This window comes from Ascaphus truei, chromosome 1 (genome assembly GCF_040206685.1).
Source record: "Ascaphus truei isolate aAscTru1 chromosome 1, aAscTru1.hap1, whole genome shotgun sequence".
Taxonomy (NCBI): domain Eukaryota; kingdom Metazoa; phylum Chordata; class Amphibia; order Anura; family Ascaphidae; genus Ascaphus; species Ascaphus truei.
In genome coordinates this window covers 188,798,932-188,943,110 of record NC_134483.1, presented here as the reverse complement: position 1 = coordinate 188,943,110, position 144,179 = coordinate 188,798,932, and the positions used below count along the sequence as shown (strand labels likewise).

Below are 144,179 nucleotides of genomic sequence, written 5' to 3'. Positions count from 1 at the left end.
GATTTTGAAAATCTGTCTAAAAACACTAAATCTAAAACTAGAAATAATATATCAAAAGAAGAAAAGAATGCCTTAGAAGAGATCACAAAAAATACCGATATAGTAATAAAACAGGCTGATAAAGGAGGGGGAATAGTAATTATGAATAGAATAGATTATCTTAAAGAAACAGACCGCCTCCTTGGAGATTCAAACACCTATGAGATTCTTAAGAATAACCCTACAAATACTTTTAGCAGTGATTTGCAAAAACATTTAGATAAAGGAAGGGATATCGGTATACTTACTGAAAAAGAGTATAAATTCCTGCTGAATAAAACGCCACAGATACCCATATTTTATATACTTCCCAAAATACATAAATGCTTAAAAAACCCTCCAGGTAGGCCTATAATTTCTGGCATAAATTCCCTCACCTCTAACTTATCGGCATATATTGATGATTTTCTACAGGGGTATGTTAAAACATTGAAATCATATCTAAAAGACACTACGGACATTCTACAGCTATTAGAATCTTTTGAATGGAAAGAAAATTATATATTAGCAACAATAGATGTTTCTTCATTATATACTTCTATTGCACATGATGTAGGATGTGAGGCCATTAAATACTTTTTAGACAAAGATGTGGAGCTACATGAATTGAAAGTCCAGTTTTTATTAGAGTATTGCTTTTATATTGGAAAAAAAATATTTCTTATTTAATGATGTCTTTTATATTCAGAAATGTGGCACCGCCATGGGAACGAGATTCGCCCCCAGTTATGCCAATCTCTTCATGGGATTTTGGGAAGACCATCACATCTGGTCTGACGGCATGCTGGGGGAGGGTATTGTCCTATGGCGACGCTACATTGATGATATCATTTTAATTTGGCAGGGGGATCAGGAAAGTTTAGACCTATTTATTTCCAAACTGAATGTGAATATGCTAAATCTGAAATTTACATCTACCACTAGCAAGACATCTATCGAATATCTAGATCTGGTTATCTATATAGAAGAAGGTTTAATAAAAACAAAAACACACTTCAAAAACGTTGATAGCAATAATTTTATTTTGCGTTCCAGGTGTCATCACCATCAATGGATGGATAATGTTCCTTACAGTCAGTACAGAAGAATGCGCAGGAACTGCACTGACGACTACGTTTTTGAGGAACAATGTAAAATCTTAGAGGAACGGTTTTTAGAAAAAAAGTATACTAATACGTTATTGGATACAGCACTCAATAAGGCAAACTTGTTACAAAGGAAAGATTTATTAGAACCAAAAAAAGCTGTGAAGAATAACACCAATAACTTTGAGACAGCATTTTTAACCACTTACAATAAAGAAGCTAATAGTATTAATAAACTTTTAAAAAAACATTGGCATGTTCTCAAAACAGACAAAATTTTAAGTGAGATAATTCCAGATTACCCTAAAATTAATTTTAAGAAAGCACAAAATATTAAAAATCTTGTGGCCCCGAGCGCCCTTAAAAAAATAACTACTAATGATTAGAGGTGGCTCAAAGGCGTAGAGGGTTTCCATGGCTGTTCATCATGTAAGGCATGTGAACATAAGCAATTAGATAAAAAAAAGTTTTATTTGTAATAAAACTAATGACATTTTTAAAATTAAACAATATATCAATTGCTACACAGACTTTGTAATTTATGTTTTACAATGCCCATGTGGGCTACAGTATGTGGGGAAAACCACAAGATCTATCCGGATTCGTATTCTAGAGCACTTGAGCAATATCAGACGGGGAATACTTACCCATAGTGTATCTAAGCACTTCGCCAAATTTCATAATTCCAATCCTAGAGATTTGAAATTTACTGTAATAGAGAACGTTTTACAACATTGGAGAGGGCGAAGTAGAGAACTGGATCTCAGTAAAAGAGAGATGTTTTGGATACACAAACTAAACACACTTATTCCACACGGCTTAAATGCCGATTTTGAAATTATGCCTTTTCTGATATAACTACTCCGGCCCCCGCCCCCCTCCCCTCTTTTGGATTGCTAGTTCCTCTCTTTTTATATTGTTTTTATATTGTTGCTATTTGCACTAAATTTTTATTGCTGCTTATACACAATGCACTTTATATTTCGTGCACTTTCTATATTTTTATACCTTTTAAAACTCTTAATGTATTGAGCAATTAATTGATCTTTTACTCTTATTGTTCACTAATCACCTTTTTTTCTCTCTCTTTTATTCCATCCGATTCATATATTCTTAATAATTTTGTTTGTTATTTTTAATCGCCATATTTTATGAGTGTTATTATATTAATAAAATGTTTCACTATTATGTTATGTTATGTAAGTCTTTTTTTGGACCGCAGAGTGATGTGTCAAAGTTTCTTGGCAACCTGTGGGTTAACTTTGTAACTGTTAGAGACGGTTAATCCGTTAATTGATTTCAATCAACTATAGTATATAATACTCTACAAAATTAAGGGTTATTATTCTCTCCTGAGGAAGCTGTCTGTGAACAGCGAAACGTGTTAAGCCTTTTTCGTCAGTCCGCTGCAGTTTCTCTAAGGGTGAAGACGTGTGAGGTGCCTGCTGAAATTGCTGCTGACTTGCTGAGATTCATCTTCCCCGCTCCCTACCGGATGTCATCACCCGTTCCACCGGAAGTGACGTCAGACGCCATCCATCGGCGGCGAGGTGGGAGCAAAGGGAGAAAAGTCCAGCTAGTTCTTTTAATTAAGAGTCCTCTACTGTCTCACGAAACTGTTACGTGTACATACCTTATGTACTTATTGTAAGTACATTTCTTACTTTGTTTGATTGGATAAATATTGTGTTTTGTGATCTACACTATGGTCCGTTTCCTTTGCATCTGATCTCTACACTCTGCGTGAATCGGAGTCTCCATCACTTCAATGAATCACGTTTGAAGTTACTTCACATCCAGAGTCATCTCTGCTGAAGACCTTACCCTATCTATACTGACTTAGTCAGACTACTGCTTACACTTACTCTACTTGTTGTAAGTAGGAATTCTACCCGAGCCATGATTCAACTATCTCCCACATTGTTTGAATATACTGCACTATTATTTTGTTTATCTTTTTATTTTTGGTGTGTTCCCGACTGTACCGCTCCCTTCTCCCCCCCTTGGACAAAGCTTGTTTCTGTAAGGAATCCTTACAAATTCCTGTGAAGGTTGAGAAGTATTTTTTTTGTTACACACCTATTCACTGTGTGTTTATTTATTTACACCTTAATTATATTGAGGGTGTTACTTAGCGCCGATACTAATCACTTGGGTTCACTTGTATATTGTGTAGACCAGTGATTCCCAATCTGTGCGCTGCGGCGCACTGGTGCGCCGTGGCTTGCCTAGAGGGGCGCCGCGATTAGCCTCCCCACCATCCCTCCGATTATCCCTCCCCACCATCACTGCTTCATGCCGGCCGGGCCGCAGGGGATTGGCTGCAGGTCAGAGGAAGCCAGGGGTGGGGCTTCCGCTTTGTGCAGAGCACATGGTGAGTGTGTGTGTCTACCTTCCTGCTCCTGTCTCCTCTGTCTGCGCTGTGTCCCATCCCCTTCTGCCCCAGGTGATAGGAGATGGTAGGGGGGTGATAGGAGAAGGTAGGGGGGAGGGGAGGGAGAAAGAGGTGTACATTTGCCTGTCCAGTGACTGTGTGCAGGGAGCTGCCTGCACGGATTGCATGCCTTTCCTCCCCCCCTCCCCTCAGTCACTCACATCCGTCGCTGCCTCTGCTCTCCACTGCTCTCCAATAATGTGTGTGTGTATCTGCATGTGTGTGTGCATCTGTGTGTATTTATTTGTGTGTGTGTGTGTGTGTGTGTGTGTGTGTGTGTGTGTGTGTGTGTATTTATTTGTGTGTGTGTGTGTGTGTGTGTGTGTGTATTTATTTGTGTGTGTGTATGTATTTATTTGTGTGTGTGTATTTATTTGTGTGTGTGTATTTATGTGTGTGTGTATTTATTTGTGTGTGTATTTATTTGTGTGTGTGTGTATTTATTTGTGTGTGTATTTATTTGTGTGTGTGTATTTATTTGTGTGTGTGTGTGTGTGTGTGTGTTTATTTGTGTGTGTGTGTGTGTTTATTTGTGTGTGTGTGTGTTTATTTGTGTGTGTGTGTGTTTATTTGTGTGTGTGTGTGTGTGTGTGTGTTTATTTGTATGTGTGTGTGTTTTTGTGTGTGTGTGTGTGTGTGTGTGTGTGTGTGTGTGTGTGTGTGTGTGTGTGTGTGTGTGTGTGTGTGTGTGTGTGTGTGTTTATTTATGTGTGTGTGTGTGTGTGTGTGTGTTTATTTGTGTGTGTGTGTGTGTGTGCGTGTCTGTGTGCAGGGAGATGCCTGCACAGATCTCCTGCCTTTCCTGTCTGTCTGAGAGAGTGTCTGTCTGAGAGAATGTCTGTCTGAGAGAGTGTCTGTCTGAGAGAGAGATTGTCTGTCTGAGAGAGAGAGTGTCTGTCTGAGAGAGAGAGTGTCTGTCTGAGAGAGAGAGAGTGTCTGTCTGAGAGAGAGAGTGTCTGTCTGAGAGAAAGAGAGAGTATCTGTCTGAGAGAGAGAGTGTCTGTCTGAGAGAGAGAGAGTGTCTGTCTGAGAGAGAGAGAGAGAGAGAGTGTCTGTCTGAGAGAGAGAGAGAGAGAGTGTCTGTCTGAGAGAGAGAGTGTCTGTCTGAGAGAGTGTGAGTGTGTCTGTCTGAGAGAGTGCGAGTGTGTCTGTCTGAGAGAGTGCGAGTGTGTCTGTCTGAGAGAGTGTGTGTGTCTGTCTGAGAGAGTGCGAGTGTGTCTGTCTGAGAGAGTGCGAGTGTGTCTGTCAGAGAGAGTGAGGTCTGAGAGTGTGTCTGTCTGAGAGAGTGAGGTCTGAGAGAGTGAGGTCTGAGAGAGTGAGGTCTGAGAGAGTGAGGGAGTGAGGTCTGAGAGAGTGAGAGAGAGAGAGAGAGAGAGAGAGTGTCTGTCTGAGAGAGAGTGTCTGTCTGAGAGAGAGTGTCTGTCTGAGAGAGTGCGAGTGTGTCTGTCTGAGAGAGTGCGAGTGTGTCTGTCTGAGAGAGTGCGAGTGTGTCTGTCTGAGAGAGTGTGTGTGTCTGTCTGAGAGAGTGCGAGTGTGTCTGTCTGAGAGAGTGCGAGTGTGTCTGTCAGAGAGAGTGAGGTCTGAGAGTGTGTCTGTCTGAGAGAGTGAGGTCTGAGAGAGTGAGGTCTGAGAGAGTGAGGTCTGAGAGAGTGAGGGAGTGAGGTCTGAGAGAGTGAGAGAGTGAGGTCTGAGAGAGTGAGAGGTCTGAGAGAGTGAGAGGTATGAAAGAGTGAGAGGTCTGAGAGAGAGTGAGAGGTCTGAGAGAGAGAGAGTGTCTGAGAGAGAGTGAGAGTGTCTGTCTGAGAGAGAGTGAGAGTGAGGTCTGAGAGAGAGTGAGAGTGAGGTCTGAGAGACTGAGGTCTGAGAGAGTAAGGTCTGAGAGAGTGAGGTCTGAGAGAGTGAGGTCTGAGAGAGTGAGAGTGAGGTCTGAGAGAGTGAGGTCTGAGAGAGTGAGAGTGAGGTCTGAGAGAGTGAGGTGAGGTCTGAGAGAGTGAGAGTGAGGTCTGAGAGAGTGAGGTCTGTGAGAGTGAGGTCTGAGAGAGTGAGAGTGAGGTCTGTGAGAGTGAGGTCTTTGGGAGTGAGGTCTGTGAGAGTGAGGTCTGTGAGAGTGAGGTCTGAGAGAGTGAGAGTGAGGTCTGAGAGAGTGAGAGTGAAGTTTGAGAGAGTGAGAGTGAGGTCTGAGAGAGAGAGTAAGAGTGTGTGAGAGAGAGAGTGAGAGTGTGTGAGAGTGTCTGAGAGAGACACCAACGCGCACTGCAACTGTTAGGTATGTATATAAACCTTTGTTTTTACTTTGGGCGCCGCGGAAAAATCCTGATTGCCTTGGGGAGCCTTGAACCGAAAAAGTTTGGGAACCACTGGTGTAGACTATGGAGTGGACTTGTTTTGTACTTAGATGTCTTTGGCCTTTATACGATACACCACAGTAAGTGTAGGACCACTCATATGAAAGCTCACCAAATTGCATCCTTCCCCAACTTTTCAAGACATAAATATGAGGAACAATACTGGATAATTGTGTGAATGCAACAAGTGATTGTTAATAAGGGGTGAGCATACAATATAAAATACAACCCGTTTTGATTATGAGGTGCTGCTCCAAAATAAATCTTTCCATGGTCAAAGATAGAACAGAACTGGAGAGCAGCTCTTATGAAATACGGGGAGAAAAAAATAACACAAAATACCCACAACACAGTACATAAAACAAATATGAAAAAGAACCAGTAAGCCAGAGTTAAATGCACTCACACACTCCAAAATCTTTTCAGCATTAGGGACCAGCAATGGATGCTCAAATGATTAAATATGTAAGGGTCAGGAAGATGCTCCAGGATGATTTAGGTATGAAAGAGATAAAATGCCAACATGGCGTAATACTGTTAAAACATTTTATATAGATAGAAGAAAAAAAATCATCAATGTACTCGCAAACTGTACATTGAATAAAGGTGTATTGAGCTCACTGGCTCCAGCAGCATGTGTCCAAACAGTTAACCTCCTCCACATGGGATTAGTTGAACTTTTCTCTGGTACTCAGGAGATGCGGCTTCAGGCGGGACAGACTCCTCAGCGGCTAAGCAAATAGAAACAAGTAGGGGGAGTTGCAGGGGTTTTTTGAGCAGCACCTCATAATCAAAACGGGTTGTATTTTATATTTTATATTGTATTGTACCCCTTATTAACTTAATTACCAATTTAAAAAAAAATTTTGTCACCTGCCCAAATGTCTAATATTTTCCATGTTGAAGAACTTCTGTGAAGGTTTCATTAATCATTAACTATTTATACATTTGAAATAACCACTTTCTTTTAAGTTCTTTACAGCTACCTGTATAACAATCCAGGCAATCACTATAACCAATTTCCTCACTAATCATTTGATATAAGGATTCTCAGTAGTTTGTATTGTTCAATATTTTTGCATGTTACCCATTTATAATAAATTGGTTGAATCCATCAAGTGCTTGTGTTAAATATTTCCATCATGGTGGGAGAGTCCTAGAAAAGAGATCAGGTTTTGGTTGGACAACAAACAAGAGGCCTTGGTCCCTTGAGTCACTTGTTTTGAGACAGCAGCATTGGTATGTATTTGGCAATGAAAAAAGAATACATTATTACTATCATATATTTTCCTTAGTATGTGTTTGTATTCTGAAAAACACAAGGGGTGATGCACTAAGCAGCGCGTTTTTGCGGCCGCTTGGAAAAATTTTGCTTGGACGATAAAAAGTGAAGCCAAACGCGGGATTCACTAACCAGCATGGACTCCCGGACTCCTGTGTGGATCACTCAAGGGCCTCCGAACACCCGCAGGTGTCACCCGGGGACACCCGCTGGCCTGTTGTATGAACAGTGTGCCGAAAAAAAGGTAAACAATACTTTTTTGCCAATGTCCAGCTTCTTTTGCGCCTGCCTTTAACTGTACCTTAACTGTGCACCTGCCTTTAGCTGGCGCCTTTTCCTAGCGTTCTTTTAAAGCACGATTGAGTTATCGCTGCATAGAGAATCCCACTGACTGGCAAAAAATTACGCGTTTGCCTTTTTTTGCCGATCAGACGTGTTTTTCTCAAAGGGCTGAAAAAATACCTTTTAAGGCCGATAAAGCGCTGTTCTCACTGCTTAGTGAATCGCGCAGCAGGCTGTATCGGCCTTAAAGCCACTTTGCGTTCTTAAAAGCAGTTATCACTGCTTAGTGCATTGCCCCAACAAGCGTCAACAAATGTGTTCCAAATACATTTTCTCTGCATCTTTGTTGCTAAGCAATGCTGATGAGTCCTGTACATATTGTTCCTTTCCAAAAGGACACATATGACACACGAGTGTTCGTCATCCATTGAAGTTAAAGATTTGTTCATTTAAGTTTATCGTCTCCAAATACAGCCTATTAAAACACAAGTCAGTTTGGCTTAGTTTCAAGGTACCAAACATTTGTCACGGAAATGCATGAATTATTGAATTAACTTGTAATTAGATTCTACAGTTGTTGTTCTGTGTACAGCTTATAAAAAAAGTTAAAACATATCCGTCAGCTGACAGTTCAGGAAAAGTTCAGTAAGCAGTTGTTAAATAACAAAGCCTATTGGTAATGCTGGTTACTTTTGGTGGCAGCTGCGTTATTCCCCCAGTAGTCCAGGCATATGTCATAAATGACGTGATATGACCCATATTCACTGTTCCTTATTAGTGTACACTGTGTATAAAACCAATGTGGTTTTGTCCAAGAATGTGTTGATTCATTCTCTAAACAAATAAATATGAAATTTGAGCACCTGTACCAATGTATATAGTTCTGTATTGTTCATAGGGGGTGCGGCACAATTCTAAAGGATCCTCCATTCGCAGTCGTATAAAGATAATAATAACAATAATAATATGTGACCTTCCTTACCCCGCTCTAAAGGAGGTAACATCAGATTGGCTATACACATTGCATTGCTCAGTCTCTCATACTTTTAGGGTGCTGATTAGGTGCAGGCTGGGAATTAATAAGCAGATAGAAAACAGATGGGTGTCTAAAATGGCTTTATTTGACAGCCCTCAATACCACTCCACATATATTGACTTATTTCCCACGTGACTGATAATTTGTGGTAAACAAAAATATTCTGAACTTCACCCCTTGTTGGCTCTCACTCCTACAATGAGGAAGTATTTAAATTTGTTACCCATAGTAAAGAATAAATTGGCAGTCTCTTGCACAGTCAGTAATACCCCATATCAAATGGGGCTCTCAGGAATACACTTTGAGCTCCTGTATTAGTAATCCAGCTACTATGTACTGCATACTACTTCCATACCTATTTGATCAGGATTGCAACTAGGAGCCCTCCGGTTGGGCCGGTCCAAACATACTCCTGAGTTACTATGCCGAGAACTCCTATCAAGAGTATGCTTCCTCCTTTTCACTAGTGAGAACAAGATTGGAACCTTACTACTAGTGCTTACTGAAATGGGCACATTCCTACCTGAAACAAATAAACTGTGACTGGACATATTTTAATACACTTAGCTATACAGTCAAACCTATTGACAAAACTCACAGTGAGAATACCAGTCAGAACTCTGAAGAACCGGCTTCTAGAGCATAGAGTGGAGCTATATATATACCCTCTATACACACTATAGTAATATCACGGGACACAAGACATACAAAGGAGTGACATCCATTCTGCATAGTCATCCTACATCACGTGATGGGGAGGGGAATAACCTGAGTGAGCCCAGACAGTTAACCCATTAAGGCCATTAACCCCTTCACTGGAATAGTAGTTGACAAATAGGGGGCTACAAATATATAGACACAGCTTTAAGGAAATTGTGCACACACAAATATACTGCTACAAATCTTCTGGTTAATCATTTTTATTGCATGATGCAAGAAACAGAGCACAGAGTTTTGGGCAGCCACTGTCCCTGTTGAACCCAAAACATTGTGCCCTGTTTCTTTCATCGTGCAATAAAAATGTTGTCTATGGGGACACTCTGCAAATTCCATAGGTCTAAAACTATTTGGAAAAAATGCAAAAATAATTGTATGAAATGCTTAAAAAGTGTTGTGAACCGATCAGAATCGCACATCTCTAGCTTTGAGGACAGCTTGAAAAAAAGATTATGGTCATGTGATCTGCATAATATATCTGGCAGTGAGATAATTATCAAGTGTGTTGCCTCTGCAGTGTGTGTACAGTACTTCAAATACCGATCACCTGTTTTAATCTTCCACTTAAAGATTCCAATTCCAAAATAAATTGCTCTTCTAAGATCATCATACTATAGTGGAAACACTTATGTCACAATCTCAATTAGCTCACTTGTAAGTCTCTGGTGAGTGATATCATCTTAATATGTCTGGGAATGACATTCAGTCATACACACACACTCCGATATTCTGCTAGAGCACAGAGCACAAACAAATTGATTGTGAGTTTGAACTCTATGTTTTAGCTCTGTCGATAATCCTTTGTGTCCATAATAAGATTTATGCACGTACTAGCAACATACTAAACTTGAAATAAAACAGCCTGGTAATATAATTACTTCAGCTCCCTCTCAGCTTCGGACTATTACTGCATTGCAATGCCTTCTTTACCTCTAACTATAAATGGGACCTCTATTCCTACCTCCCATGCCGCTTCAAACTCTCCTGCCTAATATCCTACTGTATTATCCACTGCCATCTCACTTATTGTAAAACCACTAACCTGATCTACTTCTTATATCTCAACTCTGTCGACTAAAATAAGTTCAGCAACCCCTTCGTCTACTCAAAAGTGATATTTTTCTAACCAGCACTTGAATGGTTTATACATACTTTCATTGTGATTAAATATATATTTATGCAGTTACATACAGTACACTTCTTCTTGGACAAAAGATGGAGGCGAATTGAGTGCAGTGAGGAAGCGGTTTCTATGGATTTGTGAAGTGTGACCAAAACTTGGTAATGACTCAAACAATAAATGTAAAAACTGAAAAATCAGTGTTAAAAACAAAATCTTAATACAGTGCATCTACATTGACATTAGATTTAAAGGCAATGTAATGATTAGTATGGTAGAGTATCTTCTTGGTTATGAATGGAGTTTACAAGATGTTTCTAAGTGAGTGCATTTTGAAAGCACATATGATATTTCTGCATTTTGCAATGCATTGCACACCCATATAGCAGCGGAGGGGGATCATTATGTTCCTTGACGGAGCTTTGCCAGGGCTTTGCCCTGCCTACTGCATCACAGTAATAAAGCAAGCTTTGCCAGTACTTTTTTTTTTTTCCACAAAAAGATTTTTATTATTAGGCGACAGTACATTGCATACAGTGTCTACCAACCCGTTGTCATTTTTTAATGTACCAGAACCCAATTTTTCTCTTTTCCACCTTCCTCCGTTCCGACAAAGACATACTGGGTAAACCAACTCACATACGTAACAAACCATACAGACACAGAAAGGGGGGTGGGGGAGGGGTGGGGTAGAGCTCAATGTCTTCTGAGTGTTCACCATCTCAACTCTTGTTTTGCTTCTGAGGAGCAGCTCCTAGCTGCGGAAGCTCTATGAATGTCTTCCCTACCTGTACCCCTTTTACGCGCTGTCTGTACTGGCTCTTCGTAGGAGAATGCATTTAGTTATATTATGGCATGATGGTGGTGGTATTCACCCCTGGGATATCTGAGTGGTCTAGCCACTTGGTCCAGATTTTAAGGAAATTTGTGCCGGTGTCGTTGACCAGACTTGTCAACTGTTCCATCCGGCAGATATACCAGATTCTATTCCGAATTTTCGTAATTGTGGGTAAGTCTGGGAGCTTCCACAAAGCTGCGAGTTCGCACCTCATGGCTGTTGCAAAATGTGCAATCAGTTTTTGTGCCGGTCTGCCTATTCCCCGAGTGCGCCTGCCCAGCAGGAACAGCCAAGGGTCCAGGGGGACCGACTGTCTGAGAATACTCGTTAGCCAATCTTGGATTTCCTCCCATAAAGGAGCCACTTTGGGGCATCCCCACAGCATGTGAAGCAAGTCTGCCTGTTCCCCACATTGTTTTGGGCACAATGGGGGGTACCCTTTGACGAACTTTGCTAATCGTGTTGGGGTGAGATACCACCTCATGAGGACTTTATATGCATTCTCCTTCAAGGTGGTGCATATAGAGCTTTTCGCTGCTGCCAGTACTATTGTGGACCAGTCTTTGTCTTCTAATGTCTCCCCTAAGTCCGTTTCCCATTTTATTCTATATGCAAGTTTAGTGTCTACGTCTTGTCTAGGACAGACCACCTCTCTGTATATCCGAGAAGTGAGTCCCGTGGTGTCCGTGCCTCTGGAACACAGCTGCTCAAAATTTGTGCGTTTGGGGCGTTTGGGGATTTTTGTATAAAATGCTCGCACCTGGAGGTATCTAAAAAATTCAGAGTTGGGCATCTCTGTTTCTGATCGGATTTGTTCGAATGATTTGATAGTTTGGTTTCCCTTCAGGTGTAGTAACCTAGTAATGCCTTTTGCTTTCCAGACCGCAAGGTTCTTGCGTAACGTACCCGGAGCGAAATCAGGGTTCCCCGTAATCGGGGTCATAAGTGTGTGCTGGGTTGTCAGGGCACACTTGTGTTTGGTGTTCTCCCAAGTAGCCAACGAGCTATTCACTGCGGCCAGCGGCTCACTCAAGGTCTGATAAATCTTTTTGGGTAGCCAAATTAGATCTTGTATCTCTACGGGGTCACAGCATGCCGTTTCCAGCTCAACCCATCTTCGCAGGCTAGGATGCATGTGCCACTGAATAATTTGGGTTAATTGTGCCGCTTTGAAATACGATATCAAGCAAGGTACCCCTAAACCTCCTCTAACCGTTGGCCTAGTGAGAATACTACTTTTTATCCGTGGTTTTTTATTACCCCAGACGAATTTCACCATAGAGGACTGTAAACGGAGGATGTCGTCCCTGATCACTTGTATCGGGAGGGTCTGAAACAGATACAAGATTCGGGGGAGGAGATTCATCTTAAGGCACTGGATCCTGCCGATCCATGAGATTGTGTGGCCTGACCAGATCCGAAGATCCTCCTTCAGAGTCCTAATTAGTCTGGGGTAATTGGCTTTGTAGAGGGCTTTGTATTCTTTGGTTATATAGATACCTAAATATTTAATGGAGGAGGCTTGCCATTTGAAATTAAAATTCAGTTCAATTAATTTTTCTGTGACCTTTGGCAGGTTGATGTTTAAGGCTTCTGATTTTGTCTGATTGATTTTGAAACCCGAAATCTTATTAAATTCGTCTAGTAAGCTGAAAACATTTGGCAGGGAGGTAAGGGGTTTGGACAACATTAGTATAATGTCATCTGCATACAGGGCCACTTTGTGTGACTGATCTTTTATCTGTAAACCTGTTATATCTGGGGAGTTGCGGATGTGTGCCGCTAGGGGTTCTATACATAATGCAAAAATAAGTGGGGACAGGGGGCATCCCTGTCTGGTGCCGCTCTTTATTGGGAAGTCTTCCGAGGGGAAGCCCTGGTGTCTGACCCTCGCTCTCGGTTCCCTGTAGAGAGCCAGAATAGCGCCCAACATTCTCCCCCCTATGCCAAACACTCGCAGCGTCTCTGTAAGATAGGGCCAATCAATGCGGTCGAAGGCCTTTTCAGCGTCCAAACTCAATGCCATAGACGGGATGTGTTTTCTCTGTGCCAAATCCATTAAATCTATTATCCGTCTGGTATTGTCTGTAGCTTGCCTTCCGCATATGAACCCTACTTGATCGGGGTGGACCAGCTTCGACATGACTGAATTCAGACGGTTAGCTAATAATTTGGAGAAGATTTTGGTGTCTGAATTTATGAGAGATATTGGCCGGTAGCTTTTGCAATCTGCTGGGTCCTTTCCTTGTTTGGGGATCACTGTTATAGACGCTTGGAGCATTTGGCTAGGAATAGGGGCACCATCTAAAAATGAGTTAAATAATCGGACCAGGTGAGGTACTAATGTTTTTCTGAATTTTTTATAGTACAGATTAGAGAAACCATCCGGGCCTGGGGCTTTGGATGGCTTTAGTGCTTTTATTACCTCTGATATCTCCTCACCTGAAAAGTCCTCCTGTAATGCTTCCCTTTCCAATCTGCTCAGGCTGGGTAGTTTTGCCTCAGTTAGAAATGTCTTCAGCTGCCTATGAGTGTTCTCACAATGGGAGACCTTCGCCCCGTCATATAGGGTCTCATAGTACTTTTTAAATTCCTCAACAATTTGTTTGGCCTTGTGCCACTCTATGTAGAATGGTAAAGAATTTTGTAAAGAAGGTATCAGCTCCCTCGTTGGGAGCGTATACATTGGCTATTGTGAGGGGTTGTCCTCCCACCTCACCTACTATTACTAGGAAACGCCCATTCTTCTCCTTTTTTGTTAGAGTTATGTTAAACGTAAGGCGCTTGTGTAATAAGGTTGCTACCCCTCTTTTTTTTACGTTGGCTGATGCAGAGAGCCATGTTCTATATCTGTTATCCAGAAACTTGGGGGAACTGGTCCTCGAGAAGTGAGTCTCTTGGAGTAGTATTATATCGGGGTCCTGTCGTCGGTAGTCTGTGAATGCTAGTTTTCTTTTCAGGGGGCTATTAAAACCTTTTGTGTTGTGTGATAAGATAGTAAAATCCTTACCCATTGATGTTTTCAATATGAACTGCTGCGTTACCTCTTTCTATTTGGGTCACGAATTTCTTCAGAGTATGATTCTGTGAACTGCTTTGTACACTGCTCGTCTGTACAGGGGAGAAACAATGGGGTATACACATTGGGAACATGGGGGAGACAACAAATAAACTTTGGCAACTTTCGGCGACCTCAGGGGACCAAGACCCCCTGGACGCCTGAACTGCCCCATGTGGGGTTCCGGTTCGGGTGAGCCCACCTCTGACCATGTCAGGTTGAGCTTGACCCGTTTTCCCCGGCCCACCGGGGTCTTGCATGGATCCCTTGGGGTCTATCCCCCGAGTATCCATGAGGAGACTCATGGCGACGGCAAGAGGGAAACCACCCCCCTCCCCCCACCGTTTTTAATCCTTGTTTATGGCAAACCCTTGTAGCCAATGTGATCGTCCAGCATCTCCAGGATGCAGATTTGGTATGTGTGTACCCTATCTATGTGGGGAGCTTTTCCCATTCCTCTGCTCTTGCCCGCTGTGTAATCTCTTTGCGTCTTTTTACCCTTATCAACCTTGGGGTATTCTACACTCTTCCCTTTATTCCTGCTCTTGTAGAGAGTCTGCCCTTTTGGCCCCTATTTCTGGTGCATGTGACTAGGTGGTCCTGCGCCCCTTTGACTAGTCTCGTAGCTGATGCCCGCTGTGTAATATTACTAGGACCTATCCTGCCTTTCTTGGGTATTCTCCCTCTCCCTACCTCCTTTGGTGTACACTAACTTTGTGTCCGGGCTATGTGTGGGTCGTATGCCCTTGCGTGCTGTCCAGGATATATGTTTTCCCGGGTCTTGTTGCGGTTCCGGCGCATTCGCGTGACGTGGATCCTCTTTTCCCCATCAGGTCGCCTCTACCAAGATGGCCGCGCGGCCAGATCCGGTGACGTCCTTCCGGTCTTTGTTCATTCGCAGCCGGATGTCGGCGGAGGTGGACGTCTTCCCGCGCTGGGCTCTTCTTCTTCCGGTCGTGCAGTTTTTCTTCCCGCCACGAGTCGCGATGCCTCCATCTTCCCTGGGTGCGTACCAAGCGCCTCTTCCGGGTTGCGGGGCAGCCAGTGTCACCGGAATTGCAGGTAAGTTTCTTATTTTGCAGGTTTGGGCTGAAACCGTGGGATAGAGTATGCATGTCCCACATTAGATAGATGATGTTGTGGCACTATGTATTCCTATTCTGCTGCTCAGCGCTTCCAGATGCTAGCGGTCCTGTTAGTCCAAACTGTACGCCATAACTTGTAGGCAACCAAAACAGAAAAATTAACATTTTATTTGGGAAGAACATGCTTTGTTCACTCCTTCTCCGGCTCGGTGGTGGCTCGGGTCTTCCGGGATGTGCCGGCCTGTTGCCACTCATTGTCCGGTTCTATCTCTATCCGGGGGCTCCTGGCTTCTCCGGTCGTCACTCCCAATCTGCGCAAGAATTCATCTCCTTCCTCCAGATTTTTCATTGAGGTGGCCTTTCCGTTCCTGATGACTAATAGTCCAAACGGAAAGGTCCACCGATATCGGATAGCTCTGTCTCTGAGGAGGCGGGTGATGGGTTGTAACTTCAGACGTCTGGCCAGGGTCAGGGGGGACAGGTCCTGAAAGAGCTGTATGGAGATACCCTCAAATTTACAGGCTTCTTCCCCTCGGGCTTTTGTGAAAACTGCCTGCCTGGTGCGGTAATAATGCAACCGGGCAATCACATCCCTCGGTTGTGCATTCGCCAGCGGCTTGCTCCTTAGGGCCCTATGGCACCTACAGTACCGACAATGTTTATTGAAGCAAAATCCGCCGGTTGACCAGGACTTACTCCGGCTGGTGCTGAGAATAGTCAGTGCGCCAGCCGCATCCAGCCGCGTCCCCTCCGTTTCCCCCCCCTCCAATCGGCGCGCAATTTAAATACCTTCCCGACCCCCTAGCGGCTCCTGCTGTGCCCCTCTGCATCCCCGCTCCCCCGCTTACCTCATTTCAAACCTTCAGGGGAGTCGGGGAAGCCGGGGAAGCCGGGGAAGCCGGGCGCGCACGTCACTGTGACGTCACCGACGTCACGCGAACGAGCCGCTTCCCAACGCTTCTCCACGCTGCCGCCACGCATCCAGCCGTGCGGTTTTTAGTCGAATAAACATTGTCGGTGCTGTATCTAGCATTAGTTCTGCCGCCGGGGTGTCAGGGAGCAGATTCGCCATCCATCTAGTGAGGAATTCTTCAATCTCCGTTATGTCTTCAGGTATGCCTCGGATGCGAATGTTGCTCCGGCGGTCCCGGTTCTCAGCATCCTCCTGTCGCTCGGCCAACTCTGTAATCTGGTTTTGCAGGTATGAGGAACGTTTTTCAGATTTTTTGATTGTTGAGGAGACCGCCACCATTTTGTCCTCCAGGGCCCCAGTTCTTTCTCCCAGGCCCTGTACCTCTTTCCGGAGTTCTTGGATTTCGGCTCTAAATAACGATTTCATATCATTATACAGCCGGTCGAAATCACATCGCCGTACGGGCCGTTGTTCTGGCATCTCCTCCCGGTCCTCCTCGGGTTCCGACCCCGATCCTGGCGCCGAGCCGGGCGCCATTTCTGCCCTCCCGTCTCTGGATGAGGATCTGCTTAAATATCTCCGGAGATCCCCCGTGTTCTTCTTTTTTGTTGATGGCGGGGCCATCGCTATGTGTTCCGACGTCGGTGGCAGTTATTTATATATGCGATCTGTAGTTTTGGTTCGCTTTATTTTGAATAATGCTTTGGCGGGGGTAGGAGCTACTAGATTAGGCAGCTATTCCCCTCACCATCGCGCATGCGCCTCCTTTGCCAGTACTTTTATGGAAACGTTAATAAAGGGGTAATTTTATATAGTTTAAAGTAACCATCCGAAAATGACTGAACAGCTGCCTTGGACAATAAAGCATAGGCTCTAAGGCTCAACTTACTAAAGTCTCATGCACACATTAGCGCGTCCTCAGTTTAATTGTAACAACTTCTTTGCTTAGTTTAAATACCTGGAACACACCTTTGGTGTTGCTTGATGTGTCCACCTTAATAAATAACATCAGACAAGTGCAACAAGAACCGGAAGCCATCAGCGGTTTTTCTGAAATGGCCACGTCTGTTTCCAAGGTTAATAAATATCCCCCAAAATGTTAGAAAGTTTAGTTATCATTTTTCTAACAGCTGATGCAGAAGGTTGTAAAATGAATAATACAAGTTTGATGTGTAATGTTCATGCTGGTGCATTTTCAAGTATATATATATATATATATATATATATATATATATATATATATATATATATGTATATGTAACCCATCTCCCCCCCCCCCCAGACTCTACGGTGGTGTCTAGGGTGCATGAGGGCAGATTAAATGCGGTGTGGTGCGTACCTGTGAGGAACAGGAGGGCCTGAGCTTCCCGCGATGTTGTGTGGACCGGCCTTCTGGGGTGGTAGCCTCCGTGATATCTTAGTGGTGCAGCGCCTCCATCTTCTATACTCCCAGGAATATGGGACAGGAACGGTATAGAAGAACCCCTTGGGTCCCAGGGTTGTACTCTCCAAGTCACACACAGTCTTTACGGATGAGGAATAGTCTCTTTATTTGACAACGCAACAATATCTCAACGATAAGGGCTTCCAACAGCTGGAACACAATAGCCAGGACGGGTTATACGCCACTCACCTTCGCACAGATAATTCCTCCTCTCCTTCCCTTCAAGTCAATCTTCCGGCAGGATGGTCTGAGCTAGGGCTTTAATACCCCGTGGCCCACCCCCGAGGTTAGCCTCGCGGTGGGTCTTGGATTCTCCCCCATCACCCCTGGCAGTGGGGTGAGGGCATTGGTCCACCAAGTCTATAATTCTATCAGCTCTACTTAAAAGATGCTGATCCTGTACACTCTCCTTTCACCTGCACTCTGCGCAGGGGAAACCGTGGTTCTCTCCAAATCCTCGGTCCGATCCGCAGGATTTCTTGACTCATGGCCTGTTAGCGGCACTGCATACTCCCGGCATAACTAACCGGCAACTCCAGACTCCGACTAATCTCGAACGAAAAACAAAGAGCCCTCTCGCACGAAAAAGAAGAACTACTCACCGGAGTTGGCTACTAAATATAGAGCTAGCCCCGCCCCTTGTGATGTCAACAGGACCTCCCCTCGTGCTCACTCGTGCTCATGCCTGCAGCAGAGTCCAGGCCTGCGTCTATCAGTCAGGATAGGGCTATAAGGGGGGGGAAAACCCAGGATCATTACTGGTGCCTGATCTTAACAGGACTTACCACAGCAGAAGGAAGATAGGTATAGCCTTATAGGGGGCTACACTCTCCCTATGGTGGAATCAAATGGTCTCCACTTGGACCTATCTTTAGCAGAACCATCCTGCGGCGAACCACCTGAGAAACAGCACACATAACATTATCATAATACATGCATAATGAGGTAGGTTAATACAAGTACACCCAGGTACTCCCGACATGGAGAACCTTACAGATAATGCCTTGGATCAGGCTTCCTTACCTGTCGTCCATTATGATCAGTGACAGTCACAGCGAACGACTGAACCGGCCCATGCTCAGGCCTGTATGTAACACCGTGCATGTAAATACACCTACCGATGCTCCATATGCGTACTAGCTCACTAATCTTATCTTCATTGTGATACCCCGCCCGACCGAACTTGGTCCAAAGGTACTCTTGGACTGCCTGCCTAAGCCAACTGTCTCTGTTCTCCTCAATCTCTCTCATGATGGGCTCCGGCACATAGGGATATTCATACCCGTGGGAGTGCTGGTATCTAGCGCCTATGGTCCGGTCAGCTCGACTTAGCTTGGTAAGTGTGCGGTGCCCTGCCCTGCTTGGCAGTACCCAAAATACAGGCTCCTCTGGAGCTACCTCATCATACAATACACTGGGGCCTTGAGGTACAATACGTTTCTGTTCTATCTCCCTAAACCGGTGATCTAACTCATCCTCCATCTCCTGCGGAGTGAAAGAACCAGCCACCCACCAATGATCTACCACATCGTTCTTTATCAACAAGAACCGCGTACGGTCCATCCCTTCGTGGTATCCAGTGAACAACGGTGCCCACCATTTGTCACAGTGCTCGTACTCTGCGACCTGACTAGGACGTTCTACATCAGACTCTACCTGTGATGATACACCGGACGTACCCGCATCAGTAGATCGCGAACAATCTCTCCTTCCCTTAGCATTATAATACCTAGTGGGGTTCATTTTGTGCACCACTGTACTAGTAGACCCAGTCTCTACTGGAGTGGAAGACTCACGGTTCCTCCCTCTAGCTGCGGGAGAAAACGGCACAGGGTTAAGTACATGTATAACACTTGAATACGGTATTTCCCCCTCCGACCCTTCTTCACTCAACTCCCAGTCCCACAAGTCATTAGCGTATTTGGGGAATTTACATAATTTATCCCTGGTAGGTCCCGGTGGCACCACTCATGACGAAGCAGGGGCAGTGGCCGGGGCAGGGGGGCTAGGGGCCGGGGTTGGATAAATGTCCATAACATTGTCCAGCAAATGGGTGACACCCCGCCCAATTAACTTTTTCTTAGCGGCACTCCCCCTCATACTTTGAGTTTCTCGGTTAGGGCCGCGACTCTGTAAGTTAGCCCTGGCCATGACAGCGGCTATGTGTTGAGGGAAGAATATCCCTCCCAGACTTGTCTTCTTCCCAGTGGAACTGGAACTGATGTTATCCGAATCACCTGCAGAGTCCCCATCCGCCCCGGGGTCACGCACCGGCAGTGCGTCGAGGACCGCCGGGGGCGGCGGTGGAACATCCGGCACCCGATCGAACAAGTAGGCCTCAAGCCTCTCTTTCTCGTTCACCGTGAGTGCGGTCTGTGCCTGCCAGGAGTAAGGGGGTGGTGGGGTCTCCTTACCACTCCGCTGCTTTTTGATGACATCGGGCTCCTCTAGGATCGTCTCGGTCTCTGTCTCCGTTGCGCTGGGAGTCACCACGGTGGTAGGACTCGTATGGGCCTCCGGCCACACCAGCGTTCGCCGTCGGATGGTCCCCGGACTCGTCTGCTCTCTTTTGATGCCTTTGGGGTGGATCGCCGGTAGGCCAATCTCCTCCTCCGAAGAAATCACGATCGGTTCCTCCGCTGGGGAGTCACCTGGTTCTTCAGCGATATGACCAGTGGGTATAGGTACAAAATGTTCTCGCTTGTGCACCTCCACTGCGGTCGCGCTTGTCTTGGTTGCCAGCTTGCTTAGTTCAATAGCTAGCTGAGCTTTGGGTCCTCCCGATATGGTATAACGGGGACCCAGGGCGGTCTTTTCTTTGTCGTCCGCCACCTCCGTCAAAGTTTCTGGAGAGGCACCTCGCGGCATTCTGAACAAATCCCGCGGCTCGGTTGGCCAGAGGTAGAACGTACAATATACTAAATGACTTGCCTAGGCGCCACAGCTGTCTAATAAATTATAAAGTATAATTCAGTGAATAAAATGATGTTACCCGACAGGGTACTTCTCAAACCTTCCAGGGAAATATGCTCGGATTTCCCACAAGTACAGTCGTGATTGGTTGTGGAAAGTGAGCGACCCAGTCAGGAAAAACACATGTGAATAAAAAACATATATAAAAAACAAATTAATGTGCAGTATTGTGATTCATTACTAAATAAATGTGCAAAGATCTTGGCTCTAAGGGAGAACCTACTTACAACACAGTGAAGGGTAAGTTAGCTTATTTCAGATACTTATAGACGATGAAATGATTTGTGAGGTTTTCTTTGTGTAGGACTTTTTCTCCCCTCTTGAACTTCCCTTCAGAGGGTTACTCCAGGAAAGGTGTAGCTCAATTTCCCATGGTATGCATGTAAGAGAGGAGCAGAAAAAACGGCCAATAGTATAGGTTGCAGAGAACAAAGTTTTATAGGCAATGAGATCGTAGGACATGTACTCACATTCAGTACACTGATATCATGCACATAAAGGTTTCTTTTGCGCTGTGTGCGCCCGCTGTGATGTCTCCCTGTCCTCCTCTGTTCTTAGTGCTGCCGTCGCCAATGGCGTCTGACGTCACTTCCGGATGGTATCTGGTCGCATCCGTTGGTAGTGGACTGCGAGGCGCCTCGCAGTCCACTACCAACGGATGCGACCAGATACCATCCGGAAGTGACGTCAGACGCCATTGGCGATGGCAGCACTAAGAACAGAGGAGGACAGGGAGACATCACAGCGGGCGCACACAGCGCAAAAGAAACCTTTATGTGCATGATATCAGTGTACTGAATGTGAGTACATGTCCTACGATCTCATTGCCTATAAAACTTTGTTCTCTGCAACCTATACTATTGGCCGTTTTTTCTGCTCCTCTCTTACATGCATACCATGGGAAATTGAGCTACACCTTTCCTGGAGTAACCCTCTGAAGGGAAGTTCAAGAGGGGAGAAAAAGTCCTACACAAAGAAAACCTCACAAATCATTTCATCGTCTATAAGTATCTGAAATAAGCTAACTTACCCTTCACTGTGTTGTAAGTAGGTTCTCCCTTAGAGCCAAGATCTTTGCACATTTATTTAGTAATGAATCACAATACTGCACATTAATTTGTTTTTTATATATGTTTTTTATTCACATGTGTTTTTCCTGACTGGGTCGCTCACTTTCCACAACCAATCACAGAGGTAGAACGTGCCACATTTAGAGTATCGGGCCTTGGTGCTTGGTACCGCGCCCGGTAGCCTGCAGTGCACGCACAAACACAGAACGTATTTGTGCTCAGCTACCTCCACGACCAGTAGGCCTCCCGGTACTTGGTGAATGGAAGTACTCATCTCGGACATGGTTCGCTCAGAGTGAAGACAGTTCAGTGTTCCAACTCCTTGCTCCTCGAATGCCAGACAAAAGTGACGCTCTTCTCTCAGGTTTCCGATCCCTCCCTTCGCGGGGGAGGACTCTCCTGATTGTCTCTCCTTGGGCCCCCTCCATCTGGTGGAATCCAGAGGCGGGATCTATCCCTTGTCAGCGTGACGTGGCCGGGCTTTTCGACCATTCACTACACAGGTGGGTGGGCTTTCGGCTTTCGCGCCGCTCCACGCCCCTTGCCAAAAATCCAGGTTTGGCGCCAAATTGTTACACATGTCCCGCCACATTTTCCTGATAGTCTCTGTGCACAACGCACGTGCTTGCTCCAGGCTTGGCGGGAACCGCCATCTTAGATCACTGTCCTTGCTCCGCGGAGCGCAGGTGGGGATGGCCGCTATTTTGGACGAGTCCTCCAAATGTCCATGTGCCCTATCCTCAATGTCTAACGGGTATATCGTACCTAAAATACACTGACGGACTGTCACTTGTGTGCTCTGCATTCTGTTTCTCACTAATTTGAGGTGGCTTGTACCCCAGGCTCAGCGGAACTCCTCTCCTTCAGGCACTACACTCTGTATTTACCATGCAAGTGTGCGGGGGTGCAGGTTGTGTGTGTGTGTGATAGCTATGGTACCTCTTGGCTAGGTACGGGCATCTCCTGCTTTTGGCCACTCATAGCGCGGGCCCTGGGCCATGGTCCCTGGACTGGTTAACAGACTGACCCCCCCCAGTTGCCTCACACTATCTGCCTCAAGGGACTTGGTCAGCTCTAGCTATCCACCGTTCGCCACGCGGCCCTGGGCCGGATTGATTACCGCTATGACCCCCCAAGGCTGTGCAATCGCACCCTTCCTCCTCCAGCACCTGCACGGAGAGTGCATCTTACTCTGACTGTTCTGCCTTGCTGTAAGCCGGTCCTGTTCTGACATATATCTCAGCAGCGCCTCCAAATGTAACCCATCTCCCCCCCCAGACTCTACGGTGGTGTCTAGGGTGCATGAGAGCAGATTAAATGCGGTGTGGTGCGTACCTGTGAGGAACAGGAGGGCCTGAGCTTCCCGCGATGTTGTGGGGGAGCCAGGACCAGGCTTCTGGGGTGGTAGCCTCCATGATATCTTAGTGGTGCAGCGCCTCCATCTTCTATACTCCCAGGAATATGGGACAGGACCGGTATAGAAGAACACTTTGGGTCCCAGAGTTGTACTCTCCAAGTCACACACAGTCTTTATGGATGAGGAATAGTCTCTTTATTTGAAAACGCAACAAAATCTCAACGATAAGGGCTTCCAACAGCCGCAACACAATAGCCAGGACGGGTTATACGCCACTCTCGTTCGCCCAGATAATTCCTCCTCTCCTTCCCTTCAAGTCAATCTTCCGGCAGGATGGTCTGAGCTAGGGCTTCAATACCCCGTGGCGCACCCCCGAGGTTAGCCTCGCGGTGGGTCTTGGATTCTCCCCCATCACCCCTGGCAGTGGGGTGAGGGCATTGGTCTACCAAGTCTATAATTCTATCAGCTCTACTTAAAAGACGCTGATCCTGTACACTCTCCTTTCACCTGCACTCTGCGCAGGGGAAACCATGGTTCTCTCCAAATCCTCGGTCCGATCCACAGGATTTCTCGACTCATGGCCTGTTAGCGGCACTGCATACTCCCGGCATAACTAACCGGCAACTCCAGACTCCGACTAATCTCGAATGAAAAATGAAGAGCTCTCTCGCACGAAAAAGAAGAACTACTCACTGGAGTTGGCTACTAAATATAGAGCTAGCCCCGCCCCTCGTGATGTCAACAGGACCTCCCCTCGTGCTCACGCCTGCAGCAGAGTCCAGGCCTGCGTCTATCAGTCAGGATAGGGCTATAAGAGGGGGGTGGAAACCCAGGATGATTACTGGTGCCTGATCTTAACAGGACTTACCACAGCAGAAGGAATATAGGTATAGCCTGTGCTGTTTACAGGGGGCTTCATATATATATATATATATATATATATATATATGTAGCCCTGTGTAATTTTGGAATTTTGGGGTTACATGCCTCTCTCCTCCTGTGCAGTAAACCCTGTTAAGAGGGCAGGTTTGCCAGGAGTAATCATGAGGTTTGCCCTCATCCCTTGTGATGTGTGATGTATAGCGAAGGAAGTGACATTGTGCTCTGTGTCCACTGACAGTGACACAGGGGTGGTGCCTACTTGAGCTATATAGTATGCATCACTTCCTAAATTTAGGAGAAGTAAGAAGGAGTTGCAGAGTGTGTGACTATCTGAACCAACACAGTGCCAGGGCTCTGGCAAGGATTGTGGCCCTCCCTTAGGGGAGAGGTGGGCAGACTATTCCCCCTACTCTATTAGAGAGTAAGGGAAGAGCAAGGACAGCTTCTAGGGCCCTGACTAGGAGTGGTGTCCAGGGACTTCCTTGAGGTGGGCAACCTTTATGATGTGCGGCTAAAGACCGGCCGCTATGATGGGCAGTCTGCCAGTAAAGATGTCAATAAAGATTGCCCTTTTTGAAAGAACCTTCTTGCCTGAGATTGGAGTCATTCAGGGAGAAGCTGCACCAAGGGGTTCTCTTCCAGAGACTCCTCCCTGCTGTCGTGGGGACCTGGAAGAGATGGAGGCGCTGTACCAGAAGTGAGTAGTTCTCAGCATTACCTCCTGAGACTGTCCTGGTGTATTCCCCTATACCATCAAGCGGGAGACTCAGGAGTCCTGTAAGCCAGCAGGTGCACCACACCACATTAAATGTAACATGGGACAGTTTCCTCACATAGGGCCAATATGAGATTGGGTGGGGGTACAACTGTTACATATATATATAGATAGATAGATAGATAGATAGATAGATAGATAGATAGATAGATAGATAGATAGATAGATAGATAGATAGATAGATAGATAGATAGATAGATACACACACACAGCTGTTTCAATGACAAGCTGTTTACGTTCCATACTGTATTTAGCTGTTGAATATATTCCACTTTTGACTTAATTCTTACTGTGCACTATGTTCATCAGTTTTTAAAAAGCTCACATGATTGCAGAGTGTAAACCAACAAGGAGATCAATTCTCTCAAAGTGTAATCCTGTTTCTAGAGTTTCAACAGGATCATGCTGAAAATCCCCATTTGCACTGCATAGACATTCCCCATATTATGGAGGTGTACTGTAACTGACTTGTGCCTACATGTGCAAACACAAAAAGCTTGCCATTTTGATTTTGGCAGTGGATCTACATAGCATGATGAGATTGTGTATAGAATTCTGAAACTTCAGAAGGAACAGAGGGTGAACTGTCAATGATGTAAAAAGTCAAAGAGCCTGTAACTCCAAACAGTACATTACAGTATGCTGAAATAATCTGCCTACATGAAACTAAGAAGAAGAACTAGTCTGGTTAAAGCGACCTCGTCTCATTTTCCCAGGACAGTCATTGTTTGCAGCAAGAAAAATGTCCAAAAGGATCCGGTGCTCAGACACAACAAGCTATATGTCGTATGTATGAATGAATAACAAAGTGCAGAACCTCATTTAAAAAAAATAAATGCAGTGCACATGAAATACAGAACTGTTTTGTGGGACGAATAGTGCCTAATGGCGTCTCGAAGAGATCACCACAAATTAAACAAATGGCACAATAAACATCTCCCATCTTATGATATTTAGAGAATATAGCATAGTCATTGTTTGCACAAGCATGTAGAAAATAATAGATTAGAGAGACCAGTACACAGCATAAAAGGCTTATTTACATCACTACATTTTTTTTTATTTTAAAGAAAGTATCATGTTTTTAAAGTAGCCCCCTACTTTATCTCTAATAAATTCTACATCTGTCTAGTTTAAGCCTTCCCGAAAAAAACGAGTTACTTTAGGTCTGAGGTACTATACTTTACATTCCCAGCTATGTTTCACGACATATTGAACATTCTTCTTTCAACCGCTCATGCGCTGCACTCAGAGCTGTGTCTCAATTTTCAGTAATTCAGCATGTAATCATTTGATTTGATTACCCATTTGCATTAATAAATTGAATGGTTCCCTTGAATGGAATGTAGGAAAGCTTTAACAAACTCCCCTGACTGCACGGAACAGAATCAACAGATTGCATAAATGTTATCATGATCCATTTAAAGTATATGCTTCTGAAAAACATGAAAAATATCTCCAGTGATAATTGGAATGTTCTGCTTACGTATTATTTAATTAGCATTGAATTTCAACACCAACTCCCATCAATATGTATTAACATTTATAATGCAATAGTAAACGGAAGATGTTCAATTTCAAAGTTTTATTGAATTCATTAAAATAGATTATGTTACAGTTTTGTACATGTGTTGTAGAATTTCCCTCAAGGTAAGTATGCATATATTTGTATCTGCATTGTGTTTCTACTGTATGAGAAGTGTTAAGAAGGAAAGGGTGGTCTCAATACCCATGTAGCATTGGTGCACCATAGAGCGAGTTATCTTTAAACAGGTTTGATGGCAGTTCTGTGATTGCTTTTTAACCTCCGTATTCTTATAAACTCAAGTGACAAGAGATTGGAGGAGCTCCACAAAGAATCTGCAATTCAAATGGAATTTCCAAGCGTTGAATCATCTGACCCTCACGGTCACAGCATGGAGTTTTCCACTTTTTCGTGAGTGGGACAACTATCACAGAATTGCACGAGATGGACTGCTTTCCAGGTAGTGCCCTTCATCAGGGCTTGTATTTGCATTAATTATTGCATATACTGCAGTCGTGCAATCTATTGCAAAATTGTAATCATAATGACAAAGCATACTGTACAGTGGGAATATGCTGAAAAGTTGCCAAGTGGCATGTTACTGCAGAGGACAATGATTCACCTACAGATAAAGCGTGATTTATGTTGAACTGCAGAGAAAACACGTGGTTTGAGCACTTTGCTGTCCATACCTCATCCACGGCCTCGCCATGCTGAGCTGCAGAGACTTCGTTTGTGGTCAGACGGAATGTTATGTGTTGTTGCAGTTCAGTGCGTGTCCGGCAGGTGGCGCACTGAATATATTTGCGTGTCTGCAGAGAAGATTACATGTACGTACGTCTCTTTCTCTAAAGACCCTGTACATCTCTAGTGTTGGAGTTTCATACTTATGAAAAACCACTATGCAGTAACCTAATCTGTCTCATAACGTTTGTGCTGTGCATGACTTACGCCTTTCCAATAGCACCAGAAAAAGAAACCCCACAAGCGAGAGCACTCAAACCAAATGAAAGATGAAATGGCGGTATGAAAATAAAATTAGTTTAATGGGAGCTATGCTCCAAATATAAAATAATGGGTTATATACGTATATAACAATAAACACAACTAAACTGCATGTTAGTAGGGTCATTAAACACACCAGAGAAATGCCTTGATGTTGAGGCGCAAATGTTAAAAGAAGCTATTTGTCAGGTAGAGAAATGCTTAATGCTGCGGTCCCAGTGTGTTCTGTAGCACGCGCGCTCGGCAGGGGGGAGGCGAGTGCACAGCGCTTCACTGCAGATCGCGGTCCTGGGAGAGAGGGAGAGTTTGCGATGGGAGGGGCAGTGGCGGGGGTTTTGCGGTGGTGTGGCCTTGACCTCACGCGGCTGGTTCGCAATCATTGGGCAGTGTTTGTGTCCATGTGGCGTGCAGGCGCGTGCACGAGAAATCAGTTCAAACTGATTTCTTGGCTCGACAGGCCGGTCATGTGAGCGGTTCGCCCAGTAGGGCGAACCAGCTCCATGACGCCCCTCGGCAAGCCCCCAGGCACGCCCCCCATGGCCCGTCTAGTATGGCCAGGGAAAGCACCCACTTTCCCTCAGCCTCTGCGCGCCTCCGCAAGGGAGATGTTACTGTGTCCGAGGCCTAATGCATAAAACCCTTCTGTGGTTAACCACAAATGACTGTGGTCAGAGGTGATACATTTGTTGCAGTGTGCCTGCCACAATAGACTATGGAAAGTAACCAAATGTTCAGTCCGGTGGAAAAATAAAGCTGTTTTCCTCGCCTGTAGCAGTTCTGCTGTTTCTGTATTACAGCCACATTAACCCTTAACACTGGCTTGCAGTTATGCCTATATTGATATTTTGAAGTGAAAAATAGTGTAAAGCACTAGTTATAACATATATAAAAGTGATAAGTGCCAACCAATATATAACGTGCACACATAAAAATCATTCAGTGTCCAATTTCAACCAAATTAAGTGTCCAATGAAAAAAATGTCCATCAGCTGCCTAAAAAGTCTACTGATTTTCTAGGGAAATCAGAAAATGTAGAACTGGAGAAAAACAACTTTTATGGAGCTTAGACAGTTGGTATATTCCAAACTTGATCTGTGAATTTGAACCCAACGTGGGCTGCTGTCCTCAGAACTCTTCTCTGCTGTTTGAAACTCCTCTGTAAATCGTCGTGGTGTGATCCTGCCTGCAGAGAAATGGAAAAAACATAGTGAATTATCACAAATAATTCAACATTATCAATACTTGAATTGAGGGTATCAGCTATTGGAAATGGAATATCCTTGGTGTAAACCAGAACTTGACTTGGAAACACAATGAAAAAATATTTAATAAAAACTGATTAAAAACACATGTATGAACAAAGTTTAAAAAGCCAAACATGACATATTTGCTGAATTATCCTTTTCTTGGCAGCAGCAACGGTGAGTCAAATTGAAATTCTACTCACGATAAAAGGCTATGACATGAGACAGGTACGCAGACAGTCATGGTATGTACGTAGTTCCCGGCTGGTTGGCTTGTTTGTTTTGCTGTTGACACTCTGTATCAGCTTCTCCTCACCGGTAGCATTCGCAGACCGGGCTCTCTGGATGATGCCACCGGTTACAACTGGGAAACCTCTAAACCACTCCTGCATTAACCCTTCAACCTATGCGTTTCACGACTAGAGTGTTGCTTCCTCAGGGGTGCTGTTAAATGTAAGTGTCAATGCTTCACTGCTATTTAAAGATTTGGAGCTCCATGATTGGTCCATTGATTAATCTACTAATGTCCACAAGTGTATCATGGAAAGCAAAATGTGGATAGATTAAAAGTAGATAATTGGAAAAGGCACTTCTTAGATATACATAATGTGTGCATTGAATACATATCTATGCTCAACAGAATTGTAGCAAATATTCAAAACTTACTTGTTACACTTATAACATAGAAATACTTAGTAAATAATTGGAAAACATATATCAACCATACTTAGTTCTAAGACTCATATTGAAACACAGTTTTATGAAACTGAGAAGAAACGCATATAGTTATTATATTGACAGAAAATAATTTAAAAAAATTATTGACCTGTATAAAGCTAAACTGTTGTTTGTGTGTTATTTATTACATGCTGACTTTAGTTTGGGATGGGGGTTGTCTATAGTGGCAGCCTCATATCTACAAGTGAAAGATAATAGTGCAATTGGGGATTCATGATAAGATATATACTGTAAATTATCAGCTCCCAAATGAATTCCAGGAGATAATATGCCGAAAAAACACAACGCTGAACAGTTTACTTATAAAGATGTTGTAGACAACATACACTTGCAGATATTTTAGCATACACATGTATTGCAGGTCATTCATGGAAAAGAAGAGAAAGGAACGGAAAGCCAAAATAATCCACTTATATATCGACATAGTTAGAATTGGATCTGATATATTGGGCAAATAATCGGACGTGCCTGATGGAAAAATACTCATCTGGAATGGCTACTTAGCAGAAGAAACTACTCTCTAAGAAATTACTCTTTTAGAAACTAATCATTGGGAACTACTCTTTAAGAAAATACTCTTTAAGACTTGCAGTCAAGTCTAATTCTTCTTTAAGACCTTTGGGGGTGAGTCTTTTTAATTTGTAAATCCAATACGATTCTCTTCTTGATATTTTATTTACTCTGTCACCTCTTCTCGAACAAGCTGTTGGGCATTCAATCACTTGACATTTAAGACCTTTTGGATTTTCATCATGTTTTAACCGAAAATGATTAGAATTGTTATGGGTGACTAATCCTCTTGTAATATTAAATATACTGTATGTCCCCTAGCCTTCTTTGTAAAGATCTGCAGGTTCTGCCAATATATTGCAAGCCGCAAGGGCATTCAAGCAAATATATCACAAATGTGCATGGACAATTTATATTTGATTGTATTTTATACTGTTTTTAAGTGTTATTTGATTGAAAAGTTATCTGGTTTGAACTGTACCTGCAGGCAATACATTTAGAACATGTATACATATACGCTTTGAGTGTGTTCTTATTTGAATAGAAATTGTGACTGATTGGGCAACTTGGAGAAAGTTTGGTTTTGAGATTGGCCACCTTTCTAAAAGGGTACTGTATATGCTCTAAATGTATCCACGGACCTTTAGTATATTTGACCGAAATGTCGATCTGTCTGGATTAAATGTGAATTTTTTGTATGAAGACTTCTGGAGTGCCAGTTCCTTCTTGTTTTAAGAGGATGTGTCCTGTATTATAGGTCTCCCCAGTGTAGGACGATCTCTGTACACCTGAGGCAGTTACATAAATCCAGTGAGTGCACCTAATTTCTTTCTTAGGTTACATGTAAATACATTTAAATATATGGGACATCCTGTTGTATCGTATGAAATGAATGGGAATAAGGGACGGGTTACATTGCATTTAGATTTTGAAGACACACTCGTGCCTACTATCATTTCGGTGGAGTATTGCAACTAATGCTAAAACTCAATTTTCCTGGCCACGACGCATTCGCGAGTCAGCTGCGAACAGACGAAAAAAGATGCTGTCCGCAAGACAAATGCACCAGTATATATCTGTAAAAGCAGAGGAAAATACTTAATAAATTAGCCCTCCCATATTACAGTGGCCCTGTGTAATAGTTTATACATTTGTTTCTACAATTCTTGAATTACTTATCATATGCTGGTTGATTTGGTAGCGAGTGAAGCTCGGGACATTTGTGAGAATTTAATTTTAAAAATATACTTTTTTACTGTTGACAGCTATTTACTGTTTAGTCAGGTGTTACTTACTATGGGCCGTTCGTGGTTATGTTGGAGGCTTGAGCTTGATAGGATCTGTGGCTGTAATCAATGGATCTTGGAGTGACTTTGCTTCACAGGAACAGGTCCTCTTTATTTATGTCTCCAAGAGACTAACTGGAGCAGCCCAACATTTTTGTTTAGCCTATTGTGGCTGAGTTATTCTCCTTAAAAGAATAATTATGCTAGAGTGTCAATCAAATTTCCTTGCTGATTTAATTAGAAATGCAAAGTCAAACCTGGCTATCTTCCACATAACAGGAACAGGAGACTAGCCTTCATAACCTTTGTAAAATTGGTTTTAGAAAAATTAGATTAGGTAAAGGAAGAGATAAAGGACATAACATTAGAACATGTGCGAAACGCATAGAGTCACCAGCATCACCATTCTCCTGCTCCGTTGTGCTGATGTCCAGTGCGTACCATTGCTGAAACACTTTGTGCTCCAATTGCTGGAAGTGACGCGACCGGGAGACCGGAAGCACCACAAGCCGGAGAGATGCCAGAACAAGCACCTTGAGAGACAGCACCAGGCACTGAGCAGCAGTAATAAGAGAAACGGCTTACATCTTTAGTTCTACATGCCGTTGTATCACCATTGTATGTACTGTAAGTGTGATCTTTTATACTTTTATACTACAAATTTTGTATACATATGGATCGTGCTATGGTCTCTTTCATCTGTCTCTGAGAACAGGTGAACATCTGACCAGATCCCTACAATAGAAGCTGACACCACCATCACACAGGCACCAAACATAGTTTTGGGAATCGCTTTATTACTTATTGCAGAATGTGAGTGTACCATCCATAGGACTATCTCAAGTTACTATACCCCCTTTATATACCATATGCACTATTTGAATTTAAAAAAAAATGTTTTTTATTGCTTAATTAGTGAAAGCCTGCACTCCCCAAACTCCACTACCATGTCCAAAGGTTGCCAGGCTGTGGAGAGGAATAAGAGGGTTAATCCGGGAAGTCACAGCATGAGAATTCAGGTCTCTCTCTCTACCCTCTGTCTCTCCAATGCCTAATGTCTCTCTGCTCCTTCTCTCCTCTTTGCTCTACATTCTTCTGGATGATGATGTGATATCTTCCACTGGCCATTATACTGAGGCATGATATGGTGGGATATATAGAGATTGGTGAATCCGCCCCCCGGATATTCTCACATTTTCAACCCAAAATCCGTTTCGTGGTGTAAAATTCGAAAATGGATTTGGTCGGTTTTAATCCACTCGGATTCATTAAAAACCGCCATTGTATCCAACCTGTGGATGGATTTGTAGAATCCAATATAATTGCGGATAGCTGCCATCCTAGGTCGTTAGTTAAGAGTATACCTAGGGCACAATATGTGGATTCAGAAATTCATTGGCGGATTCTTAAGACTCAACCAACGGATTGTTGATTCCGCAGATTGGATTCTACAAATCCATCGACGGATTGCAGAATCCGCGGAGTGAATTGTTAATAATAATAAAAAAACTTCAAATGCGAATCGCCCTTTTTCAGATTGATGATCTGAAATCCGCAGACCAAAGGAACTGGACAATCCAAATTCGCTAAAAAAAAAATGCCCATCTCTAGTTATATACTGTGCCTGAGTGGAACAAAAGGCAAAAAGCCCCAGTGCTACATCCAACTTGACAAATTATATAGTTAAATACTTATCTGATTATTTTCCCATAAGCAAGGGTTATTTAGTGTTACGATTGTGCTCGCCACAAACCGGGACCGGGCCGCGGGACTGAGGTGGGGTTATATAATCACCGACTTTAGTCCGCGCAGACTGATCCGGAGTGCGCAGTTCGTAGTCGTACATAGCAGGGTCAGGATTGGAGAAGGCAGCATCGTCATTATTCAAGCAGGAGTTCGGCATCAGGTAGTCAGGAGTTCCCCGCTACAGCTTAGGAGCGTGAGTGCTGGAGTGGCCTCTGCATGAGGAGCGGGCTTGGCCCATGACGCCGGTCTCAGCAGGGTGAGACAGCAGGCTGGCCAAAGTACACCGCGGGGCAGCGTCTGGGAAAACCAACGCTTCAGTACAGAAGTCCAAAGCAGGACTCTGTGTGGAGATTAGCAGCAGGCCTCAGGAAACGAAGGGTAACCACTTCTAGGGGAGAATGCAGCAGGTACCAGTGCTGGTTAAACAATGCTTCAGCACAGGAGTCAGGAACAGGCCTCTGTGTGGAACTAGCAGCAGGCCTCCGGATACTCAGGAACTAGAGATGAGAACTAGAGATGTTAGTACACAAGGAGGCAAGCCAGGCAGCTTGTGGCAGAGACAATAACGTCCAGAGAAGGATTATGCTCGGCTCTGATTCAGAGCCAAAGTCCAACATATAAAGGGCGGAGATCCAATCACAGGGGGAGGGTGTGTGAGTATTCCTCCAATGATGGAGCACAGGGCAGAAGCTACAATGAGAGGTAGCACATGTGCCATTGATTGCCAGAGGAAGCCTTTGTAACTGAAGAGGTCTGCAAGGCTAGAATCAAAGCCAGGAGTGGATTCCTTACATTTAGTTCAATTCTTTGGCCAAAGTATTTTAAGTCTACAACCATGTCACGGTATTACTCCTCTGCAGGTCCTAACACTACTGTATCTGCAAAAAGCTCTTAAAACCTCTCTGATGGAGGGAAAACTGTCTTTAATAGCCTGGTCATTTTCAGGTGCTTAGCAAGAACTGCAATTAAAAAGGTGGGATGAGTGAGCTCGCCCATTTAGAAAATCAGTTTTATGTCCATATTTTGCTTAGGGGCCACATGTCCTGACTTTTGAAAAATAGTGGAGAGAGATTTGACTATATTAGCAGGAGGCTTTTTATTTATGCAACCACAGTTCAATAACCTTCTAAACTAGAACGTGATAAACTGGTTGCATTAAAAAAAAAAAATTAAATCAATAGTTATTAAAAATGCAGGCAAGAGGGGGAGTTACAGTAGTCCAACTGGTGACTTACTATCAGAAAGAGGCTCTCTGTCAATTTGGGGATATGACATCATATTCCAGATTACAGAAAGATCCAACTATGATATTACATTTTACATGTCTTGAAAGATACTGAATATGCTTTCTAATTTGCAATCACCCAGTAACACCTATTTTCCACCACCTTTCGAAGATACATAAGTCCTTGATATGTCCTCCTGGTCGACAAATCATTTAGAGTATAGGTTCTCTTGGAAATGGTCTTTCACCCTAGGCGGACCTACACTTACAAACATTGGCAGGGTTTCCTCCCTCATTTTTATGTGGCACTACAGATCTTTTAAAGAAGAAAAGCAGAGGCGCTCTCTTGTGATGGATATCAAATATTAAAGTGAATAAAAGTGATAAATAGTGAAATAATTAATAAAGTGTCATATATCCGTGAAATAAATACTTAAATGATACGCTGCTCGACCGATCAGGATCCTCCTTCGATATTTAGGAAATGTTGGTTGTAGGATAAAAGGAGCGTAGGATCATGAAAAAGATCAAATGTACATATTGTGCAATATTGCAATAGCTAAATGTTCTTGAAGAATAGTGGTAATTGTGTAAGTGGTCGTTGCCACTACTCACATGGACCGGATAGAACGTAGACACATAAAGGTTTCTTTACAGGACTGGTCTCCATCTATCACAATCCCTGGAAGCCTTGGAACTGGCGTGTTACAGGTGGAGCATCTACCCATAAGTTGGACCGGAAGAGAGGTCTTCCGGGGGGATGTGATGCCTTCCCGTTGTGTGGATAATAGTACACAGAGAGAATTTGTGTATAAAAATCAATATATTTGCATAAACGTAATGTACAGCACTCTGTACTTACATATAAAGCAACATCAGCGGCCTGAATCTGAGCACAGCAGCAGCCTGGACAGCGTATAGCCTGGTTTCCTTAGCTTTTGGGATTCTTCCCTTCTGCATTCTTTGCGGGATGCTGATTGGTCCTGGGACTCCGTCGCCGTTCTACGGCAGCTGTGATGGCTCCAGAAGGTCACAGTATTTCCTCAACGAGTTTCACAAGCATGTTGCTTCGTCAGGAAACCAGGGATTGTGATAGACGGAGACCCTTCCTCTAAAGAAACCTTTAAGTGTCTACGTTCGATATGGGCCATATTCAAAATATGCTTAAGATTCTTCCAATGTGTTTCAATGACCATATCACCTATATATTTCTAGGTCTGTTATGTACAAACAGTTGAAAGGGGTTAAACTTTTTTATGAACTTTATATGATTGATTTGATGGAATTTTGCATATATATATATATATATATATATATATATTTGGCAGATGTGATGACAAATGTGTTTTTCTTTATAGGATTACTGTTGAATAATGAATCTCTATAGAATAGTGACTCAAAAGATTTCTCTATTTTATATTATTTTATTTATTTTTTCTCTTATACATAGTGTGTCCTTGTTTTGAGGACAGAACATTTACCTTGCTTATTTTTACTAAATTATGAGTTCAGTTTTTGCAACTTTAACTAATTAGCTTAATTGTCATCTTTAGTCTTACCGACTAAATATAACATATGTACATGATATTTTCAACTATTGAATTAGTAGTATAGTGATTCCTTTTCACCATTGCATATGTGTTTACACATTTTCTGACATTTATTAATAAGAGGACTTTGTATGTTTGCTTTGTTAGCACTTAGTTTATTGATATATATATATATATATATATATATATATATATATATATATATATATATATATTTATATATATATATATATATATATATATATATATATATATATATATATATATATATATATATATATATATTTCCTCTTATTGGGTTGTTCACCCATTCACCTATTCAATTGTGTATAAATACATTATGTACTCTATACTTTGTATCGGGTTACATTTGTATCTTGCTCACTATTCTGTGCTGTATTGCAGTTTGCTTGTCTTATTTTGCCCTGTGTGAACTTAGAGGTTAATTCAGGATCTCTTTGACAACATTTGCACTGGGTCGTCTGCCTATAGCTGATTTAGTATTCACTTCTGGTGTGGGCTGTAGATCTGCCCTGTGTTTCTACAGGTTATGTAATTATTTCAGATCTGAAATGGTCATGCGCAAACCACAATCAGTATTTATAGATTTGCTAACCCACTTGCTATTTACTCTTTGATAAAGCGCTACTAAAGCACGAAATGCGTTATAGGTAACCGTCCCCTGCTTTTTGTATCCGGTGTCCAATAAATTATTTTTATTAGTTCTCCCCTCTCCAGCTCTCATTGCCTTTCAGCTGCACACCGCCAATCATTTTTTCTCCTCCTCGCTTCCTTGGCTTTATGGGGCAGGGAGCACACTGCTGCTACTTCCTTGGCAAGACCATGAGCATCCCTGAGTGGTGAGAATTAAGGGTTGCTACGGGAGGTTACGGATGTGCTTCTAGTGACTGTTGTGCTCCAGTGGTGTAGGTTTCCTTTCTTAACTAACCCAAACGGCAACCTGACACCGCTTACAAAGAGGAGATTTTTCAATATTCTAACGTTTGAAATCTGACACGTTGTTTGCAATTCATTTTAGAAGCTCGTATTTACCCGCACGTGAGGTTGTTTTTAGTACAGCATTTTGTGTTCATGTTTTTCACTCATGAATATGATGGCATCACTGGAGATTTTGTAGCACTAATATTGGACTTTTTCCACAGCTTCTACGTCTTAATCATTTAGAGAAGTTATGAGAGCTTTTTGCAGGTACAGAAGAGGCGTACCTAGATGACCTACAGAAGAGACAAACTATGATGTGGTTGTGAATTAAAATACTTTAGCCAAAGAATTGAACTAAATGACCCTTGCTTACGAGAAGATAATTAGATAAGTATTTAACTATATAATTTGTCAAGTTGTATGTAGCACTGGGCCTTTTTGTCTTTTGGCCCATACATGAGGTCACAATTCTACTAGCACTCTTTTGACATAAATGTATATATATATATATAATGGTGGATTTGGGTTCTGAGACTATATGGGCCTATGTGTGACTGTGCCTGAGTGGTATCACTGACTCTTATGTAAAAGTCTGTGACGTTTACCAATGTGGCCAACAGAATGGGTCATACTGTATCTGTATATCTTCCTTAGGCTAGTTTACCTCTTTTGTGTGAAATCTTTACTAGGTACACTTATTTCCAAAAACAGAGCAATAAACAAATATGAATCATATATGATATTATGGACTAAGAAAACAATGCATCTCTATTTTTTCTGTCTTTGTAGAATAAGTATACATGGCATCTAAAGAAATGTGTTCTTGTGTTTTAAAGAATGATGTTCTTTTGCATTCATGCACAGTCACTTAACCTTTGAATGGAACTTTGGCCTCTACATTTATGTTCTCATGCAGATGAGAAGACCTGTATATATTTTCTTGCTCAGCTAAGCGTTGGGGGCAACTAATTATATTCTAATGGGTGCACTGTGTATCAAAATGTATCTACGATCAAACAATGCTTAAATTGTGTAATTACTGTAAATAAGTAAGTCATGGATAAGAAGAACTTAACACTTTAAAGCAAAATAATAATGAAGACAGAGTTGCAGAACCAATGTTACTGTGTAAGTAACAAAATCTGTGTCTATTTAGAAGTTAAATGGGCCGTAAAACCTAGCAGGTCAATTTCCTTTTAATTCTCAAACTTTTTAGTGTAAAAAATGAATATTTATCATTCCTGGATTCAAGCATATTAGCTACTTATGTTTAACTGTTTGATTAATGTTATCATCATAATCGCTTTGCAAATAAAGGAACAAAGCTACACTAACAAGTTGAATGACTGGCAAACCTACAGATAGGCACCTTTGCCAAAACTCGACATAAGGTTTTGGATTATGGAGAAAAAGTGAATTTGATTGAAAAAGAAATCATAATATTTTTATCTGGGCTGTTTTTTTTGCTTTTGTATTTAACTATTGAGGCAATTAGCAAAAACAAATCTAATAAGTAATAAAGTGGTTTATGTCTGTTATTTTCATTCTCTGGCTAAGGGCTGTTATATAGTGGCCGCGTGCGCTCCGCCGTGCGCCCGCGGTACTTATAATTGGCGGAGGTTAGTCAGCCTTTCTATAATAGGGCCGCGCACGGCAGTGAGCATAGAGCCAGCCTGCAGGGGAGAAGATAGGGAAAAGAATGAATTTGCAACACTACCGGCGCAGTAATGTGTGTGTGTGTGTGTGTGTGTGTGTGTGTGTGTGTGTGTGTGTGTGTGTGTGTGTGTGTGTGTGTGTGTGTGTGTGTGTGTGTGTGTGTGTGTGTGTGTGTGTGTGTGAAAATTAAATAAATAAAAATGATTATTATTGTGCAACTTTTTTTTATTTTAAAAATATTATTGTAACTCAAACAATCTCTACACACATATATATATATATATATACACACACAAACACACACACACAATACCTTCGCTCACAGCATACACCAAAGAAGCGTGCGTCACGTGCACGCGCGTTCGAACAGGCGCACGCCCACGCCTGCCCGCAACTACTATAAGACAAGCCTAATAATAGGTAGTTGTAGTTGTTTTTCAGTACTGTTAGTACTTGGTCAGTCTGCCGAACAGCAGCATCTCTGTAAAACATTGGGTTAAATAGAGGACAACAACAAAACAGTGCAAACTAAAGCATAAAATAGGCTAAGCTGCCAAGCTACCGCCCAATGGCATAGGGAAAGGAGGGGACACTCTAACGATAAATTAAGTGTCAACAGGTAAAATAAAATGAATGTTAAACTAACCCAACTGCAAATATATATATCAAATAAAAAGATTACTTGTGAGCACATTCATTCTTTGACAGGTCTGCCACAGTGCCTTTCACCATTATCGCCTAGCATATAGCGCTTCCACTGCAGCAAGGGATTCTGGCAAATGACATGCAAATGAGCACACCGTGTCACCCTTTGCCTGATGTTGTATGACTTCTAGTACTACTCCACGTATTTGAATTTCTGCAAAATTGACACGTGTTGAACATCACTTTGATGCTGCTGAGATTGAAATGGAGGCCCACCTTCTTACTTCCATCTGTGAATTCTCTGATGTGTTGCCAGAGGTCTTCTGGACATGTGGCAAAAAATCAGATACTTTTTGAAATTTAACCTATTACGCTTATAAAACATTCCACTGTTGTCCTATCCTTAAGGACTCTTGAATGAAATATGTTGTTACACCAGTCATTAACATAACCAGCTATTTTTTTGTCTATTGCTTTGAACAGAATTTTTGATGTGTGATAATGAAGAATGGACTACCAGATTAGCAGCTCAAAAGATGTCACATGTAATACAATAGCCAACTAGGATCAGACAGCATTCCAGCTTTCATTTTGTTGTAGGATTAGTTGCCAGATATTTAGCACACAATGCAGAATGGAGAGAAGTGATTATCATGTGTTTCAAAGAATACTCCACAGTTTTTGCAAAGTGGAGTCATATGTGTCCTGCACCAGCATGGGAGAATTGTGTGTTCATCGTGCATGCTTGGTATTAATCTGAAGCTATTTAGATTAAAACTGGCTACTGATGACATTTAGTGTAATAGGCTTGATGGAATCAGGGATTAACACTTACTGACATAGAATAAAAAGGAGATCATGCAGGTATTTGCAATGTGACGCCAAGCCCTGCATTCAATACCCCCATTGCTATATAACGTCTAATAAGTGCAGAGGACTGAGTAAACTGGAAAGGGAGAACTGAAAACTGTTTAAAACACCCTGCAAATACTGAAGCCTGCACTCCATATCTAATACTTACTGAAGCCTGCACTCAATATCTAATACTTACTGAAGCCTGCACCTAATACATTTTGGATGTTCAAATGACTTTTTTTTCTCTTGCGTGAAGAAATACGAAAAGGTAAGCACTGCTCTTCTCATATGTACTCTAATTACACCTATTTAATGGTTATGTTTATTAAAATGACACAATGTTACGAGTGATTATTTCTATTTTAATTTTTATTTATTTTTTAAAATAGTGTGCCGTTTGTTACAAAATTAAAAGCAGCAGCAAATTTGTTGCAGTTTAATGTAATTGTATCAGTCTTAATTTTGGTAACAGTTAAAGTATATTGTAATCTGGCAGTGGTATTTCCCAACACGGTTTAAAAAATAAAATGTAAATGGATATGTTGCTAAATGCCAAATTCTTTCATTTTTATAAGGCTACAATCCAGGTTCTTTTAGTGTGGAGTTGTACACGTTTGTGCATTCCTGGTGTTTGTGAAGATTGCTACATTTACTGGGTTGCTTTAATAAAAAAAAGCTAATTACATTGAAGTGCTTAAAGCATATTTCAGTGAACAAAATCAATTATCAGTGAATTCCGTTTTGATTTTATGCAGAGAAAATAAGAAATTCATCAAGAAAATACTGAGTAGCTTGTATTGGATTACTGACATGACTTCTCACCCGACTGTGACTTTGGGTGTTAATGAAACATTAATATGTATATGGGGTGATGTGATATTTAGTGTCAGTATTTCTAAATCAAACATGACTGATCACTTCCAAGTAAAGATACAGATCAATTACTCAAATGCAACATGACTCTCAAATCTGTTTCTAGTCTATTACGGCTTTTTCTACCCATTTTTCAGAAGTATTACTATCTGCATTCTTAAACCAACCAAATTCTTTCATTTTTAGTACACAATTTTACCTAATCCATAATATGGCAATATGTTTTTTCTTTAATAAATATACTCTTTTTTGACAGATTGTGCTATTTTTTCCAATTTTGTTACAGATTTTGATCGGGAGACTTTGAAACATTAGGCTCTATAGTCTCAGTGGCTACAAAATAAGGGACAAAACAGAGTCAAAAGCACAAGATTGATCAAAAAAGAGAGAACAAGTTAAAACTATGTTATTTTTTCTATGATAAATTTGGTGCAGTTTTCTTGTACTTGCATTGCCCCAGTGTTGCAGATGGGAAACCTGGATAAACAAACCACATAGGCCCATATTCCCTAAAGGGTGATAAGTTTTAGCACGTCCACACTCCCTTTCACTAGAATGAGCATTAGGTAGTGCTAAAGCTTAGCACCCTTTAGTGAATATGTGCATTGGAGGTTATGTATCAAAGTCTCTTGGCAAGCAAAACTAGCGCAAAAAGTGATGCAAATATAGCACTTAATTGTTGAAGTAATAGAATTTGTAATACTAATTTGATAGCCGGGAAACTTTGATACAAATCCCCTGGTGTCTACTCTATGTTGCACCCCTCTGTAATATATTCAACTGAAGATAATTCTTTGACATGATCTCCAGCAAAAAGATTTAAATCAAATGAGAAACATGACACCATTGTCACGGGAGACCAGGCCATTTACATCTTTTTATCCGGATCATACATTGAGCAAAACAAGATAATGAAATAAATTGTAGTTTATTCACTTAAAATAGGCAACCACACAATGATATACAAAATAAAGGCAAAAAGACACATTTACTTGGGAACTGGGATAAGAATTAGGTTGTTAGGTTAACAACCTAACTTTCCTAGGTGCAGGGAATCCTTAATTAAGGATTTCCCCCTGATACCAGTTGCAAAAACAGGATAGAAAATGCCAGGCAGCTGAAGCCGCTGGAAACTTAGAATCTGGAGAATCTTTAAACTTTGGAGAACTGAAAATCTGAATTGAGCAGTGGTTTATAATACCTCTGGTGTTTTCATTCCCAAATTACTATGGCCCAATTAAAAAGCTTGAGAGATTTCTCAGCAGCCAATCAGAGCAGGGCTCACCTGGCTGATGATATCAGAGAAAGGGGGATGGCTATCTGGCGGGAAGGCTCAGCAGAGTCTGACAGAACCCATATGGCTGTTGGGACCTTTTCCTCTGCCCCTCCTTGCTACCAAATTGTCTTGACCTCCATATCCTGGATTCCCTTTAAGACCAGAAAGCGGGTAGACATCATGTCTTCTATGCAAATGGTTTAGTCTGACTGAATGGAATTTTATACATACAGTATAACACCCTCTGAACCATACTTTAATAAAGTATAAACCTATGGCAACCTTATATACTTGTGGGAAATTAGTTGGGGATATCTGGGCTCAAAACCCAGGAGTCTGGGGGACGGTGCAGCACCAATCTGATTCACCCCTCGAACCCACAAATAGTGCTTGCACACCGTGGAGAATCAGGGGACCACCAGTAGCTGGGCCCCCTGAACTCCTGCAAACAAAAACAATACATTTTCACCTAATATCCCATCTAAAACTTACACTCCCAAAGTCTGGATTTCTACGGCACAGGGAACCCCAAATGCCCCTAAACAGGTCAGGTTTTGTATACTTTACAGGGAACTTCCATAACCCATAAACCCAATACAGGTTCTGGGACACCTTGGCATTAACTGGTGTACCCATATGTTACCTAGGGATCCCCACAGCTACAGGAACACTTTTCATCCCTGTGCCTTATTTTACTGTGCACAAAGCATACATGTACTTAACACACTTTTTTAATAAAATATACATTTTAACAATCCTAAGTCCTTCTGGTATGGAAAATAGAATAAAAAGCTGCACTCCACTTTTCACAGCCATATCCCCCACACACTGTTGCATAGTATGGATTCTAAGAACCCCCTCACAACCTTAGATGATTGGAGTACCTCAGAACCCCAATACCGGTTCTGGGTGACCTGGGCATTTACTAGGGCATTAACCTAGGGACCCCTTTACTGTTTCAGGGACACCTCACATCCCTATGTCCCTTTTACCTTTCAGGTCTGTGCTGAAGCAGGGTACCCCTAGTGGTAAGTCGCAAAAGCATTTTCAAGGGAAGATATTGCCAGGACGATGTGCCTACATGTATACAGGAATCAGACCGGATTCCTCAATAAATTTTTAGGGGAACCAGCAACTCTGGGCCCTGGCTAGATAGACACAATCTGACAACACTTCTCCTCAAAACCTCCCTTGAAACTCATACCACAGCAATCTCTGCTTGCTGGCTCTCATCGAAAGGTAAAAACACATAAAATACTTTATAACCGTAAAATTACAGGCAATACATATACAAGACTGGGTCCAAGAGCTGACTCTTCTTGAACCCTTAATACAGACCAAGGGTAACCAAACAGGCTTAACTCTAGAGGCCATGCTTTCTGAATCCAATATGGTGACATTATGTTTAACATGCAACCAGTAAACCTTGCCTTGTGCAATAGAACACTTCATCAGCCCACTGCCCATTCTTCTAGGTATGTACAAGGAAGCAATGGTAATTGCTTCCTTTAAGATTATGCCTCTTTCAATGTTGTTGAATATACAGCAGGGATTGCATGTTTATGATCACTTTCTTTTCTATATTTCTCCTGCTGTCAATTTTTGCATATTAAAAAAAAAATCAATGAGAATTTCTTGTTGATATATATACGGACATATTGAAGAAATCTACACATCCGTACATGGAAAAACACTTTATGAACTATCTTTATTTTATTAAACAGGCTTTAAACAGGTTTTAGAGTCACATATGGTAGGTAATGAGGTGACCTTTAATGAATTAATGGCGAAAATGCTCAACACACCTTTATATTTGCACTCCACTGCTATAAATTTCAACGTAAAATGGTAGTGTTCATTTAATTAAATCCTGTCGGTGTTTGCTGTGATAAGATGTGGGTCCTCCTGCTGTTGAAGTATTTATTAACTGGTTTGAGAGTATGATCCAGTGTCAGTAAGTGTCAAGGGATAGCAGGTTATTTACACCTTTTTACCAGGATAATTCATTGAGTAAAACAAGGTAGAGAAATAAATGGTAGTTTATTCGGCTTAAATCTGCATACACACAGTGGAACACAAAATACAGATGAAAAGACACACTTATTGGGGGTCTGGGGTCGAAAACTAGACATTCCTAGGTGCAGGGCACTCTATTGGGAGATTTTTACCCTGACCGAGATCTTCTGGAACTCAAATTGGCATGAAATACCAGACACCACTGCTACGTTCTTGTCCACAGAACTTGGTCCCTCCTGACCGCGAGTCAGCCTGAATCTCCTGGAACTCAAATCGGTATGAAATTCCAGCCGCGAACGTTATGTTAGTTTCTCAGAACTTGGACGCAAAAGTCGGCACTTAGTCTCTGGCAGGCAGACTTTTCCGGCTTTAAAACAAAGCCGGTTGCCTTGCTATTTCGAACAAAGCAACTTTGAAAAGCCCGTCCACGCTCTTTCAGCTCTGACTCAAGGGGGACACACAATCTGATTGGCTCATGGCTTCTTATAGCTTTCCCTGTTCTACCTGAAACATAGAGGCAAAACCAAACAACCAATCAGTGCGTGGGAACTTTCTCAAGCAGCCAATCAGATCCAAGCTGGTTAGAAAAGCCGGGTCAGCGGGAAATTTGAAAAAGCCAAGGGACATGTGCAAGCCTGCCACATCTCCCAACAGCTATCTCAATGCCACCCGCTGGGCAGGCGCCCCTGGGTCTGGCAGAACAAGTGGCCTCCCGGTGGACTGCCATTGATCTCAGGACACAGTACTGTGCCTTTCCCCGCTAACCAAATGCCGTTCACACCTCTGGGCATCCTCTGGCTGCTTTGAACTGCGATGTCCAGCAGACATACCCTGCTGCCGGTCGCGCCCGGGCCCGGCTCTCAGCTGCCTGTAAGCTTATTCCTCTCTGTATCCCAGGCCGCCGAGCTTCCACTGCCGGCGCACAACGGGGCTCTCTGATGTCAGCGTGCCGGAAGTAAGCTTTGCCCAGCTTCCGGAGCACCGTGCTCTGACATCAGAGAGCCCCATCACGCGCCAGCAGTGGAAGCTCGGTGGCCTGGGATACAGAGAGGAAGAGGCTTACAGGCATCTGAGAGCTGGGGGCCCGGCTGCGACTGGCAGCAGGGCCTGGTCAGAGGTCGGGGGAAATTTGCAGGGCCGGCCGGGCCACCCCAGCCAGCGGACCCCACAGACACCAGGCCTGGCCTAACCCAAGGTCAGTCTGTATTTTTATATGTATTGCGAGGCTTGGGGTATTTTTATATGTATTGAGGTGCTTGTGGGTATTTTTATATGTCTTGGGGGGCTTGGGGGTATTTTTATATGTATTGGGGGCTTGGGGGTATTTTTATATGTATTGGGGGCTTGAGGGTATTTTTATATGTATTGGGGGGCTTGGGGGTATTTTTAAATGTATTGGTGGGCTTGGAAATATTTTTATATGTATTGGAGGGTTTGGGGGTATTTTTATATGTATTTGGGGGGCTTTGGGGTATTTTTATATGTATTGGGGGGCTTGGAGGTATTTTTATATGTATTGGGGGGCTTGGGGTTTTTTTTGTATATATTGAGGGGCTTGGGGGTATTTTTATATGTATTGAGGGGTTTGGAGGTATGGGTTGCGGTATTTTTTATATGTATTGGGGAGAGTTGGTTTTATTTTAATGGATGGTTCTCTTTTTTAGATGTATTCAGGTCTTTTGCAAATGTACTGGGGTCTTTTAAAAATGCATTGGGGTCTTTTTATAAATGCAATGGGCCTTCTTTAAATGCATTGGGGTCTCTTTTTAGAAGCATTGGGGTCTTTTTTATATGTTTTTGGGTGGGTTTTATATGTATTCCTTTTTTTATATGTATATGTGTGAATATGTAGCCCCCAGAACCATATTTAAACCCCCCAGTCCCATATTTAACCCCCCAGGCCCATATTTACTCCCCCAGTCCATATCCCCCCCCCCCAGTCCATACAGTATTTACCCCCCCCCCCCCCTGGCCCATACTGAATCCCCCCAGGCCTTTTGTCACATAGGATGTAGCATTGGGTGTCTTTGTCTTTTGTTAAAAATATAAAAATAACCAGATTGCATCGTAATGTTTTTTTTCCGTATTAACAATAACAAGAAAACAGTTAAGTAAAAGTTGCACGCGGATCTCTTTTTTTTCCATGGTAGGTGCGCTATGGGTTGGGGGGGAGGAGGTATCTGCTCCTTTCATTTGTCCTTGACCCCATGATTTCTGTTGGCGGGGCTGCCTATGGGTTTGCACAGGCTGCCTGTTTGGACATTGTTTCCGAATGTAAAAACATATTACAATACACTTTAATAAACTCTGTCTAGGGGAACCCCTCTAGCTATGTGTGACCTTAGGTGAAGATCTTGGGGTTCAAAACTAGGAGTCTGGGATACACTGTATGGCCCCAGTGCAACTCACCCCGGGTACCCGAAAATAGTGCGAGTAAGCCAGGGAGAATTATACGCCACCGGTAACTCTGTCCCCAGACCTCCTGCAATCACTAATATACTAATACTATACTAATATACTGTTCGTGGGTTACCTTGGCATTAGCTGGGGTACCCCCCTTAACCTAGGGATTCATAGTGATCCCTTTGCCTCATTCTCCTTTCCGAGTTATGCTGAAGCAGGGCAGCCTAGTGGTGAGTCGCGGTTACGTTTTCAAGGGGAAGTATTGCCGGGACAATGTGCCTACATGTATCCACGAATCAAGCATGACTCCTGGACACATTTATTGGGAAACTGTTAACACTGGACTCCAACATCCTAGGCACATTCGGAAAACAGTTCATCCGCAAAACCCCCCTTGAAACTCATACACTAACAATCCCTGCTTGATGGCGTGCCCAGAAAGGAAAAAACCCCAAAAAAGGTTTTTTATTACACAAAGTAAAATGCAATAATATAATGTTACTGGGCCCAAGAGCTAACTCTCTGGGACCCTTATACAGGGAGCAGGGGTAACCAGGTGGGCTTGACCTTTATTATGCAGCCTGGTCCCCCCCTCCCATCACAGTCAGTAGTGTGATGTTTATTACTATTAGTGTACACAAGCCCTTCAGTTATCACCTTTGACTAAAGATACACTGTTGATAAAAATGTATTTATACATATCAAACCCCAGTATGCCACAAATAGTAACAACCATCTTATTTTTCCTTTACTCTATAATCAGTGTGTGTACTTGGACTTTAGGGACCAATTACTGTATACCTGAGTAAGTATTAGGTTAAGAATACTGGCATTTGAAACATACTACTATTACATGGTTGGTAACTTAACACAAGGTTAGTGCTGCACCCTGATATAAAGAGGAATACAGTCTTCGGTTGGAACAAAAGTCTGTATATCCCACGGCACACAACAAGAATAAAAAATAAATATCTAAATTAATTATTAGTTCACTTGGGTGCCAGAAATTACAAAGTGAATACGCCTTCGAACCCCCCATAAACAGTATTATTGTCCTTTAGAAAAGGAATTAGCACTAAAATAGTTAGCAAAAAAAAATTCCCATAACAATAATCAACAGTAATCACAAAAGATAAAAAGAAGTCAAAATAGAGCAAAAATACGGTATAAAGGTCAATAACATACAAAATAAGATCAAATCACAAGAGTAGAAAAGAAGGCTCTATGCATACAGTATTAGAAAGAGTTATCACTAGTTTAATTAAAGGGGCAGATAAAGGAGGAGCAATTGTTGTGATGTGTAAAACTTATTGATATCAAGAATTAATGATAAAATGATATAATAGTAAACATTATCTAGTATTAGATTGAGGTCTCACAATAAGTATTAAAAAGCAAATTGAACAAATACCTAAACAAGCTCTTTACAAAATATCGAGAAACATCAAAGGTTCCTATATATTAATTATTCTATTACTTCAATTTTCTACCATTCTACCAAAAATTCATAAAAACCATGTAGGCCCCTTGTAGACCTATAGTCACTGGGACTGAATTGATCTTTCAGACTCTTTCTATATACATAAGCCAATTTTTAGAACCCCATGTGAAAAATACCCCTTCATACCTTTAACACACCACATATTTTTTAGTTAAACTGAATGCTGTTGATTTAAATTAGACTGAGATTGTGTTGTGTACATTGGATAGAGCTTGTATAAAGCCATCCTCAGGGCAGTACAGAAATACCTGACACAAATAGAGCTTGATTTAGCACTAAGGGTTTTTATTTGATTTATTTTAGGGATATTATTTTGACCCTTCCTGAACTAGTTCCCCAAGGTTCATATTACCAACAAAAACTGGGTAAAGCAATAGGGGCGAAAATGGCCCTCCATGGTAATATTTTTATGTTTGCCTATGAGAGCCATTATGTATACACACATCTCTACTTTGTGGCTGATCTAAATGTCATCTATGTTGATATATGGTTCACCTCTCATAAAGATTTTAGAACGTGCAGTATTTAGATTTTAAAAAGCTGACGGCAGATTTATTTTGTGCACCAACTGACAATAATATATAGCCTTTTACTAGCAAACAGTTTCCATCAGCCCAATTTGATAAAATGTTTACCTCAATTAATGAGAGCTAAAAGAATCATCAGTGAACCAGTGACCATTCGGGTGCATGAGCAGAAGATTATACAAAATGTAAACAACACGGTTCCACAGATACAATATTAGGGAAAGCATTGTTAATGTTAATAGGACATTAAAAAATAAAAACACAATTTACAATATCCTTTTGTTCAGGAATATTAAACTAAATCCAGACAAAAACACAGAACTGTTTTAAAACACTGGCTCATTATTCAGTAGTATTCAACATTTGATCATCTCTGCAGAGAAAATCTTTTTTTCTTTATAACAAACACACAACTTGAAAGACACTAGTAAAATAAAAGAAAGCTGTACAAACCTTTTTGACTCCCACTCCCTGTAAAGAAACATTTCTGTGCTGGAATTGTACTCACTGTAGGACGATACATTTTTACCACCCACACCAAGTGAGGAAATACTATATTAAAAATGTTTGTATCCGTACATGCCTGAGTACATGCATAATTTATCTTTTGAAATATCTGTGGGGATTACAATTTCTTGGTAAAACAACCAAGATGATCAAAGCAAGACCAGTATAGGAAACCCATATAGTGACAAGCCAGTTGCGAGACACTTCATTCCATGACACAACCACAGAACCAAGTAATAGACCACATTGTACAACTGCATAGAGGTGGGGATGGAGAAGAAGAAAGAGGACATATCTTCTCAATACAGTAACCCTGCATGGTCTAAATTAGCAGATGGAGTTTGATTGGGCTCTGTAAATAGGTTCAACCCCTTGTTTTTAATTAGCAACTTGGAGCTGAAGAAGGAAACCAGGTGAGGACAGGGATGGGACAGAGGCTTCACTGTCCACTTCTTCTCTTTGCTGTAGGAAACCTACATACAGGAAGAGAGTGTAATATACATACATCTGTAACACCCCTTCCCTACCCCTAAGGGAAACTTCAGGCGTTTTATGTTACGGTGCTACCTGTTGGCTTACAGGGGCTAAGCCTCCGCTAGTGGGGAGTGTAAGGCTGCACTTATAGTGCCTTGCGACGGCGACGCGACGAAACAAATACATTGACTCCATTGACTCTGATTTAAACAGATACATTGACCATATTTAACCCCCCCAGACCCATATTTACTCCCCCAAGGCCCATATTTAACACCACAGGCCCATATATAACCACCCCAGGCCCATATTTAACCCCTTTTCAAGCACATATAGTGACAGTGATGGAGCGACCAAAAATTTTGAAGCTGGGTAAATTTGATTTTTTAGAGACAGTCGCCACATGTAACTGTCTCTAAACCAATCAAATTGCGCGGCCCGCCCCCTTAGTGACGTCAATGGCCTTGTCGCCAGCGACGTCGCTAAAAATCAAATTACAACTTTCGATGACGGCGACGGGTGGCGTCATCGGTCGCGTCGCCGTCGCCAGCACTATAAGCGTGGCCTAAGAGGTGTGCAGAGATTTATTTAATGGAGACCGATTAGGTTGAAATGAAATCCCGGCTTTATTGTGCCTGTTCCTTTAACAAGGCAAAACATTAAAAATAAACAAAATAAAGGCCTACTCTGTTTTGGAGAATATCTAAAACTTTACTCCTGGCCTCTCTAACTGGGTGGTAGCTAAGCTGATTACCACCACAAATATATATATATATATATTTATATATATATATATATATATATATATATATATATATATATATATATATATATTGTGACAAACGCCCCTCTTTTGTAGTGCTGACGTCTGTCTGGGTTCTTCCCGACACAGTCTTCTAGGGTTAATTATACAACAAACAGGATCATGCAAAGTATTGTGCTGCTTAACTCAGGCTTCTGCCTGCTTTATTTTCATCCAAGTAAGGTACTGCAGCTTTAACATGTGTAGGTTAGAGGTACTCAGATACTTTCATTCAGCAGTTCACTCATTTCATTGTTACAGTATTTCCCACACTGTTATTTCAAGTAAAAAGAAACCAAATTATATAAACAAAATCCTATCCCTTTCAGGGATCTAACTACACATCAAAATCAGTCTCTCTAACAGCTGCTGGCCAACTAAACTGGTTCCCCAGCTTAAAACAATGCTCTCTCATTTAGGGTCACAAGATACAGCACAGTCTTTTAGCAACAGCAGTAACCATTTGTTTGTCTTATCTGTTTGGGGTGTCCAGGCAAATCCTCTGGTACTGTGATACGTGGAGAGGCCGTCAACCTCGATACTGGATGCAGGAGAGTAGCGACACCCCCAGCCCCCAGGCTCCAAGGAGAGAGAGAGAGAAATGCAAAACCTCTCTGCTCTAAATACCTGTGCATGTGATTAGAAGAGCAGGTGAGGGAGAACTAGAGCCATGGTAATCTGTGGTCTGGATTTCCCATCCAGCTGCCTGAGTTAATGGGAAGCTGTGGAACGGATCATTTGTAACTATTCCTGCACTTTCTGCTCTAAAATGGGGCAGAAAGCTACCTAACATCTTTGGACTATGTCACATATCCCCCTCCCCAGCTCACACCTACTGGGGTGAGCGGCCATGGACCTCACTGGGGTGAGCGTCCTACCTGAAATACTTGAGCTAACTCCTCAGTACAACATTAAGTATTCACATGACACGAATATGAACTTTTTCCACGGCAATTATGGACAATAGGTTTCGTCATAAGAGACTATACTTGGCAAACATATTTTTTTTTTTGTTGCTCTCTATTAGGGAACTATTTTGAAAAATAAATGTCTAGCACACATTCTTGCAACCCAGGATCTGCTAAATATATTCACAAAACCAGACAATTTCTATTACCTCCCTGGGTTTTTCTACTCTAGAATATGAACCTCATTATAAATTTACCAACCGAAAAGGCATTTTTTTTTTTTTTTTTTCTTCCATATTGTAAGCAACCAGTATTTTTTCCTTATACTACAGCCTTGTAATCTTAAGGGCCATCAACCCTGTATATTAATTTGTAGTTTAGCTACATTTTCAACACAGAGAACCAATATAACATTGTAATATTGACAAAATGCTTATTTGCAAAGTTAAGTGTCCGTGACATAGTCCACACGTGTAATAAAAAAAATAAATCGGTCAGTTCCCCCAAACATTTTTTTTATTTTTTTTTTTTTTTTTGACTTCCAGTCTATTGCATCCTTTGACTTTATTTCATAGTCCGCTGCAACCTGCAAATGACTGGACTGTTTCTTTAGCTTCTGATGAGACCCTTGGACCGGATTCTCCTTGGCTCCACAGTGTGGTCCAGATTGGTGAGATATGGAACTATTCAGGCGCCGTGTTAACCTTCGTTGTTTTTTCTTTTCAATCTTTGATTTCCCTTTTGTGGCCATTACCAGGCCTTTGGGTTTTGGAGACCTAGTTGCCTCTGTACAAACGTAGTCCATATTAACCACGTCATCAGGATCTGTCAACAAGTTTGTGTTTTCAGGAACTGCCACCCACTTGGCTAAAACATCTTCTGTGGTGTCCTGGGTGTGTCCACTGGTTTGATAATCTTCTGGACAACGTAAATGAAATTGAGGATCTGGATTTTTGAATCCCAGATCAGGGAGAATATTCTCAGGAGGGTGCCTATCTGTTTCTGGAATAACAGCAGCACAATCAAAGTCAATTCTTTCTCCTTCCTCTTTGTCATCAGTGAGGGCATTGAGTTTACGTTCCCTGGTCTCCTTTTGTGACCGTGTCTCTTTTAGCCTTGGAATCTCTTTCTCCAACTTCATCTTTATAGCAAATCGTAATATTGCAACAGCATTGAAGATACACGTATAGGAACGTACAGCTTGCTTGGTTAGGAGGTAGGATTGATAGCCCGACTGAACCACTTTAGCCGCTTCTCCCATGTCCGTCATTTGTTTCAGAGCGAGGTTTAACTCTGTTTCATTTTCTCTATTCTTGACCTGCAGCTGCAGGTGCTCCTTCTGGGTCTTGTCCAGCTCCAGCTGCAGCCGGGCCCCCTCATTTGCCGTGTGGTCCAGCTGCTTGTAGATATCGGCCATCTCGCTTTCATAGCGCAATGTCAGGCAGACCACCTGACGGACGGAGATCTCCTCTCTCTTGGCGCACTGTATCTCGCGCTCAGCCATCTGCTTCTGCAGCTCTTCAACCTGATCGTGCCAGACCTCCCTCAGGGTCTTCACCGCTTGCTCTGGGTTTGCATCAGCGCCTCCATTTTTTGGAGCTCTGCAGTTTGTGTCGCCTGGATCGCCGCTGATTCTGTATTCTGCAGTGCTTCCTGCATTTCTAACTTGTCCTGGATCAATTGCTTCTCCACTTTTCCTGCTTGGTGAAGCTTCTCATCACCTTCACTGATCTGGTCAGTCAAGGCTGAATTTTTCTGTGTCAGACTTACATTCTCTCTTTTTACAGTCTCTAAATTACTCAGGGCATTCTCATAGGTTTCTTTCAATATTCCCAGCTCTGTGTTCAGACCGTGGCCCTCCAGGAGTGAGTTTTGCACCTCTGTGCTGAGCGTGTGAACCTCTTGCAGAGCCTTCCCGTATTTCTGTTTTAGGATAGCAATTACGGTGTTGGCCTTTTCCAGACTAGTCGTCACCTCTTCCAGCTCACTCCGTAAGAGAGACTCTGTTTTCTTCAAAGCCTCGTACTCCTGTAAAGCTGGAAGTATACACCTCTGTAATTCGGCGTTCGATTCTCGCTCTTTCATCAATCCCTGCCGCAGGACTTCATAATCATGGCGGGCAGCTTGGAGTGCAGAAACCAAAGCCTCTTTATCCTGGTTCAAGGATTCAGCTTCCCTTTGCTCCTCCTTTTCCTTTGCCACTGTTCCCGTGACAATTCTGCTGGTCACTCCGGTATGCAGCACATCTCGGCGCCTTTCTGACGCATGTGCTGACAGCGCAGGTTCAAGTGGCTCGGTCACTTCCCCTGTGACTTGAGGAACCGTTTTCTTTTTCTTCTTCTTTCTTTTTGCTTTATTAGCTCCAGAGATATCAGTGGTACTGGGCACACACTCACTGGTATCAGCTTCCACATCTTGCTTGCACTCACAGGGCATTGCTTGCTTTTGCAGCTGTTTGTCTTTGAAAATTTTGGGACACACATCTTCCATGTGACCTACTTCATGACAGGCCCAGCATACTAAATTCATCTGTGGGTACGGCTCTCCTCCAGGGGCCACATACGAGTCGTCGTCATCATCATCGTATGGCCTGAAGGGACACTGTTTTTCAAGATTACGTGCATTGCAAAACAAACATTCCATGTCGGCCATTTTATAAACCCGGCAGAGACAATTTGCTAGCTGTAATTTCACTCACTTCAGCAACTTACATACAGCACTTGCTAGCTGCAAATTCACTCACTTCAGCAAAAAGGCATTAGCTTTACAAACAGCACTTGCTAGATGCAAAAAATTTTTTTTTTTCTTCAGCAAAACATTTTGGTTTTCTGTTTGGGTTCAGGGTGCTATTGCATCCACACTTCGCACATTCTCTGTGTATGCTAGAAGCACAACTGATATACACATTGGGACAGACTTCACTCATAGCATCTGTACTTTAGTTCAGCTCGGCGGCCATTTTAAACCCCCGCATTTATTTGCAAACCCACAGACTTTTTAGTGTCGACCCGCATTCTCCACCATATGTGACAAATGCCCCTCTTTTGTAGTGCTGACGTCTGTCTGGGTTCTTCCCGACACAGTCTTCTAGGGTTAATTATACAACAAACAGGATCATGCAAAGTATTGTGCTGCTTAACTCAGGCTTCTGCCTGCTTTATTTTCATCCAAGTAAGGTACTGCAGCTTTAACATGTGTAGGTTAGAGGTACTCAGATACTTTCATTCAGCAGTTCACTCATTTCATTGTTACAGTATTTCCCACACTGTTATTTCAAGTAAAAAGAAACCAAATTATATAAACAAAATCCTATCCCTTTCAGGGATCTAACTACACATCAAAATCAGTCTCTCTAACAGCTGCTGGCCAACTAAACTGGTTCCCCAGCTTAAAACAATGCTCTCTCATTTAGGGTCACAAGATACAGCACAGTCTTTTAGCAACAGCAGTAACCATTTGTTTGTCTTATCTGTTTGGGGTGTCCAGGCAAATCCTCTGGTACTGTGATACGTGGAGAGGCCGTCAACCTCGATACTGGATGCAGGAGAGTAGCGACACCCCCAGCCCCCAGGCTCCAAGGAGAGAGAGAGAGAAATGCAAAACCTCTCTGCTCTAAATACCTGTGCATGTGATTAGAAGAGCAGGTGAGGGAGAACTAGAGCCATGGTAATCTGTGGTCTGGATTTCCCATCCAGCTGCCTGAGTTAATGGGAAGCTGTGGAACGGATCATTTGTAACTATTCCTGCACTTTCTGCTCTAAAATGGGGCAGAAAGCTACCTAACATCTTTGGACTATGTCACAATATATATATATATATAAACAACATTACCATTCTCTCGTCCGGTAAAGAAAGACTGCACTCGGTTCAGTAATCATGAAAAACTGTATTGGGCATCTGAATAAAAAAGATAAGTCACCCAATCCGACGTTTCGGTCCTGGAATAGGACCTTTCTCAAGGGGGTGCCTATTCCAGGACCGAAACGTCGGATTGGGTGATTTATCTGGTCTATTCAGATGCCCAATACAGTTTTTCATGATTACTGAACCGAGTGCAGTCTTTCTTTACCGGACGAGAGAATGGTAATGTTGTTTTTCTATTATTTGAGACTAGCACCTGTCTATATGAACCAGTACATTGAGTGCAAGCTGTGATGTTTGTTTTTATATATATATATATATATATATATATATATATATATATATATATATATATAGTTGTAGCTGTAGGGGAAGGCCTCTCTGCTCTCCTGGTTGTGTGCTATGGAAATATCCGTGTCCAGGTATAGAGAGGTCTTGTCCCCTTGTCTTGCTGTCAGCATACAGTCCTTCTGTGTGCATCAAGACATCATCTTTTCCTCAGGTCAGCCCATTTGTGGGCTAAGGAAAATCTCTGCAGTCTTCCCTCTCCTTATGTCAGCCGAAATGTGAGCTAAGGAATCTCTCTCCTCTGTCTCACATGAGGCTTTGTAAAGAGCTCTCATTAGTTCAGGTTGGAGACTAGTTAATTGACTGGCTGCAATAAACTATCTCTCTGCTGGATTCTCAGAACTCTGAGGCTGCTTTATTTAGACAGGGATAGTCCCTGTTACATACCTCCTCTCTTTGTGGGAAGCCCTGGCTTGACACGGCTAAAGCCCATCCTTCCATTCTCACTCGAGATATCTCTGCGGTTTCGAATGAGAGTGGATGGAGGAAGAGAACCCTTAGTCCCACTGGGATTGGAGCCCTTTCTCCAGGTCAGTAATTTCTCCTCAAGAAGGTGCTTGAGCACACCACTCTACAGTCACTCATGGAGGACTTTTCCAAAGCAGTCTTTCTTCTTACCACTTGGTCACGTCTTTTGCCCTGCGTTGGGCGATACTTTCTTCCCTGAGATTAGGGTGACCACCTGTATCGGGTTCCGTAGCCATATTTATGGGTGGTTCCAGCTTGGCGGAGTTTTTATCCATACCGATTGACTCCCGTTGCATCTCAGTTTGGTAGTTACCTAGTGTTGTTCTATGTTGAGGTGTAAAAATCGAAACAGTTTTTCCTCAATCTAGCCAAAGACTGTATCTTTCTAGCAGCTGTTTTCATTGTGAGAATATGGCTTGGGCCCTGGGGTCACAGTAGCATGACTGTATTGGTATTGTGCTTCTCAAGCTTAATTTGGTTCTTCTTTCCTGAGATGTGTGGAAAGCCGATCGTAGTACTGAGATGGCATTGCGGGTGTACTTATAGCAACGCACAGCTTGCTTGGTTGTGATGTAGAACCTATATCTGGAGGGAATCACACAGCAGATTCCTTCATTTTTTTGTAGTATCTTTGCTGCAGATACTTCCCAACATTTGACTGGGGTAAGATTACACACTGCTTCAAATGTTCATAATTCTTCCTTTGGCGTTGCATTCTCCATATGGATTGGAGAAGGCAGGCTGCTTTATTCTGGTGATTTAGTCAACGAGTTTTCATTCCTCTGTAGGCAGCCTGTATAGTGAGAGCTGCAGAACGTATGCGCAGATACTTTTCTCTTTCCAACCTTGCTTGGACAATAACTTTGTAGTACTTCTGAATGACTCTGCTCCTTTTCTCCCTTTTTAAGAAGTTTAGCTCATCAGCGAGAGAATCCTGTTTCTGAGTGTACATCAACACATTCTTCATTATATTTTGGAGCTCTTGGCCACAGCTGCTTGCCTCAGTTTCTGGACCTTCTTGTGCTCCCTCTTGTACAGAGTCCTCTGGCCTCTGAGCTTGGCCTCTAGTGATGCTCTAGTGATGCTCAGGCTATACTTCAGTTTCTTATGCTGCTTTGTGGGGACACACTGGGTAACCAGACTTCCTGCAGCACTTGTGCTTCTTTAGCAACCTGCATATTTTCTTCCTGCAGAGATCGCTGTTTCTCTTTGACAATCTGTAGGTGCGTATGCAGACCTTGCAGTTAGTTCTGCAGTAGGTGCTCTGCTTTTGTGCATTGCTCCAATACTTCTAACTTTTCATCTTTCAGCCTTGTATTTTATCTTCTGACAGTCTCTATAATATTCAGTGTCTCCTTGTAGTCCTCCTTCCATTTACACACTTCTGAGTTGAGGCTTCCGGTCTCCTGGCGTGAGACTTCTATCTCTAGGTCGAGGGTGTGAAGCTCCTTCTGAGAGACTTTAAGATCCATACTTAGACTGTAGACAGCATTTTGAGAGATGTCCATCTCCTCAGCGAGACTGTGAAGTTCCTTTTAAGAGACTTCCAGTTCTGTGCGGCAACTGCTGATCTCTTGGTATGAGGCCTCCAGTTCTATGCGGAGAGTAGGAACCTCATTCTGTGATATGTCCACCTCTGTCTGGATACTGTTGACCTCCTGGTGTAAGGCATTCAGTTCTATGCGGAGAGTATGAACCACATTCTGAGAGACTTCCAAATCTCTATGTGATTGTTAACCTCTTACTGAGTGACTGAAATCTCTTTCAGTGCCCCCTCAAACTTCTGTTTCAGATTAGCAATCATTCTGTGAGACTTGCTCTGCTTTTCATCCATGGTGGTAATAGTAGTGTTCGTAGTATCTAGATCCGTAGTTAAATCCTTCAATTCGGTCTTGGCCACCGAGTAAATTGCGAGCACAGTCTTCTCTAGCTCATCATTATTTTCCTCTCATTTTCAATTCTTCATGGAGCAGATCACAGTTATGCCTGGCAGCTTGCAGTGCATCTTCAGGTCTGGTCAAGGGATCGTCACTCACTGGTTCCGGCTCCACTTCCCTGGTATGGTTGGTTGAGGATTCCTCACTGTTAGCACCGGACAGACGCTTCTTTGGGTTACACAACTTCTGCCTTGGGCCCACTGGGTGGGTGACTGCCTGCCTGGGTGGGTGGGTGACTAACTGGGTGGGTGGGTGACTGTGTGGGTGGGTGACTGGCAGTCACATATTCTGTCAACATATTCTGTCGTAACAAATCCTACATTTTCTATAAGCTACAGGACACCTCGGACCCCCTTTTTCTCTGTGAGATCTGCGGATGTGTCTGTTCCTTCCATGGTAAGTGAAGCACCGCTTTTCTTTTTTCTGCCTTTTTGTTTTGGACAACTCCGTCCCATCAGAGATACTGGGGTATCCGTCTTTATTTGAAACTTCAGCAGCTTCACTGTATCTGCCAGGCTTTTTGTGCATTTGCTTTAGCTGGCAGGAATATTTGGAGTCATAGAGGCCTGTTTGTTTGGTGCGTACTGAGTTTAGGCACCTCCACCATTCTTGTGGTGTTTTGTTGGTGTAACTCAGTTCAGGTTCCCTATAAGAGATATCTTCATCCTTATCCATTTCTTCATAGGACCGACAGGTCACTCTTCCATGGGGAACGACACATCTTGTCGTCCACTTTGGGGCTATCAGGTGTATTTTTCTTCTTGACCTCGGGAGGTGCTATTGCAGCTCTTTTCACTGTATTCGCTAGAATCCCAGCTGGTAGTCCTACAGGTGAGCAGATTTTGCTTGCAGAATTTGTAGCTCTCACAGGCGTCTCTGTAGACTTTTTTTTATTTTTCTTCTTAACTTTGGTAGGTTCTGAAACATCAGCAGTACTGTGCACACATTCTTTCTCATCAGTGATACTGGATGTGCCCTTGCCAAGTAAAACTTCTGTATCTTCCTTCTGACCACAGCGCGTTGCTTGCTGCTGCAGTTCCTTGGCACGTTGAAAAAAATATTCCTCTGACTGCAGCCCTTTTTCTGGGGCGACATAGGGATCATCCTCATCATCTGAATAAGGCCTGAAGGGACACTGCTCCGTGTGGCTGGGCTTTTTATACCAGGAACACATTTTCTTCCCCATTCTTGCAGTCTGTATTTAACCTTCAGATGGGCGGCCATTTTTAAAATCCCATGGGGTTTTCTTTTCTTATTCACACAAGTGGTGGGGTAGACAGGTCTGCAACCCCACCTTTCACCATTATGCATTATGGGTTGCAGACTTGTCTATGACATGCAAATGAACAGTAATATTTCCATTTGCTATATGCTTTGCTCTGGAGGGTTTTTGTCACTTTTTTTGACCCACCATAGCTTAACTTAGTATGTATATATACAGTATATACAGTATATATATATATATATTTATTTTTATATATATATATATATATATATATATATATATGTGTGTGTTCCTTACTGAGTCAATCCAGGATCCCAAGATCACAAGGCAAGAAGGAGACAGCACACTCAGGAGGTTCAAAAAAAGCGTGTATTCAGTAGAAAAACTGGCACATAAACCCGACTTTTCGGTCCTTGGCACAGGACCTTTTTTTGTACCTCCCGAGTGTGCTGTCTCCTTCTTGCCTTGTGATCTTGGGATCCTGGATTTACTCGGTAAGGAACCTATCTATACATTACCTGTATGGGACAAGCACCTATTTCCAATTTATGTGTGTGCCATCTGCCTATATATATATATATATATATATATAGGGAACTATGTTAAAAATGGTTTTTGAGGCAAAAAGTGACACTGTGTGCTCATTTGCATGTCATTTCCCAGAATCCCTTGCTGCAGTGGAAGTGCTGTATGCTGGGTGATAATGGGGAAAGGTGGGGTTGCAGACCTGCCTAAGACATGCAGATGAGCATACAGTTGTATTTGCATATTTGCTTTCCTGTGGAGGGTTTTTGTCACTTTTTTTACTCACCATAACTTAACTCTGTATTATGGTATAGCCTATCCCATAGCCTCTTTGCATACCCAGTTAAAATCAACCCCACACTGATGAGACCCATCAAGGTCGAAACAGCTGTCTGTGGGTGGTTTTCTGGGTATGCACCTTAACCCTGGCTGTGCTCAAAGCTGTGACCATGCAGCAAGCTTAAGCCTATAGGGAACCATGTTAAAAATGGTTTTTGAGGCAAAAAGTGACACTGTGTGCTCATTTGCATGTCATTTCCCAGAATCCCTTGCTGCAGTGGAAGTGCTGTATGCTGGGTGATAATGGGGAAAGGCGGGGTTGCAGACCTGCCTAAGACATGCAGATGAGCATACAGTTGTATTTGCATATATATATATATAGCTATACAACAGTCCAAAAAAAAAGTCTATTTTCTGTTTCTGTTTTTGTAGCTGTAGGGGAAGGCCTCTCTGCTCTCCTGGGTGGGCTATGGAAATGTCCGTGTCCAGGTATAGATGTCTTGTCCCCTTGTCTTGCTGTCAGCATTCAGTCCTTCTGTGTGTATCAAGACATCATCTTTTCCTCAGCTCAGCCCAGTTGTGGGCGAAGGAAAATCTCTGCAGTCTTCCTTCTCCTTATGTCAGCCCAAACACTCCCTTTAGTGTTGCTATATTATATCTAATAGACTGCTTTTAATTTGGAGGCTAAACCTTTTCACTGATTAGCTTTTTCTTTTTGCTTTGCTTTTCATTTTCTATTTTTTAATTTAAATGTTTCCTTTAAAAAAAAACTTGAAAAGAAACACCTGCCAACGTGTTCTTTGCCCAGCAATCTGTATTATACTTTGTTAGGAAAGCAACAGGACAAGAGGAAGCGCTAATTTCTATACAAAAAAGGCTAGCAGCCTATGATATAACTCTGACCCCCAGGTCAGATAGATAGAAATGGAAAATAAGTTATATCCCTGGCGCTTAGCACTACAACAAACTATATAAAAGGATATATACGACCAGATGGAATGGGTGTGGCAAATTGTATTTTTTATTTCCTATTTTTTGTGTTTATTAATGTGTTTTATTAAATGTATTTTTATTAATCTCAGTCATCTGTCTGTTCTCAGCATCTGTTTATATTGTTTTCTTGTGTGTCTGTATGTCTTTGTATTTGTAGTCAGATTACCTTACAGTATTATGCTATGTTATTTTATTTATTTTCTTTACATGATTGATCGTCTGCACGTGGAGTACCCAAGTGGATTTGCCACACCCATTCCATCTGGTCGTATATATCCTTTTATATAGTTTGTTGTAGTGCTAAGCGCCAGAGATAAAACTTCTTTTCCATACTTTGTTAGGGCTGTACTTTTCACACAATGTGACTGTACAGAGGAACTTGGCAGACATTCCTTGTGGTTAGATGTACATCTAGGTACTCACTATCAGAATTCTTATGAAATATTGAAGTTGGGATTTGTTATTATATTGATCTTTACCTGATACATTATGATAACTTACCTGATATGCCAGGGGCCGTGGCACTCCAGACGTGCAAGGTATGTCATGGCACAAATGCTCATTTCCATGGGGATTATTGAGCTAAATGCTCCTATGCAGCAGTTGGCTCAATCGAAATAGAAGTGAAGCCCCTTTTACTTCTGCTTCCATCAGCTTGGGGACAGTGGCAGTTATGTGATCACTGCTGAATCAATAATAAACTGGGAAATGCTTGCACTGAAAAGGTCATTTGAACTAACTATTGATAATGTCACAACTTAGGCCAATGCAAGCACACCCTAGAGCATGCTGGGAACCAGGTGTCTTCAGTCAGCTTCTACACAGCACAGACTTTGCATGATGGAGCTGTTTATGCTCTGTGACTGCTTGGGTCATGTGTTTTGTTTGTGGGCTGGTGATGAAGGGTCGGTGACTATGAAATGTTGTACAGTATGTGATTTTCCCTTATTTGGCATGTGTCTTACTTTTATTTTAATCTTTGTGGAATATGTTTTTCTTGCTGTTTGAATCTAACTATTGGAGTGCCAATCCAGCCATTTATAAAGGACCTATCTAGATTAGCACACAATTAATTTTTCCCATAAAAAACAAACAAATAAGACACTTGTTTAAAATAAAAGCCTAGATTTGGGAATTACTGTGGAATACTCGTTAGTCACCATTCCTTTCAGAAGTTCCACAATGGCTACTACCATTATAGCTATCTTTAATGGCCTGCAGGCTGTCAAAGAAGTTATTGAACTCAAGTAGGCTATTGACTAGTGACTTGGCAGAATACAGGAAAGATTATTTATTATAGAAAGTCAGTAATTTGCCTCAATCTCTATTCTGACCTACTGCAGGTGCAACTTCGACTGAAAAGTCAGAATAGTCTCAGATAATCAGAGCATTATTCATCAGGAGGCAAATAAAAGGCCAACAATATAAGTACAGATGTAGGTTCTGTCAAAGAAAAAATGGTTTGTGGCTAATATAACAAAGTTTGAAGGGATAGTCAGACAAAACCATTACAGTGATTACTGTGGATTTCTGAGGTGAATATATGAATCGTATGTACATGGGACTTAAGCAAATGTTAGTTTATTCTTGAAAAGGGAAATAAAAGAATATGCCTCTATTTAAAAATAAAGTTCACTTTAAAAACAATCTTTGTATAAACATGCACACCTCTGAATTAAGTAGCAGAAAATGTTTTATAAATTGATCTAAAATTCATTCTACACTAACATCATTGCTGCTAGAGAGGCCTTCAAAATATTGCAATGCATTATGTGCCCCTCTGGCAGGACTTCAAATAGTCCTTCAATAATGAAATCCTGGCATATGAAATCACAAAATGAGCAGACAGACTGTCTAAGAACAAATTAAAGTATGATAATGACCCTTCATTCCTGGTTCTCTTAGTATTGCTGCTCTGCAGGAGTGTGATTGCTGTCAGATACCGTGGAATAGAAAGCTGTCACTTTGCACAATAATCATGCTACTGAACCAACATAATCATGTTACATTTTATTCACGCTGATCTGCCTATGGAAATCATTCTTCAAGCACAGGAAAATATCTAAAATGTAGCATTCAAATCTATTAGTGCATCCTTCCTGTCTGTGAACATACAATAGTACTGATTATTTCAATATGAAAGCTTGTTATTCGACATTAATCTCTTGGACCACAAGAGTGGGCTGTCTGATGGTAAAAGATTAAACAAACCTATAGAAGGCGAACAACAATGTGAATATATAATTCTTTGATTTATAGAATCATAAAGTCATCAAAGTACGATAAGCAAAAAAAAAATAGAATTAACGCAAATATGGGAGTTATGTTTAGTAGGCAAATCATGAACTTGTCACTGCTCAAATGAATACATATTTTAACATGTGCCTTAAATATCAGAACTACTGTAAGCATCAAAATGAATAATTAAAGCAATATTTTGTATTTTAATGCTAGTCATATAACTAGTCATGGCAATGCAACCGCTAAAGCACACAAGGAGTTAAACCCAATCAAATTCTCCCATGGGGGACTACCCACGCTCCCAAGAGCACTCACCCCCTGCTAACCCTACTACCTCTAACATACTTACTCCCCCTCCGTAGTAAAGGATAACAGACCCCTTAGCCCCCAAAAAGAGTCCAAGGCCCAATAGCCTAAGAAAAAAAATCTCCAAAAATGCAAAGTGATCCCAGGCCTCATGGCTTATTTCTAATCCACAGTCATCCGGGCTGGGCGACGAGGAATCCTCAATTTGTTTGAAGACCTCAGTCCTCTGTTGATAGAGAATCTTCTGAGGTAAGTATATTGAAAATCTTATTTTCTTCTAGTTTGATGCAACATCCTCACAGCTGTCTCTTTGTGCTGGCTCGTTTACAAGGCCATCACACAAGTGGGAAATTAACACGAATTCTAGCAATTAATCAGACTGTTTGTTGTAACTTATGCTCCCTGTTCACTGATGACGTAAATTAGTTGTCCAATCAGGACCGCCAACAGGGAGAGAGAGCCGGGACAAGTGTCCCAGGGCTGGTGGCTGTGGGGGGCCCGGCTGGCAGGACGGTGCTGGAAGTTTGGTCCAGTATCAAGTTCTGCATCCAGCTGCTTGAACTCTGATTTCTGCTGCTGAGCCCTAGCTCCCGACTCTCCCCAGCTGCTGCCTGCTCTCACATCAGGCCTCTCTCTCTACAACTGGTGCACACCGGACGCTGAACCTGACTTCTGGGTGCACCCAGCTTTTGGAGTACACTGGTTGGAGAGAGAGAGGCCCGGAGTGGGACAAGGCAACACTGAGGAGAGCCGGGGCCCAGCAGCTGGGCCCTGGTTCTCTTCAGCTGCTGCCTCCTCTTCCAAGGCTGGGACTCTCTCTCCAACCTTGGAGCACCCGGAAGTCAGGCTCAGCCTTCGGCACATACTGGCAGGAGAGAGAGGCCCGGTGTGGGACGAGGCAGCAACAGCAGCTGGTGTGAGCTAGGGCCCGGTGGTGGCAGCAATCAGAGGTAAGTGGTAATTGTGTTTGTGGGGTGTGTTAAGTGTATTTGTTGTGTGGTGGGGGGTGTTAAGTGTATGTGTGGGGGGAAATTGTATTATTGGAGGGGGGAATTGTTTTTAGGGGTGGGGTGGTGGTGTTTGTATCCTGGGGGGTAGTAGTGGTGTCTATCCTGGGGGTGTAGTGGTGTCTGTATTTGGGGGTGTAGTGATGTATTTGGTGAGGGTAGTTTTGTACTGGAAGGGGGTATCGTGTGTGTATTGGGGGGGTTGTATAGGTATTGGGAGGAATTGTGTGTGTGGTCAGGGGGGGGGGAAATGAGTGTGAGGAAAAGGGGGATTGAGTGAGAGGAGGTAATTGAATGATAGCGGAGGGGGGTGGAAAGAGAAGAAGAGAAGAGAGGGGTTGAAAGAGAGGGAGGGGGTGAGTGAGGAAGGGGGGGTGGAAGAATGAAAGACAGAGATGGGAGAGAAATACAGGTGTGAAAGGAGAGAAGGGGAGGGCTCGCAAAACTGCTGACATGGGGGGGGGGTGGCACTGACACCATTGGTAAATTCAATTAATATATTAGTCTGCAGTCCTGTTAGCTATCTAGTTATTAGGGCTGTTAGCCACTCCTATAGGGGAGGGAGAGTGTAGTTAGGTCAAACCTTGCTTGCCTTAGAGATTAGCAAAGCATTGCCATGCAATGCCTTACTAGTCTCATAGGTATGGAAGGGTGGGGAGAGTATTATAGTGTTGGGAAGGTATTTACCCCTTTGGTGCCTGTGTTCTGTATTCCTAGCCTCATGAATCAAAAGGGATAATGTGTTTTCTGCCATAGGGTTTATAACACATCTTATTAAATAACTCTTTGGTACAAGGAGATATAAGATTCCCCTCCCCTATTATATCGATAGCAGTTATTAACTCCTATTTATCGGTGGAGGTATTTATCTCATAGCATCGCAATTTTTATATTGCACCCAATACATTTTTGGGCCATAGCATTGCTTTAAAATTAATTGTTGTTATTTTTTTGGTCTGATGCGATAATAACACCAATTTATTAGAATTTGATGGCTCCCAGCCATAATCAGGTATAGAGTCCATTGACATCTAAAATAGACTGCGCAATAAATGAAAAGATAAAACACATTTCTATTGTAGAATTTATTATAAACTCAATACAAATTTGTGAAAGTTTACACCCTTTTCTGTCTTTCAATTATTTCTTACCAGAACTTACAGTGAAATGTACACCTTCTCTTAGTCCACTTTAGCCTCTTGTTGTTTGGCATTCAAATAACTCTGCCACATGCAAAATCCCTTCCTTAGCCACACAGCTAGTGTGAAAGTCTTTTTTTTAATCTCATTGAAAATCTGGCAAATTTGGGGACTTGTCATAAATCAGCACAAATTGCCATTTATTAATTTAAGACAATTTCACACATATCATTATTAATCCTGTAGTCACTAAACAACATACTGTACAATATTTCCCATAGTTTAAGGCTGCACATGTAAAGGGCAAACCAGATTAGTGGGTAAGATCAATGTAAATAACTTATCTGAGTTACTGACTTCCTGAGAAAAGATTCAGCCGCCCTTACAGAAACTGTTTCACTTAATTATATCTTTTTAAAAATTAACCATTTGCATTTATCTGGGAACAATGGGTTGAATCATATCAGCTACTTATGATTATCTATTTGACTAATGATTGTTTCATAATGTATTTCCAAACAGAAAACAGTAGTAATGACAGTTTTCCTGTAACGTTAAGGGTGGCAAACAGTTTTATTTGCCGAAGTACATTACGTAATTATTGTAAAAACCGTACCAGAGCATTAGTTACCATGCAAATGTCAAAAGCCAAAATAAATAATGTTTAAAAATACTTATACTTGTCCAATTTTTCAAAAAATGTGTCAATCAGTTACATTGAAGTTACTAAACATTAGTAATTAGTTCAATTTTCTGCTTGAAAGAAATGCCCCTTTAAGATATGAATAAAGCAAAGACATCATGTAATATATACAAATTCGGACAGCCCTACACAGAATCAGTATGTATGCGTGCAAGTATATATGACAAGGAATGGTGCACAAGGGATGTGGTCTGTCCCCCAGGAACCCCAATCAGAATAACTTAGAGAAATTCAATGTACTGAATTCCCAGCACTCAACAAAAAGAGACTGACGCGCTCATTATGCTTCAAATACTGTATAACCAATCTTATTAAGTCAGGTAAGTAACAAAAAGAAAAAACAGTTCACTAACACTAACATAGTGTTTTTGCATTTAGACTATAAGAAGCATATATCACACAATGTAAAAAAAAACGTTAATCAATGTGAAGTCAAATTGAAAAAGGCCACCGTCCAGCATTTGTTTATGAGAAAAAATACTTCATAGGAAAAATAAGAAAACAAACAGGGATACTCAGCAGTGCATTTACTGAAAAGCGACTTTATTTAGAGAAGCCTCCAGGTGCCAGAAATCGCAATTATCAAAGGTAATGACCAAAAAAATCCACTCTAAGATCAGGGGGGCGATGTTCTGTCTGGCCTTTCATCTGACCCATTTTCACAAAAAAAATATATGTAAGTATATAGTACTCTGTACTATAGTACTATAGTACTGTAAGTATATATGTACTCTGTAGTCTTGCTTGTAATGATGTGACAGTGTTCGTCTCAAATTAGGAGGCGGAACCGCAGGGCTGAGGTAGGGATGTAAATAAACCGACCAGAGCCCTGGGACAGAGTCCTGTAAGAATATTCGTAGTCGGTATGGAAGCAGGGGTCAGGGCTGGCGGCAATGGTGCGGAGTCCAAGGGACAGTCAAAAGGTCAGGGCAGGCTGCAGTGGTACAAAGTCCAGGCAACAGGCAAAGGGTCAGGGCAGGCAGAAGGCAACGAGGTCGGGGTCACGGTCCGGGGTCATCAACAAGGAATCCAAACAGGTAACAGAAAGGGCAACAGCAAAGACCGACAGGAGCTGCAGAAACACAGAACTTTGCTCAGCGACTCCCACCAGGAAGTGCAGCCTTATATAGCAGGCTGCAAGTAACCAAAATGGCCAAATAGGGTAGAAAGGGCAGGCAGCCTGGTAAACACGAACTGGCAGCAAAACCCGGCACGGATCGAGCAGAATTCTTACAAATGCTAACTGTGATCCATAACTAGTCTATAAGGTCTGTCGCTATGCCGCACGTGTCAGTATTGGAGTTCTGCTCAGTGTGGCCAACTTTAGCTGGATTTAATTAATAAAATAAACTATCTTTTTCCTAATAAATCTAGTGCATTTGTGTTGCCCAATCCTTAAACACATATCCCCTTGAGTCACTTAAATTATGGGGCTATGATTTGAAGGGTCAAAATTAACTAATGGCAGTGTCATGTTTATGGAGTTAAATCTAAGTGTGTGGATTTTTGTAATGTGTTGCCAGAGAGACCAATGTGTGCATCCTACAGTGTTTTGACACATTGATCCTGATGTGTGTCGCAGAATCTGATAGATTTAAGAAAGAGATGCATTACTAATGGGAGAACATCATATTTGTATATCTTTTTTTATAACATTTCATTGTGAGTATAAATCTAGTATACATGGCACTAATGAAAGGTAGGGGTTATTTTACTATTATGTTACCTGACTATTAAGAGACTTAATGCATTCAGTTCATGGTTTAGTTTCCAGATAGTAACCAAACTCCTGTCATGTTTTATTATGTTGGAATTGTAACTACAATGTAATGTTTGAATAACATAGATAAAATAAATGTATTTCTATTATAAGTATAATCTACAACAAACAAAAATATCACTTATGAGCACATTCACATGTCTCAGACACGTGCACAATCCCACCTTTCGCCATGATCTTTTAGCATACTGTACAATGCTTCCTCTGCAGTCAGGGATTCTGGGTAATGACATGCCAATGAGCACACAGTGTCACCTTTTGTTTCTTATTCCTTTTAACATGGATCCCTATAAGCTTATGCCTGCTGTATTACACAGCTTTCCAGCACAACCTGGGTTGCTAGCAAACCTACTCACAGACCATTGTTTTTACCTTTTTGGTCTCATCAGAGTGACAATTATAGTCTAAGAATGCATATATTTAAATGTGAGTTTAAGTCTGTGTTAATATCAATATTCATAACGAATAAATAGAGTTTTATACATTAGAACTACATTTACTTTGATGGACATCATGTCACACCAAAACAGTGACCTAACATTAAGTTGGCATGTACTACATCCTGATAAACAGTTACTGCAGCACTTGTAGTTTTTCTGTACAAGACAAATGGTGCAAGAAACTTGTCATCATACCTCATGAATCTAATTCAAGTTTATTTTCTTTATGATGATACAAGGATAACTATTTTATTGAACTCAGAGGATTCACATAGAAGTCAGTACTTTTTGGCTGTATTTTTTAAATAGTGTTCATAGTAAAAATCAGTTTCAGTAAACTCCTGAAGAAGACGTAACCACGTAGAAACGCGTAGAGTCGGGCTTTCTCAGCCATCTTGGGAGAGGAAAGGAGCAGGGGAATCTCTACAGCCTGCGGTCCCGGCGGATGGTGACGTCACATTCCGGAAGTGACGTTTGCGGATGCCGGTGAAGACTGCGTGAGAAGAACTGGCAGTAGCAGTATTTCCCATGCCTAATTTCCTTCTAAAGCCAATTGCTGACCTATATACCATACCTTCGGTTGGGGCTGCATCAGATCTGATTCAAATGCTTTCTTACCTGCTGCGCTTGTGAGTAGAAATTTATAAGTTTCTACATTTATATTCACATTGGTCCCACAGTATTACACTATCCACTGTTTTCTCTTTTTTTGGGCACTCGACGACGCTCCCCTGGAACTTTATCTATTCAGTAAACAAATACATAATATTAATAATAATAATAATAAAGTTAACCAGAAAATGTAAAGTTGACCATCTTCTCCATGTCTGCTGAGGTTGGACCCCTGTAACAATTTCTTGTAAAAACGTATAGAGTATAGTATAGAGTAAGAGTATACTGTAGGACTGGGGTCTCAAAATCAGTTCTTATGGACCACCAACATGACAGCTTTTATGGATATCCCTGCTTCAGTACAGGTAGCTGATTGAGCCACCTGCGCTAAAGCAAGGATATCCATAAAACCTGGCCTGTTGGTGGTCCTTGAGAATTGAGTTTGAGACCCCTGCTGTAGAACAATAAATATGGGAGTAAAGTAAATCTCAACACATTTCTCTCTTCCAAGCTTTATGCTCACTGCCCAGCATAAAATGTACCCCACTAAAGTACCTAATCCATTGGCAGAACTGTTAAGGGTTATTAGGGATCCACAAACATAGGTGGATATGCTGCAAGCTCACTTGGATCATTAAACTTGGCTTCACTACCTCCGCCAAATCCTCTGCCGCTTACCTCAAGGGAGCCAAAGATTTTACTTCCAGTTAAATTCGCGGGAGATCACCTGCAATTCTGAGGTTTCCTCAACCACTGTCAACTTTTATTTAGTCTCTGTCCTTGTAACTATCCAACAGACAGCCCAAAAGTAGGACTCATAATTAGTTTATTCAAATTCATCATCGTCATCTCAACACTTTTGGACAAGGCTAGCTCGTTATTCGATCTGTTTGAAAATGTTATTCAGGAAAGGTCTGTAATCTTTGATGATTCAAATCCTTCTCAGACAGCATAATCAGCACTTTTGACTCTACACCAAGGATGACGATTCATGTCTGAATACACAGCAGAATTCCGTTTATATGGACTACAGACAGCTTGAAACCCATCCACTCAGGGTTCTAATTATGTCTTATCCGATCACATGTATCACTTTTCCACTATACAGATGTAAAACTCCTCTTGCATAAAGAAATTATGTTCTTCTGAATTCCAAAACATTTATTAGAGCATAGATTAATAGTATCTGCAATGTTGATACAGTATGCAATAATCAAAGTCGGAGGGAAAGATAATGCCTTCCTAGGCCAAACATGAACAGATAGGTTCAGATGCAAAACAAACTCACATATTACAGCTGCTGCTCCAGTAAGGGAGGATACACAGGGAACCCCTGAATTCTGAGCTCATAATTCACAAGACTGCTAAACTCTATACCTAAGCAGCAGTAAATAGATTATAAAGATTTTTGCTAGGAGCAGGCATAATAAGAAATTCTAAGATATTTCCTAAATCAACAAATAAATATCCAAATAACAGATACAAAATGAACTGTGGATACAGGACACACCCTGTCACTACTGCACGTAAGGTATCACAATTTTTAAGATATGTGAAACATAACAGTATAAATAATGTAAATATCAACTGTGACTATATTTTTTTATCAGTCCTTATCTTCATGAGACAGAAGGATTATCTCTGTTATACTGTACATAGGTCTGATAAAGGTCTTTACTGTGTGCTGTCTTACTGTTTTGACCTTTACATTATTGTATTGTATGTCTTTATTTATATAGCGCCATAAATGTACATAGCGCTTCACAGTAGTAATACTCTACTGTTCATATAAATAACAAATAATATAAATCAGGTCATGGGAATAAGTGCTTCAGACATTAAAGTAACATTAAGGAAGAGGAGTCCCTGCTCCGAGGAGCTCACAATCTAATTGGTAGGTAGGGAGAACGTACAGAGACTGTAGGAGGGAATTTTAGTAAGTGCGTCTGCAGGGGGCCAAGCTTTATGTATCATGCGTCCAGGATTATCCAGTGCTATTCATATGCATCTTTAAGCAGATGTGTCTTAAGGTGGGTCTCAAGGGTGGATAGAGAGGGTGCTAGTCGGGTACTGAGGGGAAGGGCATTCCAGAGGTGCGGGGCAGAAAGTGAGAAAGGTTTAAGCGGGAGAGAGCTTTAGATACAAAGGGGGTAGAAAGAAGACATCCTTGAGAAGAACGCAAGAGTCGGGATGGTGCATAGCGAGAAATTAGGGCTGAGATGTAAGGAGTGGCAGAAGAATGTAAAGCTTTAAAAGTGAGGAGGAGAATTGAGTGTGAGAAACGGGATTTGTCGGAAGCCAGGAGAGGGATTTCAGGAGGGTAGATGCGGAGACATATTTAGGAAAGAGTAGAGTGATTCTGGCAGCAGCGTTTAGGATAGATTGTAGGGGAGACAGGTGAGAGGCAGGAAGGCCAGACAGCAGGAGGTTGCAGTAATCGAGACGTGAGAGAATGAGGGCCTGAGTCAGAGTTTTAGCAGTCGAGTAACAGAGTAAAGGGCGTATCTTTGTGATATTGTGGAGGAAAAAGCCACAAGTTTTAGAAACATTTTGAATATGAGAGGAGAATAAGAGAGAGGAATCAAGTGTAAACCCTAGGCAGCGTGCTTGGGCTACTGGGTGAATGATCGTATTTCCAATAGTAATGTGGAAGGAGGTAGTAGGGCCAGGTTTGGGAGGAAGTATAAGGAGCTCTGTTTTTGCCATATTAATGGTCATCTAGCAGACCAGACTATCAAGTGGGCGATTTTGTCTTACAGAAAGACAAGCAAATCGAGCGCCATGAGTTGCCATGGGTTAAAACCACTCCCAGCAAAAATGGATTTTCTGGGGGTGGAGGGGGGCGGGGGAGGGCGCGGAAGTTATAGAGGTCCCACTCTCTCCCCCCAGGCATTTAAAATAAATGCCGGGGGACCATGTGAGGCCTCTATAATATATTTGCCTTCCCTTCAAGCGACGTGTCGTCCTGGTAACCCAGCGTCAAATGACGCTGCGGGGGTCACGTGATATCACGTTACCATGGCAACGTGACGTCACATGACCCCATGCGTAATTGGATGACAGGGTTGAACGGGGGGAGGGTGCGAGGCGTGAGGAGAGATGGCAGGGATGCGCACTGGGAAACGTTTGCGCACACCTGGTCTATACTGCAGCATGAATACTCATATAGTTGAACAACACAACTCAATGTTTGTTGTTTGCATGCACTCCTCTTGTCTGACGTGAAGTGACCATCAACAATCCATATACATTGAGTCACCATAGTTGATAAGGAAAAAGGATACCTGGCTCTCAACAGACACTCAGTCCATGTGATACACAGTCCTTGGGGAACCCCCCTGAATAGTCCAAGTTCTTGAGGTTGGAAAATGGAGATTCTCTGGACTGGCCAAATTCTTGATGTTCCCCCTACAAAAGGGTTAGAAAAAAGCCCACCATTGCGCAGTACATCAGGACTAGCAATGTCTCTTATAAATAATACACTATGCCTACTTACAAGAATTCTCTTGTTAGATGTGGTTGAGAGGATCTGTGCTTTATCCCCTTCTTCTCCGCTAATGCCACGAATCCCACGTGTAGTTCCTCAATCTCCTGCGCCCTTAGTGCTCTCGGATGCCCAAGTCACGATTGGCCCCAATGTGGAGAGAGTACAGCAACGATGGTGTAGATTGCACAACAATTTATTAAAACACAGCTACAACAGCCAAACAGACACTCATGCTAGATGCGGTTTAAAATCAATATTAGGATGACGCCCGCAACTTGCACTGGAGTCCCCTTAGCATCGCAGTCCAGACTGGGTGATCTCACCACCTCTAAGCAGCAGGCTCCAATACACGAGCTCCCACCACTGCCTGTTGACAGTGACATGTATCACATGGACTGAGTGTCTATTGAGCGCCAGGTATCCTTTTTCCTTATCAACTGTCTCGTACGCAAGTTGAGGAGATAACTTGCTTTGTGGGAAACCTTCGGCAGCTCCATTCCTTTTTGTTATCACAATTGGATTCACAACATCGTGCGGGACCACTTTTTTATTATTTTTATCACTGTTAGAGCACTTTTTAGTATCTAGAGTTATAGTCAAGCGCTGTTTAGCTCAGGGTGTTTGAGTTAGTTTTTGTATTTAGTCACCATAGGTGAAGGGGGGCTCTGTGCTAAAATGATCAGCTGGTATGTCTGCCATCTTTTGCTCTTGATGTACGTCTCATAGTTTATGGCATTGGATGCACCTGTGGATTACGCTGGTCTTTGTGTGTGTGTGTTTATATATGTACAGTATATCAGCGAGGAGAAATTGTGTGTGTGTGTGTGTGTGTGTGTATAGGGGGGAGGAATTGTGTCTGTGTATATTTTATGATAAAACAAAAGGTATTCAAAAGAGGATATCACAACCTCTTACATATTTTAAAATATTACTAAATTCAGCTAGTGCTCTAACCTCAGAGGACAGAATTAGAGATAATATTACTCTCACAATAAAAAACAACAAATGAATGCAATATAATCAGTTAATAATGTATATAAAATAATACACACAAGTATAAGTACGTATGGAGAGAGAGAGAGAGAGAGAGAGAGAGAGAGAGAGAGAGAGAGAGAGAGAGAGAGAGAGAGAGAGAGAGAGAGTGGGAGGGGAAGAAAGAGAGAGAGGGAGAAAGAAAGAGAGAGGGAGACAGAAAGAGAGAGGGAGAAAGAAAGAGAGAGGGAGAAAGAAAGAGAGAGGGAGAAAGAAAGAGAGAGGGAGAGAGAAAGAAAGAGAGAGAAAGAGAGGGAGAGGGAGAGGCTTCTTTCACTGGATCCAACCCTCGGGTCCAAGATAAAAGCTATAGAAAAAAAAGAAGAAAAAAAGCGCAAAACCCATAGTGCAGTATGACAAATTTAATGCGAAAAAATAACGGTTAAAAACACTTACAGACGTAAGTAGATACAGCTGCGGCCGCCTTTATCCTGATGCGGCCAGATCCGCGGCCAGATGCGTTATATTTTCTATTTTTCTGTAGCGCTTTCCGGTATGTTAGCGCTCGGATTTTGAGCGCTGTCTGCTATACTGCAATACCGTCTAAAAACACAGGTGGGCGTTCGCGAGCTGTTGTCTTAAAAGTGCGCGCGCAGTCTTTGTAAAATGGAGGATTTACAGTATACAGTATTACAAAAATATTGCGTCGCGTCTTCTTCGAATATAAAATGATCACATTTCTATACAGTACTGTATGTACTGTATTATTTTGTAATCAGTACTTTTACTTTTACTTGTTTTCATACTCTTTTTATACAGTATTATACGTGTACCGTACTGTATGTCTCATTTGAACATTGTTGAAACGCATAGGCGTGTTATAGTATCACATTTCGGCGCATACAGCGCTCTCCCTCTCGCCCCCGCACACGCACAGCTAAAGTACTATTTCCACTTCTTATCTACAGTTCAGTAAACCTCTCCCAGCCAGATGGCTTTCTGGCTTCAATCATCCCGAACCTGTCATCATATTCCTGCGTGTATAACGTACAGAGCCTGGTGTCACATTTCAGCACCTTCGTGTAATCCTCTTTGGGAAGGGAACTAGTTGATGATTAATGCGCATGCGTGTATAACTTCACAATCATGTGGAAGTTCAAGTCTGGAAAAATAAATATATATATTTTTTTTTTTAATGTTTCATTTCCAGGCGTGTTATTCTGATATTTTATCGGTACTGTAGATTTTTAATGTTACACTGGTCATTCACATGCTTTATGTAATTTTTATTGATTTGGGGGTCTGGGGATCAAAACATTATGATGACCTGTTGAAAATATGTCTTTGAACTACAGTACAGTACTGCTAATCCTTCATGTAGCTTAACCCCCTCCCCCCCCCCGCAGACACACACAAGGCTCAAGAATTTCAACTTCTTATCGACACCTCTTGAAAACCATTCATTTTCAAAAGCTTGGCTTTGTGCTTTTAATCGTCCCGAGTCAAGCGTCACATCTCTGCGCCTGCGTGTAATCCTCTTTGGGAAGGGACCTAGTTGATGATTAATGTGCATGCGTGTATAACTTCACAATCATTTTCAAATGCTTGGCTAATCCCTTAAACTAATCCATTATGATGACCCCCCCCCCTCCCAACCCTTTGAGGCTTTGTTTACCGTAACGCATGCGCACTTGTGATAAACCCTTCTCAAATTAATATGTTAATCTGATTATGTAACAAATGAATAAAAATGTAACCAATGAATAAAAAATGTAAGCCTTCTTGAAGAATCCCCAGCCCCCCCCCCCCCACACACACATTCACAGTGAATTTAAAGTTCAATGGAAAAAAATGTGAATGTAATGAAATATTTATTTTATTTTATCAGGAATAAAAAATACAAATAATAATTTTCAGTGTTTATCTTCTTTGTACACGTACAGTAGTGTACAGTAGTTCTTCTGACAGTTGAAATTTGAGGGCTGATGCATAATCATGGAAGAAAGAAAAATACAAATAATCATGAAAAATGCACATTTATAATAATAAAAACAGTGATACAATTTTTTAGTCTTTATCTTGTTCATCATGGCCACATTGCATTCTGTAGTTCATTGAGAGAGGGGTTTTTTGTGTGTAAATCATGACTGTAGATACACTATACACACAGTTCACACAATTTACACATGATACCCCCCTCCCCCCACCCGTCCTTTTGTAGTGCAGTCAGCTGTCTCTGAAAAGGAAAGAAAAAATTAGTGCAGTTAAGTGCATATAATTGCATTGTGTACAAAAAAACTACTCCATATTGGACTACTGTATGCAGTTACTACTGTCAAACTACTGTACACTGGAACTACTATACTGTAAAATAGAGTACAATAGTAAATGCGCGCTGGCCGTCCAAATTATTTTTTCTCCCAAATCCCTCTCCGTGCTGCTCCCCGTCTCCCGTGATCAGCGGGGCTAGAGAAGGCTCAAACATAGACAAACAAACAAATGGGGGCGCAAAAAAGAGAGAGTAAAGGAATCAATAAATGTTCTTTAAAGCATAAGGTTTTTTATAGGGACATAAAATAAAATATTTTTTTGTGATTGTTTTTTATTGTTATTATTTTAAATGTTTTGTGTATTCATTTTTCCTTTTTTGCTAGTTATTGTAGGGTCTATGTTTCATGTTTATATGTTTTCTTTGTAATGTATGCTGGTTTTATGTCATTCATAATGATTGGAGGGCTGGTGACATCATCTCTCAGACGAGTAACAATGTCACTCATTGGTTAGCCTGCTGTATTTAGTGTGCTCCAATGGGCATTATGGCTATGCCCTGACGAAGTGTCCCACGTGACACGAAACGCGTAGACGAGCTATTTGCATGCTGGGTACGAAGGTCACGACGCTGTAGACCCAGAGCTGCTTACACGAGTGCAGGGAAAAACTTCAAGTGGACGCCAGTCTGGAACCTCCCCTCGGCACTTACCATCTGCGATCCGGAAGAGGGGGGGTTCATGGACTACGGAGTTACTGCGGTGGTTGATACCTGCCTGGTGTACTTGGATCATTAAGATCCCTATTGTATTGTAAGTCTTTGTGCTTATTTTATGTCCCTATAAAAACCTCATGCTTTAAAACATTTATTGATTCCTTTTCTCTCTCTTTTTTGCGCCCCCATTTGTTTGTTTGTACTGTAAAATACTTTGTAACAAGATTGGTAGTGCTGCCAACTCTCTCTAAAAATTTAAAATTAGTGCAGTAAAGTGCATGCTGTATACTGTAAAACAATCAGGGCCATACTTACCTGTATCATGCTGTACTTGATGTGCCTGTACTTACCATACTACAGTACAGTACTATACTACCTTCCTGATGCTTGCCCATTACGCTCTATCACAATGGGCAACACAGTCACAATATTGTCGATATATTTATTACAGCATTCCATGGTGAGCACATCGTTCCAAAAACTCATTATGCCATTCGCCAACTCATCCTTTTTTGAGGGTTTCCCCACTTTTCGGATATGGTCCTTCAGCTGATGCCAGACAATTTCGATAGGATTGAAGTCTGTCGATCTGTCATTGGAGGGGGAAAAAAGGAGAATTAGTTCCCAGTTGATACCACAGGCAAGAATATGCGCAGTTGACGCGGTGTGCTTCGGATCGTTGTCCTGGTAGAAACAGTGACCATCTGGGAATTCACGTGTGATGTATTCCACAATCTCAGGCACTATTTGCTCTTGGAAAAAAGCTTTATTCATGATTCCTGTAACAAGAAACGAAAAGTGCTCAAAATAATGCACACTACAGTAGTACAGTACAGGGATTAAGGCTACAGCATGTGACTTTGTGCATTATTATACTGTACCATCAAAGATGACGATGCATCAAGGTCCACGCCTAGAGATGGCACCCCACACATGCATCTTCACTGGGTGTTTTGGACGCGGCTTCATAGATATGCGTCCTTTTTTGTGGAATGCAAAGGTGGCAAATCTCTCCACAGATACAGTAGACTCGTCAGTAAAGATCCAATCCTGAAAAGTTTCGCCACTGTCGATCCATGCCTGTGCCTGGACCACTCTCTTTATCTTGTTGACGTCCCTTATCATAGGGTACGCTCTGTAATGACAAGGAATAATTTTATAGGTACAGTACAGTTTATTAAACCACAATTTTCACCTCCTGTACTGTCCAGTACTAACCTCACACGTCCATATTTCCATCCAATTTTGCGTCTCATCTTCTTAATGCTGGTCTCTAATACGGTTAGATTGTGATTTTTCTGCAGAGTGTCTTGATCCTTAAGGCACTCTTCTCATCATTCTCTTCACTTATTCTGTCAACCAGAACCGTTGTCTCCCTACAGTTTAAAGGAAAAACAACAATACGTTACAGTAGGCCACAAGTACAGGTACATTTATGCTCAGGCCTACAGTATGGCCAAGTATAGATATTACTTTAATAGAATAGTTATACTGTATAAATATACAGCGATAACAATAAAAATAGATAGATACTGTATAAAATAGAGTTATATAAATATACAGCGATAACAATAAAAATAGATAGATACTGTATAGAATAGAGTTATATAAATATACAGCGATAACAATAAAAATAGATAGATACTGTATAGAATAAAGTTATATAAATATACAGCGATATAATAAAAATAGATAGATACTGTATAGAATAGAGTTATATAAATATACAGCGATAACAATAAAAATAGATAGATACTGTTTAGAATAGAGTTATATAAATATACAGTGATAACAATAATAATAGATAGATACAGTACAGTACAGTACAGCACTTACGCGGTAGTTACCGTTGGTGTCCTCTTTACTTTTTTGGTCTTATCATGGGCATGATAGCTCACGGTTGATGCTGGCACAACGAGGCCAGAAGTACTTAGCCAGTGTTGAATGTCCGCAATTCGTTGTCCTCTCGTGTACATCTCCTTTATTCTCATGCTGAGATCCTTAGAAATCTTTTTAACAGGCATCGCTGCGTGTAGAAAGAAATACAAGCATAAGAATGTATATTCGATGTTTAGTCGATGTGTATTCAATGTGCAGTGAATCCACAAAATGGATGGTGTATTTATACTTTAATGAGTCACATTAGAATACGCCCACTTTTAACACCTGCACCTCGTCGCCATGCATAAAAGGTGACACACATTGCATAGCCTCCCACTCGATGATCTGTATCTGAACTTGCCTTTGTCCAGATACTGCATTGTGCCATCTGCTTCCATGGATCAACCCCGATTCTATGGACGCAGGAACCCACTCGCCTCTGCCGTACCTGTCATGCAGAAAAATTGAAAGGCGGCAGCCATTTTCAAGCCAAGGCCAAAGCAAAAGGCTAAGGCTAATAAAGAAAACCTTCTGACGACTCCAAAGGCTACAGGTAAGGCTTTAAAGAATCCTTATTATGTCTAGATAAAATTCGGTGATGTACACTCAAAGCAAAACAAATGGTCACCTTCTGCATCAGCCCTCGCCGCCGCTTCCGCTTCTCTCCCGGAAAGCCAGAGGACACCTTCTCCATCACTCCTCGCCACCGCTGCTGCTTCTCTCCCGGAAACCCAGAGGACACCTTCTCCATCACTCCTCGACGACTCTGTCGCTTCTCTCCCGGAAATCCACAGGACACCTCCTCCATCACTCCTTGACAACGCTGCCGCTTATCTCCAGGGAACCCATATCTCATCCTCTTATGCACCCATCCACCCAGATGTCCACAGCACCCCATGCACAAGATCCAGCTCGTTAGACCGCATGCTGAATGGGTTAAGTGTAGATATCCCTGGGAATTCTACGCTAGTAAAGATAGATCTTCTTTTAGAGACCATGCTAAATATGGATCAACGGATGGAGATGATGGATCAACGGATGGAGAAGATGGATCAACGGATGGAGAAGATGGATCAACGGATGGCGAAGATAGAGACTGACATAGCGGGGATACATAATTTGCTCGGAGTTCATGGCCCTGTATCTCGGACGCCGGAGCAGGAGGGTGGCATGGATGGGATGAATGTGGGACCTTCAACCTTCCATCGCCAAGCGCACCACCTCCATCAGAAGAATATGTGTTCATGTATGCCGTTAACGAGGATGTCATGACAACCTCGTCAAGACCACGCCAGGAGGCAACACTGACAAGGAGACCAAGACAGGAGGAAAGCATCCTCCCAGACAACCTACCCTCGCCCGCCGCCACAAGCAGACCCGCTCCCAGAAGAACACCCGCTCCCAGAATCCAACCCACATACGCTTGCATTGAGACGGTGCCCGACATCATCCTGCGCGAGCTGCCCCAGCCACTCAGGGGAAGTATTGGTTTGCAAGTGCTCGTATACCCCAGAGGCATGCCTTGTTAATTTTCAAGCACCACGTGCCATACTCGTTGTATTTAGGGTGGGCCCACAATGTGAACTACAAAGGGAATCGCGAGAAACAGGCTCTTCCTGAAAATTTAAGAAAGATTATTGTGGAGGAATTGCGGCGCTATTTTTCAATTACCGATACATTAATGAAAATCGTGCGAGACTCCATTAATGGCATTTTGCGGCATACAAGGCATCGGCCCTGGAAGGACAATCTGCTGGGAAACGAATTCGCTTCGTGATTGCTCGTCTGTTAAAATCTTGATTCATTTCTGACTTGTTCATTGTTTAAAATTGTATTCTAATATATTTTTTTAAATATACCTGTACGTTTTTAATTACAGTACACCATTAATGTTTTTTTACTTACAGTACTCCACCAATAAAAATAATGTTGATTGTTGTAGATTGTATTCATAATGTCAATGTTTTTACTGTATTGGACACCATTAATGTATTTGTACTGCACCCGCAAATAAAATAAATTGCTGTTTTTTTTAAATATACCTGTATGTTTTTAGTTACAGTACACCATTAATGTTTTTTTACTTACTGCGCATTACACCACATCAAAACAGTATTAAAATGCATTATCGGTATTTGTATTATTATTACAGTAGAACACACATACTGCACTGTTATACATGTACAGAATAAATGCATACTTTTTATTTTTGGGGTTTATTATACAGTGCAGTACGGTCTGTAAAAAAGTATGTAAAAAAGCTCAGTTATTCTATCCTAATCAATAAAAATGGCACTGATTCAGATTCAGCAGTGTGCAAGCATAGTTACAAAAAGCGATATTATCCATCGAAATCCCTCCATTTGTCGTTCTCAGCCCGATGACAAAGTTTCTTTTCTAAGGAAGAAAAATAAAAGTATTACTGTAATGCTTTGTTCAAACTAGTCAGTCCCCTAAAGAAGTTCCCACAGTCAGTCCCCGCAGTCCCCTCGGTCAGTCCCAACAATTATTTTCTCAGGGGGCGTCTCTTATTCACATACAGTACATGCATGCGCCTAGATGTGATGAGACGCATACTGTATGCATTTCAACCAGGTTCCAATGCGCATGCGCCTAACTGGAGACGCTGCGCAGCCAATGATATTGCTGGACTACATTTTGGTGAATTGTGACTACAAGAACTAAATAACCATAAGCAAAGCGATTGATTACAGGAGAATCGCTTTACTGTGCATTGATATTGATATGGTAAAAATATAATTACATACGGCAGCTGTACCCACCATAGACTTTGCCATTCGGTTGGCGCCGATCCACTGCCAGTCCCATAGTCTTGATTATACACGTAGTTGACAGGTGACAGCGGGCCTGCTACACCTGTAGTTGACAGCTGATGAAGCTGGAAATCGCTTTGGTGCATGCAAGCTTGCTGGTATCTGTACGTGAAATCCTGCTCAGGCTGCAGGTATCCAGGCGGGGGCTGATAGCAAGGGTTGCTGGTCAGCAGGTTTTCACAGACGGTCGGACCGTTATTGGAAGCCGGTGCTGGCGCTGGCGCATTGCTTGCCTGGGACTGATGATTCTTAGTTGGTTTTACCATGATCTTTCGCCTTTTGAACTCTCCATGATCAAAGATACTGGAAAATTCAAGGGCAACACACCAATACCCTCCTCCTGTAACTCCGGGTGCAGGAGCAATACGAAACAAACGTGGATCGATACATAACTTTTTCCTTATCGCATGCTTCCACCCCAGAGCATCTGGTGAAAATTTGTAAAAGTCATAATTTTTGATAAAATATTGATAAATTTGACCAGCTGTGGCCATCTTATCATCTGCTGAACTAATTATTGACTATATTAAATAAGCGTACGTTATGTTGGGCTTTAGGAACACGGACTGCAGTGGTGTACTCATCTCTGGACCTCTCTGGACAATGGCAAAGAACACCAGACACTTTGTATTTAAGTTTTAATAAAACGCCTAAATAGATACAATGTTGTATAACTTCTTCAGTACCAAGATCAGTTCACAAAGGACCACTGTGGTATTTTTTAAACACCTGCTAGGCGACACATTACTGAAGCGCATGCGCATTACAATTCATGAATATCTGCCAGCTGGCGGATACGCGAAGAATTGCAACCAATTAAATCCGAAACATTCTCATTAAACAGATCAAGCGCGGGTGATGCTGGCAGGATTGCGACATGAATACGGCACGAACGCCGCGCGAACGCGGCGAAGCGCGTGGCATTCAGAAAAAGTAATCGGACAATATCGGTGAAGTGTTAGAATAAAAGGGCCGCGGCTGTAGAGAGCACATCGATATGCGTGATAATCCTTAATGAAGTATCCACCGAACCGTCGTAATGTCCCCGTCTCAGATGAATGAATGTCCTCTCCTAGTTTAATCCACTTGAAACAGGAGTCTCCACTTGCCCAGTGCAATCTCTAGTGTGCAAAATGTTGGAGATAAGCAATATTAAGAGAGAAAAACTGGCAACAAGCCAAAAGACACTGCACCACTTCATATGAGACAGTGAAGATGGTGACAAAACGATTTATTTGCAGCAAATCATACATTTTTATAAAGCTCTATGGAGCGAAACATGTCAATGTAATTTTCTCCTGTTTTTTTGGTGCAAATAAATCGTTTTATATATATTTATATATATTTTATATATATATATATATATATATATATATATATATATATATAGGAGAAATTGTGTTTGTGTGTATTAGGGGGGACGAATTATGTGACTGTGTGTGTATATATGGGGGAGGCATTGTGTGTGTATAGCCACTGAATTTTGTATGTGTGAGTGTGCGGGGGGGGGGGGGGAATTGTGTATGCATGTGTGTGGGTGAGAGAACTGTGGAGGAATTGTGTGTGTGGGGGGGGGGATTGAGTGAGTGTGTGCATTAGTGGAATTTAGTAAGGGAGAGGAGTTGTGTGAGGGAGAAGGGTTGTGAGGGAGGAAGTGTAAGAAAGGGAGTGAAATATGGCGGGGAGAGGTGACAGTAAGGCTATGGAGAGTGTGAGGATAAGAGATGGGACTGTGAGGGGGTGAGAGCAAGGGATGTGGGAGAATGGCCGCTCATCCTGGCAGCGAAATGTATTTTATGTTTTTTTGTTTAGGGGACCCTTTCAAAATGTTTGCATGGGGGCCCAAAAAATGTAGTTATGCCACTGAGTCCTTGTAACTATTGGAGCTACTAGTCAGTCTCCGCTAGATAGGGAGAGGTACAGCGCTCCCTCAATCACTTGCTCCTACATAGGCTTTGTTATGGGGCTTTTAAAGAGCAGTGTTTGCGGAGAATAAGAGTGTGCCTCCATATAGCACTCTCTATATCATGCTGTAGCTGTGTAACCGGAACTTATCACTGTTTGAGAGAAACTGCCTCTAAATCCAGCAGTGTGCTGGTTAATTGCACACAGGCAATCAACCAGACTCCACCTGGCTTATTAGGACTCTTAGAAAAAGCCTGATGTGAGAAACAGGAGAGAGATTCCTTAGCTCACATTTGGACTAACATAAGGAGAAAGAGGACTGCAGAGATTTCCTGACATGAGGAAAATATGATGCCTTGATGCTCACAGAAGGATTGTATGCTGACAGTAAGACAAGACCTTTATACCTGGACACAAAGAGGGCCATAGCACACAAGGATGCTGACCCAGGAGAACAGAGAGGCCTTCCCCTACAGCAACAACAATAGAAACAGATATGAGACTTTCTTGTTGGACTGTTATATACATATATATACATTTGGGGTTGTAATCAGCTTAATTACCCACCCAGCTAGAGAGGGCAGGAGTAAAAGTTTAGATATTCTCAAAAGCGGAGTAGGCCTTTGTTTTATTTATTTTTAATGTTTTACCTTGTTAAAGGAACCGGCGCAATAAAGCCAGGTTTTCATTTCACCTAATCGATCTCCATTAAATATACCTCTGCACAGACCTCTTACAAGCTGCCACAATGTATCTACATGCGACCCCTTCCCTCGTTCACAATAAAAAGAGCAAATATGCTTTAAGACGAGAAAGGTGGCTAATATGAATTTAGGTCTATTAAGGTCTATTAGGTCTATTAAGACAGGCAATCTGAATACTGAATAGATAGCACCTTGCAATCTTTATTCCTCTTTTTTGAATAGCTAAGTACTACTATTAAGTTCTAGTTCAATTGTTACAATACCTTATAGAAATTATAAAATAAGAAATGGGGAATTACCACTAGGAGTCACTAAGTTACTATAGTGCATACTCAAGTATATACTGTACTGTGTAGCAACATCTATTCACGGGGAGTTTTTAAACACGCCCCCTCCCCTGACGTCAGCCAGAGAACAAGCCCCTCTTTCTATTGGCTGGTGGGACGGAATTCCCAGGCTCTGATTGGTCGCTCCTACTACCTCCATGCTAAGGATAGCTTAGCGGAGTATATGTAAGGAGGGGGCCAACTCAGAGAACCAGACCATCAGGTGACTTGGATCGATGAAGCCAAGGCGGGCTTTTCAAAGTTGCGAAAGACAGAGCAACCGGCTTCGTTTTGAAGCTAGGAAAGTCTGCCTCGCAGAGACTAAGTCCCGTCTTATGCGCCCAAGTTCTGAGAATCGAACGCAGCGGTCACAGCTACGAACTGAAGCCGAAAAGAGGACCAAGAGAACTCATCCAAGCGGGCGCCCTGCAACAAGGAAAGCCTAGATTTTTCCCCCAGACCCCCCCAGGCCCGCAGTAAGGGTATTTTTAACTGTTTCTTGTGTGATTCTTCTTGTTGTACATGGGTTTACCAAAATAACACAATTTATTTTTACTACCTTGTTTTACCTAATTTTAGTTTTGAAAAGAAATCCCTGAGAAACCTAATATTATTTTTATTAGAGCCAAAAATCTAAAGTGTAAATTAGCACCAAGTACTTTTTTTTTGTTTCAATTTTTTTATTGTTTTTCACACATAATATCAGTTTATACATTTCTGACTCATCAATGAAGAGTGGAATACATTTAACTATGTAGTCACAAGACTTCATGTACTTAATAACACTTAGTTTATCAGAAACTTACACATTTGATCTGACAGTATGGCTCCCCATTCCATCATAGGATAGATGAGGGTGAACTCAGATGTATGAATATCCTTGAGTTTATCCACTCTTATGGTTCACCAATTTTGTATGAAAGGACAGAGTAAGAGAAAGAATAGAAAGAGAGAGGGGGAAGGGGGGTGGGTGGGGGGGAGTCAGGTAGGGCTTGAGCGTGCAGAGCCTAGGCATCCCTGCTATTCTTTTGTTAGTTGCTACTTCCTTTTCCCTTGTTCCTCTGTACTAGGGGTTGAACTGGGGTTTAGACTAGGTTGGGGATTATATGTCCCAGACTTTGTGGAATTTTTCCACTTTTTGGGAGAGCTGGGCCGAGAGTAATTCCATTAATTTGACTTCTCTCAACCTTTAGTTCACCGTTTGCGTGGAAGGCGCATTGATGTTCTTCCAGGCAGCTGCTATTGAGCAGCGTGCGGCCGTGAGGATGAATCTGATCATTTTACCTTCTGTTGAGTGGATCTCATCCACCGGCTTTCCTAGCAGGTATATCATCGGGTCCAAAGGGATTCTCAGCTCCGTGGTTTCTTGCAGCATATTTTGTATGAGCGTCCAGAAACGCTGTATCTTTGGACACAACCACCATATATGTGCCATATCTTCTCTCAGGCCACACCCTCTCCAGCAGAGATCTGGTGTGCCTGGGAAGATCTGGCTCAGCCTACTCGGGGTTAAGTACCATTGAAATAGAATTTTGTACATATTTTCTTTCGCGGTCATACAGATTGATGTTTTAGCTGCCGATTCCCAGATATCCTCCCAGTCTTCCCTATCTATTTCTATCCCGAGGTCTTTGGACCATTTCAACATATAATTATGGTTTTGTGGGGTGGTTGGCGAAGTCAGTCCCGTGTATATCCTCGAGATCAGACCCTTCTGGTGCACCCCTATTGTGCATAGTCTTTCAAATTTTGTTAAATTCGGAAAGCTCTTGTTCTGCGATACTGACTGCAGAAAGTGTCTAACTTGGAGGAAGCCAAAGATTGGTATATCCCGTGCTTGGTATTTTGTTTGCACCTCTTGGAATGTCATAGGTTTGCCTCCGATCACGAGGTCCTCTAATCTTACAATGCTAAGCTCCTTTAGTTTTTTCAAGGAGTTTTTTATACACCCTGGAGGAAACTCAGGGTTATTATATAAAGGAGTTAACAGTGATGGATTCGAATTGAGTGAATATTTTTTTTTGGTTCTGGACCAGATCTCCCACGTACACCTCATCGATCTCAACTCAAATCTCCCGGGGGGGTCCTTCACCCTCCGCCCCACCCCAAAGGGTCGAGGTCAGGGAGCGAGAGCACCAAGTACTTTTAAAACCGTAAAGAAAACAAATTTGAATGACTGGCTGAAATTGCCATATGGTTTCTTCAGTTGTAAAAATTGTAAAGCCTGTAAATTTTGTTCCAAAGAAAAAAACTCCTTTAAATCGAATATTACTAAAGAAGAATTCCAAATAAAACAACATCTAAATTGTAGAATGCAGACAGGAATCCTTTGATACTCTTTGAGGAAGCGCTATCTCAGCGCGAAACATGTCAGGGGCATATCCCCTGTGCCATCATGCTGTGCACCCCCAATAAATAATACTTTTAATTAATTCGTTTAGCCCTGGATTTTTTTCTTCTTTGACCGGCTGTGCTTCACTTTTTCCACAAGGATTCCTGTCTGCATTGTATACCAGCTGGACGCACGCCTCTGGGACGGCATACAAACAATACTTATGTGAGTAAGAACTACATCATTATATCACTGGATATTCATATCTTGCTCTAAGGTTGCTGCCAGATAGAGACCTGCTGTTCACACTGATGTTCATATACACCGGTTAGTTCAGATTAGGTTTTTGTTATACCATTGGCAGCAGGTAACCTGTTAATGAGCTCTGCAATCAAGACACTCCTAGTTGTTTGTGATTAATTACCTATCCCAGGGTCCGCTTAAGCTTGCTTATTCACTTATGACTATCAGATCTCACACTTTGATGCACTTGGTTTGGAGGACATTCCTCCTACAGCCAGGGTGGGCAACCCTGTCGCCATTTGCCACTTGTGGTGAATTGGCAGTGAAACTGTGGCGAATAGAGCTGCTGGGACTCTCTGTACGGCCCCCTCAACTGCCCCCCCTCCTCCCTCCCTCCTCCCTTGGTAGGGAAGGAGCGCACTCCAGCGGTGTGACGCACTCTCCCCCTCCCTCCTTACTGTGCCGGCAGCCACAGGGAAGGAGAAGCAGCAGTAGCACGGAGAGGAAGCTCTCTCTCCTCCTCTCAACACCCCCTCCTTCTTACTGCACCTGCAGACTCAGACTCTCTCTCTCCTCCCTCCCCCCCCTCTTCTTACTGCACCGGCAGACACAGAGGAAGCTCTCTCTCCCCCCCTTCTTACTGCACCGGCAGCCACAGACACAGGAGAAGCAGCACAGAGAGGAAGCTCTCTCTCCTCCTCTCTCCCCCCTGCTTCTTACTGCACTGGCAGCCACAGAGACAGGAGAAGCAGCACTGAGAAGCATGCTCCCAGACCAACCCCTCTCAGGCTGCCCGGATCTCCCCCCCCCCCTCCAGGCTGCCCTTACCCTCACCTCTCGCGCTGCCCTGACCCTCCCTTCTTGTGCTGCCATGACCCTCCCTTCTCGCACTGCCCTGACCCTCCCCTCTCGCGCTGCCCTGACCCTCCCCTCTCATGCTGCCCTGACCCTCCCGCACTGCCCAGACCACCCCCCCACAGCTGCACCAAGCCGGCCCAAACCGGCACCCACCCTGCCCCCCACTGCTGCTGCAGAGTTACCCCCTCCCGTCGCCACAGTTCCCCTGCCCTACGCCCCGCGTTATGCACCCTCCTATGTGCCCTACGCATAGGACGGGGGGAGGGTGCTTGATGATGAGGGGGACTGCTGAAAGGGACTGAGGGAGATCAAGGGTGCTGGGGGGGAGATGATGATGGGGGGTTAAATGAGATGGTGATGAGGGGGGGTTAAATGAGATGGTGATGAGGGGGGGTTAAATGAGATGATGATGGGGTGAGGTGATGATGATGAGGGTAGTGGTGGCATGAGAGGAGGATGAAGAGGGGGGTGAGTGGAGGAGGGGACAAGGGGGTGAGAGGATGAGCGGGGTTGCGGTCGGATAATTTATAAACTTGTTCAAACAGAGTGTGGTTTTTAAAATTTTCGCATGCGCAACATAATACCTGCATTTTTACATGGTGTGGCTATTTTCACTTCTAATTCGCCACACCTGTGGCTACATTGAAAAATAGGTTGCCCACGCCTGTCCTACAGTCTCTAAATTGTAGAATGGAATTTATGATATACCTTATTGAATGCCCTTATGGAATACAATATATAGAAGGACCCTTAGGGCTTTAAAAATGTGTATCCTGGAACATATAGGAAATATCAGAAGAAAAGTACAGACACACAGCATATTGAAACATTTCCAGATGTGAATCTAGTTCCAAAGGACTTACCTATAAAGGTATAGAACATGTAGCAGCTCACTGGAGAGGGGGCAATCATACCACTAACCTAGCTAGAAGAGAGACCTTCTGGATTCATCATCTCAAAACGATGCATTCAGGAGGTCTTAATGCAGATATAGATATCGGTGCCTTCTTATACATTTTACAATATTTATTAAACACTTTAAATGTAATTACTATGTGATTTATTTATATTTATTTGTTATTGACAACGTGTTTTCTCTCCTTTTCCCCCTCAAATATTGTCACATTCCTGCTAAAAATATTGTCTATTTTAATATTCCTTTAATCATTATATAAACTTTATATACTATATATGTAATTAATTGTACATTATTAATTCACAATGAAAACCATGTGAGGTTATGTACTTATGTAAAACATTTGAATATATTATATTTAAATGAATTATCATTTGATCAATCAAATTTCAAATTTTTTCCATGTAAACCAAATATCAAAATTTCTCCTATAAACCAAACTAACAATTAATTGGATGGTCCGATACCAGTCTCCTAGTCTCTCTGTTTTTTTTTTTTTGTTGGCACCGTCTAATATATTGTTCTCATTTCTGATTCTATTCTTTTCCCATAATCAGCCTAAATCAATTTTATATATATTTTTATTATCATACAAGTTTTTTAAGCTTTCTATTTTTTACCATGTTTGCTTAATTATGTATTTTTTTATTAAATAAAGTTTTTCTCTTCATGTTGTATTTTTATATTTGATAAATCAAATGTACTTCAGAATTAATAGTAATAGTATGTAATACATTTAAAAGCCAATCAACTTATAATGAATTGCATTTGAATTAATGACAAACCAAAAAGAACATTGGAGGGGATATACATGAAGGATTCTGTGACGTATCAATTATGACTGCTGACGAAGCAGGATCATGTGCGAAACGCATAGAGTCTTCTACGAGCTACTGCCGCTATAGCTGTTCGTGTTGCCGAGCTGCTGCTGAGTCCACCAGCTTGCTAGCTGAGATCCAACGACCATCAGCATCTCAGATCTCCTGAGGAAGTGACGTAGCGTCACGAAACGCGTAGAGAGGAGGAGCCTAGTACAGTGCACGTTGTAAGCTGTCACCTGCGTTGCATCTCGTGGTGTGGGGAGAACTTCGGGCGCTGCGCCGCTGACGTCATCGGTTGGCGCGCGACGTCGTGAACAACACACCATCGAGTGGACACAGGCTGCGGACGGCATTCTTGAGCGGCATGTTTGCCCTCGCAAAATGTGAGTGTAACATCGCTGCTTTTTAACATTGTTAAATAAAATTTGCGGAGTACACTAGGCTGTCTTTCAATTTTCTCCAACCACGGTTGTTGCGGTGTATGCTGCTACTGGGACGACGCAGACCGAGTTGAAGAGAGCCACCTTAGGAACCACGAGGGGCCCGTGGAGACCAGGGTGGAGGAAGAGAACCAAAGAACAGATTCTCTCCCCCGAATGAACAAGAAAATATCCTGTAAGTAGGGATTTTCCTCTTCAGGTTGGGGCAATTGAGTCTGTATACTGCGCAATGGTGTGTTTTCTTTATCTGTTATTGCAGACAACATAAGGGAACACGCCTAGAGGAAAATCTACCTCATATTGTTGATGAATCATTCTACCACCAGGACTGACTTTTCAAACAGGACTGTCTTTCGATATGGTACTGTAATTATCATCACCACACTTTGCGCCGGGGACATTTTTTGTATTTGGACCATCAGCATCTGCCTGAGGAGGAATTCCCATACAAAGGAGCTCCATGCGTTCCAGCAATCTTCTGTGTTCCACACACAGGAACTGGTGATACCGGAAGACCAGAAGTCCCATAACTGGTGAGACACACAGATCCAGAGGACGGTACATGGCAGCTTTTGATCATTGACTTGATCACATCTATAGTCCTTCATACCTGTTACCTTACGATTGATGTAAGTGAGCTTTATTCTTGCACATGTCTTTTTTATCTTAATACAAAAGATTGCACTATGTTATGTTCTGTCTCTTTTCTTATTGGGATCTGAAAATTACATATCACCATATACATCTGAGCTAATCAACTAAACATCTGGTCAAGCATCTACATATCCAACTTGATTTGGAAAATGCTTTATTTCCGTATACTACATGTGAATGTACATCTCGTAGATCTTATTCAGCATATCCCACCCATATTGCAGACCCTCTGCACTTTTATATGCTTTTTATTTTTCATATTGTGGTGATTCTGCGCTCCCCAAACACTCCACTTTCCTCACTTCATTGAAGAGGACTTCGGACCAGCCTCTTTAAGGGTTTTCAGCTGCATTACGTTTACCACTGTATTGAGCACTTCTATAATTTTATATTGTCACTTAGTCACCATTTATTATATATATTGCACTTCTAAATAGAGCGCCCATCACACATCTTTTGTTCTTCACTAAACATAGGTCTGCCAGGCACAGGGCTGGTGTCTTATATTCACCCTGTTACATTCCTCCCCTGTTAATTTGTGGCTGGGGTCACTCACGGCTGAACACCGACCATCCACCCCTTCTCTAGAGAAGAAATCAGCATTTGCGTTTTCTTTTTCAGGCCTGTGCTGAATCTCAAACGAGAAGGGTTGGAGTGCCATATACCACCTGGTCAACCTAGCGTTGGAGTCTTTCATTGAATTTAACCATTTTAATGGAGCGTTGTCTGTCACCAGGGTAAAATTATACCTCAAGGCCTGAATTGCCCACTTTACTTCGATGTATTCCTTCTCAATCACCAAGTAGTTTTTTTCCTTCAGGAACAATCTCCTACTCAGAAAAACGATCAGATGCTCTACCCCCTCAAACTGTTGTGACAGCTCTGCCCCTAGTCCTATCTCTGATGCATCGGTTTGTACGATAAAAGGCCTATTAAAGTCTGGGATTCTAAGGACTTGACCCTCTGATAGACACCTTTTTACCTCCTCAAATTCTCTCTGGCACTCCCTAGACCATACCACTTGTGCAGGAGCACACTTTTTTATGCGGTCTGTTAGTGGTGCCGCAACTTCAGAGTAGTTAGGGATGAACAGCCGATAGTACCCTGCTAAACCCAACATTGAGCGTACCAGTGTTTTTGTTCAGGGGTTCGGAACTTCTTTCAGGGCTGCTACCTTGTCGGCTAGTGGCCTTACTTTTCAACCTCCCACTGCATAACCTAAATATTTGGTTTCCGCCTTACCCAGGGCACATTTCTTAGGGTTGGCTGTGAGCCCTGCCTCTCTTAGTCATGCGGACCGCTTTCAGCCTATTTAGATAGCCCGCCTGTGTTTACTATAAATAACAATATCATCTAGGTAGGCTGCGACATAAGCCATATGAGGTCTCAGCACTTCACTTCATCCATGAGTCTTTGGAACATCTCCGGGCTCCATGTAGTCCAAATGGCATTGTCACAAACTTGTATAAACCCATTGGAGTGGCAAAGGCGGTTTTGCATTTGGACTTCTCCTCTAAAGGTATTTGCCAATATCCTTTTGTTAGGTCCAGCGTGGGTATATACTCCGCTGTACCAAGGGCGTCAATTAACTCATCCACCCTTGGCATCAGATATGCATCAAACTTGGATTCTGCATTGACCTTTCGGAGGTCCACACAAAATCTTACCTTCCCATCTGGTTTAGGGACCATAACTATTTGACTACACCACTCACTACATGATTCCTCGATCACGCCCAAATTCTGCATGTCTTGTATCTCCTTCTCTACCAGGGCCTTACGGCTTTAAGGCAACCTGTAAGAACAAGAACATACTTTTTCCCCAGGTGCTGTTTCTATCACATGTGAAACTAAATTTGTTTGCCCTGGTAAATCAGAAAAAATATCATTGAACTGTTTAAATATTTCTAACAAGTTCCCTTTTTGTCAGAGGACAACTGGCTACCCAGAGAGATTTGATCATCACCAAAGGTGTTCCACTGTGGGGGGTGAGGACCCAGGTAAGTTTCCTCTTTAACCAGGTGGATGAACAGAGACCTCTCTGCACCTTCCAGGGTTTCAGCAAGTTCACATGGTAAATTTGTTTACCCTTCCTGGACTCTGGTTGAGTGATCTCGTAATCCACATCACCCATGCGGCGGAGTACTTCAAATGGGCCCTGCCATATGGCTAGGAGTTTGCTCACACAACTGGGTAATAATAACACCACCTGGTCCCCGGGGTGAAACACTCTCATGCGAGCATTTTGGTTGTAATGTCTCTCCTGACTGTCTTGGGCTGATCTAAGGTTCTCCCTAGCAAATGGCCGACCACATCATGGCGCTTCCTAAGTTCCAACACATATTGAACGGTATTCTTAGAAGGGGACCATTATTCCTCCCAGTACTCCTTAAGGGGGTCTAGGATACCCCAGGGTTGGCGGCCATACAGTAGCTCAAATGGAGAGAATCCTGTGGAGGCCTGGGGAACTTCCCGCACTGCAAACAGCAAAAAAGGGAGAAGTTTATCCCAGGCTCTCTTTTCCAAATCTACAAATTTTCTCAACATACCTTTTAGAGTTTGGTTAAATCTTTCCACCAATCTGTCAGTCTGTGGATGGTAAAACTATGTCTGAACTGACTTGACCTCTAGTAATTTTAAGACATCCTGCAACAGTTTAGCCATAACATTTGTAACTTGGTCTAACCTGGGGAAGTTCGACCCGTGAGAACAGATCCAATAATTTGTTGGCTACTTGCTTTGCAGTTGCTGTCCTCAGGGGAAACGCCTCAGGATATCTTGTTGCATTGTCCACCATTACCAGAATAAACCTGTGTCCTTTCGCAGAAGGCTCTAGAGGTCCTACCAAGTATACTCCAATCCTCTCAAAAGGAACTGAGACCAAGGGTAGAGGAACCAAGGGGACTGGTTTTTGTCCCTTCGGACTGGTTAGCTGGCACTCAGGTCATGCTGCACATTTAGCAATATCACTATACATCCCTGGCCACAAGAACCAGAACGAAATACGGTCCACGATTTTATCTCTACCAAGGTGACCACCTGAAGGGACAGTAAGGGCTCGGGTGAAGACAGTTTTAACAAACACCTTGGGAACCAAGATTTGTCTGGTGACCTCCCCTGTTTGTGTCTGCCTGTTCACCCTATACAGAATATCATTTGATAATTCAAAATGAGGGAACACATTACCCCTTGTGCATTCAATATCTGGTCATCAATTTTTACCACTTTCTCATATTGTCTGGCCAGGACTTGGTCTGCCCTCTGCCTCTGGCTAAAATCAGGGCAATATAGCTCTGGTAAATCCCCAGGGTCTATCTCTCCCTCCTTCTGACCATCCCCAGCAATTATTCCCTGAAGAAGTAGTTAATTCTACGAAACTAGTTGGATGTAACATTCTATTGCCTTATATCTGCCTACATTGGCCTTTGTCTATGTATTGGCCTGTCCTGTTTTTATTTCATCCTGTGTGCTGTTTTGGACATTTGTGAGAGACTTTGTAAGACTGTTCAAACTTCCCAATTGAATCCACCACTGCTGCATCGTGGCACGCTGAGGGCACCCCAGCAAGCTGCGTTTTAACCTCTGTGCAGAGGATACACCTGCCGAGGTACAGGAGCAGCTTCATATCGGCCAGGAAGCAGGAGCGATTTCACCGAGCCCCAATACCAGCTGCTGAACCTGGCTGCATGAAGGGAAATCCCCTTGGGAGTGAAAAGACTGACGTCCTGCCCCAGAATCAACTGAGCTGCAGCAGCAGAGGGAAGCAAGCACCTGAATCTACAGCTAACAGCTGCCGAGTGGTAAACAGTGTGATACACACTACATGCCTTTTACCAACTTTTTTCATGTACGCAGATATATTACCTCAACCCAGGGGGAGCATGTGGGAGAAAACACAACAAGAAAACACACTAAGTGCAGACTGGAATGTACAGGTGTGAGATGATTGTGATGCTTGGCCTCTAAGTGCTGCCTACTCACAGGATGTAGGTAGGATATGTATAGTGGCGTGATCAGTAGAATCTGGTGGGTCCCTCTGAGTAAACACAGGAGGTGGCTGGAACTGGGGTATCATTAGCAGGTGTACATGGAAAGATAAAAACAGACCTCCATGGTGCAGATCAATGGTATACAAAAAACTTTATGAAAGGATATAAAATGTGCACTCACAATATTTAAAAGCAAAATAAGCGTTTTTCACTATATAAGTGATGGGAGGGTAGGGATGGTTGCCTCAGCTCACCGCACCGCCGATATCCTGGATAGTTCTCCTCCGCAGGCTCCCTGCTACACCCAGGCAGTGTGGGGATCTCCAGCTGCGGTCTCTCCGGTGCGTCGCGTCACTTCCGGTCTGCACGATCAGCTCCGTCGCGTCACTTCCGGTTCGGCGGTTGATTGGCAGTTCGCGGGCACCAATCCTCTCACCTCCTGGGCGGGTCCACTCTACGCGTTTCGCCAATGGAATGGCTGGCTTCGTCAGGAGTCCCCACACTGCCTGGGTGTAGCAGGGAGCCTGCGGAGGAGAACTATCCAGGATATCGGCGGTGCGGTGAGCTGAGGCAACCATCCCTACCCTCCCATCACTTATATAGTGAAAAACGCTTATTTTGCTTTTAAATATTGTGAGTGCACATTTTATATCCTTTCATAAAGTTTTTTGTATACCATTGATCTGCACCATGGAGGTCTGTTTTTATCTTTCCATGTACACCTGCTAATGATACCCCAGTTCCAGCCACCTCCTGTGTTTACTCAGAGGGACCCACCAGATTCTACTGATCACGCCACTATACATATCCTACCTACATCCTGTGAGTAGGCAGCACTTAGAGGCCAAGCATCACAATCATCTCACACCTGTACATTCCAGTCTGCACTTAGTGTGTTTTCTTGTTGTGTTTTCTCCCACATGCTCCCCCTGGGTTGAGAAAATATCGTTTGATCTTCTGGGACCAGTCAAGACAGTCCCTTCCAGAGGGTCTGAGCAGGGGGTTGCAACTTATATTATACTTTCACCTTTGCACTATTTGAGTCACGATTTTCTTTGATATCACTATTTATGAGTTATATATATTCACTGTAATTTAAGTGATCACTAGCACTTAATTAGCGCCAGTTTTTTTCACCAATCACGTTATCGCAGATATATTACCCCCTTTTTAATTCTATAATATATTGTTGAATTTGCTTCACTATTTGGCGTTGTGCGCTGTTTTCTTTTGTTTCCATCCCCAGCAATTACCTGTATCTTATGCCTATTAGTATGGACAGCTGGAGTCCCAGATTTCTGCAACCAGTCCTGTTTGTCACACCGTCTTTGCCTCCGAGTCTTTGGAAGCCGGAATCTACTGGGGAATAGATCTGCCGAGAAGGAGAACAGTTTACCAGGCGTCCCCTGTACCAGAGAATGAGGCTCCTCCTGAGAGGGAGCCAGTAGGTTTGAAAAGAAAGGCTAGTCCCGGCCGAGAAAAACGGAGGCAGGGAGCCAAGGAGTGACTCCTACTTCGAGCCTGGCCTCCCGACCTTTTACTTGTAGCAGGATTTTGGCCGTCGGATACCATTTTACATCGCCGTGTATACACTCTATGCTCCATGGGGAGTCACGGGAAAGCACGTCAGGTGGTAACAGTTCCTGGAAGACCAGAGTTTTCCCAGAGCCTGAATAGTTTTACCCCCAATAATGACTGAGAGGAGCCATGGTTTGCAACTTTCTCTGGGGAAGGCTGAGGCAATGGTCATGCTGAAGGAACAATCCATCTGTGGAATTCCATAGGATGGTGGCCTTATTCCCGGCAGGTAGAACATAGAGAGGGCTCTCTCACCAGAGGTTGACATGGATACAGCTCAACTGGACCGGATACTGGAGACCAGAGTCGGATGGGTCAGGTGTGCGACATCTTCTGAAGTCTCTATCGTTTTGCAATGCTGACATTGGGAAGTAAAGGACAGTGGGAACCGGCATTTGGACCTCTCTCTGTTGCTGGAACGACTTCTCCTTTTGTGGGACTTGGCGGTTGCATATGGATGGGCCGTAGTTTACCCGTTGATCCGGTCTTCCTCTTTGGGTGTCCGCCAGCGCCGGTGGTCGGATCTGTCGGACCCAGGACACTCTCCTGATCCTCGGCTCCAAGGACATTTGCAACACACTAGACAGCCAAAATTAGGGTTTTAGCAGCATGGCGTTTTACTCAAGAGCGTGCGGGAGGGGTTATCACTTGTAGGAATTGTTCCAAAACAAATTGTTCAAGAATCGTCTCCTTAGTGCGCTGCTTGGGTTGTATCCAGTGAGTACACAAGTCCAGTAACCGCTGAGCTAGGACCCGGGGCCTCATCTTAGAGGTGTACATCAGGTTCCAGAGCTGCTGCTGTTGGGTCTCTGGGGTCAGACCTAAGCAATCAAGTATAGCGGCTTTTACTTGTTTATAGTCCATAGTCTGATCCACTGGTAGGCCATGATATGAGGCCTGCGCTTCTCCTATGAGGAGCAGGGCCAAAGTAGTTGCCCAGCAATCTAAAGGCTTAGGCAACTCTTTACAACGTCAATAGAAAAGCCGTTGGATCCTCGTTCAGACTCATTTTCCTCAGGAGGACCGGGGGATTGTGTTCTGGACTGGCAGACACATGAGATCCTGTGCTGCCTGCTGCTGGAGTAGGAGTTGCATTTTCTGCTGCAATAGTAGTTGGTTTTGCCTTGCTTGTCTTTCATCTCACTCTGCCTGCTGTTTGGCCTACTCCTACATAAACAGTCCCTGTTGTTTGGCATGCTCGCATAGAAACAATTTTAAAAAATGTTCCATTTGTGTGTGTGTGGCCCTTTGGATGCAGAGGCCACTCAGAATCCCACTTCGAGCACCATATGTTTCAGGGTTAATGCCACAACTTGTGGGTTTCTTAGAATGGGCTTCTTTATTTTGCCTCAAAATATTGCATACAAAAATAATACAGCTTCTTTTCAGCATATGCAAATGAACAGAAAACTAATTCCTGAGCAGGGCTTTGCCCTTCTTTCCACATGGGCTATTTAAAGTCCAGAATAGCAATAAGCAAACATTATAGCACAGGAAAGACAGACATTGTAGCAAGCAGTTTCCCTCAGCGTGTTAGCCTCTCACTGGTTCAGACAGGCAGGCATGTGTGAGCAGCCTGGGTTTTTAAAGCCCCTTAACAAGGCAGCTGGAACCTGACCAATTAACCAAACCTTATCCCAGCTGAATTTTAACCCGGTTACTACTGAACTGAAGACAAAACATAGGTCTGCTAGGCATAGGGCTGGTGTCTTATATTCACTCTATTTCAGGGACCATGTCTCAGGAAGTCAAGCATGGCATGACTAGCCTGAATAATTTTGGATTATTATTGAGAATTAATATAAAGTAAGTGTTCATATTTGTCTTTGCAAGGATTGTCAGAACTGACTAGAGCTGTGGCATCCTCAAACAGCCTCAGTAGCCCACTTAGCACCTCCATCAAATTCACTGATTAGGCAACAAGTATTCAACTTTGACGAGCTTTGAGTCTACCTTGATATAGTCACTCACTGCTTTTTGCGGCATGTACATGGTGGTGTTCCATCGGTGGGTATCTTTGATCTGAGGTTGTCAGGTGGCAGGTTGTTACACAATTGAAGGAAACAAAGTGCATTAAAAGCTGTGTAGAAGCAGCTAAACTGGAAACATATTTTTAGATGTTGATAATATTTACCAGGCTGAGTACATGGGCAAAGCTGGGAATGTGATTCAATTCCCTCTGATATAATGCTGCTATCGGGTTGGGTCAATTATCTCCTGCCACTAGCCAAATCTCAAGGCCCTTCTCATAAAGTTTCTACTCCATAACCCCTGTAATTTCAAAAGAATATCAGATACTTTATTAATTTTCTGATTAAAAACCTGCATATGTAGGGCAGCATGCCTCACATAAGTGATACTGCTGCTAGTGACTGTCATTATCTAATGCCTTTGAAAATTTTGCCTCTGGCTTTCATCATCACTAACGCCACCACGACCACCTCCAACATCCCATCCCTTTTGGCAAGAGGGAGGAAAGCACACCCAATGGGTGGTAAAAGTCATAGAGTCCCACTGCCATGTGTAATAGTCCACATGACCTTTGTGAGGTGCACCCTCTGGGGTCTGGGGTTGACAAACTGACTTTCCTAGTTGAAATAAAGTTAAAACAGTCCAGTGCTGAAGTGGGGACTTAGAAAATATTCCGGTTTAAAAAGTCCTGCAGCCTTTTCCCTTGCAATCTCAGCAAGGCGTGTATGGGTCCGGTCTGACCCGTTCTTGCCCTTATGGCAAATTTGACTTCTGGAATCACTTAGGAACACATAGAACCACATAGGAACACATGGAACACAAAAAAAAGGGAATAAAAACAGAGAGTTCTAAGATGGCGACTAGCTGTCTTATACACTTTGGGACAGGCAGTCCAACAGCTTGTCCTCTAACCCATGGTGTGGGAATACTCCTGCCGGCCAATTCCCAATTTGCCTGTATTTTAAAGGCGGGTGGGCAACTTTTTTCATTCTGCAAGGGGGCATGAGCTGACCTGTCCCCTCTGCCTCTTTGAATACTGAGCCCACCCACTGCCAGGCTCCACAGAGTCTGGGCTCTGGCAAATGGTGGCAGGATAGCCCTGTGTTAGCCCAATATGTGGGTACTCAAGCAGAACTACAGTACCCCTCCTGTTCTAACACCCTGGCATCCCTGAGGCTTTCAAGTCAGGATTCCGCACAGACCCATAGGCATCAAGCTTGGTAGCCATCTGGTTGCTTGGAATCCATGACTTGGAAATCCCACAGTTCAGTCACAGGTTATCAGTACATATACCTATTAAATATAACCCTTTAATAAAATATATTGTGTCCTGTCTTGTGTGATAAAATATATAAGTCCCTGTTCTGGTGTCAGGGATGGAGTGAGTGTATATATTTCCTATACCACTAGCCTCATACCTGGCACACTTTAGAACTTTTACACACAAGAAAGCACTTTCTGCTTTTTCACATAGCTGAGTTCCCCCTGAACCCCTATACCAGATCTACGATACCTGGGCATGTATCTTATACTAGAGACCTCTTGACTGTTTCAGTTACCCTTTTCCTTCCTGTGTCTCCTTTTACCTTTTCTGGGCTGTGCTGAAGCAGGGCCTCCTAATGGGGAGTCGCAAGAACGCTATTCATGGTAGGGTTTTGACCAGAGCATTGCACTTCAATGTAGCCGGGAATCTAACCTGAATCCTGAGTACATTTTTGGGGTCTCCATTAATGTTTGAACCCTGCTAAATAGACCCAATATGAAAGAAGTTTCTCCATCAAACCTACCCTGACACTCTCAGCCTAGAAATCGCCTGGTCCCAGCACCCCAGAAAAGGCAAAACACAGAAAAATCTTTATTGTTGCATAATTTGCACACAGTCACAGTAATGCATGTACAATACCCAGGTCCAAGAGCTGACACTCTAGGGCCCACAAAACACAGTTCAGGGGCAACCAAGTGGGCTAAACATTTTATTATAAAGCCTGGTTACCCCATCAACATCACAATAATTCATCCCATTTGTATAACATTCTACTGTAGGTTGAAACATTTTTCCATTCTGGGGCAGTGAGGCTCAGCACATTGAGCAGCTCCCTTAAGCCTTTGCCCTTTTCAAAGCTAAAGGGCAGCATGTCAGCTGCATTTTGGTCCTTTTGTCACTCCGCATTAGGGCTCTATTGTGTGTGATGGTATGTGCACACCTTATGTAATGCTTCACAAACCATGGGTTCGTTAAGTGGATAAGATATAATTGGTTAACCATTGCCTTCTTGTCTATACTTCCCACTACTAATACTCATGCTGGAGCAGTCTCCATTGCCTCATCACCCTCATCATCACTATTACTACTTAGTCTACCAGTGACAAGTAAATAACCATGATGACCTTCACCACTAAAGCCCTCTGGAGTCATTTGAACCTTATTATCACAACTGTGTTACTGCTTGTGCCCTTAGCAGATATTAAACTTCTTTGCCATGTAACCTTATTATGACATTGGGTTGATGGTTGATGGGATAATGTTAAGTACAGAAGTATGCCGATGAATGCCCACTTTTCACCACCTAACAAAGGCAAAGCACATACAACAGGTGACTGCACCCTTATCCTCACCTTGTACAGTATGTAAAAAAATGATATACCAGTTGCCCTGACTTAACTATCTCGAGGGCACTGCTGGACTTTCTGAGATAGGGATATATGTTGTTGCTTCTGGTGACCTAAGCAGCATTCTAGAAGCTTTCCTACTTTTAACCCTACTAGTGCTATCTCTGTTGCACCTTCTACTAGGTCCACCGACAGATTTTCCAGGGCCAAGGGCTAGATTTTCGATAGCCAAGCCTCCCCCCCCCCGCCCCCCTGCCCCCTGTGTCGGCGGCTTTGCGACTCTCCCCCCTCCCCCATTTTGACAACTCATTGCGAGCCTCCTTCTCTATTCCCCCCCTTGTCTTGTGTCTGGTATCAGTACCACTATTAGGACTATGCACTCAGATGATGAATAATTATGGGGCATTGGCTGCTGGTGCTTAACATGTGCTCTTTCTTTAACTGATAATGCTGGTGTTGGTGGTGGTTTTTTTTGTGTGTTATTTTCTTTTTACTTTGAAAGATAGAATATACCAACATGTTATTTCTGCTTTTCCATGTACTGCTAGGAATAGAAGCACTAGTGCTACATGTTGTGATGGCTATGGCTGCTTGCTGTTCCCAGAGTGATTAGCTATCATGATCACCTTCTTTACTGCTGCTACAAACAACCCCACTAACAGTTCTAATAACACCAAGGAACAAATCATCTTCCTCCACTATCTGCAGAGTAGTTTTCCTCCCCTGCTTGTGCAGTTTCAGCACAACACACACTACCTATACCACACTTATCAGCAATAGCATCATCATCTACCTTCTCCAGTTCTGCCTCAGTCTCTCTCTCAGCCTTCCCTTCTCCCGCCACCCCCTCAGTTTTGCAGTATAAGAGCTGGAGCCAGTTCAGCATCCATACCTTCATGTTTTGCTGAGGAATATGACTCTGACCCTTCTCTCACAAGTAATTCTTCTGGTGGCCTTGCAAACTAAAAAGTTGAGGTCTGGCCAGATTCAGAAAAATACCCCAAAGTCCCCTTCCTCCTTTTTGTCTCTGTGGTCAGGAAATTCTATACCAAACAGATTGTGATTAACTGGTGTTTCCAATGTGGGAGTACATTTAGAAACAGGTTGTTCCTTCTCACTCACACAGTTAAGAAAAAGGCGCTACTCAATCCTAGAGCAAGTGTGTCACAATTCATAGCTTCATCCGATTTATATCAAATGGCACACATCGCTTGGTGTTGCAAAACGTTACCTTTATTCAGGAGGGGAACATACCACACAGCAAGCAATGTTTCAGCCCATACACGTTTCAGGCCTGTACCGTCACTTATTGTGTGGTATGTTCCTTTCCTGAATAAAGGTAACTTTTTGCATCCCGACCCGATCGCGCGCCATTTGCGCACCGCGCATGTCCGTCACATGAATGGGAATGGAGCCTAGAGGCGGGTCCAGGAGGAGCCTTTCCGCGCACGTTACAGACGTCAGGAGGTGGCCACCCGATCGCACGCCACTCGCGCACCGTGCATGTCCGTCTTCGGAGCGGGGCGGAGACCGGGGGGGGGATTCGGAGAGGCAGGTAGATCGCGCGTCGACCGCGCGCGCGCAGTGGAACCGCCATGGAATCGCAACTCCTGAGTATCAGATGTGACAGGATGAGGAGGTGAGTTCCGGCCATCAGGATGGCGAATCCTCACAATGCCGTGGTATTTTGGGACATTGTTCTCTTACTGTTTTCTAATTCTTACTCACACTAACATAATGTCTGCTTACTCTGGTATGGATGGCTAATCTTTTTCACCCACTTCAAGAAGTGCCAACTGCACACCGTTCTTTCTGGACAAACTGTTCCACCTGCTGACTTGTTTGTCCCTCCCATAACAACAACTGTTATGAGCAGAGAAGGGGAATACTGTGCTAGTAACAGTAATAATAACTTTATTTCATATAGCGCTTTTTCTCCCAATGGGACTCAAAGATCTTCACAATTACAGTATAATCCACAGTACGCAGCACATGTAGGATGAATTTATAACCTATGATGTTGGTGCCTTTTTGGCACAAGGAGATAGACTGACTTGCCCAAGGTTACAAGGCGCTGATAACAGGATTTTAACCAGTCTCATCTGCTTTAAACTCGGTGTCATTGTTCTCAGTCAGTGCCTTTAGTCATTGAGCCACTCCTTCAGCTGAAATGCTGACACAGCTGTTGCGACAGGCATTGATGATGTTGATGATGATGATGATGATGATGATGATGATGATGATGATGATGATGATGATGATGATGATGATGATGATGATGATGATGATGATGATGATAATATTAAAACTTCCCTATTAGTTTTATCTCACTCAGGATTAGAATTCTGCTGGGGCTCAAGTACAACTGCTGTTTTTGTGATCGTTCAAGCAAGTTTTTCTAGTGTACAAAGATAGGTTCCCAACACACAAAGAATACAAAAGAAAATATGGATATGCCAAAAAATGTTTTAATAGTTTATCTAGTGGGATCACATAACACAGAATACACTGATCAATGTAAAAGATCAACCCCCAAGGGGTAAACTTTACGTGTACAGGTCCACAAAAGTCAAGTAATGTCCCTCCCAATAAATCAGGTGGTCCCAGGCAGTCAGGCAGTGTAATTCTGAGTGAAGCAAGAGAAATTGTGACTTCACTCAGAATTACACTGCCTGACTGCCCAGGACCCCCTGATGTATTTGGAGTGACATTACTTGATGTAATGTTAACCCTTTGGAGTATCCCTTTTTCTCCCAGCATACATACCTCAGAGACAATCTCTGAACTTTACTTTTCACCTTTTTTTCTGTCTAAACCATTGCCCTTAGGGCTTTTCTGAGCTTTTTCATTCTTGGCCTATCCTAGCTCGGAGTTTGTTACTACAGTCTTGCAACTGGTTGCCTATAATACATAGCCACACCCCTGTTTATTTATCCGTAAGGAAGGTTTTTAATTAAAGAGTACCACAGGTAGTACCTTAGACCCCCTGGTCTTTGCGAATGGACCAGAAGAAGGGGTTCACCACCGAAACGTTGCCGCCCTTGATCTCCTTTCACTCTTTCCCTTGTTTTTCTTTCCTTTCCCTGCTTTCCCTTTGTCCTCTTGCCCTTCCTCCCCTCTCGTTGTACAGTATTTGTGTATTATACGGCTGTTTTCTCTTTTACATTGCAGTGTATTCTGTGTTATGGGATCACTGTTGATAAAATATAAAAAAGAATTTGGGCATATCCATATTTTCTTTTGTATTCTTTGAGTGCTAGGAACCTATTTTTGTATTTTAGATGGTTTAGGCTCCCTCCCTTGTTCCCGCTGCACCATTTTATACACAGTGTGCTTATATAGTTCACGTCAGAGTGCTGTCTATTCTCTATGCTTTATGTTGTCCTAGTATTTTTTTCTAATGTCCTCTCCATATTAGTCCTTTCTTGCTACGACCTCCACCACCAGGCCACCTTACCAACCCTCTTTTTTGCCAATACAAGTAGACATTTTTATTTCGACTGTCTACTGTGTGTATATCTGTTTTAAGACCCCCATCCCAACTGTATAATGGTATGTAGCCAGGTTCCCCGGTCTCCTGTTTCCGCTCCCCCCCCTCCTTTCCTCCGATGCAGGGGGATGTTGCAGGAAGGGCTGGTGGCTCCTTCCGCAGGACGCCGCCATGTTTGTGTGCATGCGCACGTGCGAAGGTTCGCTCATGCGTAGATGTGGATTGACATAGTGCAGGGCCTTCCTGGTTCGCGCATGCACAGACGCAAGCAGTGGCAGCCATGACAGTGTTGTGCTTGTGCAATACCCTAGGCGCATGAGGCTGCAATGATAAGGAGACTCTGCAAGTACTACAACACCCATGATGCCCATGGAGATTGTAACAGGTGACCCCTCGGCATGCCAATGGAACTGCTGTTTATCCTTGAAGGGGAAGATATAGATATTGCATGTTGGGAGTGCAGAGGTCAGTCAGGATCTGGACAGAGAGGGCGCAGGTATTGCCCAGGGAGCTAGGGCTAGGCCAGATGCCCCCCCGAGGTCCCAGTTAGATCCCCTGACTCCCAGTAGATATTGTGTGCAGTGAGTGGTGTAGGGAAAGGCCTAAGATAGGGGCCCATTCACTGTAGCAATAGTGTGAGATACGCTTCAGGACATTGCCTGAAGAGAAGTGCAGCCTATTGCAGAGGAGCCTGCCCAGACTCCTTGCTAGAGACTATTTATAGGGGTACACTCCAGTCAGAATCACCCGGAAGAGGAGCAGCAGATTGTGGCACGGAACCACCCTGCTGATCTAATGAGTTCCATTGATTGTCCTGATCTGGACTGAGACCAGGGAGGTATTACAAGTGCATCAACAGACCCCTACACACAGGGAAGTGCGCTATCCCACACACAATCTTTGGGGAGGGGATCGCTAGTGGACACTCAGGGGTTAAGTGCCCAAGCACTCCAGTACTTTGGGGTTTCCAACCGGGAGTTGTTACTGTGAGGTGATATCTTGCGGGCTGTGTTATGTGGATGGTTTATATTCTATGCATTAAGGACACAGTGTGGGGACACGTGGGTAGGTTGCGCCCTGCGAGGTGCATTGGCTAGTTGTACCTCTAGTAGGAAGTGACATTCTGTATCGTTAACCCTGTTACAGTATAGGATTGCTTGCATATCAATATTAGTAAAGGTTATTGTTATACGCTGCGTAGTATTATTATTTGTTCCTGCACAGGGTTATCCCCACTAAGAGGGATCCCGTCCAATTGGAGGCGCTGTCATCTAGTAGCTCAGGTGTACCCCAGGCTCTCAGTGGTGTAGGCTCAGGTCTCTGTGAACAACAGGTAATATCAGCACTCGTAGACTCTTCCCATAAAGGGGTAAGAGGTGTACAGGTATGTGCCATACTTATAGTCTCTGCAGTTAGATAAATTAGAGCAAAATGTAAGAAAAATTGGAAAATTAAGAGAAATTCTGATGAATTTGCAATACTCGGCTTGCAAAGTCTGTGGTTTTTACAAAAAACAATGTTAACAAAAAATATAGGTGAATTTTGCTTGGTTATGAAATCAGGTGAATATTTTGCATATCTGCGTAAGATATTCCACTCTGGGTATAATAACAGATGATGCTGTATCACCGGCTGCACAGTAGCACATTTCCTCTCCTGTGAAATCCTATTTTCTGAGATCCACTTGGTCGATTTATTAGCAGGCTACTTTGTTTTACTTTCAGTAGAGGATTCCAATTTCATAACTAAGCTGCATATGAAAGACAGGTGGAGTTATTTTGAGGACACCTGTAGATATTATAATACCAGACTAATAATATTTTTTTTAAAAAAAGTAACAGTAACAGCATGTGCTAAATTTATATAAAAAAAGTAGAGATTGGCGAATTAGTCAAAATCCGATCCCGGGAAGGGAGAGGGTATGTGGGACTGGGCTGGTGGCTGGGTTAGTGTGTGGGTAGGCCGGGAGGGTGTAGACAGAAGCCGGCCAGGCACAGGTAAGAGGCAGCAGACATTGGGTGGAATAGCAGGCAGGGAGAGAGAGAGCATTTATTTTTGGGAGGGAATGGTTAATATTTTATAAATATATACTGTATATATCATCACATTTGAAGTTATGTGGGCGAAAAAGGCAATAAGAATCCTCCACCGTATAGCATATAGCAAATAAAAAGATCACTTGTGAGCACATTCACATGTCTCATGACACGTGGGTACGGCGCATCAGACGGAGGAACGGGGGACGTTCAAAAGATTCTGCTTTGAGTTCCTTGCCTATATTGATTTTTAACATTTTGAGTGGCCGTGATCTATGCAATGAGCATTTATTAAAACTATTTTTACAGTATTATGCTATGGGAGCCGCACTCTCTTCTTTTTGTTTGTTTTTTTGTATATATGAGATACGATGAGAGCGAGAGACTTAAGAAAAAGGTAAAAAGGGAGGTGATGATGTGTGATTTTACTCTTGATGCTGCTTTCGCACTTCAGTGTTCTTCCTATGGTTTTCCTGGGTGCTGCTGTTGTTACTGTGGAACTGGCAGTGGTACTGACAAACGGCAGTGGCTGACCTATGTGGGGTGCGCACTGGCACTGTGGCACACTGGGTGCAGAAACTAAATGTTTAACCCCTCTTCAAATTAATTGACACATATTTATTGTTGTTGTTGTTATTATTATTACTATTAATATACTGCTATATAATAAAATAGACACAGAGACAGTACAGTAGAGCCCAGTCTGCTGAGCCCAGGGAGTGGACACAAACAGGGGACAGTCCAGTCAGTGACAGTTAAATGCCACAAGTATTATTAAGTAAATAATGTTATTATCTAATCAAATATTTTATCTATAACTGCACAGCACTAGCAGTACTACAGCAGCCCTAAGCAATCCACACCAAGCTAAACCCAAGTACACAATGACTTAAACTTGAGGCTGCACGCTTATTTATAAATTCTTCCCAAAATGAATAGATAAAAATACAAATATACTGTGACAAGCGCTTAACCTAAAATAATACAGTGCAGTGCACAAATTCTAAGCAGCCTGGTAATCTATTGAGGAATATCCCATAATATACCTCAAAACATAACATAAAAATACAAATATAGATACAAAACCTGGCGCATGTGTAAAAATGTGTATATAGTCCAATAAAGGATATAGTGATAAATAGTCCTAATTCTTGCAAGCTTGATTGGTCAGCCGGTGAGAAGTAGACTCAAAATCACAGTTCATAAAGCAGAACAGTCCTCTTCACAATGTATTGTTACCCTACATATATAGGACTGTTCTGCTTTATGAACTGTGATTTTGAGTCTACTTCTCACCGGCTGACCAATCAAGCTTGCAAGAATTAGGACTATTTATCACTATATCCTTTATTGGACTATATACACATTTTTACACATGCGCCAGGTTTTGTATCTATATTTGTACTTCCCAAAATGAAGTTTTAAAATTTGTTTGCGGATTTGGATTCTAAAATGTCTTAATTTGTCTGCGGATTTTCAGTGATTGGCAAAAAAAAAAAAAAAAACCTGAATCTGCCTTTTTGAGACTAACAGGTGAAAATGCACAGCTGAAAGGAACTTGCAAATAAGCTGTGGCTTCGAATGTTTGCAAAAAATGTGCCATCTCTAGTAAAATGACCAAAAGTGAGCTTAAATGAAACAGAGAAAATCTTCTACATTTATTCATGATATCATGGCCTATTCTGTATTTACAAAGCAGTGTTCTGCTAAAAGGCACCTTCTAGAGATGGAAGACACCTTATACTGTAGCTCATTCAAGAATATAGGCTAGAGGTGTCTTACGGTGACTGCTTTATAAATATGGGCCCATATAGCCACCCAACTATTAACACATGTATACTCTTTATTTAAAGCCATGTTTCTATGAATCAGCTGGTTCTATGACCTTGCACACTGCAGTGTTTTATTGGTATTTTGTTTTCAGAAAATGAACAGTCAGTATGTGCGTATTGAAATTCTTGCTCTGGAGACTTGTCAATTGAAAAACTTTTGGGAAGAGACAATCCAAAAGCAAACTGAAGAGCGGTACAATGAAACAGCCAGGCAACAAAGAAGTGCTTTGCAGAAGTAAGAAAGAACTTAAAATTATCAATGTGGAATGTGTCAATATACTAGTTAACTTCTTATAAGAAACATATCAAATTCCTATGGCATTTTATAGCTCTGTATTCAGTGACTAACTGCTAATATGCCCCTCTCTATAAACACTAGGTGGCATTAAGGAGCAACAAAGAAAACTGCATTTCTATGTTCAGCAGAACATATAATCAAATACACAGTAAATAGGCAAAAAAAAGAATTAAAGTTAGAGGATAGTCTCTTATACATCATGCTGTGAAGCTGCTTTCTTGTTCCAGAGACCATTTTAGTCCAATTCATTTCAGTGCTCTCTACTCCAGTTCTGGTGAGCGCTTTCACAGCACATTGAATAGATGCCTATGAATTTCTAACTAGATATGTGTGAGTGTGTTAGTACACTGTAAAACACTTGTAAAAACAGGTAAATAACCTCAAACCAGCACATTCTTTCCTGGTTGTCCCTAAATTCAATATTCTGTTCTTCCCGTGAAAAAATAATAATCCTGTAGCTGGAAGTGTACATGACTATATAGTCATATTACCATGGTAACATCTATTTTTAAAACTGCAGTTAACTTTGATCCTGAAATACATTTCCTCCTAGAAGACCACATCAGATCACAATCTGTTGAACCTGTGCAATATCCGTCTCGTCTTACAAAGAATATTGAAGCTCTTTAAATTACACAATCCATCCACATGAACACTAAAGCATAAAAAGTCATCAAACAGGGACTCCTGGTTAAAATTAAAGCAAAATCAAAGATGGCGGCAAGGGTTGTCCAATAGGAGGCTGCTAGATCATCTTCTGATGACATTGCAGCATCCAATTGGCCCATAGGAGTGAGTCTTGAAACCAGAATTAGCAGCATGAAAAAGGTAAATATCCTCGTTTTTTTGCATAATCTGATTTTAGGGGACACCCGTAGCTGAACATCCCTATTCCTTTCAGTTCCAATTATGAAAGAAAACAGAGATTAAATAAAAACAGGGGGCTTCCAGTTGAACTTTTTCATGATCAGCCCTTTGTGGGTTCAGCTCCAGGAATTCCCCAGTTCTGATTCTGTAACCAAAAAAAAAAGAATTTATTAGGGGACATTTCTGCTTTCAGGGATTAAGGCCGGTAGTCATAAGGAGCACAAAGGGATACCATTTGGCAATTTAGCGGTAACCAAACATTGACTTGATTTTTCTGTGTCGCACTTTGATGACTTCCAGCCGAAGAACCATATTTACTAAGTGGTCCTAAGTTACATTACATCTTGACAGTCTATTTCAGTGAACGGCCATAAGGCTTATGGCTTTGCACTGTTTATGCTTGTGGACCTAAATCTGAATAATAGATATTTAAATTTTTTTAATAACAAGAGACCTACTAGTATTTTCAAATACTTAAATTAACATATGTAGCCATAACAGGGTCTGTGTGTTGCCCAATCCAGGTGCAGACCCTCCCCTTCTGCACTAAGGAAGAGGCACGCCTAAATTTAGAGCGTTCTAGTCTGCCAACGGAAAGAGCACAAGTGAGGGAAGTGTGCTGTCTCACCCTGCAGGGTGGGATAATACGAACAGTCCCACTAGGGGACTGTGATAAGGACTAAGGACAAATCTAACACAGAGGCATGGGGTCCAAGAGAGTATTCACTGTGTTTAGGTACTGCCTGCAGTGGATGCAATAAAGATTCCTGTTCAATATACTGTGGTCTGAGGATGCAGTTACTTGGGGAGAGAATTAAAAGGTTCTATCATGGGGACTGCTTCCAGCACCCCTGGAGCCTGTGGTAGATGGATGCACTCACATTACAAGAAAACAGCGCACAACGCCCAATGGTGAAGCAAGTTCAACAATATAATTCAAATTAAAGGGGTAATATATCTGCGTACATAATAAAGGTTGGTAAAGTGCATTTAGTGTGTATCACACTGTTTACCACTCGGCAGCTGTCGTCAGGAGAGTCAGGTGCTTGCTTCTCTCAGCTAGTACCACTCCGTTGGTTCTGGGGCAGGACATCAATCTTTTGCTCCCAAGGGGGTTTCCCTTCACGCAGCCAGGTTCAGCTGAAGGTATTGGTGCTCGGTGAGATCACTCCGGCTTCCAGGCCATCTGGAGCAGCTCCTATACCTCAGCAGGTGGATCCTCTGCACGGAGGTTAGACCACAGCTTGCAGGGGCACACTCGGCGTGCCACGATGCCGCTCCGTCGCGGGACGCTGTGTGATGACGTCACTGTCTCCACAGCAGTGGTGGAATCGGCAGGGAGGTGATACAGTCTCTCAGAGTCTCTCACAAAGGCCCAAAACAGCACACAGGATTGGTAAAATCAGGGAAAAGCCAATGAATAGGCAATAGCCAATATAAGCAGATATATGGCAATAGAAAATAACATCCAACGCGTTTCGTAGAATTAACTACTTCTTCAGGGATAATAATTAGGCCATTACCCAGAGGTCTTATATACCTCACAGAGATACCTTATTGGTTGACCAATTAAGAATAAACCAATCATCTAAAATAGGTAATGGTCAGTGTGATAGGGAAGATGTATAACTTACTTTGAAAACAACAACTTTATTAACAAAAGGAAAAATACATATTAAATTAAAACTTACATATAGACAAAACCTAGCATAAATAATTAAAAACATGCTGGAATAAAAGAAACACAATATTAGTTGACTTAAAATAGACACCATCATTAAGTATATAAAAAGATGTAGCTAGAAATAAAGAATAGAACGAAGCAAGGAAAACAGAGATACAAAGATCAATAGTACATCCCCTAGGTTCAAAGGGGCGGAGGGCTAAAGATTTAATAAAGTGCCCAAATGTCCACCCCTTAGGGGACATAGTATCTAACTTGTGTATCCAATATGTCTCTTTGGAAGATAGTATTTTGACTCTGTCCCCACCTCTTCTATTTACAGGAATAAACTGAATCCCCTTAAAAGTGAGACTTGACGGATCTTTATTATGGTGTACCAAAAAGTGCCTGGATACACTATGTTTTTCGAAACCATTTTTAATATTTCTGACGTGTTCCTGGATACGGACGTTAAGGCTGCGTTTGGTTCTGCCTACGTATTGATACCCACACGCACATTCCAATAAGTATACAATATGTGTGGATGTACATAAAATAAAGTCATCAATATTAAAAACTTCCTTTGTGATTTGCGAATAAAATGTATGTTTGTCAGGATGTTGGTATTTACAAATAGTGCACTTACCACAGATATAGTTGCCCTTTGGTTTAGGCCCTAGCCAATTCTTTTGCGATGTGGTATTATTATTACTTATAAAAACATCACTAGGTGCTAACAAGTTTTTGATATTTTTGGCTCTCCTATAAATAAACCGTGGTTTAGTATTTAGATGTGATCCCAAAATGGGATCATTGCACAATATACCCCAGTGTTTATTAAAAACCTTTTCAATGTCCCTATGAACAGAATTAAAATCTGTAATGAAGGCCACATTAAGAGTGTCATTTTTTATATTTTGACCTTCTTTGTTTTTTGTCTTGGATCTATTTTGAATTAGCATATCCTTACGATCCATATGACGTACCCTTATGATCTCTCTTTCTAGAAGTTCCTTAGGATATCCCCTCTCTCTAAATCTCAGAAATAATTTATTAGCCTGTTTGTTGAAAACTTCTAAACTACTACAGTTACGTCCGAGTCTGACAAATTGCCCCCCTGGTATATTGTTTATCCATGTTTTTTTGTGATTACTATTCGCCATCAGCAAGTTACTAGTATCCACCTCCTTAAAGAAGGTCTCGGTCTCCACAGTGCCATCCATTTTGTCTTAAGTCCAAAAAATCTATCTGGGTGGCATCCACCTTGTGTGTGAACTCAAGGTTGTAGTCATTCCTGTTCAGGTTAGCTACAAATGCACTGGCTGAATCATAATCACCATCCCACACACACAGGATGTCGTCTATGTAGCGTCTCCACACAACGACATTCCTGTGGTATGGTTTGTCGGGCATAATGAACTGAGACTCCCACCTTCCCACATACAGGTTTGCGAAGCTGGGGGCAAACCTAGTACCCATTGCAGTTCCACAAACCTGCAGGTAGAAATTGGAGAGAAACAGGAAATAGTTATGTTTCAATATGAAACTAATAGACTCTAGAATAAATTCCCTATTTAATGGATGCAAGGTAGAGTCTAATTCCAAAAAGGAATTGACAGCATCCAACCCTTTCTGGTGAGGTATATTAGTGTAAAGGGATTTTATGTCACATGTAATCCATACATATGAACTTTTCCATTTGAAATCTTGAAATAAGTTTAGAACTGCTGTAGAGTCCTTCAGATAAGAGGTTAATTTTCCAACATACGGTTGGAGAAAGAAATCGACATATTGACTAAGGTTGGCTGACATAGATTGTATACCTGACACAATTGGGCGTCCTGGTGGGTCAACCAAAGCCTTATGAATTTTTGGCAGATGGTAGAATATGGGGATCCTTGGAAATTCAGAAAATAAGAAAGCAAACTCTGTTGTGGTGATGACGGATAAGGCTACTGCGTTATCTAATAGTGCTTTGAGCACCCTTAGATATTCAGCTGTAGGGTCTTTGGGCAATTTCACATAGGATGATGTATCGTTAAGAAGCCTTAAAGCTTCTTTTTCGTAGTCACACCGTCACCACCACAACAGAGTTTGCTTTTTTATTTTCTGAATTTCCAAGGATCCCCATATTCTACCATCTGCCAAAAAATCATAAGGCTTTGGTTGACCCACCTGGACGCCCAATTGTGTAAGGTATACAATCTATGTCAGCCAACCTTAGTCAATATGTCGATTTCTTTCTCCAACCGTATGTTGGAAAATTAACCTCTTATCTGAAGGACTCTACAGCAGTTCTAAACTTATTTCAAGATTTCAAATGGAAAAGTTCATATGTATGGATTACATGTGACATAAAATCCCTTTACACTAATATACCTCACCAGAAAGGGTTGGATGCTGTCAATTCCTTTTTGGAATTAGACTCCACCTTGCATCCATTAAATAGTGAATTTATTCTAGAGTCTATTAGTTTCATATTGAAACATAACTATTTCCTGTTTCTCTCCACTTTCTACCTGCAGGTTTGCGGAACTGCAATGGGTACTAGGTTTGCCCCCAGCTTCGCAAACCTGTATGTGGGAAGGTGGGAGTCTCAGTTCATTATGCCCGACAAACCATACCACAGGAATGTCGTTGTGTGGAGACGCTACATAGACGACATCCTGTGTGTGTGGGATGGTGATTACGATTCAGCCAGTGCATTTGTAGCTAACCTGAACAGGAATGACTACAACCTTGAGTTCACACACAAGGTGGATGCCACCCAGATAGATTTTTTGGACTTAAGACTTACTTCTAAAATGGATGGCACTGTGGCGACTGAGACCTTCTTTAGGGAGGTGGATACTAGTAACTTGCTGATGGCGAATAGTAATCACAAAAAAACATGGATAAACAATATACCAGGGGGGCAATTTTTCAGACTCAGACGTAACTGTAGTAGTTTAGAAGTTTTCAACAAACAGGCTAATAAATTATTTCTGAGATTTAGAGAGAGGGGATATCCTAAGGAACTTCTAGAAAGAGAGATCATAAGGGTACGTAATATGGATCGTAAGGATATGCTAATTCAAAATAGATCCAAGACAAAAAACAAAGAAGGTCAAAATATAAAAAATGACACTCTTAATGTGGCCTTCATTACAGATTTTAATTCTGTTCATAGGGACATTGAAAAGGTTTTTAATAAACACTGGGGTATATTGTGCAATGATCCCATTTTGGGATCACATCTAAATACTAAACCACGGTTTATTTATAGGAGAGCCAAAAATATCAAAAACTTGTTAGCACCTAGTGATGTTTTTATAAGTAATAATAATACCACATCGCAAAAGAATTGGCTAGGGCCTAAACCAAAGGGCAACTATATCTGTGGTTAGTGCACTATTTGTAAATACCAACATCCTGACAAACATACATTTTATTCGCAAATCACAAAGGAAGTTTTTAATATTGATGACTTTATTTTATGTACATCCACACATATTGTATACTTATTGGAATGTGCGTGTGGGTATCAATACGTAGGCAGAACCAAACGCAGCCTTAACGTCCGTATCCAGGAACACGTCAGAAATATTAAAAATGGTTTCGAAAAACATAGTGTATCCAGGCACTTTTTGGTACACCATAATAAAGATCCATCAAGTCTCACTTTTAAGGGGATTCAGTTTATTCCTGTAAATAGAAGAGGTGGGGACAGAGTCAAAATACTATCTTCCAAAGAGACATATTGGATACACAAGTTAGATACTATGTCCCCTAAGGGGTGGACATTTGGGCACTTTATTAAATCTTTAGCCCTCCGCCCCTTTGAACCTAGGGGATGTACTATTGATCTTTGTATCTCTGTTTTCCTTGCTTCGTTCTATTCTTTATTTCTAGCTACATCTTTTTATATAATTAATGATGGTGTCTATTTTAAGTCAACTAATATTGTGTTTCTTTTATTCCAGCATGTTTTTAATTATTTATGCTAGGTTTTGTCTATATGTAAGTTTTAATTTAATATGTATTTTTCCTATTGTTAATAAAGTTGTTGTTTTAAAAGTAAGTTATACATCTTCCCTATCACACTGACCATTACCTATTTTAGATGATTGGTTTATTCTTAATTGGTCAACCAATAAGGTATCTCTGTGAGGTATATAAGACCTCTGGGTAATGGCCTAATTATTATCCCTGAAGAAGTAGTTAATTCTACGAAACGCGTTGGATGTTATTTTCTATTGCCATATATCTGCTTATATTGGCTATTGCCTATTCATTGGCTTTTCCCTGATTTTACCAATCCTGTGTGCTGTTTTGGGCCTTTGTGAGAGACTCTGAGAGACTGTATCACCTCCCTGCCGATTCCACCACTGCTGTGGAGACAGTGACATCATCACACAGCGTCCCGCGACGGAGCGGCATCGTGGCACGCCAAGTGTGCCCCTGCAAGCTGTGGTCTAACATCCGTGCAGAGGATCCACCTGCTGAGGTATAGGAGCTGTTCCAGATGGCCTGGAAGCCGGAGTGATCTCACCGAGCACCAATACCTTCAGCTGAACCTGGCTGCGTGAAGGGAAACCCCTTTGGGAGCAAAAGATTGACGTCCTACCCCAGAACCAACGGAGTGGCACTAGCTGAGAGAAGCAAGCACCTGACACTCCTGACGACAGCTGCCGAGTGGTAAACAGTGTGATACACACTAAATGCACTTTACCAACCTTTATTATGTACGCAGATATATTACCCCTTTAATTTGAATTATATTGTTGAACTTGCTTCACCATTTGGCTGTTTTCTTTTGTTTCCATTTTCTTACTGTGTGTGGGGTGCTGAGCCACCCCCTGTGTTTATAGCAGCAGACGCCTGTATCCTCAACACGGTTATGTGATACAATTTATTTATTTTTATATATCTCACTATGGGAGCTGTGGTATAATCCTTTATCACATATTTTATGGTTTAGTCACTGCACTGTGTATATTCATTTACTATAAATCCCAGTAGTTAGTTAGGTAGTAGAGCACAGTATTTTTTCTGTTTTTACAAGAGAAAGAACCATGAAGTCACACCTAAAGCCTGTCCTGTTTCCCCACAACATCGCGGAACCTCAGCATCTCCTTGATGCACCCACAGACACCAGTAGCAAGGCAGATCTCCCAAAGGGGGAGGGGGGTAAGCAGCGCTACAATTAGAGGCACTGCTGAGATGCAGTAACTGGGCAGGCTTTCAGTGCCACACAGCAGGATAAGGAAGGGGGAACCTCTCTGAAGCTACACCAGGGAGGGGGTTACCTGGATCCTTGCCCAAAAGTAAAGCCTATGCTGGGGCGTACCCTGAGGCTTCTCCAGGGCATGTGGATACCCTACTCCCATCTGAAGATGATGTCGCTAGCCGGGAGTCAGAGCCATGGTGTCCAGCTGAACCACACTACAGCCATCCTGTGGAGGAAAGATCACCCACCTGGGGAGCAGATCGGCTGAGTCCGGATCCTCAGATGTCCCCTCAGCAGACGATGATGCGTTCTGAGCCCCGGAGGAGTCCCACACAACTGAAGGCTCCCAGCGCAGAGATAGAACTATCCGCGGCGGATACAGTGGAACCTGCGGGCCTTCCAGACCATCAGAGCGTTGAGGCCTTGTCTACTTACTCTTTCCAAGCTTCTTCTGCGGCCTACCACGAGGAGATGCCGGGCGGCGCCTTGCTCAGCATGAGGAGCCATGATGCACTTCCAGCGCTGTCAGATGTGGCTCTGTTTCTTGAGCGGGACCAGCTCACCTACATAGATCTTGCGAGATCTGATGTCACCAGTAAAGCAACTGAAGCAACTCTGGAATGGCGAGTGGAACTTCCGATCATGACTACCTCTCTGTCCCCAACTGATCAACAGAGATACTTGGCTCATAGGGGAAGGGGTCGCAGTATCCATGCCAATGACATTATATCCACACCGGAGGTAATGGATGGGGATAGGCCTTCAAAACGGGACACTGCTCAGGACATTGCGAGGCCCCCCCCTGTTCTTTTAGCCAAAACTTCATTAATGACCCTTGCTACTACCTCAACTAAGACCTTTAGGGGCCATGGTAAGCCCAAGCCTAGTGACCGGGTACAGGATCCTGCCGGGCCTGTTCCATCAGGCCGTGCTGGTGGTGATACATTCATGGTTATTGATCTAAAGAGTGCCTATTCAAGACACAGAAGCTTTAGTATGTCACTGAATTTTTCCACTGATCTCAGAGACTGGGACTTTGGGGAAAATGTGGGTTTGTCTCATGAGTCTGAGGGGGAAATACCGGCCTCTATCCAGATTCCTAAATGTTGATCTCAGAGCTTCTTTAAATCTTTTATGGGGTCTTAATTGTCACAACGTTCTGAAACTTCTGGGGTGTCATCTAAGATGAACAATAGGTCCAGTAGCCCTCACTCTGTGGAAACATCAGGGAAGGCACTTAAGTGGTGGCACCCCGTTTTTAATGGTTATGCTCCTACCATGCAGAGAACCCGGTTCCTCTTAGTCAATGGGCCCACCGTGGACCATTGGTGGGAAGAATGGCAATTTTCCCCAGAAGGAATAGCAGAGGCCCTTAGTAGAATGGTGGAGGAAATTCGCTTAGGGGTAGTGACACCTAAAGATCCTGCTTTTCTCTACCGAGAGGTGTTCTGGGGTTTACCTGGTAAAGCTGGTATGAGGAAGTTAATGAAGCTCAGTAGGCCTGATAGGGTCATAGTACACTGCTATAGACCGTCCCACGGGTATAAGTTCCCTTACGTGCCAGAGCCTATTATGCAGGAGATCAAAGACAATAGGTATGTATGCCTAAGGCGAGCGGTGCAAGACTATCTAGAGGCCAAAACCAGCCACCGAGAGTTTATCACCGACTCTAAGATCTGTACGATCATGAGAGAGTGCGACACCACAGTCCACTATCTATAAAGATAGGATTGAGCTTCATAATGAAAATGGCCCATAAGGGTACATTTTGTTTGGGTCCCTACTTTTGATGGACAGGTGGTTAAAAAGACTGATCGTAAGTTCTATCAATAAGAGTAGCGACTCCTCTTTGTTGGGAGGTGTTCAGAGTTCTTCTTCACTGGGTACTGTGTAAGGAAAAGTACTGTCAATGTTTGCGTCCTGCAGTGATATGTTATGTAACATCTGTTCGTTGTATTTCAGGTCCCTAAGGTGATGGATGTTCTTGCTAAATTGGTTCCAAGTGGGGACCATTGGATTCACCAGAGGGAGGGTGTAGCCATGGCTGGTTCTGGTTATACATCTGCCCTCCCTGGCATGTAAGTCCTGGTAGGTGCAGGCAGTGTCTGGTCCATCTTGGGTTTACCCCCCCTCTACACCTTCCTTGAGAGGCAGGAGTGGGGGTGTGACAGGGTCTGTATGTTACCCAATCCAGGTGCAGACCTTTTGCCCTCCTCTTCTGCACTAAGGAAGAGGCACGCCTACATTTAGAGAGTTCTAGTCTGCCAACAGAGAGAGCACAAGTGAATGAAGTGTGCTGTCTCACCCTGCAGGGTGGGATTATACGAACAGTCCCACTAGTGGACTGTGATAAGGACTAAGGACAAATCTAACACAGAGGCATGGGATCCAAGAGAGTATTCGCTGTGTGTAGGTACTACCTGCAGCGAATGCAATAAAGACTCTTGTTCAATATACTCTGGTCTGAGGATGCAGTTACTTGGGGAGAGAATGAAAAGGTTCTATCATAGGGACTGCCTCCAGCACCCCTGGAGCCTGTGGTAGATGGAGGTGCTCACATCGCAAGAGAAAGAACCATGAAGTCACACCTAAACGTGTCCTGTTTCCCCACAACATCATGAAACCTCAGCATCTCCTGGAGACCAACAGGTACTTGCACCCACAGACATCGGTATCAAGGGCAGATCTCAAGGGCAGATCTCCGAGGGGGGTGAGGGGGAAGCAGCGCTACACATAATTGCAAACTCAGTTAGCTGGAAAGGCTTGTTTTTCATAGATTATGCCTATTTCTGTGTTGTTATGGTATTAGCCGAAACCTTGACTTGCAATGCCTGTCCCTCTCCTTTCTATTCTCCTAATTGGGTCTCTGGAAGGGAAGCAGCAGGACCGAGTGGAGAAACGCTTCATTGATTTGCATGTCCCATTCAGAGACCTTGTTGAAAAGTATAACTTCATTTCCAATTCAATCAAAACTGGCAGGTGTTGGCTTTAAGCATGATTACATTTGTCTAAGTGCGCAATCTAATGATTGTTGAACTACGTGGGACTATTCAAAGTTTTAGGTCAGTTTACAAAAAGTTATTTAGTTCACTACACTAAAACTTTGAGAACTGTGCTTTTCTAAGAACAGGACATTTTTCCTGTTTGGCATTTTTTTCTAGTCAGATGGAAAAAAAATGCGAGCTAAAAATAGACTGGCAGTTGCTGCTGCAGTCAGAATAAAAACAAAATAGAAACAATTAACGGCAAACAGTCTGTCAGAAATGTGCTGGCTCCACTTCATGAACAGTGCTGCCCTCTTAATGCCTTCCTAATTCTGTGCGATATTTTATGTGGTGATAGATGTGTACCAAGATATTTAAGCCAAGCACTTTAAAATGGAAAAAAAGAGCCAAGTGTACCTTAGTGAAGTAAAATAATTCACTATGTAGATAAGCCATTGTTTCTAAGCCTGTGGTGAGATACAATACTTTCAACACTGCAATAGCACTGTTAATTAAAGCATATTACCATGCACATTACAATCCTCAGCATTGAAAGAATACCTATCTACCACTGCTGTTCTCCACTTGTGGTAATTGGAGTGTTTCTCCTCACAAAGAAATGTTGCCTACTGGCTATCAATGTGGATTATCAAGCAGAAAATCTCAACAGAATTTGCAAGGTTATGGAAGAGTTTTGAGGTGTTGTTAATAGTGTAGTCAGTTTTTAGTGTATTCATTCATAGAGGGGGCCAGTGGGAGATTGTATAAACAGTACATAGTCACAAACTAGTTTGGGTTGAAAAAAAGACCATGTCCATCAATATCAACCTTTGCCAAATTGTACATGATCTTTCTGAAATGACTACATAACAGTATGAAACAAGTGCCATCAGACAGCAGTTCCACCGATCATAACAGCACACTGGAAAATAGAGAGTTTTGTCCTAATGAAACAGGGGTTCAAACACAAACACAACTATTCTGTGATATTGGAAAACTATTATATGACTTAAAGCTGCAGCAGAGATGTAGAGAGTAAAGATGGGCGAATCCGCAGAAATCTGTTTCCCGGATTTTCTTGCATTTTCCACACAAAATCCGTATTGCGGTGTAAAATCGGCAAACAAATGTAGGCAGTTTCAATCCCCGCAGATTCATCAAAATCCACCATTGGATACAACCATGGACAGATTTGTAGAATCCAATACGCGGATTCAGCAATTTCTAAAGAATCCGCCAACAGATTGCGGAGTCTGCGGATTGGATTCTACAAATCCGTCCACAGGTTGCAGAATCCACAGAGTTTATCGGTGTATAATAACAAAAAAATTTAAAATTGAGATGGATCAACTGAAATCTGCTGACCAAAGGAAATGACCGATCTGCTGCGGATCCAAATTTGCAAGAGAAATTTTGCTAATCTTTAGTAGAGATTTGTTGTACCATTTTCTAAAGTTAAATGCTGTAACATAGATAATATGTACTGTATATGCTTACTATATTTTATATCATTTCCAGGCTTCGAAATGAATGGATCGAGAGGCTCGAAAAAAGGATTGAGATGTTGAAAAATCAAAATGAAAATAATGAGACCAATGTCTGAAACTTTGTGGGCATTATGTAACTTTGTGTGGCACAAATACATCATATTTATTTGCAATTTTTTTATTGTAGTTTATTTTGAACTAGCTGATATACCCGGCGTTGCCCGGGATGTAATTTTGGGGGGGCGGGCGACAGGGTTGGGCTTCCCCCCCCCTTGACAGCTAGGTGGGTGACTGATTTGACTGAGTGTGTGGGTGACTGTGTGGGTTGGTGACACTTGACTGAGTGGGTGGGTGGGTCAGTGACTGAGTGGGTGGGTGACTTTGGGTCGGTGACTGGGTGGGTGGGTGACTTTGGGTCGGTGGGTGGGTGACTTTGGGTCGGTGGGTGGGTTGGTGACTGGGTGACTTTTTTTGGGTCGGTGACTGGGTCGGTGACTGGGTGACTTTTTCTGGGTCGGTGACTAGATTCAGTGACTGGGTGGGTCAGTGACTGGGTTGGGTGGGTGAGTAAGTGGGTTTTGGTCGGTCGGTGAGTGGGTGGGTGGGGTCAGTGACTGACTGGGTGGCTGGGGTCGGTGACTGACTGAGTGGGTGGGTGGGGTCGGTGACTGACTGAGTGGGTGAGTGGGGTCGGTGACTGACTGGGTGGGTGGTTTTGGGTGACTGACTGGGTGGGTGAGTGGGTGACTGAATGGGTGGGTGAGTGGGTGACTGAATGGGTGGGTGAGTGGGTGACTGACTGACTGAGTGGGTGACTGACTGAGTGGGTGACTGACTGAGTGGGTGACTGAGTGACTGGGTGACTGAGTGAGTGGGTGACTGAGTGAGTGGGTGAGTGGGTGACTGAGAGAGTGGGTGACAGAGAGTGGGTGACTGAGAGAGTGGGTGACTGAGAGAGTAGGTGATTGAGAGTGGGTGACTGAGAGAGTGGGTGACTGAGAGAAAGTGGGTGACTGAGTGAGTGGGTGACTGAGTGAAAGTGGGTGACTGAGTGAAAGTGGGTGACTGAGTGAAAGTGGGTGGGTGAGTGAGTGAGTGGGTGACTGAGTGAAAGTGGGTGGGTGAGTGAGTGGGTGACTGAGTGAAAGTGGGTGGGTGAGTGAGTGACTGAGTGAAAGTGGGTGGGTGGCTGAGTGAGTAACTGGGTGGGTGTGGGTGAGTGACTGGGTGGTTGGGTGTGGGTGAGTGAGTGACTGGGTGGGTGTGGGTGAGTGACTGGGTGAGTGAGTGACTGGGTGGGTGTGGGTGAGTGACTGGGTGGGTGTGGGTGAGTGGGTGGGTGGGGTTGGGTGAGTGACTGGGTGGGTGGGTGTGGGTGAGTGAGTGACTGAGTGGGTGGATGTGTGGGTGACTGGGTGGATGTGTGGGTGACTGGGTGGATGTGTGGGTGACTGGGTGGATGTGTGGGTAACTGGGTGGGTGGGTGTGTGGGTGGCTGGTTGACTTTGACTGGGTGACAGTGGGTGGGTGGGAGACGGTGGGTAACTGGGTGACAGTGCGTGGGTGGGAGACGGTGGGTGACTTACCTTGAGTGGTTCCTAGCGGCAGACGGTTCCCCTCCTGGCACTGATATCCTCGTGGCATCTGGCTGGGGCAGGAGGTGGGTTCGGGAAGTTGGCGGGGGGGCAAGAGTGGCAGGAGTGCCGCGCTGCGCTTCCCCTCCATGCGGGAGCCGGTGCACGTGAGGGTGAGGGCAGGAGGCCCGCGCCGCACTTCCCCTCTGTCCGGGAGCCGGTGCACATGAGGGTGAATGCAGGAGTGGAGTTTGCTGCTGAGCAGGAGGGCCGCGCTTCCCATCCGTCCGGGAGCTGGTGCAGGGCGGCGCACGTGAGGGTGATGGTGCAGCTGGGGATGTTGCGGAGCGTCCGGGTTTAGATGAGGGTGAGGGGGGCGAGGGGGGTGAGGGGTACCGGGAGAGGGGGGTGTGTGTGTGGAAGGTGAGCTGCGGTCCGACTGACGGGGGAGAGTGAGGCCAAGCAAGGTCAAACCTCAACACCCACTGTGTGTGTGTGTGTGTGTGTGTGTGTGTGTGTGTGTGTGTGTGTGTGTGTGTGTGTGTGTGTGTGTGTGTGTGTGTGTGTGTGTGTGTGTGTGTGTGTGTGTGTGTGTGTGGTGTTGGTCAGAGGCGCACGTGGTCACGGTGTGAGGAGAGTGTGCGTGTGTGTCTCTTCTCCCTGCCTGGCTCCTCCCTGCCTATCCCGCAGGCCAATGAGCTGTCCAGCAGACATACACACACAAACATTATTTGAGACATATATATAGATGGGATTATTTATTGAAGGTCAAATAGACTATACGAATGCAATCTAGGCAGTTCTTGTTTGGCATTTTGTGATACAATTGCATGAAAAGTGAGTTGGAATGTAAAATAAGTGTCAATATTTTGCTATTACTAATTAACTTGTGCTATTGAAATTGCATGATTTTGGAACTACCTTAGGCTTTTTACAATCCAGAAACATACCTTTATATTTGATGCATTCTCATTTTGTTTCACATGTATTCCATTAACGGTTTGCAGATGTAAAAGGGCAATAAATAAAATAATAATCACATGTTGATCAGTAACCTTGAGCATTTTCAATAAAATTATAGTTACCAAGATAATTTACTTTTCTCAAATTATTGAAGCATTTTCCAAATTATTGCGCATATTTATAATTATATTATTATGCATGGGTATGAGGCCACTTGAGGGAAAGCTGTTACTGAACATCCAACTGAACATTTCTTGATCACAATCGGATCATTGCACTACACCTGGTACCCTTCATATATAATTTATAATATGGCACAGCACAGCATGTTATTTTACACAAGAATGTAATTGAATTGATGGAAATTGTAAAAACATGTGTTAAGTTGCTGTACGTTCCAGCAAAATATCACCAGTGAGCAAAACGTGTGGCACCCTATATATAGTCTTTATATTAATATAGTCTAGCAATTTGAGAGAATTTCTCAAATTGGTCTTTTGGCCAGACTGTTAAATAGGTAAGTAACCACAAGGTTCAAATTATCACCTTCATTCCTATTCATTATGGGTAAAAGGTACAGGTAACATGCAGAAGGACCTTACCCCCTGCTCCCATAAGAGGAGAACGCTACAGAAAGACAGCAGTGTTTGCTCATGGCTCATTGCCACTGAAGGATTGAAGCTTTTGAAGGTGTAATCCTGTATTCTATTTTAAGATTAAAAGTTTTTTCATCTAGTAATGGCGATATTTACCCTTGATTATTGTGTTTATTAAAAGGTTAATGCATCGTACGTGCTTCTTTGCACTTTTCTTCTTTTTACCTTTTAAATAAAGGTTCCAAGCTACCTCGAAAGAAGCAGCAAGCACTAAGGTGTTTAAAGATACAGGCGGAGAAAATTCAGTAAGAGAATCATATACTAAAATTACGTTTTGGAACTTCTCACTTTCTCAGGGACTTTATTCACCAAGAGACATCACAAATAAAGATAGTACAGCATTTATTTGTAATTTTTTAAATTGTATTTTAGAATTTTTAGGTCTGCACATTTATGGTATAAATGTAGTATTTAATTGGTTACATGATTTGCATCAAATTATGGATTCTTTATGAGCCTTTGGGAGTTAGAATATATTTGGCGTTCCCATGACTATAGTGGATATATTCAATATTGGCGTTGTTATATTTGTAGCCCCCTTTCTTTCCCCGTGACTAAGGGACTACGCGTACTGGGAATTACCTGCATGGCTCATAGGAGGCCTAAGCCTCCGCAACTGGGAGCCTGGGGTTGTCACGTTTCTCGGGAGACAGCACATCCACCTGGGAGGGATCTGTGATGGTGAAGGGGTACCCAGGCCAGTAAATACAAATATTATGCCCGGCTGGGTGCCCCTGAGTCATATGGGGGAATTGTGACTGTCAGCTCTTCAGCCCAATCATGGCATGCAACTGCATTGGTAATAAAGATGTATGTGTATTTTTACTGTTCCAGGAGTGCCAACCAGCGGAGAGGTGCAGGGCGTGAGTTTCAGGGGTGATTTTACGGTAAAATGTTGTCGGGGTGTGTTTGGGTAGAAGGGGACCAGTGTTGCGGGTTACCCCGAAACATGTACTCAGGAATACCCCCAGATTCCTGAGGACATGAGGAACACAGACCACCAGATAAAATCCTCCCTAGAAAGCAGTTTGCAGCTCACCACCAAATCTCCCTGCTTCAGCACAGACCAGAACAGTAAGACTGGGCAGGGAATTGAATTACATTCAAAAGTCCCTGGTATATGCCCCAAAAAAACCTCCAGTCTCTCAGGTGGCGAGAGTAATATGTTTTTAAGTTAAAGTGTATCGTATGGCAAGGTTTCTCTTTATAAGTGGAAAAGAAAATTGTTTTAAAAGTCCCCAACGTTTATATTTTTATTAAAGTAAGGTTCAGAGGAAGTCATTCAGTAGGGGTAAGAATCCATTTGCATGGGAGACACAGTGGCTACTCCGCCCTTTAAGCTTCATCCCGAAAGAAGCCGTTCCAGCGGAGTAAACAGCAGTGGCAAGTTGCGCTGTTGACCGAGGACTGTTTCAGGCTCTTTTTGCGAGCAACTCCCACTCCTGGGAAATTGCTCCTAGAGACTTTGTTTTGGCAACATTTCGTTTTGGGAACATTTTATTTCATTTGACCGAGTTCCAGTAAGTGTATTTTTCATTGTAATTATAAATCAAGCTGTGTATGTTCATTCGGTAAATAAATCGCAATTTATTTTATCTCTTGCTTTGCTCAATCAAAGGATCCAGGTATTTTGGTGTTAAAAGTTCTGGTCTACCGTGACAGGATCCTAGCGCAGCAGGATAACCCCTCACTGTAACCAATATAACCAGTAAATGCGCACACAAGGTATATAACAAGGGTATTTATTAAACACATATAATACTATACAATATACTGTACCACAGTAAAACATAATAATATGTCAGGGTATATATATATCTCCAAAGTACTGGGACACCAATATCCCTGATGTCCTTCCCCAGTGTCAATCCCACCCAAGGGTAGGGAGTAGCGCTACCTCTGTGACCATTGGTGCACGTTTACCTCCCTGGGGACTCCTGTACCCAGGTACTGCTGACTTTAAACAGAAGGATACGTTTGATCCCACGACATGGGGCCTCTAAGAATCCTTCCGCTCCACGTGCGTCCAATCCTCCGGGTGGGGTGAATTCCTGCTGGAGGGTCTCACCTTTAGAGTCTCTGATATAATTGCCAGGGTCTTGTCCCAGACCACAGGGCAAGCACACCGCGTGGCGTCGCTTACTGATGCTGCACCTTTCACTATGAAGCTAAGGGAAGCGTCCTTATCTGGGGCCTTCCTTATAGCACCACAAGCTGACAGGGTCAGGGGCCTAGCTGGGACCTGGGGGGTATCTGGCCCAGTCTGAGAGCCACTTGCACTCAGACACGACCCACTCCCTTGTAGTCCCTGCTCTGACTGGCATGGTCTCCCTCAAGCGTGCCAAAAGTATCTTGCTGATGTGATTCTATGAGCCTAATTGGCACTTGCTGCCCATGTGTTTAGCAGCCCCTGTGGCTGCTGGGACATGTAGTCCCTTGCAGAGCCTGGCTAATGGCCACCGCACTCACTGTGCACTGCGCATGAGCAAAACTTCCATTGCACATGCGCCAATATCCAAAATGGCAGCCACCGCTGCCGGGTGCGCCACGGAGCTCCGGAGCAGTGAAGCGCTCTCCCTGACTGCCCGCCGGGTCTGCCCACCTCTCCGGCAGCACCCGCACACCTCTGCAGCCGTCTTCCTATCCCACAGACCGAGAGGTAAGGGGACCTGGCTACAAATTGATGACGTGCTACTAATGTGGTCAGGTACAGAGGAGGAACGTATCCAATTTATTGCCTACTTAAAATAAACTCTGATACCAGAAATGTAGTACTCATGGGTGAGAATAACCCTGTGAGGATCAGTATTCTAGATTTAGAGTTGGAGGCGAATAATAACAGAATTGTTAGTAGAACATTCTTTAAATGTGGATCTGAATTCATACCTGGAATGCTCTAGTAGCCATTTGAAGTACTGGCTGAACAACATTCCCTATGGGCAGTTCCAAAGAGCGATGAGGAAATGTGCCAAGGATAAGGACTTTGTGGAGCAGGCCTGGATTCTGGATAAGTGATTTCAGGAAAAGGGGTAACAAGCAGATATAATAAAGTGCTTTTACGGAGAGTTCCAAAGTAAATAGGGTTAACTTTTTGATACTGAAATGAGAGAAAAATATTTCAATTAAAAATAAAGAGAAAAAATGAATCCAAATTCGTTACCACATACAATAGTTTGGGTTAATAAATGTCATTTATATTTTGAAAACCCTGATTTCTGATGAAAATGGATCATGGTCTGTCTGAGAGACTAGAGGAAAATCCAAAGGTCTGTTTTAGAAAAGCTGTGAATTTGAAGCAGATACTGGCCCCTAGTGATTTAAAGAATAAAATGAATAATAGGAAGACTATAAAGACAAATAGTCCTGTGGCTGTGCAAAAAAGCTTTCTAAATAAGCCTGTAGGGAAATATATTTGTGGAAATTGTAATGTATGTAAATATATGATGATACTGTAGGTAAGAGTGGTAAGTCCCATGTGACACAATAAGACTTGAAAATTAAAACCTCTGACAAATGCAATTCTAACTATATAGTTTATATGATAAACTTCCCATGTGGCATAGAATACAGTGGGAAGACGATAAGACAGGTAAAGACTAGAATAAAGGAATATATTTCTGGAATTAATAATGCTAGTAAAACTATCAACATAAACATTATATGGAGATACATGATAGTGACATTACTGGTTTACAATTTAGGGTGATTGAAAATGTACCCGCCACACAAAGAGATGGTGAGAGAGATAATCAATTATGACAAACGGAACAACTTTGGATCTATCAACTGCAGACAAGAAAAACGCACGACTTAAATAATATGATAGTTTATGCTTTTTTTAATGTTTATTCTTTAAACAAATGATTAGTCATTAGGAATCTTTTTATAGGAGCTGTCTTCTACTCCTCCTTTTCTGAGGCTCTAATAATGTATGTGTATACATATACTATATATATATATATATATATATATATATATATATATATACACAGTGGTCGACAATTCACCCAAAAATCTACTCGCCTCATAGAACCGCCCCTCACCCCGCTCCACTTTTAAAAAAATGGAATAAATTCCTAATAAGAATTGTGTGTGTGTGTGTGAGACTAGTCTGGGTGGGTGACTTGCTGACTGGCTGGGTGACTAACTGACTGGGTGGGTGACTGACTGACTGGGTAACTGACTGGATGGGTGGGTGGCTGGTGACTGGGTGGGTGGGTGACTGACTGACTTGACTGACTGAGGGGAAAGGAGTGGATATGGAGGGGATGTGGAGGGGGGCAGTGGATGTGGAGAGGGTGCAGTGGATGGGGAGGGGGCAGTGGATGTGGAGGAGGGGCAGTGGATGTGGAGGGGGGGCAGTGGATTTGGAGGGGGAACTGGATGTGGAGGGGGTGCAGTGGATGTGAAGGGGGCAGTGTTGTGGAGGGGGGCAGTGGATGTGGATATGGAGGGGGGTTAGTGTATGTGGAGGGGGCCAGTGTATGTGGAGGGGGGCAGTGGATGTGGAGGGGTGGCAGTGGATGTAGAGGGGGCAGTGGATGTGGAGGGGGGGCAGTGGATGTGGAGGGGGCACTGAATGTGGAGGGGGGCAGTGGATGTGGAGGGGGGTGCAGTGGATGTGGAGGGGGCAGTGGATATGGAGGGTGCAGTGGATGTGGAGGGGGGTGCAGTGGATGTGGAGGGGGCAGTGGATATGGAGGGGGCATTGGATGTGGATATGGAGGGGGGTCAGTGTATGTGGAGGGGGTCAGTGTATGTGGAAGGGGGCAGTGGATGTGGAGGGGGGCCAGTGGATGTGGAGGGAGGCAGTGGATGTGGAGGGGGGCAGTGGATGTGGAGGGGGGCCAGTGGATGTGGAGGGAGGCAGTGGATGTGGAGGGGGGCAGTGGATGTGGAGGGGGCAGTGGATGTGGAGGGGCAGTGGATGTGGAGGGGGCAGTGGATGTGGAGGGGGGCAGTGGATGTGGAGGGGGCAGTGGATGTGGAGCAGTGGATGTGGATGTGGAAGGGGGCAGTGGAGGTGGATATGGAGGGGGGGAAGTGGATGTGGAGGGAGGGCAGTGGATGTGGAGGGGGCAGTGAATGTGGAGGGGGGACAGTGGATGTGGAGGGGGCAGTGGATATGGAGGGGGGCAGTGGATGTGGAGCAGTGGATGTGGATTTGGAAGGGGGCAGTGGATGTGGATATGGAGGGGGGGCAGTGGATGTGGAGGGGGGCAGTGGATGTGGAGGGTGGGGCAGTGGATGTGGAGGGGGTGGAGTGGATGTGGAGGGGGCAGTGGCTGTGGAGGGAGGGCAGTGGATGTGGAGGGGGCAGTGGATGTGGAGGGAGGGCAGTGGATGTGGAGGTGGCAGTGGATGTGGAGGGGGCAGTGGATGTGGATATGGAGGGGCGGTCAGTGGATGTGGAGGGGGGCAGTGGATGTGGAGGGAGGGCAGTGGATGTGGAGGGGGCAGTGGATGTGGAGGGGGCAGTGGATGTGAAGGGGGGCAGTGGATGTGGAGGGAGGGCAGTGGATGTGGAGGGGGGGCAGTGGATGTGGAGGGGGCAGTGGATGTGGATGTGGAGGGGGCAGTGGATGTGGAGGGGGCAGTGGATGTGGAGGGGGCAGTGGATGTGGAGGGGGCAGTGGATGTGGAGGGGGGTGCAGTGAATGTGGAGGGGGGTGCAGTGGATGTGGAGGGGGCAGTGGATGTGGAGGGTGCAGTGGATGTGGAGGGGGGCCGTGGATGTGGAGGGGGGCAGTGGATGTGGAGGGGGGCAGTGGATGTGGAGGGGGCAGTGGATGTGGAGGGGGCACAGTGGATGTGGAGGGGGCAGTGGATGTGGAGGGGGCAGTGGATGTGGAGGGGGCGCAGTGGATGTGGAGGAGGGCATTGGATGTGGAGTGTGGGGCAGTGGATGTGGAGGGTGGTGCAGTGGATGTGGAAAGGGCAGTGGATGTGGAGGAGGGGCAGTGGATGTGGAGGGGGGCAGTGGATGTGGAGCAGTGGATGTGGATGTGGAGGGGGGGCAGTGGATGTGGAGGGAGGGCAGTGGATGTGGAGGGTGGGGCAGTGGATGTGGAGGGGGCACTGAATGTGGAGGGGGCAGTGGATGTGGAGGGGGAAGTGGATGTGGAGGGAGATCAGTGGATGTGGAGGGGGGCAGTGGATGTGGAGGGGGGCAGAGGATGTGGAGGGGGCAGTGGATGTGGAGGGTGGTGCAGTGAATGTGGAGGGGGGCCACTGGATGTGGAGGGGGCTGTGGGTGTGGAGGGGGGTCAGTGGATGTGGAGGGGGAAGTGGATGTGGAGGGTGGCAGTGGATGTGGAGGGTGGCAGTGGATGTGGAGGGGGCAAGTGGATGTGGAGGGGGCAGTGGATGTGGAGGGGGCAGTGGATGTGGAGGGGGGGCAGTGGATGTGGAGGGGGAAGTGGATGTGGAGGAGGGGCAGTGGATTTAGAGGGGGCAGTGGATGTGGAGAGGGGCAGTGGATGTGGAGGGGGCAGTGGATGTGGAGGGGGGCAGTGGATGTGGAGGGGGCAGTGGATGTGGAGGGGGGCAGTGGATGTGTAGGGGGGCAGTGAATGTGTAGGGGGGCACTGGATCTGCAGTGGGACACTGGATGTGGAGGGGGCACTGGATGTGGAGGGGGGCAGTGGGTGTGGAGGGGGGGTAGTGGATGTGGAGGGGGGTAGTGGATGTGGAGGGGGGGCAGTGGATATGGAGGGGGCAGTGGATATGGAGGGGGCAGTGGATGTGGAGGGGGGCAGTGGATGTGGAGGGAGGGCTGTGGATGTGGAGGGGGGGCAGTGGATGTGGAGGGGGCAGTGGATGTGGAGGGGGCAGTGGATGTGGAGGGGGCACTGAATGTGGAGGGGGGGCAGTGGATGTGGATGGGGCAGTGGATGTGGAGGGGGCAGTGGATGTGGAGGGTGCAGTGGATGTGGAGGGGGGCTGTGGATGTGGAGGGGGGGCAGTGGATGTGGAGGGGGCAGTGGATGTGGAGGGGGCACAGTGGATGTGGAGGGGGCAGTGGATGTGGAGGGGGCACTGAATGTGGAGGGGGGGCAGTGGATGTGGATGGGGCAGTGGATGTGGAGGGGGCAGTGGATGTGGAGGGTGCAGTGGATGTGGAGGGGGGCTGTGGATGTGGAGGGGGGGCAGTGGATGTGGAGGGGGCAGTGGATGTGGAGGGGGCACAGTGGATGTGGAGGGGGCAGTGGATGTGGAGGGGGGGCAGTGGATGTGGAGGGGGCAGTGGATGTGGAGGGGGCAGTGGATGTGGAGGGGGCACTGAATGTGGAGGGGGCAGTGGATGTGGAGGGGGAAGTGTATGTGGAGGGAGATCAGTGGATGTGGAGGGGGGCAGTGGATGTGGAGGGGGGCAGTGGATGTGGAGGGGGCAGTGGATGTGGAGGGGGGCACTGGATGTGGAGGGGGTGCAGTGGATGTGGAGGGGCAGTGAAAGTAGAGGGGGGGCAGTGGATGTGGAAGGGGGCAGTAGATGTGGAGGGGGGCACTGGATGTGGAGGGGGGGCACTGGATGTGGAGGAGGGCACTGGATGTGGAGGGGGTGCAGTGTATGTGGAAGCGGCAGTGGATGTGGAGGGGGGCCAGTGGATGTGGAAGGGGGCACTGGATGTGGTGGGGGGCACTGGATGTGTAGGGGGGCACTGGAGGTTTGAGGGGCTGCAGTTGATATGGAGGGGGGCAGTGGATGTGGAGGGGGGGCAGTGGATGTGGAGGGGGGGCAGTGGATGTGGAGGGGGCAGTGGATGTGGAGGGGGGGCAGTGGATGTGGAGGGGGGGCAGTGGATGTGGAGGGGGGGCAGTGGATGTGGAGGGGGGCAGTGGATGTGGAGGGGGAAGTGGATGTGGAGGGAGCAGTGGATGTGGAGGGGGTGCAGTGGATGTGGAGTGGGGCAGTGGATGTGGAGGGGGGGCACTGGGTGTGGAGGGGGTGCAGTGGATGTGGAGGGGCAGTGAAAGTGGAGGGGGAGCAGTGATTGTGGGTGCAGTGGATGTGGAGGGGGCAGTGGATGTGGAGGGGGGGCAGTGGATGTGGAGGGGGGCAGAGGATGTGGAGGGGTCAGTGGATGTGGAGGGGGGCAGTGGATGTGGTAGGATGGGCCAGGGGCCAGTGGATATAAAGGGAGGCAGTGGATGTGTAGGGGGGGCAGTGGATGTGGAAGGGGGCAGTGGATGTGGAGGGGGGCCAGTGGATGTGGAAGGGGGCACTGGATGTGGTCAGGGGGCACTGGATGTGGAGGGGGGCACTGGATGTGGAGGGGGTGCAGTTGATGTGGAGGGGGGCAGTGGATGTGGAGGGGGGGCAGTGGATGTGGAGGGGGCAGTGGATGTGGAGGGGCAGTGAAAGTGGAGGGGGAGCAGTGATTGTGGGTGCAGTGGATGTGGAGGGGGGCAGTGGATGTGGAGGGGGGGCAGTGGATGTGGAGGGGGGCAGAGGATGTGGAGGGGGGCAGAGGATGTGGAGGGGTCAGTGGATGTGGAGGGGGCAGTGGATGTGGAGGGATGGACCAGAGGCCAGTGGATATGAAGGGAGGCAGTGGATGTGTAGGGGGGGGCAGTGGATGTGGAAGGGGGAAGTGGATGTGGAGGGGGGCCAGTGGATGTGGAAGGGGGCACTGGATGTGGTGAGGGGGCACTGGATGTGGTGAGGGGGCACTGGATGTGGAGGGGGGCACTGGATGTGGAGGGGGTGCAGTTGATGTGGAGGGGGGCAGTGGATGTGGAGAGAGGGCAGTGGATGTGGAGGGGGCAGTGGATGTAGAGGTGGGCATTGGATGTGGAGGGAGGGCAGTAGATGTGGAGGGGGGCAGTGGATGTGGAGGGTGGTCCGTGGATGTGGAGGGTGGTCCGTGGATGTGGAGGGTGGTCCGTGGATGTGGAGGGGGGGCAGTGGATGTGGAGGGGGGGCAGTAGATGTGGAGGGGGCAGTAGATGTGGAGGGATGCAGTTGATGTTGAGGGGGGCAGTGGATGTGGAGGGGGGGGCAGTGGATGTGGAGGGGGGTAGTGGATGTGGAGGGGGGCAGTGGATGTGGAGGGGGGCAGTGGATGTGGAGGGGGGGCAGTGGATGTGGAGGGGGGCAGAGGATGTGGAGGGGGGCAGAGGATGTGGAGGGGTCAGTGGATGTGGAGGGGGCAGTGGATGTGGAGGGATGGGCCAGGGGCCAGTGGATATGAAGGGAGGCAGTGGATGTGTAGGGGGGGCAGTGGATGTGGAGGGGGCACTGGATGTGGAGGGGGGCAGTGGGTGTGGAGGGGGGGTAGTGGATGTGGAGGGGGGTAGTGGATGTGGATGGGGGGCAGTGGATATGGAGGGGGCAGTGAATGTGGAGGGGGGCAGTGGATGTGGAGGGGGGCAGTGGATGTGGAAGGTGGGCAGTGGATGTGGAGGGGGGCAGTGAATGTGGAGGGAGGGCAGTAGATGTGGAGGGGGGCAGTGGATGTGGAGGGTGGTCCGTGGATGTGGAGGGGGGGCAGTGGATGTGGAGGGGGCAGTGGATGTGGAGGGGGCAGTGGATGTGGAGGGGGCACTGAATGTGGAGGGGGGGCAGTGGATGTGGATGGGGCAGTGGATGTGGAGGGGGCAGTGGATGTGGAGGGTGCAGTGGATGTGGAGGGGGGCTGTGGATGTGGAGGGGGGGCAGTGGATGTGGAGGGGGCAGTGGATGTGGAGGGGGCACAGTGGATGTGGAGGGGGCAGTGGATGTGGAGGGGGCACTGAATGTGGAGGGGGGGCAGTGGATGTGGATGGGGCAGTGGATGTGGAGGGGGCAGTGGATGTGGAGGGTGCAGTGGATGTGGAGGGGGGCTGTGGATGTGGAGGGGGGGCAGTGGATGTGGAGGGGGCAGTGGATGTGGAGGGGGCACAGTGGATGTGGAGGGGGCAGTGGATGTGGAGGGGGGGCAGTGGATGTGGAGGGGGCAGTGGATGTGGAGGGGGCAGTGGATGTGGAGGGGGCACTGAATGTGGAGGGGGCAGTGGATGTGGAGGGGGAAGTGGATGTGGAGGGAGATCAGTGGATGTGGAGGGGGGCAGTGGATGTGGAGGGGGGCAGTGGATGTGGAGGGGGCAGTGGATGTGGAGGGGGGCACTGGATGTGGAGGGGGTGCAGTGGATGTGGAGGGGCAGTGAAAGTAGAGGGGGGGCAGTGGATGTGGAAGGGGGCAGTAGATGTGGAGGGGGGCACTGGATGTGGAGGGGGGGCACTGGATGTGGAGGAGGGCACTGGATGTGGAGGGGGTGCAGTGTATGTGGAAGCGGCAGTGGATGTGGAGGGGGGCCAGTGGATGTGGAAGGGGGCACTGGATGTGGTGGGGGGCACTGGATGTGTAGGGGGGCACTGGAGGTTTGAGGGGCTGCAGTTGATATGGAGGGGGGCAGTGGATGTGGAGGGGGGGCAGTGGATGTGGAGGGGGGGCAGTGGATGTGGAGGGGGCAGTGGATGTGGAGGGGGGGCAGTGGATGTGGAGGGGGGGCAGTGGATGTGGAGGGGGGGCAGTGGATGTGGAGGGGGGCAGTGGATGTGGAGGGGGAAGTGGATGTGGAGGGAGCAGTGGATGTGGAGGGGGTGCAGTGGATGTGGAGTGGGGCAGTGGATGTGGAGGGGGGGCACTGGGTGTGGAGGGGGTGCAGTGGATGTGGAGGGGCAGTGAAAGTGGAGGGGGAGCAGTGATTGTGGGTGCAGTGGATGTGGAGGGGGCAGTGGATGTGGAGGGGGGGCAGTGGATGTGGAGGGGGGCAGAGGATGTGGAGGGGTCAGTGGATGTGGAGGGGGGCAGTGGATGTGGTAGGATGGGCCAGGGGCCAGTGGATATAAAGGGAGGCAGTGGATGTGTAGGGGGGGCAGTGGATGTGGAAGGGGGCAGTGGATGTGGAGGGGGGCCAGTGGATGTGGAAGGGGGCACTGGATGTGGTCAGGGGGCACTGGATGTGGAGGGGGGCACTGGATGTGGAGGGGGTGCAGTTGATGTGGAGGGGGGCAGTGGATGTGGAGGGGGGGCAGTGGATGTGGAGGGGGCAGTGGATGTGGAGGGGCAGTGAAAGTGGAGGGGGAGCAGTGATTGTGGGTGCAGTGGATGTGGAGGGGGGCAGTGGATGTGGAGGGGGGGCAGTGGATGTGGAGGGGGGCAGAGGATGTGGAGGGGGGCAGAGGATGTGGAGGGGTCAGTGGATGTGGAGGGGGCAGTGGATGTGGAGGGATGGACCAGAGGCCAGTGGATATGAAGGGAGGCAGTGGATGTGTAGGGGGGGGCAGTGGATGTGGAAGGGGGAAGTGGATGTGGAGGGGGGCCAGTGGATGTGGAAGGGGGCACTGGATGTGGTGAGGGGGCACTGGATGTGGTGAGGGGGCACTGGATGTGGAGGGGGGCACTGGATGTGGAGGGGGTGCAGTTGATGTGGAGGGGGGCAGTGGATGTGGAGAGAGGGCAGTGGATGTGGAGGGGGCAGTGGATGTAGAGGTGGGCATTGGATGTGGAGGGAGGGCAGTAGATGTGGAGGGGGGCAGTGGATGTGGAGGGTGGTCCGTGGATGTGGAGGGTGGTCCGTGGATGTGGAGGGTGGTCCGTGGATGTGGAGGGGGGGCAGTGGATGTGGAGGGGGGGCAGTGGATGTGGAGGGGGCAGTAGATGTGGAGGGATGCAGTTGATGTTGAGGGGGGCAGTGGATGTGGAGGGGGGGGCAGTGGATGTGGAGGGGGGTAGTGGATGTGGAGGGGGGCAGTGGATGTGGAGGGGGGCAGTGGATGTGGAGGGGGGGCAGTGGATGTGGAGGGGGGCAGAGGATGTGGAGGGGGGCAGAGGATGTGGAGGGGTCAGTGGATGTGGAGGGGGCAGTGGATGTGGAGGGATGGGCCAGGGGCCAGTGGATATGAAGGGAGGCAGTGGATGTGTAGGGGGGGCAGTGGATGTGGAGGGGGCACTGGATGTGGAGGGGGGCAGTGGGTGTGGAGGGGGGGTAGTGGATGTGGAGGGGGGTAGTGGATGTGGATGGGGGGCAGTGGATATGGAGGGGGCAGTGAATGTGGAGGGGGGCAGTGGATGTGGAGGGGGGCAGTGGATGTGGAAGGTGGGCAGTGGATGTGGAGGGGGGCAGTGAATGTGGAGGGAGGGCAGTAGATGTGGAGGGGGGCAGTGGATGTGGAGGGTGGTCCGTGGATGTGGAGGGGGGGCAGTGGATGTGGAGGGATGCAGTTGATGTTGAGGGGGGCAGTGGATGTGGAGGGGGGGCAGTGGATGTGGAGGGGGCAGTGGATGTGGAGGGGGGCAGTGGATGTGGAGGGGGGCACTGGATGTGGAGGGGGGGCAGTGGATTTGGAGGGGGCAGTGGATGTGGAGGGGGGGCAATGGATGTGGAGGGGGGGGCAGTGGATGTGGAGGGGGAGCAGTAGATGTGGAGGGGGCAGTGGATGTGGAGGGGGCAGTAGATGTGGAGGGAGGGCAGTGGTTATGGAGGGGGGCAGTGGATGTGGAGTGGGGTGCAGTGGATGTGGAGGGGTCAGTGGATGTGGAGGGGGGCACTGGATTTGGAGGGGGGGCACTGGATGTGGAGGGGGGCAGTGGCTCTTGAGGGGGTGCAGTGGATGTGGAGGGGGCAGTGGATGTGGATATGGAGGGGGGCAGTTTATGTGGAGGGGGCAGTAGATGTGGAGGGATGGCAGTGGATGTGGAGGGGGCACTGGATGTGGAGGGGGGGCAGTGGATGTGGAGGGGGGCAGTGGATGTGGAGGGGGCAATGGATGTGGAGGGGGGCAGTGGATATGGAGGGGGGCAGTGGATATGAAGTGGGGGCAGTGGATGTGGAGGGGGGCAGTGGATGTGGAGGGGGTGCAGTAGATGTGGAGGGAGGGCAGTGGTTGTGTAGGGGGGCAGTGGATGTGGAGGGGGGTGCAGTGGATGTTGAGGGGGCAGTGGATGTGGAGGGGGGCAGTGGATGTGGAGTGGGGCACTGGATTTGGAGGGGGGGCACTGGATGTGGAGGGGGGCAGTGGATGTGGAGGGGGTGCAGTGGATGTGGAGGGGGCAGTGGATGTGGATATGGAGGGGGGCAGTTTATGTGGAAGGGGGGCATTAGATGTGGATGGAGGGCAGTGGTTGTGGAGGGGGGCAGTGGATGTGGAGTGGGGTGCAGTGGATGTGGAGGTGGGCAGTGGATGTGAAGGGGCAGTGGATGTGGAGGGGGGCAGTGGATGTGGAGGGGGTGCAGTAGATGTGGAGGGAGGGCAGTGGATGTGGAGGGGGTGCAGTGGATGTGGAGGGGGCAGTGGATGTGGAGGGGGGCACTGGATTTGGAGGGGGGCACTGGATTTGGAGGGGGGGCACTGGATGTGGAGGGGGGCAGTGGATGTGGAGGGGGTACAGTGGATGTGGAGGGGGCAGTGGATGTGGATATGGAGGGGGGCAGTTTATGTGGAGGGGGGGCAGTAGATGTGGATGGAGGGCAGTGGTTGTGGAGGGGGGCAGTGGATGTGGAGTGGGGTGCAGTGGATGTGGAGGTGGGCAGTGGATGTGAAGGGGCAGTGGATGTGGAGGGGGGGCAGTGGATGTAGAGGGGGGCAGTGGATGTAGAGGGGGGCAGTGGATGTGGAGGGGGCACTGGATGTGGAGGGGGCACTGGATGTGGAGGGGGTGCAGTGGATGTGGAGGGGCAGTGAAAGTAGAGGGGGGGCAGTGGATGTGGAAGGGGGCAGTAGATGTGGAGGGGGGCACTGGATGTGGAGGGGGGGCACTGGATGTGGAGGAGGGCACTGGATGTGGAGGGGGTGCAGTGTATGTGGAAGCGGCAATGGATGTGGAGGGGGGCCAGTGGATGTGGAAGGGGGCACTGGATGTGGTGGGGGGGCACTGGATGTGTAGGGGGGCACTGGAGGTTTGAGGGGGTGCAGTAGATGTGGAGGGGGGGCAGTAGATGTGGAGGGGGCAGTGGATGTGGAGGTGGGCAGTGGATGTGGAGGGGGGCAGTGGATATGGAGGGGGGCAGTGGATGTGGAGGGGGGCCAGTGGATGTGGAGGGGGGCAGTGGATGTGGAGGGGGGGCAGTGGATGTGGAGGGGGGCAGTGGATGTGGAGGGGGGCAGTGGATGTGGAGGGGGGCAGTGGATGTGGAGGGGGCAGTGGATGTGGAGGGGGGCAGTGGATGTGGAGGGGGTGCAGTGGATGTGGAGGGGGGCGCTGGATGTGGAGGGGGGGCAGTGGATGTGGAGGGAGGCAGTGGATGTGGAGCGGGGGCAGTGGATGTGGAGGGAGGCAGTGGATGTGGAGGGGGGGCACTGGATGTGGAGGGGGTGCAGTGGATGTGGAGGGGCAGTGAAAGTGGAGGGGGAGCAGTGATTGTGGGTGCATTGGATGTGGAGGGGGGCAGTGGATGTGGAGGGGGGCAGTGGATGTGGAGGGGGTGCAGTGGATGTGGAGGGGGGCGCTGGATGTGGAGGGTGGGCACTGGATGTGGAGGGGGTGCAGTGGATGTGGAGGGGCAGTGAAAGTGGAGGGGGAGCAGTGATAGTGGGTGCATTGGATGTGGAGGGGGGCAGTGGATGTGGAGGGGGGGCAGTGGATGTGGAGGGGGGCAGAGGATGTGGAGGGGGGCAGTGGATGTGGAGGGATGGGCCAGGGGCCAGTGGATATAAAGGGAGGCAGTGGATGTGTAGGGGGGGCAGTGGATGTGGAAGGGGGCAGTGGATGTGGAGGGGGGCCAGTGGATGTGGAAGGGGGCACTGGATGTGGTGAGGGGGCACTGGATGTGGAGGGGGTGCAGTGGATGTGGAGGGGCAATGAAAGTGGAGGGGGAGCAGTGATTGTGGGTGCAGTGGATGTGGAGGGGGCAGTGGATGTGGACGGGGCAGTGGATGTGGAGGGGGGGCAGTGGATGTGGAGCGGGGGCAGTGGATGTGGAGGGAGGCAGTGGATGTGGAGGGGGGGCACTGGATGTGGAGGGGGTGCAGTGGATGTGGAGGGGCAATGAAAGTGGAGGGGGAGCAGTGATTGTGGGTGCAGTGGATGTGGAGGGGGCAGTGGATGTGGAGGGGGCAGTGGATGTGGAGGGGGGCAGTGGATGTGTGTGCAGTGGATGTGGAGGGGGAAGTGGATGTGGAGAGGTCAGTGGATGTGGAGGTGTGGGCCAGGGGCCAGTGGATATGAAGGAGGGCAGTGGATGTGGAGGGGGGCAGTGGATGTGGAGGGGGTGCAGTGGATGTGGAGGGGTCAGTGGATTTGGAGGGGGGCAGTGGATGTGGAGGGGGGCACTGGATGTGGAGGAGGGGCACTGGATGTGGAGGGGGCAGTGGATGTGGAGGGGGTGCAGCAGATGTGGAGGGGGCAGTGGATGTGGATTTGGAGGGGCAGCAGTGGATGTGGAGGGGGCAGTAGATGTGGAGGGGGGCAGTGGTTGTGGAGTGGGGTGCAGTGGATGTTGAGGGGGGCAGTGGATGTGGAGGGAGGCAGTGGATGTGGAGGGAGGCAGTGGATGTAGAGGGGGCAGTGGATGTGGAGGGGGTGCAGTGGATGTGGATGGGGCAGTGGATGGGGAGGGGGGCAGTGGATGTGGAGGGGTTGTAGTGGATGTGGAGGGGGCAGTGGATATGGAGGGTGCAGTGGATGTGGAGGGGGCAGTGGATGTGGAGGGGGCAGTGGATGTGGAGGGGGCAGTGGATGTGGAGGGGGCAGTGGATGTGGAGGGGTGCGGTGGATGTGGAGGGGGCAGTGAATATGGAGGGGGCAGTGGATGTGGAATGGGGCAGTTGATGTGGATGTGGACGGGGGCAGTGGATGTGGAGGGCTGGCAGTGGATGTGAAGGGGGTGCAGTGGATTTGGGGGGGCAGTGGATGTGGAGGGGGGCAGTGGATGTGGAGGGTGGGGCAGTGGATGTGGAGGGTGGGGCAGTGGATGTGGAGGGAGGTGCAGTGGATGTGGAGGGGGCAGTGGATGTGGATGTGGATGGAGCAGTGGATGTGGAGGGGGCAGTGGATGTGGATATGAAGGGGGGCAGTGGATGTGGAGAGGGGGCAGTGGATGTGGAGAGGGGGAAGTGGATGTGGAGGGGGGCAGTGGATGTTGAGGTGGGCAGTGGATGTGGAGGGTGGCAGTGGATGTGAATGGAGGGCAGTGGATTTGGAGAGGGGGCAGTGGATGTGGAGGGGGGCAGTGGATGTGGAGGGATGGCAGTGGATGTGGAGGGTGGGGCAGTGGATGTGGAGGGTGGGGCAGTGGATGTGGAGGGTGGTGCAGTGGATGTGGAGGGGGGGCAGTAGATATGGAGGGGGGCAGTGGATGTGGAGGGGGGCAGTGGATGTAGAGGTGGGCATTGGATGTGGAGTGAGGCAGTGGATGTTGAGGGTGGGCAGTGGATGTGGAGGGGGGCAGTAGATATGGAGGGGGGCAGTGGATGTGGAGGGGGGGCAGTGGATGTGGAGGGGGTCAGTGGATGTGGAGGGGGTCAGTGGATGTGGAGGGGGGCAGTGGATGTGGAGGGGGGCAGTGGATGTGGAGGGGGCAGTGGATGTGGAGGGGGGGCAGTGGATGTGGAGGGGGGGCAGTGGATGTGGAGCGGGGGCAGTGGATGTGGAGGGGGGCAGTGGATGTGGAGGGGGGCAGTGGATGTGGAGGGGGTGCAGTGGATTTGGGGGGGGCAGTGGATGTGGAGGGGGGCAGTGGATGTGGAGGGTGGGGCAGTGGATGTGGAGGGGGGCAGTGGATGTGGAGGGTGGGGCAGTGGATGTGGAGGGTGGGGCAGTGGATGTGGAGGGTGGTGCAGTGGATGTGGAGGGGGCAGTGGATGTGGATGTGGATGGAGCAGTGGATGTGGAGCAGTGGGTGTGGATGTGGAGGGGGCAGTGGATGTGGATATGAAGGGGGGCAGTGGATGTGGAGAGGGGGCAGTGGATGTGGAGAGGGGGAAGTGGATGTGGAGGGGGGCAGTGGATGTGGAGGGGGGCAGTGGATGTGGAGGGATGGCAGTGGATGTGGAGGGTGGGGCAGTGGATGTGGAGGGTGGGGCAGTGGATGTGGAGGGTGGGGCAGTGGATGTGGAGGGTGGTGCAGTGGATGTGGAGGGGGGGCAGTAGATATGGAGGGGGCAGTGGATGTGGAGGGGGGGCAGTGGATGTAGAGGTGGGCATTGGATGTGGAGGGAGGCAGTGGATGTGGAGGGTGGGCAGTGGATGTGGAGGGGGGCAGTAGATATGGAGGGGGGCAGTGGATGTGGAGGGGGGGCAGTGGATGTGGAGGGGGGCAGTTGATGTGGAGGGGGGGCAGAGGATGTGGAGGGGGGCAGTGGATGTGGAGGGGGGCAGTGGATGTGGAGGGGGGTAGTGGATGTGGAGGGGGGCAGTGGATGTGGAGGGGGCAGTGGATGTGGAGGGGGGCAGTGGATGTGGAGGGGGGCAGTGGATGTGGAGGGGGGCAGTGGATGTGGAGGGGGGGCACTGGATGTGGAGGGGGTGCAGTGGATGTGGAGGGGCAATGAAAGTGGAGGGGGAGCAGTGATTGTGGGTGCAGTGGATGTTGAGGGGGCAGTGGATGTGGAGGGGGGCAGTGGATGTGGAGGGGGCGCAGTGGATGTGGAGGGGGTGCAGTGGATGTGGAGGGGTCAGTGGATTTGGAGGGGGGCAGTGGATGTGGAGGTGTGGGCCAGGGGCCAGTGGATATGAAGCGGGGCAGTGGATGTGTAGGGGGGCAGTGGATGTGGAGGGGGCGCAGTGGATGTGGAGGGGGTGCAGTGGATGTGGAGGGGTCAGTGGATTTGGAGGGGGGCAGTGGATGTGGAGGGGGCAGTGGATCTGGAGGAGGGGCACTGGATGTGGAGGGGGCAGTGGATGTGGAGGGGGTGCAGCAGATGTGGAGGGGGCAGTGGATGTGGATATGGAGGGGCGGCAGTGGATGTGGAGGGGGCAGTAGATGTGGAGGGGGCAGTGGATGTGGAGTGGGGTGCAATGGATGTTGAGGGGGGCAGTGGATGTGGAGGGAGGCAGTGGATGTGGAGGGGGCAGTGGATGTGGAGGGGGCAGTGGATGTGGAGGGGGGCAGTGGATGTGGAGGGGGCAGTGGATGTGGAGGGGGCAGTGGATGTGGAGGGGGTGCAGTGGATGTGGATGGGGCAGTGGATGGGGAGGGGGGCAGTGGATGTGGAGGGGTTGTAGTGGATGTGGAGGGGGAAGTGGATATGGAGGGTGCAGTGGATATGGAGGGGGCAGTGGATGTGGAGGGTGGGGTCAGTGGATGTGGAGGGTGGGGCAGTGGATGTGGAGGGTGGGGCAGTGGATGTGGAGGGTGGTGCAGTGGATGTGGAAGGTGGTGCAGTGGATGTGGAGGGGGCAGTGGATGTGGAGGGTTGTGCAGTGGATGTGGAGGGGGTGCAGTGGATGTGGATGGGGCAGTGGATGGGGAGGGGGGCAGTGGATGTGGAGGGGTTGTAGTGGATGTGGAGGGGGAAGTGGATATGGAGGGTGCAGTGGATATGGAGGGGGCAGTGGATGTGGAGGGTGGGGTCAGTGGATGTGGAGGGTGGGGCAGTGGATGTGGAGGGTGGGGCAGTGGATGTGGAGGGTGGTGCAGTGGATGTGGAAGGTGGTGCAGTGGATGTGGAGGGGGCAGTGGATGTGGAGGGTTGTGCAGTGGATGTGGAGGGGGGGCATTGGATGTGGAGGGGGTGCAGTGGATGTGGAGGGGGCCATGCATGTGGAGGGGGGGCAGTGGATGTGGAGGGGGGCAGTGGATGTGTAGGGGGGGCAGTGGATGTTGAGGGGGGCCAGTGGATGTGGAGGGGGGCAGTGGATGGGGGGGGCAGTGGATGTGGAGGGATGGCACTGGATGTGGAGGGGGTGAAGTGGATGTGGAGGGGGACAGTGGATGTGGAGAGTGGGCAGTGGATGTGTAGGGGGGGCAGTGGATTTGGAGGGGGGCAGTGGAGGGGGGCAGTGGATGTGGAGGGTTGGGGCAGTGGATTTGGAGGGTGGGGGCAGTGGATGTGGAAAGGGGGCAGTGGATGTGGAAGGTAGGGCAGTGGATGTGGAGGAGGGGCATTGGCACCCAGGCCATGGGACCACTGCAACCATCTCCCCAATCATCCCTCTGCTCAAACAACCGCCAGTGGGCGGCAGCAGTAATTGGGGAGGGAGGAGCGGCAGCGGTGATCGGGGAGGGGGGAGCACAAGCCGCACGGCCACATAACACCAATCTCCCCAATCGAGGGAAACCCTGCGCACTCCAACCGCCGGACTGTCTTCGCCGCTCCCCCCCCCCCTCCAAACCCACCAGGGCAACCAAAGGGAAATGTGGACGGACGGGGATGTGTTGGATTCAGCACCCACTCAACTTTGCCCCCCCAACGCACACGCCCCTCTCCCTACCTCCTGCCCAGGCCGCAGCCATGTGGACAGGGGACACAGAGCTGCCAGCCTGCGCTTCTTCCCCGCTCCCATTACCCTGCCCATATGGTCCCAAAGGAACATGGGATGGAGGGGAAGCACCTGACTAGCCCGCACCCGCCTACCTTGCTCCTCCAGCCCTGGGCAGCAGCCGTGGGGACCACACCAGCCTACCACACGCCCCGGGCAGCAAGCAGGGATCATGAGAAGGGGGAGGGGGTCGTGGGAAGGGGGGGAGGGGATAGGGGGCAGGAGGGGGGAGGGGCTGATTCAGAGCTGCCAGCCGGCCCTCTTCCCCGCGTCAACCCAATCAGTGAGGGGGATTTTTTTTTTTTTTTTTTAAATTGGCACGAGCAGGGGAATTAACAGAACCACAGCACGGATCGCCAGTATCCAAAATCCAGTCGCCGCGGGCGATTGGGCGACCAGATTTGTCGACCAGTGTGTTAATATATATACAGTTAGGTCCGGAAATAATTAGATACTGATACAAGTTTTGTTATTTCGGCTGTGTACCAACATAAATTCAAGTTATAGTTAAATAATGAATATGGGCTTAACATGCAGTCTATCAGCTTTAATTTGAGGGTATTCACATCCAAATTGGAGGAAGGGTTTAGGAATTACATCTCTTTAATATGTAGCCTCCTCTTTTTCAAGGGACCAAAAGTAATTGGACAATTGACTCAAAAGCTGTTTCATGGAAAGGTGTGGGCTATTCCTTCATTATTTCATCATCATCAATTAAGCAGGTAAAAGGTCTGGAGTTGATCCCAGGTGTGGCATTCGCATTTATAAGCTGTTGCTGTGAACCCACAAGATGCGGTCAAAGGAGCTCTCAATGCAAGTGAAACAGGGCATCCTTAGGCTGCAAAAAAAAAGAAAATCCATCAGAGAGATACAGCTCAACCCCGTTATTGCGCGATCCATTACAACGCGAATCCGCTTATGACGTGATGCAAGCATGGCTCCCAATTTTTGTATTTATGAATACTTTACAACGCGATTATTGGTATCTTAACTACTTTATTGTACAATGCATACAATTGTACATTATTTCTAACGCGATCTGCTTATAACGCGATGTGATTCTTTGGACCAAAAGCACAGCGTTATAAAGGGGTTGAGCTGTAGCAGGAACATTAGGAGTGGCCAAATCAACAGTTTGGTACATTCTGAGAAAAAAAAGAACGTGCTGGTGAGCTCTGCAACACAAAAAGGCCTGGACGTCCACAGAACACAACAGTGGTGGATGATCGTAGGATCCTTTCCATGGTAAAGAAAAACCCCTTCACAACATCCAGCCAAGTGAAGAACACTCTCCAGGAGGTAGGCATATCATTATCCAAGTCTACCAAAAAGAGAAGACTTCACGAAATCAAATACAGAGGGTTCACCACAAGGTGCAAACCATTCATAAGCCTCAAG

The 144,179-nt window shown here is 45.0% G+C and overlaps 1 protein-coding gene across 2 annotated transcripts; it reads left to right on the top strand.

The window, feature by feature from the left end:
- The first annotated feature begins 39,494 nt into the window (after window positions 1-39,494).
- Window positions 39,495-120,522, top strand: LOC142469980 (protein FAM240B-like). 2 transcript variants are annotated; one of them, XM_075576799.1, is made up of 4 exons: window positions 39,495-39,930; window positions 63,306-63,381; window positions 107,767-107,909; window positions 120,214-120,522. In XM_075576799.1, exons 3-4 carry the CDS (start codon window positions 107,770-107,772, stop codon window positions 120,296-120,298), a joined length of 225 nt encoding a protein of 74 aa, XP_075432914.1. In that variant the 5' UTR covers window positions 39,495-39,930; window positions 63,306-63,381; window positions 107,767-107,769; the 3' UTR covers window positions 120,299-120,522. The 2 variants fall into 2 exon arrangements, with proteins under 2 accessions (XP_075432914.1, XP_075432923.1); XM_075576808.1 differs by lacking the exon at window positions 63,306-63,381.
- Window positions 120,523-144,179: the final 23,657 nt, after the last annotated feature.

Excerpts from the sequence above, each read along its gene's own strand:
- LOC142469980 (XM_075576808.1), top strand. The coding sequence starts at position 107,770 with ATGAACAGTCAGTATGTGCGTATTGAAATTCTTGCTCTGGAGACTTGT. Across the intron at positions 107,910-120,213 it reads CAAAGAAGTGCTTTGCAGAA|GCTTCGAAATGAATGGATCG; the intron begins GTAAGAAAGAAC and ends TATCATTTCCAG.